The sequence below is a fragment of the Lactuca serriola genome, chromosome 4, assembly GCF_051521515.1.
Source record: "Lactuca serriola cultivar US96UC23 chromosome 4, Lser_US96UC23_V15, whole genome shotgun sequence".
Classification (NCBI taxonomy): Eukaryota; Viridiplantae; Streptophyta; class Magnoliopsida; order Asterales; family Asteraceae; genus Lactuca; species Lactuca serriola.
Window position 1 is genome coordinate 94,630,598 of NC_136411.1, and position 144,179 is coordinate 94,774,776.

Sequence of the window (144,179 nt, forward strand, 5' to 3'; positions counted from 1 at the left end):
ACGTCTGTCACAACTAGAAATTTTATGTCTTGTAATCACTACACTAAAGTAAAATGTAGAATCAAAAACTTAAGAGCATGTATGATGCTTACTCTATGACAACAAAACTTCAATCCAATACACCATACAAGTACTACAAATAGTCAACAAGCAATTGGAAACCCTAGAAGTTCTTGTTAGGTCCATTTGGGGCTAGGACTTCCTTATTGGACTCATTGGACCAATAAGCTTCCAATTTGACTATCATGGGATTAGAACCTTTAAATGGGCTCTAATTGGACCCACATTCATTTATTTCAACATTTTGGGCCATATTGGGCCTAGAATGAAATAAATTAAATATTATGAACCATAATTAACCTAAACTAGCCCAACAAAGTATGAAAATCATATTTATATTTTTTTAGGCCAAAAATCATCCAACCTAGCTATAATATGGGCTTAGGGGCATTAAAGCTCAATAATCTCCTTTTCCTTCCAAAATCTCATCCCAAAGCCCAAATCCAAGAAGTGAAGAGTTGACTTAAGCCTTGCCACCTCACTTATACCTCACATACCTCCATGCATGGACCAACATGCATCTAGGATTTTCAACTCAACTCTCTCTCTCTCTCTCTCTCTCTCTCTTCTCTTCTTCTTGATCTTGGCCGAAAGCACCCACACACACACACTTCCATCACTTTTTACTTATCAAACACTCTCAAGAACACCCTCACCCCTCTTCACTAAATTTTCGAGATTTAAGGGCATTTCAAGGAGATTTTTCACAAGAATCACCATCCAAGGTAAGTTTATACTTAAATCTATGATCTAGGTTCCTTGATTTATCAAACATCTCTTCTTAACTCATAAGAAATCATGATCTTGCATCCTAGAATCACCTCAAAGTCGACATCTTCATCAAAGTGTGCTAGGGCCGAAAATCACCTCATTTTCTTCCATCTTTTCTCCAAAACCGAAACCACACCCAAAGGTGAGCTTCATACCCCCTATTTTTCGGTTTTTATAAGTTTTGTGGGGGGGGGGGGGGGAATACAAGCAAATGTGTAGATCTATGAGTATATGTATGCTTTGTATGATTTCTATGTTTGTTTACATGTTCTTATGTGATTATGGTGTTGAAACTAGTCAAAAAGTCCTTAAAATCGAGATTTGCATTAGGATGTATGAAACAAGTGTTAAACATATTATTACACACAAATCAATTCTAGAAAAATAACCAAGTTGGTTAATATGAACTCATTGGGCTAAAAATCCCATTTTTGGACTCAAAATGTTGAAAATATAAAGTTAAAGGGCCCAAAATGACAAAATACAAATTCTGATGGATGAAATGAGTCAAAACAGTTTCAATAAGGTATTTTTCTGGAAATATTCTCTTTGAAGGATTAAATGTGAAATTTTTAAGCATAATGGGCCAAAAATGAATTTTTCGGCCCAATAAAGCCCAATATGCGAGATTTTCAAATTAGAGGGGCTGAAACTGTGATTTTCTGTAAAACAGGGGACTACTAGTGCTCCAAGTCCATTTCAAGGGTTAAAAATGCTTTTCATATTTAAAAGGGACCAAAAATGCAAAAAATTTCTATTTTGGGCCAAAATTGTAAAAACTGCGAACATAAGGGTTTCAGCCGAGAAAAATTTCATTTGGTGGACCAAAACTGTTTTTCAAATAACTTTGGGCTGAAAAATAACTTTTCTACAAGTTTTGATACTAAAGTGTCAAGAAAAATGGTTTGAGGACTAAAATAGAAATTTATTTTATACAAAGGGTTAAATGTGTAAATTATCCAAAAGAAAGGGGCTGCAATAATGAAACATCCTAATGTTTTAAATAATAAATCCGTCATGATGAAATACTAGCACCTCGACTATCGACAAATTATAATACACCTTCAACACCAAAATCGTTATCAAACGAATTGATTCGGTCTCGAATCAATAGTGAATCCGAAATTACTAACACGACGAAACTTCAATACACACGCGGAAATTTCGGGAAGTCAATACACACATGAGAATACACCAGACGTCGATACACCGTCTTTGGGCCCAAAAGTTTCAAATCGTGTTTGTTGGGCCTAGCTAGCCCAATGGCATGATCTTTAGGCCCGAAGGAAACTCGCTTATATGTAGTTGGGTCTGATATGACCTAATTTCGTGTAAAAGGACTTTTACAGGCTTTGAGCTATTGGACCCCAAGGGCCCTCTGGTGCTGCTAGTAAAGTCGAGAATTCACCAAATGCGAGTTGGGCTAAGGGCCCTTCGCATTCACGATAGCCTTGAACGACTTACGGAAAATATCGGGACTTCGCACCCTCTTTTCCTCCTCGGTTGTGGGGCTACATGAAGTCCGGGTGTTTGGATTAAGTAAATAGTGCGAGCAACGCCTAAGGGATCGTTTGCATGGTTGTAAACTAGTCATTTTCATTAATGTGTGTTTATAACAATTCACAATCCATAATTAATCCAACGTCACCGGGACTCAACGAATACACCCATCGTAACGAAATAACAAGATATAAATCATTTGATGCAAAGTATTAGGAAAACATCGGGTTTTCCTAGGGTTTTCAATTAATACACCTACGAGATTACATACCGAGTTTTACAAATTGTACTTTTACATTTATAGAAACAAACAAGCATACTTACGGATCTTCACACTTTTTATACTAAGTTCTTTTCAGAAAATATCGGATTTTCTGGTGATTTTCAAAACAATACAAACCACTATATTTCAAACACTACTTATGAATTCACCAACATTTCATATGTTGACGTTTTTCAAAATACTTGTATTCTCAGGTAACAGGTAAATCGAAAAGGAAAAATGTACTCAGTAACGTCTTGCTGTTGTTTTAATTAGTACCGAACAATTTACTTTTGGGCATGTAATATTATGGATCAATGTACTGAATGTAAACGCTACCAGTTGTAATATTCCAATGCTTGGTATTGTATGATGTTATGTTTCATGTATATTCATTGTGATGGTATTCAATTGAGTCATAATAGCCCTCGGACGTTTCCGCCGTCTGGTTCGGGGGTGTGACAACGTCGCACATCAGGAGCTGGAGTCAAGAGAAACACTGCAGGTTGAGCTACTATAAAGACCACGAATCCGAAATTTGTTGTCATCCCGGTTAAGCCCACATAGTAGCTAACACCCTCAGTTAGTAAAGGGATTGAAGTTCCGAGTAATGGAACCCTATACTCACTAGATTTGACCTAGACCGGGGAAAAACTCAGAACCTTCGGAAGAGTAGTCGCAGTAGATGCTCGCACTACTCAGGCACTTCGTCCACCCTGTTACAGACAAGTAGTGCCTATAACCCTCCACCCTCTCGCATGGAGGAAATCATCGTGGCCCCGTAGACGATAGACTTCACCTTCTGAAGTAAACACTAGAATACCGAGAACCACAGGATAACCTCCGCAGCCAAGAATCCTTGATCAAAGTGCGAAAGTAGTTGTGTTGAGTCTCATGACCCAGATCCCGAAGAGATTATAGGCTTGACACTAGCCTTGGTGTCAGTCGAGGGATTATGCAGGAGCATGCGCTTTCCGCACTAGATTAAACCAAAGACTTAGAGATTCATTGGACTATTAGGTGTTCAACGAATACTATCTCGCGCAGAAATAGTAGAACCACCTCCCGAGATAGTCCAACACTCGCCTGGTGAAACCCTATCTTCCCGACCCTGAGGGTTTCCGCATCTCAAGATTAGTTGTGCAGGTTCACTTTGCACAAGCTTGAGATAGACACTCTACAGCAAATAGAAAACCATAGTAACACACAACCCATTCAATGACCTAGAAATCCTCTAAAAGCCAATTGACGGGAAAACGCAAAACCAAAGACAACCCGAGCTTCCTAAGAACCAACCTGAAGGACTACACATCCAGTACGAGAGAGAACGTTAGGAACTTCGTAATGACGATCATGCCAGTGATGATCTTGCCATAGAAGTACACTATGTTCTAAGTACTGAAAAGCTCTACCGTTCCGACAGCTTAGGACCATCAGAGAATCCTCATGGAGAATTAGCCCAACCCTTTTCAGACCGCTACTACTTTCGGATATTCCACAAGTTTCAGACTCGATCGATCCACTTCTTAGACTCGATATGTGATTTCCCGATGTCACTCTTCGTATCCCACTCATCCTGATAGAAACCATTGAGAACCCTAACCTCGTAGATACACCAGTAGGAACCCCCTAGCTATACAAGGTGGAATCCGCATTCCGTGCGTGAAGGTCTGTTGGAATGACAAACACAGACCAGAGTTCACTTGGGAATGTGAGGACAAATAGAATAGGAAGTACCCTCTTACCTCTACTCAGTCATTCATACCTACTTCCCTGCCTAGACCTGAATTTCGGGATGATGTGACAACCCAAGTTAGTTTCGTTACATTTCCCCGTTACCGTTAATGGAATATGCCAGTTTATAAAAGTTCCATTAATTAGAGGTCGCCAAGTAAATAAATATTTTATTTACTTATACTACATGTCGTTAACGTCGTGGTAAGATAAATAAAAACACGTGTTAAACATTTCCATTTAATTGGAAAAATTTAGTTTTATTATCACGACCACTAAATCGGGTGCGACCAAAATTCCCGTTGAACGACAGTATCGGGTAGATTCTCACTGAGCTCCAACTCCCACCCATATATAGGGGGGGGAGAAAACCCCATTTGAACCTTTTCCACCCTCTCTCTCTATACTCTCTCTCTAGACTCGTTTTCGACTCGAATCCGCAACTAAACGCTTCCAAATCGTAAGTCCACTTACCCTAGCTTGTTGTAAACATTATGACTCGTGATTATAGCTTAGAATTTGACCATTTACGCTGTTGAAAAGGAGTTCATGGCCTAAGATCCTCCTTAGGCCGTAAACACCTTAAATGAGGCCAAAAAGACCCGAACTAGTCCCATTGAGCCTAGGAACCAATTGAGGATTTACCCTAGGAGTGTTTACTCTTTTAAAACAATCAATTTAGGGCATAAAAGAGAGTTTACGGCCCAAGCACATGCTTAGGCCGTAAACACCTCTAAACCTTGTCAAAATGTCCCAAACACACTCCCAAACCATCCTTAGGCTTAATACATGAATTAGGGGCTTGCTATTTCGGGTTTAGATCATTCAAACACAAGGATTTAAGGGATTAAAAGGAGTCTACGACCCAGACATATGTCAAGGCCGTAAACACCCCTAAACATGCTAAAATGATAGTTTTAATTCCCCCAAATGACCTTATACTTCATTATAAATTACTAGAAGGAATTAGGAACTTCAAAACCTCCATAAAGTCAAGGGATAGGAGTTCACGGCCGTGAACTCCCATAGGGGTGGTTCATGGGTCGTAAACTCCCATTTGGACCCTTTAAACCCCTTAAATCCACACATACAAATTAGATTTGGACCTAGAATAATTCCGCAAGCAAGTTAAAGCCTTAAAACACCCTAGAAACCCCTCACCATGAGTTTACGGTCGTAAACTCATGGGGAGTTGTCCCTGGGCCATAAACTCTAAGTATAGAGTTTACTCTTGGAGAGTAAACTCCATTCCTAAGCCATTTGAGCCCTTAGATGTTACCCGGGACACCCCAAACACTTAACCAAAGTGTTTTTCGCTCTTTAGGGTGTGTATACTTATTTAATTAGTATCAAATGTACTAATTGTATGTGAAAATATGTTATCATATGTTAAATAGGTCACTAAGTGTGTCTAAGTCTTTACTTGACACCGAGCACCCAACCAGCACCTGCGTCAGATCCACTTACACTAGGTGAGTTCATACCCATGAATGAACCTTTTAAATGTTTTTATACGTTTTATAGGGGGGGGGGAATACAAGTTAAACATGCCAGTTATCATATCAATCATATGTGATTGATAACCCGCATGCACAAGGATTTACCACACTATAAACTGCTTTACCGAGTAGGATGACTATAAATGGTTTTCTGAAATGTTTTCACTTGTTCAAAATTCTTACTTATACTGTTTATTCAAAGTTTCATTTCAAACTGATTTATGAAAGGTTTCTAAAGAATTTCTAAAGGTTTTAAATCAAACTTAATTCGCAAAGGAATACCAAGTCGTGATTTTCTTAATATATAAAGGTTTTCCAAAGTTTACGTCTATGATTTTATACTTCTACTTGGTTAAGATACCACTACGTTAATTCTGTTTAGATAACTCTTCCACTTCGTGATACACTTATACTTGATAACGTTTCCACTTTGTGATACACTTATACTTGATAACGTTTCCACTTCGTGATACACTTATACCTGCTGGACGCTTATACTTGTTCACACTCTTACTTAGCGATACATTTCTACTTCACTTATACTTGATATCGCTTCTACTTCACTTATACCTGGTATCGCTTCTACTTCACTTATACTCGATACGCTCCTACTTCACTTGATGTCGCGTCTACTTCGTGTTACACTTACATTTGGCACGCTTATACTTCACGAATCGGTTATTCCACACTGTAGACTTATACTTCACGATATGAATCCACTTGTTACACACTCAAGCGTAGTTAGATGTATGTATGTGCTTGTTTAGATGCATATAAGTAATGATTGAAGGACTCAGGAAGGCTTGTCCGCCCTATTTCCTTTTCTTCGTTGAGATGTGGTCTGGTGGGATCAGATGGCCGTCCGAAGGTCGTTTGATTCATTAGTTATATGTTATGTATATGAGCATAGACATATAGGTTTACTCTAGTCAGTCCAGTTATGAGTCTCTACCTCTAGTTCAGCACTTACATATGAAACCCACTACCCACTATATGGGATGCATCTTCGTGACACGACCTTCTCCGTCGTCTAGTTGGTAACCAGAGTCTCCTGTAGGGAGAGCGGACATTGTGTGTATAGATCTATACGGGATTGACACCCCCTCACCTTGACTACTAGCTACAGTCCACGGCCCACCAAGCCAAGGGGTGACAAATGTCATATTTATAGATGTTTGTAGGGCGTCTGGTACTCTAGTGTCGGTTAGTATGGTTACGAGTATCCCAGGTTGCCTTATAATTCATGGCCTTAAGGTAACGGTATTTCACCAGCAATTTACACTGTATGCTAGTAACTCATTCTCAAAGTCACAGTGTTTTTGACCTTGCAAGTTGTATCTTTCAGTTGATACTGTCTGTCGTCTGTATTCTCTGCTTTGGACCTTACCAGTTGTATCTTTCATTTGATACCGTCTGGGGTCTGTGTCACTTTCTGTTAGACTGAGCCAGGCGTGTCGTTCATTCGATACTCTCCTGGAGCCTATGATTCCTTTGCCTTAGTCAGCAGTCCTCACTGCTGAGGCATACGTTATTTCCCCGAATTCTCCTGCTTTCTTAATAATCAAATTCTATATTTTGATAACGATCGCGATTAAGGGAAAAACTACCTTTTTACCACATAACTCTGACCAGTTATGGTAGAAGACTGCTTTTTAAATAGAAAATATAGGATTTTCTGGAAGGGACTCTATTTCACTGTATACTTGAAAACTACCACTTTTATTAAAGTTATTTGGATAAAATGCCACTAAATACTTATGAACTCACCAGCATTTGTAAAAATGCTGATACTCGCTTTTCAAATAACTTGTATTCTCAGGTCAGCAATAGACAGGTACATCCTTGGAGCTGTTGATAAAGATAGCTTAGTACCATGTTGTACTTATTACATTTGCCTGTATTACTTTGATACTTTGTAATGTAAATCATGTAAAACTATTACTATTAATGCAATGTTTTGTTGTACTTTGATTACTATAATGCATGTGTTGTGATACTTGACATGACGTCATCCACCCCAGAACGTTTTCGCCGTTCCGGTTTTGGGGTGTGACACATCTAACTAGGGGCTCGGTTGCGTTCTGATGCAACGAGGTAAGGTCATTGCCTATGCCTCAAGACAGTTGAAGACATACGAAGTTAACTACACCACACATGACCTCGAATTAGGAGCAGTTGTGTTTGCTCTAAAGATTTGGAGACACTACCTGTACGGTACGAAGAGCACGATATACACCGACCACAAAAGCCTCCAACACATATTCAACCAGAAGGAGCTGAATATGAGACAACGACGGTGGGTCGAGCTACTTAATGACTACAAATGCGAAATTCATTATCATCCGGGTAAAGCCAATGTAGTAGCAGAAGCCCTAAGCCGGAAAGAATATTCTGGTTGAAGGTTCAAGTCATTAACAATGACTATCCATTCGCATCTATCCGCACAGATTAAGGAGGCTCAGCTCGAAGCCTGAAAATGTGGCGGGAGAATCCCTATGAGGAATGGATAAGAACTTGGAAGTCAAGGGTGACGGAGCCTTATATCTCATGGACCGAATCTGCACACCACGACACGGTGGCTTCAGAGACATAGTCATGAAGGAAGCCCACAACACTCGATACTCCGTCCACCCAGGTTCAGACAAGATGTATTTGGATCTTAAAAAGTCATACTGGTGGCCTAACATGAAAGCAGAGATTGCTACCTTCGGGTGTAAATGCCTTACTTGCGCCAAGGTCAAGGTCGAATACCAGAAACCATCATGTCTACTATAGTAACTGGAGATACCTGAATGGAAGTGGGAGCGGATCACTATGGATTTCATAACCAAGCTACTCAAGACAACAGGTGGGCTTGATTCCATATGGGTCATCGTCGACAGATTGACCAAGTCCGCGCACTTCCTGCCCATCAAGGAAACATAAAAGATGGAGAAACTCACAAGAACATACATTAGGGAGATCGTACGATTGCATGGTGTTCCTATATCTATTGTTTCCGATAGACATTGTAGGTTCACTTCGAGGTTCTGGCAGTTATTACAAAGCTCCTTAGGAACGAGGCTGGACATGAGTACAGCCTACCATCCGCAGACCGACGGACAAAGTGAGAGAACTATCCAAACCTTAGAAGATATGTTACGAGCCTGTGTGATTAGCTTTGGGATGGCGTGGGATACTCACTTACCCCTCGTTGAATTCTCTTACAACAACAATTATCACATGAGTATCAAGGCTGCTCCATTTGAAGCCCTCTATGGCCGAAAGTGCAGGTCCCCTATGTGCGGGCTGAGGTGGGTGACACTCAGTTAGCTAAAGGATGAGTTCCAGACAACACTCTCACAGGTCCGGAGATCATTCGGGAAACGACAGAGAAGATCGTTCAAATTAATGAACGATTGAAAGCCTCTAGAGACCGACAGAAAAGATACGCAGACAAACGAAGAAACCCCTTAGAGTTCTAGGTGGGAGATCGAGTCCTTTTGAAAGTCTCACTCTGGAGAGGCTTGATACACTTTGGAAAGCGTGGAAAGCTGAACCCAAGATACATAGGGCCTTTCGAGATTCTCGCTAGAATCGGCCCCGTAGCTTACAAACTCAATCTACCCCGCGAGCTCAGTAACATACATCCTACCTTTCACGTCTCGAATTTGAAAAACTGCCTATAAGACGAGACTCTTGTAATCCCACTCGACGAGATCGAGATAAACAAGAGCCTCAACTTCGTGGAAGAACCTGTGGAGATTATGGACCGAGAGGTCAAACGAACGAAACAAAGTCGCATCCCAATTGTGAAGGTTCGCTGGAACGCCAAGTGAGGACCAGAGTTCACTTGGGAGCGCGAGGATCAAATGAAACTTAAATATCCTCATCTTTTTGCTTAGTTATTGTGTAATAACTTAGTTGTTTAAACTCTAATTTTGGGACGAAATTCCCTCTAACGGGGGGATGATGTGACAACTCGAAATTTCCATTCGTATAATTTCCACAGCCAACCACTTCAAATACTAGTCAAAAACATTTGAGTACATTTTTGGCCAGATTTAAGTCTGTTTGGTGTTTTATTTTATTTTTCGTCAAACAATTAAATAAAAGGAAGTGTCGTTATTAGTGAGATGTAACAAACTAATCAAACACCACCATAAGATAGGTGTTTATGGCCAATCAAGAGGTGTTTGGGCCGTAAATACCATTTCCCCAAGACTCATACATATATCATGAGTTTACACTTCTTGACCTCATTCTTCTACTTCCCACTCAAGAACACGAAGTTTTTTCTCTAAAGTATCATAAGTTCATTCTTCCAAATCCGCCAAAAATGTAAGTTTTCCTTCCTAGATTCTTTCATACAACACTTAATCTAGTGTTTATACATCATTTCATCCATGGAATTTTCAATTTTTACATAGATCTTCAAGCATTCTTCAAAACACCAAGAACACACACTAGTGTTCTTGGGTCCTAAACCCTCTTACAAGCTTCATATAAGTAAGTATACTCCTCCTAGCTAGTTGTTTGCTTATTATACTTGATAATCCATGGACTAAACACCAAAATCCCCCAAGAACATGAGTTTATGGTTTGGGGATCTCCCAAAACCGTAAACACCCCCAAAGTGTGTTTGGATGCCCCTAACACCTTCCAATGCTTGGACAAGAAGCTAAAACCTTGCATGCATCAACTAGAAACACCAAAACAAGAAATGGTGGGAGTAACCATGACTTTACGGCCGTAAACTCATGGGTTTACAACCATAAAATCTCAAAGGTGGTCCAAGGATCATAATCTCCAAAAAGTGTGCCATTTCGAGCCCTAACCACTTCCTATGCCTTTGATTCAACCCTAGGACACTTCTTTGTGAAGCATCAGACCTTGAAACACACAAATACACCATTCCCATGAGTTTACGGCCGTAAAATCATGGGGTAAATGGTCCAGAAACCGTAAACATCCCTAAGGGCTACCCTTTGAGGAGTAAACTCCATAATGAGACCATACACTCCTTAGATGCAACCCGTATCACTCCTAGCACTTGAAGCAAAGTGTTTACATGCATTAGAGTGTCTTTAATTACTCAATTAGTGACTAAATAACTAATTAGATACATTTATGTATCACTACAGGTTACATAGGATCCACGTGTGCTTTCAAGTCCTCACTTGACACCTAGCATCCTACCCGACACTTCCATCAAATCCACTCACTGTAGGTGAGTGCATACCCATTAATCGACCTTTTAAATGTTTTTAAATGCTTTTATGGGGGGGGGGGGGAATACAAGTTGAATCCAACAAGTTATAGTATCAATCACATGTGATTTATAACTTGCAACCAAAAAGGATTTTCTATACTTTTAACTGCTTTGCCAACAAAACTACTTTAAATGTTTATCAAACTCATTTTTCATGATAAATTGTTATAGAACTAATTCCAAAGTCTTTTAAACTTCTTTTGTTCCCAAACCACATTTACACCAATACATTTATATAAGTAAGACTTGAAGGACTTAGGACTGATAGGTCACCTTACTTCCTGTTCTTGTTTGATTATGGACTTAGGGTATATTGTTATCTATCCGACTGTCGTTGAATTCTTAGTTATATATTATATGTATTTGTGTTGGATATAAAAGTCTTCACTTCAGTTCAATACCTTTGTGTATCAAAGGCATGCAACCAACATTTCTATTTAACTATAATAGGTATAGTTAAGCATTATCGCTCATTACTACTATTACCATGACACTTACTATAGTTAGTACAGTTAAGAGTCAATACATGTTAAATACTATGCAAAGAGAATACTATATACTATACAAGTGAACACTCTATACATTATACCAAGCAGTATTTTATACTCTAATACAAGAGAATATACTAAAATAGAATGTAACATACTATTCCTCGATACGACACTTCACTGTGCTATCACCGTGTAACCAGAGTCTCCTGGAGGGAGAGCGGGCATTATGTGACTATATCTATACAGGACAGACACTCCCATATCCCGACTGCTAGCTACAGTCCGAGCCAGCTAGGCCCTGGGGTGACAAAATGTCACCATACTACGTGTGACCTGGAGGGTCATCAGTTATTCGATCATCAAACAGCATTGTTACATACAAGTTCACATTTACACCATTAATTATCACATTAAAAATTAAAGGAAAAACAGACTCCCCGAGGTGTATTGTACATTTAATACTACCTGGAGTCTGCATTTTTATTACATTCAGCCGGCAGTGACACTGCAAGGGTAAAACATTATTTTCCTAATTACTTTACATGAATGAAGTCCAAAAATATATTTTCATACTGATAGTTTCACTGGGAGAACTTTTACATTTTCAAAGGACCAAACATACAAATAACCGAGTCTTGGTAGAAGACTACTTTTGCTTGAAAATATAGGATTTTCTAGGGATCATACTATTTTCAACCATTGATAACAGCTATTATATTACATGATTGTAAACACTTTCATACAAGCAATGACACTAAATACTTATGAACTCACCAGCTTTATGCTGATACTCGTTTCCAAAATAACTTGTATTCTCAGGACATCAGTAGACATGTACAGATGCAGCTTTTGAGAAGATGGAGCACATACGAGACTCATCTTTTATTTTGATTATACTTTTGGTGTCTAACAAACTGTATAGAACACGCTTGGATTACAAATTATTATATTAATGCAATGGATGTTGTTGCTTGTGTTTACAATTATGCATTGTTATGATACTGTACATGACGTCCTCCACCCCAGAACGTATTCCACCATTCTCGGTTTTGGGGTGTGACACCCGAGATGAGGGAGGTGTCATCACAAGCAGTTCATTCTACCGAGCAGTTCTCCATGGGGAGCACTGATTCTGTTTTTCAGGAAGAAAAATAGTTCACACCGGATGTCCATTTATTTGAAGGAGTTGAACAACTTGACGGTGAACAACCATTATCCACTCCCGAGGATAGATGATATCTTTGAGCAGTTATAGGGTGCCTCTTGGGCTTACCAACATGCCGACATTATTTATGGACCTGATGAATCAGGTTTGAAGACCGATGCTTGACCGCTTGGTCATCATGTTTATAGATGATATCTTGGTATATTACAAGACCCGAGAGCAGCACGAGGAGCATCTCAGGGAGTTATTGAGAGTTTTGAGATGGGAATGGTTGCATGCCGAGTTCTCGAAGTGTGAGTTTTGGTTATGAGAGGTCCAGTTCCTCGGACACATCGTTAACCAGGAGGGGTTTTGGTCTACCCGGCCAAAATCGATGCAGTCATGCAGTGGGAGTTGCCGAGATCTACTTCAGATATCTGGAGTTTTTTTGGGATTGGCAGGGTACTACCGGAGATTCATATGAAATTTCTCCAAGATTGCAGCACCCCTCTCTCGTCTGACGACGAAGGGGGTGGATTTCTGGTGGGGACCCGAGCAACATAGGGCATTTGAGACCCTCCGACAGCGATTATGCGAGGCTCCAGTTTTGACTCTCCCAAAAGGAGTTGAGGATTTTGTGGTGTTCTATGATGTATCCATCATAGGTTTGGGGGCGGTCCTCGTACAGAGAGGACATGTGCTAGCCGACGCATCACGACAGTTGAAGCTACATGAACCGAGATACCCTACTCATGATCTGGAATTGGGAGCAGTGGTATTCACTCTTAAGATTTGGAGACATTAACTATATGGGGTCCGTTGTACCATATAAACAGATCACAAGAGCCTGAGACACATCGTGTATCAGCCGAACCTGAACTTGAGAGAACGCAGGTGGCTGCATGTGGTCAAGTACTACGACTGTGAGATCCTTTACCACCCCGGTAAAACGAATGTGGTGGCGGACGCTCTAAGCGAAAACTGAGTTGGGTCTTTTACCCCAGTGATATGTATGATGATAGCAGTGGATTCTCCACTCGTGAGTTTGATTAGAGATACTCAGATTGAGGGCATGCGACCAGAGAACTGGAAACTGGAGAGGATCGGGGGCGAGAATGCCCGGTTTTTGTAGGATAGTCGGGGAATATTGACCCAATGCGTTCGAGTATGGGTTTCGATGTCTGGTGGGGTCAGATAGACAGTTATGGAGGAGGCTCACAAGTCTCACCTCTCTACTCACCCGGGGGCCACCAAGATGTTCCGAGACTTGAGTATAAGTTACTGGTGGTCGTGCATGAAGTAAGAAATCGCTTGGTACGTCGAGAGGTGTTTGACCTGTAGGATGGTCAAGACCGAACATCAGAGGCCGCATGTCACGCTAAATCCCTAGAGATTCCTATTTTGAAATGGGAACATATCACGATGGACATAACTACCAAGCTGCCAAGGATGGCGAAGGGGTTTGATGCTATATAGTGTTGGGTTTTGACCATTCTAACACTCCTATGATATACATACAATCCTAAATACCTTGGATCTATGTTTTCTCTATTATACATGCAAACTTGAACTTTACAAGGTATTACCCTAACTATCATACAAAACTTGATACTTAGGTAATAAAACAAGTTAGATAACATACCTTTTCATGTAGCTTGTTGGAAACCTTGAACCTTTAGCCTTTAAGAGCTTAACGCCAATCGTATGAATGCCTCAAGTGGAATCACAACATAGCTAGAGCAAAGGATAACTTAAGAAGAAATTCCTTGAACTCACAAATCGGCTAGCCCTCTAGTATTCCACTTTTGTGCTGATTTCATGAGCTAGAGGGGTTCTTATATAGTGCGGAAAACTAGGGTTACACCATGTAAACCCTAATGGCTTTCCATAACCCTCATGCTCCATGGGTTAAAACCTCCATGGAGTATCCATGGGTTACTACATGGGTTAGCCCAACATGAAGAACTACGGATTATAAGCCCACTTATAAGAATGAATAGTTTACCAAATCAACCCTTTATATTTAATTAGTCTCTTTTTTATCACAAAATTAATATCAAATTAATTCTTGATCAATACTAATTAAACAATATGATTTCATATCAAAAGTCCATCCTATCAAAGTGTCCTGATGGTATGCAACCCAAATGGACCATGCTATTCTCGGGTCAAGTACATGGCAATCATAGTTATGGACTTAGACAATAATCCAACAGTCTCCCACATGGATAAGTCTAGTAACTATTATTTAAAGTATGTCTCCACAACCCGACTAGTAATTGTAGCTCTTAAAAGCCGTTGTCGAACTCTGACATAGTCAATGACACATCCATTAGGTAAGGTATCATATATTCCTCTATTTTAGATATCATATGGACTGACACATGGATTCAAATCATTCTCTCTGTCCATTTGTTGTTTCCCGATTTCTGATTTATGACGACCGACTAATTGAACAAATCAAATCAGTACAGGCCTGATGTCATCACTAAATAATCGAGGGGCCCAAAGATATCGCTTTTATCCACATGGGGTAAAAGGAACGGATATACTTTGACCCAAATGCTTGCTTCTAGTTAGTCATCAAATTACTCACAATGATATGTTTTATAACATCCAAGTTACTAGTGTGTTTACATATGTCAATGTGCAACGAACTTGCAACTACCACTCACATGTCTCTGTTTCAAGAATATAAGATATTATTATATCACAATCACTCGTGATAAAATCCACAAAGTGATTCAGATGAGTGTGGGTTGAATCCAATACCCGAATATTATTCCACGAGTACTCATGAACGCTGCAGCCACCTTGTCATAGACAAACTACAGACCTATTCATAATAGTCTTGCCTCAATACCTACTTCCAAAGTATGATCGACTGTGGATGTTTTGAATAACCTAGTTATTCGGTAAGTCAAAACATGAAAATCGAAACACAATAACAATACTAATCCTATATGGCCCAAAAACGTTTCATTCATATTGATTACTCATTATTCATTGTATAATGTTTCAAATAATCAACTTAATACTTGAATTACAACAATCGCTACGCCATGCTCCAAGCATGCACACTATGTTTGTCTATGGTCATGAATTTGTGAAATAGATCAATTGAAAATATCTCAATGATGCTCATTTCATAATTCTAAATCCATAATGCCAGTGTAAGAATTCCAAATTCTTGTCACTGCTAGAAAGTATTAGATTCTAAACTATCATGCAATGATTATTTTGTAATGTTTGGGTACCAAAAGTAACATACACTTGACCAACAATATTACAAAAACTTTCCACTAGAAATTGATAAAAAAACAATTACAAGGAGGTGAAGTCTCAAATTCAAAGTGTGAACATCCTTCTTGCATCAAGTTTCCTAATCTTACATAGATCTGAAGAATAACTTCCACTTATGGAAACATTTCCGTATTCTCATTTTGACTATCGCTTCTAAACAAGAGTTGAATATTTTTAGAGTATGTCAACATGGTCCATCCATTTTATACTTCCAAATACAAGCAACTAATCCTTGGTGAACCTTAGATTGTCCTTAATAGTTGTTAACCACTTTAGTCATATCTGATTCTAGTCCTTTTTCCCTCTTAATGCCCTACGCATATGGAAAATTAGAACACGAGAATATTATAGCAATCGATCATATACCGGAAACATGTGGGATACGATTCATAATGTCTAACATAAAGAGATGATACTTAATTAGTCTTTTGCTATAATATTTCCATTTGTCATGTTCTCATAATTTTTATTGTGAAGAGGGATGTCGTAATCATAATCAAACTTTGAGAACGCAAATGACATTTCTATATATAGAATTTTCATAACATTCATATATATTTGACTGAAATTGATTAAAATCATAATCTAAGCTTTTAGATTTGAAATGAAGTATAAATTCCTCTCCCTTAATTATAGCAAAACAACTTTTCAAACCCTGCGACTTTGCGACTTGAATCTTTTGTTTTCTATAAATAAGAATTCCAACTTGCAACACTTACCATAATAATTATGCTCCCACTAGCATAATAATTATTAACTTGCTAGCATAACACTTATGCTCCCACTAGCTTTGACATGTATTCTGAAATTAGCTAGACTTCTAGAAATCAATACTTATTGTCTTTCTTACCGTAGTTCAAATTTATGATATGAGATGCTTCGATAAAACTTTATATAGGCTTCTCAAAATCATACACATTTCCTTAGATAACTCACATGTGTGTCTTAACAATTTTAGAACTCAGAGCAATAAGTCAAAAATGTTTAGACCCTTTTCCATTTCTCTCGACTCAAATTATGAAGAGGGATGTCGTAATTACAGTTGAATTAGAGAATGCAAATATCACAATTACTATCTTCTTAAAATCTACTCAGTGAAAGCGTTTCCTCACCATCATTTTCATGAATCAGAGAGAAACCTTATGATACTTAGATTTTATGGTGTATGTGTTCCTATCCATGTTAATTTGTCATAACCATAACCACAAGACAAGGTTAGGGACAAATCAAAACTCATATGGATTGAACTTGTTCAATCCTAATTTCATGTCACCTACCAGCACAAGGGCCTACCAGTGCTTCCAAGTTGTTATGCAAACAACTAAGAACTCATAGAACTCACATTCATAGTCAACTTTAACTGGAATGGGCACAGAAATAAGAATATGTCAACACGATATGTTATAAACCTCAACTCATGTGGTGGTGAAACAATAGGTTTTATTCAAGATTAGTTCTTGAAACTTGTCAAGATCTTTAAGAGTCCCACTTCCATATTGACATATAAGATTCTCTTGTCATGAATCATTCATTAACCAATCGAATACTCAAGAGTTAGTGCGGTTTCTTATCAAGAAAAACACTTCACACAATTGGCCTTAGTTGGACTTCGTTTTATCCAAAAGCATCACAACTTACCAATTTCAAATGTACATGAGTGGAAAACTTTTACTCTACATTTGAGAAGTGTTTTAAACATTTCTTAAGATTATGTCACTCAAGGTTAAAATCTTGGAGTGGGACTCTAAGAATTGTTTTGGGAATGAAGTACAACTTATCTTCTTGATTTAAACTATTTTCAACAATTCACGATTCCTCTTCTTAGCCATACAAATGCACTAAGATGTCTTTACAGGATCAATTGTGATATGGTTTTTCCATAAACATTAAGATGATCATCAAACACGATATTCAAGTACTCTCCCATCTTTTCAGATTGGAGAAACTTTTATCTTTCTGCCTAATTTGATTCTTCTTATTTGTCCTGCCATACATTGAACCTTTTCCAATATTTCAGAATTATACTTAATATTGTATGCATAACTATGTTTAGTAAACTTTAGTAAATCATGATGAATAGTCTTATCAATCCTTGTGGTGGATTTAGACCAGCGCACACCCAGTGTAGCCAATCCCCTAGTCCTTCACTTGACTCACATATACATGTGAACAAGGAATTAGTCTTAATTTACCAAAGATGAAAATTCTCAATCATCACACAATACAAGCTGCATGATTCCAAGTTTCTATCCAATTGAAACTTGGGTAATGAGAATCTTTCCTTATTTGTAAAATAATCAACACTACTACAAACAAAGGCATCAAATTCATATTGCTAACATAAAAACATACAATAATCAATTTTCACAAATGCCATTAGAACGAGATTTAATAAAAATAAAACAAAATTTTATTTATTTATAAAAATATGGAAAAAACTTTTCCTTACAATGCAATTACAAATGAAAACTATGTTATTACATATTTTCTAGCAATCTATCATAACTCCTAAGCAGCAGCTCTAAAAAACAATCTTTGAACAATATGATTCAAATCCATCTTCGTGATCAAATTTAGCATATTGTTACTTTAAGCTTCCTTGCTTTTGCATGATCCTACAAAACATCAAAATGCATCCTTGTCAAATCATGTATTAAGAATCAACAATTAGGATCTTAACAGAGTTACCTGAATCAGAGTCAAACTTTTTGTTTCTACCTTTTCTCAGATCTTTCAGGTAGTCAGTGCAGCTTCACAACCAATGCCCCTTTTCTTGGCAATATAAACATATAGACTCTTTGGGAATGGTACACAGGACTATCTCAGACATAGCCTTTCTCTTTCCTTTGGAAAGATAAAACTTCTATGGAGTTCCAATGTTTCTATTGTCAATGTCCATGGAAGTTTGGGGAGTAGATCTTCCCATCAAATTTACTTTTCCGTTGCACCACATCATTGGTGATTCAACTTCAACAAGCAAATAAGTAAGATCAATAAGGGTCATGGCGTGGTCTGTCACATAGTAGTCCTTAATGAACTTACTATATGACTCAGGAAGTGACTGAAGAACCCAGCCAACAACCAACTTCCTTGAGACTTCGACACCCAATACTCTCAGCTTGTTAGTATGTGACTGCATCTCCAAGACGTGAGTACACATAGGCCTTCCATCTTGATGCTTCATTGCAAGTAGGGCTTGAGTGACCTTGAATTTTTCAAGTCTTGAAACTTATGGGTTAAGGAGACTTATTGGAGGAGGTGGAGGAAGTGAAGTATGACTTCCACGATCCAACCACGGGACATCATCTTCAAGAGGAAAGCTTATTGCAAAAGATTTGGGAAGACCATAGTTATCTGAACTAGACATCTATAATGGGAGAAATTCAAGTTAGTTGATTTAAGTCCTTAATATAACACCTAAATGAAATATTAAGGCTAGGACCAAACACAATATTTTACAATTTAGAAGAGGGATGTCATAATCCAAACTGCAAAATATTTGAAGGTAGGTAAATGACGATTTACCAATTTCCACCACAAAAAACGAAAAAGAATTTTAGGTTTTAAGTGAATTGAAACTCATAGATCCTTTAAGATTCATTGAGACTTTCAATGGTATGTTTATATATTTATTTTGCCCTTCAAGTTTGTGACTGGGATGCCGAGGATCACAAACAAGGTATGAATAACCATGCAAATTAGCTTGGTACACCCAACGTTACAACCACCTAATCAATGTGCCAGTTACCCAGACACGCTCCATTGATCTATGATTAACATCAAGCTACCATTTTCCACACACTGTCAGTCCATATTAGTGTGTCAGTTAACCTCACACACTCCACTAACGACTTAACAAGGTGCAAAGTGCAATTTCATGGGCTATGTCACACCCCAAAACCAAGAACGGCGGAAACGTTCTGGGGCGGAGGAAGTCATGTAAAGTATCACAACATAGTATATCAGTAAATAAGCAAACAACATCATCCATTGCATTAAATATATAATTTTAATACAAGTGTGTTCTGTACAGTTATAGACACCAAAAAGTAAATCAAAATAATAAGATGAGTCTTGGATGCGCTCCATCTTCTCAAAAGTTGGCCTCGGTACCTGTCTACTATCTACCTGAGAATACAAGTTATTTTGAAAGAGAGTATCAACATTAAGCTCGTGAGTTCATAAGTATTTTAGTGTCGGTGTTTGTATCAAAACGTTTGAACGTGGTTTTAAAGTATGAGTTTGTAAACATTGGTGATAACAGTATGTGAACGTTTGTAAGTGTTTGTAAAAGTTTGAATCTCTCATAAAAACCTATATTTTCTATTAAAAGTAGCCTTCTACTAAGGCGTAACCGTTTTGTATGTTCGTTTATTGTAAAAGTGTGTAATTTCCCAAGTGTAACTATCATTAACAAAATATAGTTTGTACATTAATGTTTAAGTGAAATAATCACTAAATATATGTAAAGGGTAAATTATTGTAGTACTGTAGTGTTGTATTATAGGAACTACTGCTGTACTAACTACCTTAAACCGGATTTATATTAAGGTATCATGTGATTAATTGTACCATACTATCGACTGGGTAACAACGACAAATGTAGGTCGTAAAAAGATATGACGTTTGGCACCCGCAGACCTGCAGGTCTGGCTGTAGCTAGCAGCAAGGTGTAGGATAGTCAATCCAGTATAGATCTATACGCAAACTCACGCCCTCCCTCCAAGAGACTCTGGCTACAACTCGGGCCATGACATTGAAGGCATGCTCTGATCCAGTGGATCACAATTGTTAACGTATTCATGTATATGTAATGTATTGTTACTTGTTCTAGTATCGTTGTATATGTTCTCTTCCTAGTATAGTTGTATATGTTCTTCTTTTAGTATAGTTGTACATGTTCTTCTTCTAGTATAGTTGTATGTGTTCTCATAGTAATGTAATGTATATGTTCTCATAGTAATAAGTACTGACTCATGAATGAACTGGCTCATTGATCTAGCAATAGTATAAGTATGATCATGTGTTACCCCGATGGTAACTTACTAATGATGTAACTAGTACTCATGAATATGGAACAACTTTTATGACTATATATGTACACATGATATATAATTAATATTGAAATGACCTTCGGATGGCTACCCGATATCCCACCAGACCACATCCAAATCGAGGAAAAGGAAATAGGGTGGACGGCCTTCCTAAGGATTTTAAACATTGCTTATATAACTATACATACACGGGCATGAAATTTATAATAAGTATAACAATTTTTAAGTAAAAGTATTTGATAAGTAAAAGAGTTTGTAAAGCAGTTCGAAGTAAAACAGTTTGAACAGTAATAAAATCATTGGCTTTGTAGTTATTAATCAAATGTGACCGATGTAATAACTATAAATATGTAACTTGTATTCCCCCCATTAAAGAATTTAAAAAATTTAAAAGTATTTCAAAGGTTAGTTAAGGGGGTATGAACTCACTTGTGGTGAGTGGATTGGATTGAAGTGTCGGGTACGGTGCTAGGTGACAAATGAAGACTTGTACACACGCACGAGCCTAGTTATCATATAATGAACATATATATAACTAATTAGCCAATTTATAACTAATAAATTAAGTTGGGACACCCTAGAACATGAAAACACTTTGTTTCAAGTGTTCAAGATCACAAGAATTGCATCCGAGTGTTGGTAGGGCAAAGCTAGTGTGTTTGGAGTTCAAGGGTAAACTCCCTTGGAGTTTACGGTTTTGATGGTCATGACCCATGGAGTTTGCGGCAGTAAACTCTAGAGTTTACAGTCGTAAACTCTAGTCCTAATGACCATGTATTGTTTTGTGGTTTAACAAGCCTATTGAAGCATTTCTACTAAGTGATTTGGCCTTTGGAAGGGACTAGGGAATCAATAACACTCCTTGGAGGAGTTTACGGCCTCATGGACTTTTCCCTTTGGGTTTACTACCGTAAACCCTCATGGAGAAGGGTATTGTCATGTTTTCAAATCCATAACACAACTAGGTAAGTGTATAAGCTAGTTTCTAAGCCTAAGGAAGGAAAATGACCAACTTAAACACACTTTAGGGTGTTTATGGTTATGGGAGATCCCCAAACCGTAAACACCTATAATTGATGGTCTTTGATGTTTTTCAACGCTTAAACACAATAAGGAAAGGTTTAAACATGTCAAGGATGGTTTATACATCAACTAGGACTTAGATTAGGGACTTAGGCACACTTTGGTGCCATTTATGGTGTTTACGGCCCAAGAACATTCTTGGACCATGAACACCTCTAATCTTGTGTTCTTGACATAATTTCTTGATGTTTAAATTTAATACTAGCTTAATAACACTCAAGGATGGAAGTACTTACTATTAGAAGGCTTGATTTGAGCTAAAAGGCCAAGAACACTTAGTGTGTGTTCTTGGTGTTTTCGAAATCTAGACAAAATACATATATGAGTGGATGATTAGATGTATAAACACTAGATTAAGTGTTTTACTAAATTGCAATGGTTGGAACACTTACAAGATTGAAGATTTGGAATCAAAACTAGGATGATACTTGAAAGTGTTTTTGGAGTTTAATCTTTTCTGAAATTGGGGAGTAAACACCATGACTATACTTTTGGGGAGTAAACTCATACATAGGTATGAGTTCATAGTTTTTGGGTGATTTTTCACCCAAAACATAAAAGTTTGGTCGCGAATTTCTAAGACGCAAGGTGTTTGCGGTTTTTTAAAATTCAAAACCCGAGACGACACTTTCTTTCACCCGTTCGTTTAAAAATAATATTAAAATAATCAAACGAACTTTATATTTCATAAAAATAAGAAATAATGACATTGAATTATGATTCAAAGTGGTTGACTTTTAAGGTTTGACCGAATGGAAATTTCGGGTTGTTACAGGCTAGCACCATATTCACATTTTTCTAAGTAACTAAGATTTGAGAATTTATAAATGTTTAGTTACTTAATATTTATCATTGTAGTTTTAATGAAGGGAGAATTAGAGTCCTATCCTACCCGTTCGACAAACTACCCTCCACCAGTCAAAGAAGCGGTGGGTGAGACTGGACACCCATTAAACTGCCATTTTATAGGTAGTAACCTTATACCCCCACTTATAGATCAACTTCGTGAATGAGGCCTACTAAGGGTAAGACTGACTTTGTTCTTATACATATTTATAAATATTAAATCTATAATATTATAATAGTATAAGGGTAGAATTTTAAACTTTAAAATTCTAGGGTTTGGAATTAAATGTTTCAAAACTTAGACTTTTACATTTACAAAGTGCAAAACTTGAGGGCGAGTTTTGAACTATTCAAAAACTTTTGGAATCCATAACTTATGAGTTTAATATAGGTTTAAATGAAACGACTCTTGAAAAAACATAAGTTGAGGACAAGTTATGAAGTTCATAAAACAATTTATGGGAAAAAGACTCTTCAAGTTCATAACCTGTTAGTTTAATAGTCTCTTTAAAAGAAATCTTTTCATTTTCCATAACTTGAGGACACGTTATGGAATTCATCAAAACATTTAGATCAAGTATTGTAACTTACAAAAAACAAACAATTTTGTCAATGATCTAAATTAAACTCATAAGAACAAGACAATTCACATCAAACAAATTTCATGTAATTAGCATAACCATATAAACTAATACAAAACATGAAACTTTGACAATTATCTTATAAATTGGATAAGCATGATCATTGCTACACTAAAAATAGGTTTATAAGTTCAAACACAACTTCAGGTAATGATCCTAGTCCAATTCCAACTAAAAACATCGAAAAACTGCATTCTAGAGCACCAACTCGTCGAGTGTATGAACCAACTCGGCGAGTTGGTCAGAATTGTGCTTGGACTTGGCGAGTCCCCCAGTGGACTCGTCGATTCCACTGTTCAGAAAGAAAAAAAGATTTTCTTAAGCATTTAACATAAGTAGCATCAAATATAATTGAGAACAAGCCTATGCTCTGATACCACTATTGGAATTTGAGCATTCTAACACTCCTAGGGTGTACATGCAACCCTAAATACCTTGGATCTATGTTTTATCTATTATACATGCAAACTTGAAGTTTCAAAGGTATTACCCTAACTAGCATACAAAACTTGATACTTGGGTAATAAAACAAGTTAGATAACATACCTTTTCTTGTAGCTTGTTGGAAACCTTGAACCTTTAGCCTTTAAGATTTTAGAACCAATAGTATGAATGCCTCAAGTGGAATCACAACACACCTAGAACAAAGGATAACTTGAGAAGAGATTCCTTGTGCACACAAATCAGCTAGTCCTCTAGTATTCCAATTTTGTGCTGATTTCATGAGCTAGAGGGGTTCTTATATAGTGTGGCAAACTACGGCTAAACCATGTAAACCCTAATAACTTTCCATATCCCTCATGCTCCATGACTTAAAACCTCCATGTAATATCAATGGGTTAGCACATGGGTATATCCCAACACGAAGAACCATGGATCATATGCGCACTTTATATGAATGAATGATTTACCAAATCAACCCCTTATATTTAATTAGGCTCTTTTTGATCACATAATTAATTCCAAATTAATTATTTATCAATAATAATTAAACAATATGATTTCATATTAATATATTAGAACTTATAATATATTAATAAAACATGAATAACTTCTTCTCAAAAGTCCATCCTATCAAATTGTCTAGATGATATGCAACCCAAATGGACCATGTTACTCTCGGGTCAAGTACATACTAATCATAGTTATGGACTTAGACACTAATCCAACATATGGGTCATCATGGATCGACTGACCAAGAGTGCCCATTTCTTGGTCATACGGGAGAATTGATCGGTCGACAAGTTGGATGATGTGTATGTCCGCGAGATCGTCGCTTTCCATGGGGTTCCGGTCTCAACTATTTCCGACCGAGATGTTAGATTTACCTCCCGTTTCTGGCAGAAGTTCCACAAGGAACTGGGTATGCGGCTGCATTTCAGCACAACATATCATCCACAGACTGACGGTCAGAGCAAGTGGAGTAAATGATTTTTTATAAAGAATAAATACATGGATGGTAGTACATACTTATCAATACTTGTTATAAAAGAATTTTCTCATACCCGTGTCATTGACTATGGTCCTTATCATACTCATGACATTGACTATGATCAAAACCTTTCACAAGTAGTTGTGATTAGATCAACAAGGCTATTATATATTATAATTACATATTCTTAATATTATATATGACAAATAGATTTCAAGAAAAAATATTTTTCTTAACATACATCTTCTAGAAGATATCTATATGGCCTAGCCTGGAGGTTTTCTTAATCCATGTTATCCAAACTAAATATGTAAAGCTTATGATCCACTTGTGGAGATGAAAAAAACATATCAATGTTAGAATTCTTATTTTAATATATAAATACAAGGTGTAGTTTAGATCAAAACGAAGTTGACATTTCTGTTTACTAGGAACTAGTGGAAGCATAGTGATATTCCAAAATCTTGTATGAATGAGACATACTTAATCATGAAAAATTATGTTCTGACCATGCTAGTTCTTTTCACCCTGACTGGGAATGTGTTTATAAGATGAATTAATTAGGAATGATAATATACATTCTTGTAATGTAAAATCTATATAGATATATAAAGAAGAATGTTAAAAGTTTTAAATTCTTGAAAGAGATCAAAATACAAGGTTCCTTTGCAGGATTCTTGACATTGTTACATGGCACTGTTTTGAGCCAGTCTCAAAAGGACATAGCACATAGGTTTGAGCTAGATAAAATGATTTACATTTAGTTTTCTTGGCAAATGAGGTCATCTTTTATGTGATATTATGCTCAAGACTAGTTATTTTATTATGTCATGAACATATCATAAGATACTAATTGAAGACATGGGATAAGCAATTTAGAAGAATATCTTTATGTAAAGATCCACCTAAGATGCTAAGTTCAAAAAAATAACTATAACTAGTGATTTACAATCGGATTATGACTTGAGTATGGAATGAAGAGTTTTGTAGGATTGAGGTCCAAGCAAAACAATTACGAAGTCTACTAAATAAGAATACAATTTTTTTAGAGTTTGAAATCAATTATGATTGGATGAATGAGTTTATTGAAAAAACTATGTTGATTTTATCCGTTCAAGGATCATATAGAAATCTTAGTGATTTTGGGAGTATAATTATTCAAGATAAAAGGCTCTATGTCATGTCAGAACACCAGTAATATTCTTTAAGATATTGAACTATCCTTGCAGTAAAGTCAAACATGGAGATGTTAGTATTAAAATAATTCACACAAATTAAACTTAGTTGAGTTCATTAATAAGGTCTTTCTTTTAAGCTAATTATGAATGATCACACTTTAGCTATATGACTTTATTATTACTGAAATAGGATCTTGATTTGAATTTCATATTTGGATGTTGGAACATTAAAACAACTATTATATTGTTTTGATATATTGAGATATGATCATCACATCAATACTTGTCGTGTTCTATAGCAACATATTTAATCCATGAATAATCTTATTGTTCTGAAAGTTCATAGTCGATTAGAACCGTGGGAGGAATTATAAAGTACGACTATGAATTGGATTGGTCACTTGATGAAAGTAGGAAAGTGGTTGTAACCAAGTTTCATAGGTACTTGTAAGAAAAATAGTATTCAACGGACCCACGTCAAGATGAACTCATATATCGTAGTTATGAGTGATACTTTATTAAAAGGTACTATCTTTGTATCCTTAACACCTGAGATACATAGTGGGACATAGGTGTAAGGAGTGCCATGCTAAGATATGGTCAAAGGCTGATCCTTAACCGACTATTTATTAAAGCTATTTTTAGGTATGGTGTAAATTATGCAAAACGCTTATGTACTTAAGATGGGGTTTGTTCCTTGCTCTTATGTGTTGAGAGCTAGACATCTAACCTGCATTACCTAAAGTTGAACACAAAATGAGATTAATATTGATCCAAATCTCATGTTCAACATGATGTCTGTAATCAAGGGATTATTGATAAACCTACCGTATACATCAATTGAAGGTTTCAGATTTTAGGAATTTGATGTTGATGAATCTATAACGTGTAACACTAGCCAAAATAGGTCAATAACAATCACATGTGATTATGCTAATCATTTAATGTGATAAATGTACTATGTATTTCATGATAAATTCTAATACAAATATGAACTTTCTTTATGATACAACTCAAAGTATACGTCCATACGATTCCAAAAATATAGAGAATGTCTGAATCTGACTTCGCATGAAGAAGTTATGATAAAGCGAACACTATAAATGTCTATAATAAGAGGAAATTAAAATAGACTTAGAATTAGGTATTGGAGTCTAAAACAGAGTTGTAGTACTTGTAAATACCTGCGCGTGGATATAAAGAACGTCAAAAACGGAATTTGTATGTGAAAGTTATGACATTCCGAAGATTCAGCTTTCAGATACCCTAATCTAACTAAACTCACGACGTGAAAAAGGGTTTATTCACGTCGTGAGGAGTCATTTTTCCACATTTCGGAATCTACAAGGTGTGACAAGGCTGCGAGGGGATAGGATCCAAACTCACGACATGAACAAGGAGTTTTTCACGACGTGAGGAGTCACATGGCCACCTTCCGAAGCTAGGGACGCAAATGGCAAGTCTACGGGGTGATCATGCAAGACTCACGACGTGATCCTTATGAAACTCATCACGTGAGAGTCCAAAATCCTTACTATAAATAGCAGGTCCGACTTCAGCCATTCTTACACCATAACTTCTTCCCTTTCTCTCGTTTTCTGAGGCCATTTTGCATCACGAGCCCCGAAGATCTCGCACGCTGACCGTTTTGCTTAGTTAACATAAAATCACGCTACTAGGGTGAGTTTCACGGCCCCACTTTCTAATATTTCGGGGGAAAACACATGCTAGTTATTATATATATGTTATTATTATGTCTATATGATAGTATATAGTTATGATAACCAGGACATGATTGTTATAAATATAACATTTTGAATACATACAACTATTATTAACTTATTAGTATGTTAATTTACTAATAGATCTTGAGTTATACTTAGGATTCTATATATATATATATATATATATATATATATATATATATATGTTGTGTGCGATATAATACTGAAGTTATATTCGAAAGTTCTAAATGTTAAGTTATATAGTATGTTGCTATTAATAGTTTTATGTCGAGATAAAACTGGATATGTTATATGTTGTTATTATTAGTTTTATGTCAAGATAAAACTGGATATGTTATATGTTGTTATTGTTAGTTTTATGTCAAGATAAAACTTGGTATTGTTATTGATAGTTTTATGTCAAGATAAAACTAGAAACGTTATATGTTGTTATTATTGGTTTTAGGTCAAGTTAAAACCTGGTTTTACTTCAAGATATACCTGTTATACTGCCTAAATATTATGAAGTTAGGCGAAATGTTTAAAAGCATAGTCTAGTAACTTAGGGTTATAGACATGAAGATGCTTTTGTTGTTAGAGCTATAGGAAGCCGTCAAAGTCTACATGAGTAATTGTATTCATCAACTAAGATTGGGGATCTTAGCGGAAATCCTCTGAACTGTAACCGTTAATCCCGTGTGAGCGAGGAATTCATGTATAATTAGTATATAGGTTGACCACCCCACTTGTGACTGTTAGCTATAGGCAACCAAAAGCAAGTGATGAACTATCCTTTTATTTGTTATTATTCCGACGTCGATGAAGCGTACGGTGCTGTTTCTCATGTTAAATCATGAGTGTACATGTTTGTTTCTCATGGTAAATCATGAGTGTGTTCTATCAGAGGTATTATGTCATAGTAGCGGTTACAGGCTCATGGTAGCAAATTGTTAGAAACATTATACCTTGTCATATACAAGTATTAATGTTAAGTATAAGTTTTCCCCTACTTATACCTTAAGATTAAGAAATGTTTAGGTATAATACTTAATAGATATGTATACTATTATACCTAATATACATACTAAATGTTGGAGAGTCAAAATGATACTTTCAAAACTATACTTTTGAATGTTTGAAAATGTATTATTTTATGGAGTCAAAACCTGTGGACTCACCATCTTTATGTTGACGTATTTTTAAACTGCATGTGTTTTCAGGAACTTGAAAAGCTTATCTGTATTCAAACAGGAGAAGTTTTACTATTATCTTTCTGTTTATTAAGAAGTAAGCCATAGTCGGATATTATGTAATAAATACTAGGAAAACAATAATGTAACTTTCAATCATCAATAAAGGTAAGTATTTTCTTTATTATTGTTCAATGTATGTTATATAACTGTAATACGAAAAATGATGTTACACTACTCGGTGTTTCCGCCGACGGCCGGGGTGTGACATAACGAGTCTTGTGAAAGTGGGAATTGGATGTTTATTATAGATTTAATTGTCAATAATATATGATCATATAGTGTCACACCTTATAAAAATTTACTACTATTTGATTATTTATTATTTTATTTTTAAAAATATATATCAACACTTGTATTTAATTCGAAAACATTATTTTGGAAAACAATATATTACCAAAATATTGGGATTTATTATTTCTACGAAATAATAATAAAGAGAAAAAACATTTGTATGTATCATAGCGTATGATTATTAATGTTGTGTACAAACTTTTGGGAACTTATGTAACCAAATGTTTACATCTCAATTAACTATTAATGGTTATCTAATGGACGTTTCAAAATTTTCTTCTTGATTAATATGGCCTAACTTTAGACTGAAAGAGACAAGCTTACATTATGAATTGTTTATTACTCATAACATGTTTCTTACAACTCTCAAGTTTAATATGTTTAAAGGCATGGCTAGTTAGAGGGTTAAATTGTTTATAATTTGTCCATGCTTTGAAAGAAAATGTTACTTCTACTTTTTCTTTTGTGTCTTAACTTTTCTATACACTTTCTTATATAAAAGAGAGGTATTAGACAATACTTAAAGCTTAGTTTTTACTTGTACTAATCTCTTCTTCTTTTGCTATCTAAAATCCGAGAAAGAGAGGGTTGATTTCCCTATTATCTCTTGCATTTTGGTTTCATCTTCTTGGCTTTTTAAGAGGGTTCTCTTTAATGAGTCATTTGGTATAAGTTTGAAAGCTTAAGAAAAACTTAATACAAGTTTTATAATAGCATACTTTGGTGGATTATTTCTTTCTTGGTGGATAGTTCTACAAAAATCTATAGTTAGAGTTTCATGCCATCTTCAACAACCTCCAACCACCCCTGAGGATCAAAGATTTCAGAGGTTATAATACTTTCTTTCTATGGCTGTATTAATCTTTCTTTTGGTGGGAGTTAAGCTTGTTCTATTTTGTTGAAATATAAAATCTTATGTTGCTATCTTTGTGTTTTTGAAATAATATTTGAATAAAACCCAACAATTGTAATTATAGTCCTTAAATAAACAACAGTGTATTCTTTCCAAAGCCATTGATGAACTCTGAAGCACATCAAATATTGGCCCTAAGATAAGAAATAAACTATTTCCTCATTCAAAAAGATATCGTATGAACACGAAACATGGATACAAATTAATCTCATAGTCTGGGATTCTATTTTCCAATTTATGACTTATGATGACCTTACCAAACTACAAATTGAGCATGTAAATTTAGTCCTGGCTGGGCTTAATACTATAATGTAAAATCAAATCACTAAGTGAGCCAAAGATACTGCCTTTCCTTTAACATGCAAAAGGAATGAATAAACATTGATTACATAATTTTAACCTTTAATTATTATGCCATACATGGAACTATATTTTATAATATTCAATCATGGGTGCATTAATGTAATACCAATGCACAATAGACTTGTAATGGAACACCGAAAAATATGGTCCCAAAAATGTTGTTTTTAATAATAGATAAAACAGTGATTCCAATAACATCCAATCATCTCAAATAAAAAACAATGTATTAATTGCCATGAAATGAAAGTAAAAAATCGTGTCCGGAATCCAATGGAGTGTGCGATGTAGTCATCCCAAGCTCTTCCCTTTGAGACCAGAAGTACCTGAAGCATAAACTAAAAACCGTAAGCAAAAATCTTAGTGAGTTCCCCCAAAATACAACATACCAATCATACAATAAAGATTTAGTGGTCCCCGCCCGTCATCAGACCCCGTCCAACATCATGCCCCGCCTGACATCGAGCTAAGCTCTGTAAAACAAACCTCGTCCAACATACAATAACAGTTATCAAAATAAACACATACACATGCAATAATCACAGAGATACATAGCATACATATATCCATCAAGCACCTCCAGACATCGGGGCTTAGCCCGAAAAATATATAACGTAAGTAGATGCAAGAGTCACAAAGACAACTAGCAGACTATCAAAATAATATAAACATGGCCCCACCTTGGTGCCTTCGACCCAGTAAACTCGGTAAGGAAACTCACCTCGAATGCTGAATGATAACTGGATAAATCCCGACCCTGGAAATCAGCTATACTCAACCTCTAAACAGAAAATATTCCCTTAGATACCGATACATTTTTCAAGACCCCTTATAGGTTATACATGATCAAATTCAAAGTCCCGAGTTGAATCAAATCGTTGAGTTATTCTTCGACTCACCGACTTTCCCATTCATCTATAGAATTGTGAAAGGTCGATCCAACACGCCGAGTTTACCCGTGAACTCGCGTATTTCCCCTTTAGTCAGCAGAATCGAGAAAATCGATCCAACTCGTGAAGTTTATCGGTGAACTCACCGAGTTCTTTAGGAAACAGACCTCTTAATGTACTAAGTTATCATTCTCGAAACTACAAGGTTTACCACTCAAATCTTAACTGAAATAACATCTAGAAGGGCAAAGTTTCCAAATTTACGCTTAAAAACCATCGTAATGGGTATAGAACCCAAACCGTAAGCTGAAAAGGTTAAGGCTTAACCAATGACCAATTATTCATCAACACAACGCCCTATAACACACATATGGTCCTTAAAGACTGCAAAATCACTTAAATATTCCAACATTACTCTCATGCATGGCTAGGAGAATCTTAAATGTTCAAAAGGATCCATAATAGGGACTTAATGCATGCATGGAGCCCTTAATACCATAAAGTTGGCACCTTTATGCCAAAGCATCTCAAGAGGACCATGGATCTGGAAGAATAGTACTTGGGTCGACTTTTAACCCCACGAATCACCCAAACGTGGAAAAAACCCTAAAAAATAACCCAAAAAGAGATCGAATAAAATATTAAGCAAGGTTAGAACTTTATACTTGAAATATGCTGGAAATGCTGCAAAGAATCAAGATCATGAAGGCTCTTACTTGAATCGCCATCTTGCACCAAGCTTCTCCTTCTTCCAAGGGCTTCAACCACACCAAAAATACAGTCACAAAGATCTCACAACAATCAAATAGGCTTTAGGTGTTCGATATTAGGTTAACGGACTATAGAGGCTGGAAATGAGGTCAACATGTAACACCAGTCAAAATAGGTCAATAACAATCACATGTGATTATGCCAATCATGTAATGTGATTTTGTTAAACTAGTAAAGTAACAAACTAACTAAGTATTTCATGATAAATGCTAATAAAAGTATGAATTTTCATGATACAACACAAAGTATATGCCCATACGATTCCAAGAATATAGAGAACGTCTAAATTTGACTTCGCGTGAAAAAGTTATAATAAACCGAACACCATAAATCTCTATAATAAGAGTAATTTAATATAGAATTAGAATTAGATATTTGAGTCTAAAATAGAGTTGTAGTGCTCGTAAATACCTACACATGGATATAAAGAACGTCAAAAACAGAGTTCGTATGCAAAAGTTACAACCTTTCGAAGATACAACTGTCAAAAACCCTAATCTGACTGGACTCATGACATGAGCATAAAAACTCATGACGTGAGGAGTCAAAATGCCACATTTCGAAGCTATAAGTCTACGGAACGATAACCCAAAAGCTCACGACGTGAGCAAGGTTTTCTCACGACGAGAGGACGCTGTAGGACACAAATCGGAGCTAGAAAACACGTGTTAAGGCTACGGGATGACTCTTGCCATAACTCACGACGTGAACCTATCCTATTCACGATATGAATGGGACAAAATCAGCCTATAAATAGCCATTTCGACCCCAAAGCTTATTACACCAAAATCTCTTCTTTCTCTCTCGTTTTTGGAGGCCATTTTGCATCCCAACGATCGTGAAAAGCTGACTGTTTTCAGTTAGATTCCGTCAAAGTACGATATTAAGGTGAGTTTCACGGCCCCAGTTTTTAATATATTTATGGGAAAACACATGATAAATAATGTATACACGTTAATATTATGTCTATATGATAGTATATTAATATCAATGTAGATCTTGAGTTATACTTGTTAGCATGTTATTATACTAATGTAGATATTGAGTTATACTTAGAATTCTATATATATGTTCTGTGAGATATAGTCTCGAACTTATATTCGGAAGTTCTATATGTTAATTTATAAAGTATGTTGCTATCATTGGTTTTATGTCAAGATAAAACTTAGTATGCTATATGTTGTTATTGTTGGTTTTATGACAAGATAAAACTTGGTATGTTATATGTTGTTGTTGGTTTTATGATAAAACCGGGTTTTCCCTCAAATTATAGCTGTTATATTGTCTAAAGTAATATGAACTTAGGAGTAATGTTTAAAAGCAAAGTCTAATAACTTAGGGTTTTACACACGAAAATGCTTTTATGTTAGAGTTATAGGAAGTCATTGAATTCTAAGTGAGTAATTGTATTCATCAACTAAGATTGGGGATCATATCAAAAATCCTCTAAACTATAACCGTTTATCCCGTGTGAGCGAGGAAGTTGTGTATAATTAGTATACGAGTTTACAACCCCAGTCGTGGTTGCTAGCTACAATCAAATTTAAGCGAGTGACGATCTATGCTTTTATTTGTTTATTTTTCCGGTGTAGATGAAGCGTGCGGTGTTCCTCATTGAAATCATGACAGGGTTGTCCTCATGGAAATCATGAGTGGGATGTCCTCATGGAAATCATGAGTGGGCTTTATTAGAGGTATATGCTAAAATGATACTGCCCACCGATTGTTCTGACTGACCGGTGCCTTATCAACTATACCTGAAGTAACAAACAATAGTTAATAATACTCGTGAATAAAACACACACAAAGAGATAGAGTTATGTATGAACTTAGTCTAACAATGAGATCACATGTATAGACCAAAAATGTAGAAGACCCTAACCCTCGATAACAATAGAACACAATGTTTTAGGTTAAAGCTCCTTAGTCGAGTTTTATTGTACATGGGCCGAACCACAACTAAACGTAGACAAATCACGCATGTTTAATTTTGGTCAAATCGATGCACAAGTAAACTTGGATACTGTGGTTGACAGACTAAAACACCTGAAGATTCTAGAAGATTAAAGATAGATCTCAGATCAGGATACCATCAACTCGGAGTACAAGAAGACAATGTTCCAAAAACAACATTTAGGATTTGGTATGGTCATTAAGAGTTCTTAGTTATGCATTTGGATTTACCAACATTCCAAAAATGTTCAAAGGACCTCATGAATAGTGTTTGCAAATAATACATGGATAAATTTGTGATAGTAGTTATCGATGATATATTGATACATTCACAAACCAAGGAAGAACACAGTCAACACTTGCAAATAATCTTTGAACTACTAAGAAAAGAAAAGTTGTACGCCAAATTCTCCGAATGTGAATTTTGGATTAGAGAAGTACAAATTTTTAGAGCATGTAGTTAGTAACAAAGGGATTCATGTAGAACCCTCCAAGATTGAAGCAATTAAGAATTGGGAAGCACCAAAGATGCCAACAAAAGTGTGTCAATTCTTAGGACTTGCAGGCTATTACTGTAGATTCATAGATATCTGCTTTGAGGTAGCCAAGTTGCTTACAACACTGACCCATAAAGATATGAAGTTCAACTGGAAAGACAAACAAGAAGCTGCTTTTTAGAAAATAAAGCAAATGTTGTGTAGTGTACCAATCCTATCCCTCCCAGATTGGACAGAAGTTTTAATCATATACTGCGATGGATCAAATCATGGATTGGGATGTGGTTGATGCAAAGAGGAAAAGTTATCGCCTACGCATCACGACAACTTAAGGTGCATGAGAATAATTACACTACCGATGACCTTGAATTGGGAGTTGTAGTTTTTGCACTAAGAAGTTGGATACAAACAATTGGGCAGAGAACATATATGTAATACCTTATGTGCCGAGCCAGAAATAATCCATGAGACAAACTCAAAAGATCATGCAAATTAAGGATCGATTAAAGGCATCACGTGATTGTCAAAAGAGTTATACTGAAGTAAGACGTAAGCCTTTGGAATTCCAAGTTCGAGATAGAGTAATGTTAAAAGTCTCTCCTTGGAAAGTCATAATTCGATTCGGGAAACGAGGCAAACTAAACACACGGTATATAAGAGCTTTTGAAATTCTATCAAGAATTGTTTATGTCGCATATGATGACAACCCGAAATTTCTATTCTATACATCCATTCGATTCAATCAAAGTCAGACTCGTCTCTGCTATCTTTTAGCACTTTTTAGGGTATGTTTGAGTGTTATCAGCCTAGTACCTTCAAGAACGAATGTTAAGAAGTGTATTCTAGAGTGTTGTGTGCAGCATACAAGTCGGAAAATCCATTCATAAGGAGTTTATGGCCGTAAACTAGAGTTTACGGCCGTAAACACCTCCTTGGCCGTAAACTCATGTCTATATATGAGTTTAACCTTCATTTCTAGTCATTTCTTACACTTCCAAGCCCATATTTCAGATTCTCTCTCAACTATCATCAAGATTTTTACCTTGATCTTCAAAATAGTAAGCATTCCTTCCATGTTATTACATTTTATTCTTCTTAATCTAGTATCACCTTTTGATTTCATCCATGAAATTCATCTTTTTGGGTTAGATCTTCAAGAACACCAAGAACACACACTAGCTCTTGGACCTTAATCACTCCCTTCAAGCTTCAAAACGTAAGTAATCTTCCATATAATAGTTATCCTATAGATGCTCTTAACATACATCCTTGAAAACAACCATTGCCCAAGAACAATGAGAGTTTATGACCATGAACATCTCCCATGGCCGTAAACCCTTGTTAAGGTTCTTATTTGGCCAGAAACTCTTCTTAAGGCTAGGAATGGGTCAAGACACACTTCCTTGATGCTGAATAGGACCATAAAACACTCTTTGGCATATCTATTCATGAGTGTACGGCCGTAAACTCATAGTGTCGTAAACCCCATGGTCGTAAACTTATTGGGCCGTAAACATAATGGTCGTAAACACCATGTGTGGCCGTAACCCCCCTTTAGGTACAATCACATGTGATTGTAACACTTCCATTCATGTGTTTTCTAGTCCCTAAGGTGTTTCCTTACATGACTAGTTGTATAAAGACTAATTATATTCATATCTGGGTCATTATCTGATTATTAGGATCCGCTTGTGCCCGAGATTTCACTTAGCACTTAACATCCTACAATCAATCTTACATTCACATAACTCACTACAGGTGAGTTCATACCCCTTAATCTATCTTTTAAATGATTTTAAATGCTTTTATGGGGGGAGGAATACAACTTGATAACATAATAGTTTTTATATCAATCACATGTGATTAATAACTATCAAACAAGTTGATTTTTATACTTTAACAGTTTTATCAAACAAACTCTTCAAAACATTTTATAAACTGGCATTAAGTCATCTGTTACCATTCAAATGGTTAAAAACTCTTTATTAAACTCTTTTTAAACTTATTTATATTTTCAAAATCATGTCTATATAGATATAGTTATATAAGTGAGGTTGAAAGGACTTAGGACTGATAACTCACTTTATCTCTTGTTCCTTGTTTGGTTGTGGACTTAGGGTATCCGTTTATTTGTCCGAGTGTTGTTTGAATCTTAGTTATATATTACGTATATATGTATAGATATAAAAGTTCCTACATCAGTTCAGCACCTTTGGTTAGCAAAGGTGTACAAACTTACATTGTCATTCAAACAAAATTACTAGCACACTATAATAAGTATAGTTTAGAGATTCAATATTCACTATTTCTAGTACAATAAAACATAAACGATTCAGTTCATTCATGAGTCAATACAAACGTACTATTATGAGAATCAGAAAGAACATACTATGATAAGAAACTAAGAGAACATACACTACACTAGAACAGAGAGAACATAATATACACTAGAACAGAGAGAACATACAATACACTAAAACATACTATACAAACACTAGAATACTATAACATTAATGTGAGCCACTAATTCATGGTATGACAATCTACTGTTGTGTCACGTTTTGTAACCAGAGTCTCCTGGAGGGAGAGCGTGAATTTGTATATAGATTATATTGACTGACCGTCCTACACCTTGCTGCTAGCTACAGTGGGACCTATAGGTCTACGGGTGACAAATGTCATACCATTTCGACGTCTTTGAGCGTCGTGTTTTACTTTTCGATCAAGTATGGTTACAATCATATCATATTTTACCTTAATTAACAAACTGGTTTAAGGTAGTTAGTAAATTGGTAGTTACTTATATACAATACTACAGTACATTGTTATTTTCCCAATGCATTTACATTTTGATCTTCTCACATAAACAATAATGTAGGCTATATTTTGGTAACGATAGTCATACTTGGGAAAGTTACACACTTTTATAAACAAACAACATACAGAACATTCGGGCCTTGGTAGAAGGCTACTTTTTAGTAGAAAATATAGGATTTTCTTGGAGATACAAATATTTACTAAAATCACTTACAAACATTTACATCAAACATTTTCAAAGACTTTCATACAAACAATGACACTAAAATACTTATGAACTAACCAGCTTTAATGCTAATCTATGCTTTCAAAATAACCTGTATTCTCAGGTCACCAGGTGACAGGTACCGATGACCAGGTTTTGAGAAGATGGAGCTTTCAAGACTCTTCTTTATTTTGATTATCAATTTTTGGTGTCTTATAAACTATAAACATAACCCACTTGTATTAAAATTATATTATTAATGCAATGGATGATGTTGTTGCTTGTTTACTAATATGCATTTTTGTGATATTGTACATGACGTCCTCCGCTCTAGAGCGTTTTCGACGTTCAGGTTTTGGGGTGTGACAGATTGGTATCAGAGCTCTGTATATAGTGAATTGAGTATATCAACCCATAAAAGATATACAAAAACAATAAACACATTGGGATTAAAATACTCTGACCAATAGTTTATACTTTTAAATAATAAAATATTTAACCGAAGTATACATACCTGCATTCATACTAAAATCAGTGTCACTAGGACAGAACAAAAGTATTGTGGTTGCTGGACAACACAAGTAGGCTAGGGGACATATAATTAGATCTGGGAGTGATATATCCTGATCAACTATATCTTTCTGAGAAGTGATTAGCATGTGCCTAAGAATGGTTGTGGTGTAGCGACAAGTCTAAAAGCTTACCAACACAACTAAAATGAAAACGTTAGAACTGAACATAAACTTAAAATACTATAGGAGTATTTTGTGTTACTATAATTATTTATTTGAGAACTAAAGGTCTTTATTAGTAGGTCAATAGTTGTTAGGTGGATACGCTAAGGTTATATGTGACTAAGGTGTCATAGACTTAGAATATGTGATCTTTGCCTTATTTTTTGTTCCTTGTTTGGTTGTGGATTTGGAGTTAGGGTTACTTATTCGAAGGTCTATCTTGTTTTGGTTACATACGATTGTTATGCATTATGCAAATATCGAAGTAACTGGTAAGGATCATCCTATAATTATCTTAATTAGGGTGTCTATTAATTATTTCTTTTCCCCCTATTCTCGAACAGATAACATAGTTGGATTCAATCACCCTAGCGACCCGTACTGCCCCAACTAAGGCAATGATGGATGGCTCGATGACGAGCCAAAAGAGAATCATCCAATTCCTTTGGATAATGACTTCGCAGAGAACTTTCCGGAGGATTCTGACTCCGAGCCAGAAGTCAATGATTTGCCTCTGGTGGCTCTAATCCCGAATCCTAACTTTCGTCCAGCTTTTCAAGGCCTGACGCCTCTGTGGGCGTAATACGTGGGTGCATGGAGTCAGGAGCAGGGTCATCCTATTCCATACAATGGATACCAAATCTTCTACAACCTAAGCAAGAGAGGCTCAACAAATAGAGTCCTGCCGATTCTGGTCCGCATGGTTTCTTGTTGTTAGGGTCAGTATAGTGTTGCGTCTATTGGGCTCGTTAGCTAGTCCATGTTTATCTCCGGTATGGGCCTGTCCGTCCGTGAGTTTTGTAGGGTTTAATATAAATAGATGCTTGCATGCATTCTAGAACAAGAGGATTAGTATTGATTAGAAAAGTATTGTTCAGCAATATCATCGTTCTTATTTTGTAACCCTAGAATCCTCTACAGTGGAAATTCTTAGTCGAGCTCTGCTGAGGATCGAGTAATCTAATCATTCAACACATTTTGATTCATACTTGTGTTTTGTTTACTGTTTTACGTTTATCACCTACCTGTTACAAAGATCTAATCGATCAAAGAGTTAATTCATAACTCATCAATTGGTATCAGAGCAGGAGGCTGTGTAATTCATACACATCTTTTCTGTGAAAGAGTTTGCGATTAGGGTTATTCCGCATTAACTAATATTTATTGAGACGTCATTCCATTATTGACGTAACTCAGCATTTATTTGTTTTACCCTAATATTAAATATTACAAGTCTAATCTTTCAAACAGGTTAAAACGATCAAGCATGGACGAGTCACAATCTAATCCCATCAACATCTCTAACAGCATTGGATCGACGACGAAGATTCCTATTCTTTACACCCAGGATTACGAAGTCTGGGCACATCACTTTGAAGATTATGTCATCGGATCGGAAGACAATGGATACCTTATTTGGGAAGCAATCGTTTCTGGACCATTTGCTCATTCAGGAACATCAAAAATCATTAAAACCCAGAAAGAGTATAATGATCTGTTAAAGGACGTAAAGGATGTTGCTCAAGACGAAAAGGAAAAGTTTTAATGCAACATTAAAGCATTGAGACTTATTCTATTCGCTCTGCAATCAGATACATTCAGGCTAGTGAGTTCATGCAGCACCGCCAAAGAAATCTGGGATAGGCTGTGAGAGCTATACTCCACTGATGAGGATTTGGAGCATTCTATTCAGACCTTGGTTTTGTTTGAGTTTGGTGAATTTAAGCAGAATTCTGATGAAACTGTTACTCAGACGTTCGATCGCTTCAATCATCTTCTTAGCAAGATGATCAAACACGATATAGAAAGGATGTTGATCGAACAAAAAGTAACCTTTTTGAATGGCCATAGATCCGAGTGGAGAGCAGTTGTTTCCACTGTTAAAGCTCATGAGCAATTTAAATCTTATTCGTTGGCAAAGCTTGTGGGGATTTTAAAATCCCAAGAAAAGATTGTTTTGCAAGAGAAAAATGTGGTCTCTAGTTTAGGGTTCTTGGCCCTCCTGACCAAAAGCAAAAGTGTGGTAGAAGATGAAGATCTCAACTTAGAAGACTATGATCTTACTTCTGAAGACTATGCAATGATGGTGTCGAATCCAAAGAGGTTCATTAAGAAAAGGTTCCCCACCAATAAGAACCGAAATTGGCAGGGAAGCTATAGTTCTGAAAAGGTTATGGAGGAACTGAAAACAGAGAAACCAAAGAAAGAGGCGAAAGTTGAAGGTGATTCTGGTGTGAACTGCTACTACTGTGGAGGAAAGAACCACTATGCCAAAGACTGTGTCCTAAAGAAAATGGTAGAGAAGGATAAGGAAAAGGATGAAGAGGCCGTGTTGATGAAAAAGCTGGAAGAGATCAAGAAAAAGAAAGTTGCTACTAACCCTTCGATGAATGCTTTAATTGTGCAGGGTTCGGCAGCGGATGATGAGTTCGGTGGCGTGCAGGTCTGGTCAACCGACTCAGAGGATGATAAGGTCAGGAAGCCATCTCATGGAAAGGCATACGTTGCAAGAGGTGAAGAAAGCGGTGGGAAGTGTTTGATGGTGACAGATGTATCTCAAATGAGGGGATACAATACGAATGGTGGGAATAAAGACACCAAGGAGCGAGAGGATCTATGCTTCACAGCAAAACCTCTCAGTGTGCAGATCAATGAGCTTGATGAATTGATCAAGAAGGTACAATCCGTTTTTGTTTCTTTCAAAGTCCCACAAAATTCGTATGAAAAAGAATTAAAAAGCTTAAATTCGAGAATCTCAAATCTAGATAGTAGTTTAACTCAAACACGGGTCACCAATTCTAACCTAACTGACCAAATAAGCAGGGTGTCATCCAAGAGCGAGGAACGGAGGATGTGGATAGAGTTGAAGGAGTCGGAGCTGATTAAATCCAAAGACGAAAACATTTATTTACAAAGAGACAATTTAAAACTTCTGAAACAGAGAAATGTTTTTTGTTTAATTGCTAAACGTCTTTATGCTAACATCACTCAACTTCATCTTAACTGTGAAATTGGGCAGAAAATTCATCTCATGATTTTGCCCTTCCTTGAGTTTAAGGAGGATGAAATCGATGCTGAAGCATATAATTACGAAAGTGTAGTTTCGTCTGATGATGTGAATCCGACTTATATGTATGTTCTGGACAAAATTGAATCTTTTATAAAGTCCAAGGACCATAAGGACATGCTGAAAAACCTTTTGGATGAAAACGATAAACTGAAACTAAGGACCGAAACCATGCAAAAGTTTGACTCATTGAATGCCAACTTGAGCTCAGAAAATAAAATTGATGTTGAAAACGCGTCTAAGCTCAATGAGGATGATGATATGAGTGAAATTTCTGTAGAGGATGAAGTCGACTGTTCTGAGTTTGTCAAGAGCGAACCCGAAAACCACAAAAATCTTATTTCTGAAAATTATGTGGAGTTTGCTCGTTTGTCCCAAAATAAGTCCCCGATTCTTGAAGAAAAAGCTGTTGTGTATCAAAAGGTAAGAACAACACCAAATCAGGTGTATAAGGTCACAGGAGTAACCGAACATCAGACAGCCGAACTCACCGCCATAGTAAACGAAGATAATGCAGATGGCTATGATGAATTTTTCTGGTCTGCTTCTATAGATAATGCTGACGAAACCGTTGGTCTGTCAGAGCGGACGTCATGGAAAACCAAAGGCAGATATGTGCCAGAGCCTTTAAACCAGCCTGACAACTTCGATGTGCCAAGTACTAGTGGTGCAAAAGAAGTTCCTGTAGAAGAAGTTACTCCTACAATCGAAACATTATCTGTTAAAAGTGAACCGGTTGACAGGAAGCAAAAGCAAAAAGCCAACATTCACCGACAGCCGAAGCAAGTGAAGGATCAGAAGCAGCAAAGGAATCTGAGGTACAAGAAGAATCTCTCAGAGCAAAAACAGTTTTGGCGATCTCAAAACGCCCATTTCTCTTATCATGACAAAAACTCCAGATCAGAGAAAAGTACTGACAGGCCACAATAAAGTAATAACAACCGACAGGACAGTTTCGGTTCTGAAAGGAATAACAACCGAAGGGAAAGGTTCGGTTCCGAGAGCAAAAGCTACCAAGGTTCTAGGTTCGGTCCCACTAATGACCAAAAACAAAAAGGTCACTTAGAACCTCAAGTCAAGAAAAACTTCTCAGTCTAAATTCTCTCATTCTAATTCTTCTCAACCCCATTCTAAATCCAATTCTGTTCAAACTCAAAATCCAAAATCTTCAACAGATTTGAAAGGAAAATCGAAGGTTTCCTAAGTCAAGAATGATCAAAAGCATTCCAAGGCCCAAACGCCTGAACCTGAATCCAAACCGACTGTAACAAATCCCAACAAAATTAAAGTTTTCACTATTAAGAAGAAAGATGAAACAACTTTAATAAAAAGAACATATATTGTTGACATTTATCTTACTATTCTTGTTCCGGTGAAAGGCTAACGTGGACCCAAGAAACTTTGCGTTCCTAAATCTGCTTGATTTTTGCAGGTTATCAGTGACGAGCAGTTCAACGAAGAATGGTATATTGACAGTGGCTGCTCACGTCACATGACAGGAAGGAAGATAGAGCTGAGGGAATTTCGATCTCTTCCAAACGGCGGGAATGTCAAGTTCGGGAACAACTCATATGGCACGATTAAAGGTTATGGGATGATAAGAAATGGAGACTTCATGACTAGAAAGGTTGCATACGTTGAAGGGCTACAGCATAACCTCATCAGTGTATCTCAGCTTGTTGGAGGTACCGGTCTTAAAGTTTCGTTTGATGATGAGGGTTTGGAAATAATAGAGAAGAAAACAAAAAGAGTAATTCTCAAATCGGAGCGCAAAGGCGAAATGTTTCCTCTCAATCTCAAACCCATCAAAGGAAATCCAGCTACCTGCCTATTATCCAAAGCACATTCTGACGAAAGCTGGCTGCGACAACGAAGACTCTCTCATCTCAACTTCAAGGATATCAACAAACTTGTCACCGGATGTCATGTACGGGGTCTTCCATTGCTCATGTTTGATCGAGAACATTTGTGTGCTGCGTGCGAAATGGGGAAGCAGAGTCGTCAAAGTCACCCATCCATAATAAACACTAAAGTCGTTGAACCACTTGAGTTAATTCACATTGACTTGTGTGGTCCATCTTCTATCGAAAGCATTGGTGGTAGCAAGTATATTCTTGTTATTGTTGATGACTTTTCACGTTTTACATGGGTGTTCTTTCTGAAGCACAAATCTGAGGCAACTCTCAAGCTAAAGATGTTTATTAAGCAGGTTGAAGTGCAACTGAGGAAAGTCGTTCGCAACATCAGAAGCGACAATGGGCTGGAGTTCAAGAATAAAGAATTTGAAGACTTTTTAGCAGAAAAAGGAACCAGTCACAACTTCTCAGCTCCCTACACCCCTCAACAAAACGGGATTGTCGAAAGACGAAACCGATCTTTGTGTGAGGCGGCCCGAACCATGCTAAGTTTCGCTTCTCTACCTCTATATTTCAGGGCTGATGCTATTGATGCAACTTGTTTTACGCAGAACAGGTCCTATCTCAATAAGCGTTTCACTCTTACTCCTTATGAGATCATCAACAACAGGAAGCCAAACGTCAAATTCTTCCATGTATTCGGCTCACGATGCTTTATCTTCAATTCTAAAGAACATCGTAACAAGTTCGATGTAAAATCCGATGAAGGGATTTTTCTGGGATACTCTCTTACTTCAAAAGCATACCGGGTTTTAAACAAGCGTTCGAGGAAGATTGAAGAAACGTATTATGTGACTTTCGACGACTGCTACGTCAAGAAGCTGAAGGCCACAGAAGGAACAGTTGGAGAAATTTTCTCTCAAACAGGCCATGTCACAGCCTCGATTGCAAATTTGTTTGAGTAGTTTGTGGAGTTATTCGATGAACCAGAGAAGGCTACTCTCTCAGAAGCCAATGCAGCAGACAACAAAGTTGACCATCTAAAGCAAATCATCGATGACGCTGCCAAACGACTGGGTGAAGGAGAATCAGTTCCAAATGGACCTTCTCAGCACGGTGCTTCAGTTGAGGGGGAGAATCCATCTTCTTCAAAACTGTCGAGTTCACAAGTTGAGGGGGAGAACTCTTCTCCAGCCGCACCCGAAAGCTCTACTACACCCGAAGGTACTGTAGCTCCCGAAAGCTCAAATGCACCCGAATCTCCTGTCTCAAATGGGTCTTCAGAAATAAAATGGACAAGGAAGGCAATGTAATAAGAAACAAAGCTCGTCTAGTGGTGAAAGGATACTGCCAGGAGGAAGGAATCGATTATGAGGAAACTTTTGCTCCTGTAGCTAGGCTGGAATCTGTTTGAATATTCCTTGCCTATGCTGCACACAAGAATTTTGAGGTCTACCAAATGGACGTAAAGTGCGCATTTCTAAACTGAGAACTTGAAGAAATGGTGTATGTGGAGCAACCTCCGGGATTCGTTAGTGAAAAGTACCCCAATCACTGCTATATTCTGGACAAAGCGGTTTATGGGCTGAAACAAGCACCTCGGGCCTGGTATGAAACGCTAACCAAGTTTTTAAAGATGTCCAAATTCAAACAAGGTTCGGTTGACCCAACCTTCTTTCGTAAGAAGGAAGGTAACCGCCTTATGATTGTTCAAATCTATGTCGATGATATCATCTTTGGCTCAACGAATCCTAGCTTAATAGCTGAATTCAGAAAGCTGACGGAGGCTAAATTCGAAATGAGCTCAGTGGGTCCAATTAACTTTTTCCTTGGTTTAAATATTAGACAGGGACCCGAAGGCATCTTTATTAACCAGGAAGCCTACACCAAGACTCTCCTTGCCAAATTCGGCATGATGGGAGACTCAAAGGTTCAAGTTCCAATGGCGTTTGGCACCAAGCTCACTCCATCCTTGGATAAACCAGCAGTCGATATTACACTATATCGCCAGATGATCGGTTCTTTAATGTATCATACTGCTAGCAGGCCTGATATAATGTTTTCTGTTTGTTACAGTGCTAGATTTCATGCGAATCCTCGTGAACCTCATATGCTTGCAGTGAAGAACATACTCCGGTATCTAAAACGAACTACCTCTCTCGGCTTATGGTATCCATCAAACTCAGGTTTCTTCGTTCAAGCCTACTCAGATGCAGACCTTGGAGGTTGTGGACTAGATAGGAAAAGCACCACTGGAGGCTGCCAATTCCTTGACGGGAAGTTGGTTAGCTGGCAATCAAAGAAACAAACATGTGTATCTCTGTCTACAACTGAAGCAGAATACATCGCAGCTGCCTCACGTACATCTCAAGTGATTTGGATCCAAAGCCAACTCAGGGACTATGGACTCAATATGAAAAAGATCCCACTATATTGCGACTCTGAGAGTGCAATTAGGATATGTCATAACCCAGTGCAACACTCCAAGACCAAGCACATAGCACTGAGGTATCACTTCATTAAGGATCATGTGGAAGATGGAAATGTCGAAGTTCATTTTGTTCGAACCACTGATCAACTGGCTGATATCTTCACCAAAGCTCTTCCTGAAGCTTCTTTCAACAAAATTCTACAAGGGCTAGGAATGATGGAATTGGAGTCAGTACCAAAAATTACCTCTCAAGATGACAAGTAAGAAGCGAAATAGACCGAACGTTCAGGTTTGGGTCTCTTGTATGCCGAAATGGACCGAACGCTCAGGTTCGGGTCTTACTCTGGTGTACTGAAATAGACCGAACGCTCGGGTTCGGTTGTATCATCTGATCTTCGCTTATCACTTAAAGGTAGTTTCCTTGGTTGTAAATCTTTTGTATTATTTTTCCAAATTCATTTATCTTATTGTCAAAGTTCTTTTCTTTTTCAATCTTATTTTTTTTGGCAACCGAAATGGGCCGAACGTTCGGGTTCGGTTTCAAAATTTTCCTCACCCGAAATCGACCGAACGCTCGGGTTCGGTTCCAAATTTTTCTCAACCGAAATAGACCGAACGCTCGGGTTCGGTTCCAAGATTTTTTTGTATTCATTTTTTTATTTATTTCGATCAAAAATTCCAAAAATATTTTTTTCTTTCATAAATTCAAAAACTCGAAAAATATTTTTTATTTTTTTATTTTGGCTTTTATCTTTTTGTGTGTCTTTTTGCGGGTAAATTATTTCACTAACTAAGTGTCCCTAGAAGCATGCTGCTGTATGTATCCAAAGCCTCATCTAATTCTGAATAAAAGCCTTACTGACTTGGTACAAACAAACCTTGTCTTCCCAATTAGGCTCTCACATTTATTCTAATCATGAGCTACCTAACTCTCTTCTCACATGAGATAAGAGTTTTCTGATTAGTCCCTATTTTTCATAGCAGAGGTACTTTGGGTTTCTTTACACCATCTACATTACTATTCTCCATCTCATTCGCTTCACAAATGTAACCCTTGAGACTCTCAGACATTACCACTGAGGTTTATGGTTACACAATTTCTTTGTTCATGATCTTAGCTTCGTGTCACTACGTGCTAAGTGAAACCCACAATTCAATACCTACTATGCATTGACGGTGAACAATTAACTTGCTCTAGCTTTCACTAATGAATTGACGGACTTATCCATGGGGCTACCACATGAAATCTCTATTTTTCTTTTGAGTGATTCCTATGAAATTGTTAAATCCAATAACATTTCTTCCCTTGGGATCCAGTTTTAATTTTTTTTTTTGACATTTCACATATCTTAGTTTACCTTGCTATTTAAATTATCTCCAACCTACTTGTTCAACAGACTACACTGGTCTCACAAGTACTTCATTCGATTTCTATCTTATATCAAGATCATGAATTATGAATCGAAGCGAAAGCCACCCACACAAGCCTAATTAAAAAAAAAGCCTTTCAACACTTCTTAATAAGTGTCTGATCGTTATTCAACAGGAAACCACACAAACACTTTTAAAGTCTCTCTTGACTTTGAAGGAAGAGATTCGTGCCCAGGATCAATTATTTCGTGTCTTTATTGATATCACATAATCCCTCAAACGTGTTGCTTTATTTCTTTTTCTTTTATACACTTAGCACGGAAATCTTTAAGATTTTTCAAAATTCTGGTTTCATTAATTCCAAGGCATTATAATTGAATTGCTTGTTATAAAAAGGTTGTGGTTAATATTGATCCACGTGGGGATTTCACTTTAAAGATGCCGTTAAACTCTAAAGGAATAAGATGATGACATGGTGACTCAGGTGGGAGTCCAATCGATTTGATTTCAAACAACGTGTGATGGGGAGGCGTGTGATTAAGGACTGATACTCTCTCCTGTGTGATCATCGGCAAACCCAACTGTCACGCGTCAGTCGCCTCCGAAAAACCCTTCGTCTTTCAATCGAAGATTTGGGAAAGATTCTTCTCTCTCCTCTACCCACAGTATAAAAGGCAATGTAAACCATCGTTTACCTCTTTACTGCACCTATATTTCCAGAGAGCAAGAAATTCCTCCAAACTCTACTGTTCATCATCTCTCCCACCTTCATCTCAACAATGGCAGATTCTTCATCAGTTCATGCGACCTCTCACATCTTGCCTATTCGTCCTCAGCAGAGTTTGATCATTGATCATACTCCTCAGGCATATGACGCTTTCATGTATCCCATCATTGAATGCCTGAAGTTCTCGCCAATCGCTCCTGCTCTTACCAGGGCTGAAGCTGTTCCAATGGAGTTCTTGTCACAGATTTTTGCCACGGCTCACTACGACAAGGTCGTCGACAGGATTTTCTTCGTTGTCTTCGAGCACAAGGTGTCGATTTCCAAGCAAAGGTTTTGTACACTGTTAGGGTTTGAACCTGATTCTTCGAGGGTTAATCCTGAAACCATTCCGATGGGTCATCTGTTCAACATGTTCTACAACATTGGATACACTGAGGTGCTCACCACAGTCACGAAATTCAAGAAATCGTGCATGCCCCCTCAGTGGAATGGGATGTTCACTGTGCTTTTCAAGGGCTTATCAAAAAGAAGTGATGGATCCGATGGGGCAAATCGTCTGTTCTTATCAATCATGTACGAGATCTACAATGGCATCAACATGGACTACGGGTCGGTCCTATGGCAACAACTCATTCAGAGTCTCTCTTCCACCTCTCGACACTCAGAGATCTCTTATGCCAGGTTCTGGACTGTTGTCACGAAATGGGTGATGGACAAGTACCACGTCCCCATTGTCGCTGGTGCTCCAATGTCTTCGATTGGTACTTTCCATACCACGAAGATCATCAAAATTTCCCTTCAACGGGTCTATTCCTGAAACAATGTATGCTGATGTTCCTGCTGACAGCCGGATTATTAGAATGTACAAGGAGTTCAAACGTTCTGGTCCGAGAGAGCTTACTCCAGATATGCTAAAGTCGATTCATGACGCTGACAAGCCTGCTCCTAGAGGAAAGAAGGCTGATAAGGGAAAACAGGTGGCAAAGGGAGCAAAAGGTCCATCTCGCAAGAAAAGGAAAACCACTAAGGCTGCTCAATCTCCACCACAGAAGAGGAGAAAAACCCAACCGAGGCGCAAACTGATTATCGCTTCATCCTCAAGCGAATCTGAGGAAGAGAGTTCTGCTTATGAAGGCTCTCCTCGTGGTAATACTCCACCCAGATCTCCAACCCCTAAAGTTCACTTCTCTACTTCTCCTGTCTCCACTCCACCAGTTACCATTCTTATTTCTATTCCCCCCATTACCTCCACCACTCAAATACCTCCTACCTCCATCCCAGTACCACCACCTATATTTACCGAAGCAACCACCACCACCACTGCAAATGTTAGAACCAACGTATATGATACGGGGGTTCATACTGACGCACCAACATCCACCTCAGCACCCGAACCCACACCAACAACCGAACACACCACCCAACCCGAAACTACTACTACTACCGAGCCTCCAGCTTCACCACCACCATCTTCTCCTGCTCATGCATCAGAGAATGACGAACCACTCCTTGGCGGGGAGGACATGACCTTTGACTCGGTCTATTATAGTCCGTTTCAAGTTCAGAGTGACGATGATGACGATGCTCCTGTCACAAAGCGGCATCTCAAGGAGCTACATGACAAAATCGATTCGCTCATCGCCTCATCTTCCACATCTCAATCCTCCATTTCTGAAGCTGCCATTTAGAAAATTGTTGAGGCTTTCTCCAAAGCTCATCAAGTTTCTAACGATTCCGCCACTGCAGCCATAGACGCCTCAACCAAAGCATGTGAGGCAGCGACCGAAAAAGTCGATAAATTATTCACTGATGCTTCTTCCTTGTTAAAATCTTTACAGGAAACCGCTGAAGCCACCTCAACAAAGCTGGAACCCATTGTCAACCAGATGGCTAACTCAGTCGCATCAGAGCTGAAGTCGTTCGCTTCACTTCGACAATCCATTTCTGACGACAACTCAGCTTTCAGAACAACCATTGAGGAGCGTCTCTCTAAGCTTCAAGAAGACTTAGCTGCTGAGAACTCTCTCATGGATGCTCTCGCAAGGAAGACTACCCCTCTAAAGGTCAAGAGTAGTCAACTCTCCAACTCTCAACAGGAGATTGCCTCTCTTCGATCTGAAAGAGAGATGGTTAAATCGTGTGTTTCGGATGTCCACTCAGCTATCTCAAACATCCTTGAAGCACATGACCCGATCCTCAATTATTCTGTGAGGCGTGACCTTGCAAAGAAGCTTTCTCCCGCCCTCTCTCTACTGAGGAAACTTGAAGGGCTCCTTGATTTCGTGTCCATTCCGAAACAAGGGGAGAAAAAGTGAATAAGTCTCAACCGCCTCCTACTTCCACTGCAACCGAACCTCCTCCAGTAGGCCAAGCCTCCGGTTCCGGTGTAAAAGACAAGGGCAAGAATATTGCTGAGGAGAGCGATGAAGATGATAAGGAGACAATTGCTGACCTTTTGAAGCGACAAGGTCAAGATAAAGAGGCTGACATCAGTGCTCGTGTGGCTAGAGAGGCTGAAGAAGCCGAAGGAAGACAGAAAGAAGCCTACGACCTTCTCGAGAGCAGGAAAACTCTTTTTCCTCCTTGGACTCTTGAGAAGCTAATTAAAGAAGCCATCGAAACACCAAGTATCTTGTGGCTAGAACCTGTGATCTCTTTAGATTGCTCTAACACTGTCGACTCTCAGTTCGATATGCCACTGACCCGAAAGGCATTTGTTTTTCACGCCTTTGACAACATTGCTGAGTTCCCCCATCCTCATGCACAGGTTGATCGAGACTTAGTTGAACTTTATCTAAGGGCAGCTCAACCTCAATACCAAACTTGGAGCGCTCAAAAAATCATCAATGTTTGGGTTCTAAAGCCGTTCAGGGAAGGCAACTTCACCAACGTTCGGTTCAAGGTACTATGGGGATCTGCCAAGACTGAACATGCCATCTCACTTGCAGATCTTCCCAACCTTAATCCCCATGACTGGATTATCTTGCACAGCATCCTTCTTACAAACGAAGCTGAATATGGTCCGATCATCGACCATTTTAAGAGGATGCTTGTTTGCTATGTCATGGAAGTTGCTCTGATGGATCGGGAGATAGCGAGCGTATTCAAGAAGAAGCCCACCATATCTCCTGTTGGCTCTGCCAGTGATCTCAACATGATGCAGATGGGGAAGATTGACCCAAAGAGAAACTCCGTCATGTTTGCTAGGAACGAAGGATAGAAATGTCTTTTCTCCTTGGCAGACAAACATCTCTACACCACTGCCTGTTTGGAACACGTTTTAAGGATCATCCATCGATGCAAGCAGAACACAGCGGATGATATCAAGTACTTTGATGATATGATTCAATGGTACATTCGCTTCAGACAAACAATCCTTGCACTTATCACATGTCTGTTTGATACAGTAAAGAAGGCTCCCGTTGCTGGCCCAAGCAAGAAGAAACGGTAGTCTCGCTCCAAATTGACGCAAAGGGGGAGATTGTTAGGGTCAATATAGTGTTGTGTCTATTGGGCTCGTTAGCTAGTCCATGTTTATCTCCGGTATGGGCCTGTCCATCCGTGAGTTTTGTAGGGTTTAATATAAATAGATGCTTGCATGCATTCTAGAACAAGAGGATTAGTATTGATTAGAAAATTATTGTTTAGCAATATCATCGTTCTTATTTTGTAACCCTAGAATCCTCTACAGTGGAAGTTCTTAGTCGAGCTCTGCTAAGGATCGAGTAATCTAATCATTCGACACATTTTGATTCATACTTGTGTTTTGTTTACTGTTTTACGTTTATCACCTACCTGTTACAAAGATCTAATCGATCAAAGAGTTAATTCATAACTCATCACTTGTAATAAAGAGCAGGGTAGGACAGCCATCCACCGAATCATGGAGGTTGATGCCTATACAGAAGTTAGTAAAGTCCACATTCATCGTCTAGAAGATGCTCATGAGAGAGTTGAGAGAGACAATGAGGTTCTGCAACAAGAACTGGCTGCAACTCGTGCTAAAGTCATAGAACTTCGAGTACGCCAAAGGGTTTATGAGTGACACCGCCTTGATGTGGAGCGTCAACTGGCTGACATGAGGGTTCGCATGAGGGGTACTTGTCGCTAGTAGAAGACGCTTTACTTGACCTTTCTTTTGGGTTAAGGAATAGCCTTCGTATCTATGTTCAATGTGGCACTTTTCCCTGTAAATATTGCTATTTATCTAGTACTGTTGCTAGGTCTCTTTGCTGTCAAAATTTTCTTATTGTGGTTTGATGTAAGACCTGCTTCTATGTTATTTTCCTGAACTTGTTACATCATTAATGCCAATATTATTGACAATCATCTAATCTTGTGGGAAATCCATATCCAAGTACTTTCAAACTTCTACTCTTAGATCTCTATATCAATCGTACTCTCATTTGTTTTGTTGGACTGGAGAGTTATTCCATGAACCACTCTCGTTATACTTGCAATTGATTCTTACTATCATCTTCATCTATGTAAACTTTTAGTTGAACGATGCCTCCACGGAGAGTGACAAGGCGTAATCCTCTGATAACTCTTACGCAACCACCTCCACCTCCTCCACAATACAACCCGACATCAATCCAAGTTGTGGTAAATGCAGCTGTTACGGCATCCCGAGCTAAGTTCAGTGCTAGTGGAACCAGCGGGAGTGGAACAACTGCGCATTCCACTGAAGGTGATGCTCCAGTGCGCTCCAGGGAGTTCTCATATAAGGACTTCACGAACTGCAAGCACAGTTCCTTCAATAGGACTGGTGGAATCATTTCCCTCAAGCAATGTTTCGAGAAAATGGAATTGATCTTTGAGATATATTGCTGTCCGAAAGGAAGCAAAGTTAAATTTGTTGCTTGCACCTTCGCGGACTTAGCCCTGACATGGTGGAATAGCCATGTCAAGTCACTAACTCTAATAGTGGCTAATGCTATGGGCTGGAAAGCTCTTAAGGTGCTCATGATCAAGGAATATTACCCGAGGGGCGAAGTTCAGAAACTTGAAGAAGAACTCAGGAGTCTGACCATGAAGGGCTCCGACATAGTGGCCTATATTGCTAGATTCAACGATCTGGTGACACTATGTCCGGGAATGGTCCCTACTGAGGGAAAGAAGATGGAGACGTATATCTGGGGGCTAGTGCCTCCATTTCAAGGGAATGTCTTAGCTTCAAACCCCACCACCTTTGATAGTGCCAAGCGATTGGCGCAGCGGCTCATCGATCATGGAGTCTGCACCCCAACTAAAACAACAGCCCTAGCCATCCTAGAACCCTCCAAAGCCGCTGACAACAAGAGGAAGTTCTGGGATAATAATAAGAAGAACACGATGCAGAACTCTGCCAAAAAGCAGCAGGTCGTGGTTGTTCATGCTGCGATAACCCCTACTGCTATTGCGCCGATGAAGAAGTGTGCTGGGAGCTTGCCCAAATGCAACAAGTGTAGCTTCCGTCACAATGGACCCTGCCGGGAAATGAAGTGCGTTGTTGTGGGTCAAGCTTGGTACTGATGTGGCGAGGTGGGTCAATACAAAAGGAACTGCCCGAAGGCAGTGAACGCTGGCGGAGTGGGAAGAATTTTGGCTATAGGCCACAAGGAAGCCGTAACCGACCCAACAATGGTCACTGGTACGTTTCCCCTTGATAACTCATATGCATGCATACTATTTGATAGTGGAGCGGAGAGGAGTTTCGTGAGCCAAAATTTTACTCACTTGCTTAAATATCAATCACGAGCACTTAAAGAACTATTCACTGTAGAAATGGCTAACAGAAAGACAGAGAACACTAGCAGTATATACATAGGATGTACTGTAACTCTAGATAGTAATTCATTTTCAATCGACCTCATGCCGGTCTTAATTAAAAGTTTCGACATCATTATTGGCATAGATTGGTTGAGACTTCATCGTGCTGACATAATGTGTTAGGAAAAGGTTGTTCGCCTTAATCTACCGTCTAGCGAAACTCTAGTTTTCTATGGCAACAAACCCGACACGAACCTTTGTATCATCTCGAGTATTCAAGCCCAGAAGTACATGCGAAAGGAATGCCGCGAATTCCTTACTCGTGTTGTCGATGTGAGCCAAGATACGAAGGACACATAGAACATCCCAGTGGTTCATGATTTTCCTGACATCTTTCCAGAAGAACTCCCAGGATTACCACCATAGTGTCAAGTCAACTTCAGAATCGACTTACTTCCAGGGGCTACCCCAGTAGCCAAATTGCCCTATCATCTAGTACTAGCTGAGATGCAGGAACTAGTCGGTCAACTTAACGTGCTGCTCAGCAGGGGCTTTATTAGACCGATCTTCTCACCCTGGGGAGCACTACTCTTGTTTGTGAAGAAGAAAGACAGATTGTTTCATATGTGCATCGACTATCGAGAACTAAATAAGCTTACCGTTAATAATCGTTACCCTCTGCCTCGCATAGACGATTTGGTTGACCAACTGCAAGGGGCGAATTACTTTTCAAAGATAGATCTGAGATCCGGGTATCACCAGCTATGAGTGCTTTAGGAGGATATTCTGAAGACAGCCTTCCGAACTCGTTATGGATACTACGAGTTTGTAGTCATGCCATTCGGACTGACTAATGCGCCTGCAGCATTCATGGACTTAATGAATAGGGTATGTCGTCCTTAGTTGGATCAGTTCATCATTGTGTTCATTGATGACATACTTATCTACTCTCGTAGTAAGGAAGAACATAATAAGAATCAACGTCGGTTCTGTTGGATTAATGGCTAAGTCCATAACTATAATTGGTAAGACTTGACCCGACCCGGCATGGACCATTTGGGTTGCATGGCATCATGCATTTGGATAGACTATAATGAGAGAAATAAGACACTTATGGTTATTAATACATTATAAGTTCTAGTATATTAATAATAAGAATAAGAAGATTATTTAATTAGTATTGATCATGAATTAATCTAGGATTAATTAAGTGATCAAAAGAAGACTAATTAAATATATGGGTTGATTGTGCAAATCATCCATACTTATATAGTGGGCTAATGCTCCATGGATTATCTAGTTGGGCTAAAACCCATATGATGCTCCATGGATGCTCCATGGTGTTTTTGTACCCATGGATCATGGAAATGAAAGGCCATGTCAATTAGGGTTTACATGGTGTAACCCTAACTATACATGCATCTTATTCTTGACCAAAATCGGCCACTAGTATTATTCTAGAGAGGGCTAGCCGATTTCATGAGTTGTGGAATTCTCTCAAGTTATTCCAAGTGTATTTGGTGTTGTGTGAACCATTTGAGGTGTCACACTTGAGGCACTATGCACTCAAGCTTCATGAAGACATTCTGCATCAAGGAGGTATGTATTCTATCTTGTTATATTCATTGTTTTTGTATGCTAGATTAGGATAATACCTTGGATGTTCATATTTGCATGTATAATAGAGAAAACATAGATCTAAGGTATTTAGGGTTGCATGTACACTTAGGAGTGTTCGAATGCTCAAAACCCAACAGTGGTATCAGAGCCTAGGCTTGTTTTCTTGTTATACTTGCAAAAGTAGCTAAAAAATCGAGTTTTGATGCTTTCTGCCCAGCAGACTCGCCGATTCCATGAATGGACTCGCCGAGTGCAAGGCAAAATGCATCCAACTCGCCGAGTTGGTTCGTGCACTCGACGAGTTGGACCCCAGACAACATAAATTCGACTTTTTTGGCTGGAATTGGACTAGGAACATTACCCTAAGATGTTTTTAAACTTATAAACTTGTTTTTGATGTGGTAATGTTCATGCTAATCCAATTTCAAAGATAATTGTCAATAGATTCATGTTTTGTATTAGTTTAAGGTTTAGACTAATTACATGAAAAAGCTTGATTTGAATTATCTTGTTCTTATGAGTTGCTTAGATTAATAGAAAAGCTTAGTGAAATAGTTGTTTTCAATCCAAATTAATCTAAGATTTGATTCTAAAATGTGTTTTTGTAACTTGTCCTCAAGTTATATGAAAAGTCACATTTAAGTTTCATAAAACTCATAAGAGTTGGCAAAGGTTACAAAAATGAAGAGTCTAGTTCTAATTAAATGGTTTCATGACTCCATAACTTGTCCTCAAGTTATGGAGGACCAAGAGTCTCTTCATTAAATAATAAATAAATAAAAAAGGTGTAAGCTTAATTAATTCCATAAGTTATAAAATAAAGAAAAATTAATTCTTTTATTAGTTTAAAGTCTTCAATAACTTGTCCTAAAGTTATGGAAGTTGAAGAGTTTTTGGATTAAAACTACTTTAAACACATAAGTTATGGAATTAATTAGTTTTGAATAGTTTCAAAACTTGCCCTCAAGTTTTGGAATTTGAAAAGTTCTCACTTATGAATACTTTAATTCCAAGTTAGCCCTTAGAATTTTAAAAGTTAAAATTCAACCCTTATACTTTATAATATTATAAGTTAATAATATTTATATATATATGTATAAGAGTAAAGTCAGTCTTACCGTTAGTAGGCCTCATTCACGAAGCCGGTCTATAAAGGGGGTATAAGGTTACTGCCTATAAAATGGCAGTTTAATGGGTGTCCACTCTCACCTACCGCTTCCTTCACTGGTGGAGGGCCATTAGCCGAACGGGTTTGACAGGACCATAATTCTCCCTTCATTAAAAGTATTAATGATAAATACTAAGTAACTAAACTCTTAATAATACCCAATCTTAGTTACTTAGGAAAATGTGAGTAAGGTGCTAATCCATGAAATTACACTTTGCACTTTGTTTAAGTCGGTTAGTGGAGCGTGTGTGGTTAACCGGCACACTAACTCGTACTTAGCAAGGTAGGCAAAGGGTAACTTAATGTTTATCATAGTATCGATCGAGCGTGTGTGGTTAACTGGCACATCGATTGTGGGGTAAACACTTAAGGGTACCAAGTAATTTGCATGGTTACTTCACACCTTGTTTTGTGATCCTCGGCATCCCAGTCACAAAACCTGAAGGGCACACACGATATTGAAACATGCCATTGAACAGTTCAATGAATCTCAAAAGATCTAGGAGTTTCAACAATTAAAACCTAATAACACATTTTGTTTATCTTGGTGGAAATTGGTGAATCGTCATTCACCTACCTTCAAATATTTTATAGCTTGGATTACGGCATCCCTCTTCTATGTTATAAAATAGTTTGTTGGGTCCTTGCCTTAATATTTCATATTGGGTGTCATATTAAGGACTTTAGATCAACTATCTTGAATATCTCCCAAAAGATGTTTGGTTTAGACATCTATGATCTTCCCAAATCTCTTGAAACAAGCTTTCCTAAATGAAGATGATGTCCTTTGGAAATCATACTTCTCTCACCTCCTCCAATTATTCTCCCTAACCCACAAGTTCGTGACAAGTTCAAGGTCACTCAAGCCCTATTCGCAAGGCAAGGTCTAGGTGTGATCATATCTTGGAGATGTAGTCACATATTGACAAGCCGGGAGAGATGGGTGTCAAAGTCTTGAGAAAGTTGGTGGTTCAACTACTTTCTAAGTCACATAGTGAGTTGTTTTGGAACACCTATGAAACAGACTATGACAAGACCCTTAATGATCTTATCTATTTGCTAAGATCAACTTCCTAAAACTTTATGGACATTGACAATGATGAGATTGGATATCTAGTAAAGCTCTTTCTTCCCAGTGGAAAGGGATCGGCCATAGTCAACTCGGTTGACCAAATGGTAAAGAGAAAGGCTAAGTCTGAGATAGTCTCATGTACTATTACCTAAGGGTCCATATGGTCCTATTGCCAAAAGGAAAGGGCATTAGTTGCGAAGCTGCCTAATTTTACCTAAGAATGTTTGACTCTACTTTAGGTAAAATTCCACTATCTAACTCTGCTAAGTTTCTACTCTGAGATTCTTGATACATGATGTGGCTGGGTCACATGGTGATGTTTTAAGAATTAAATAAAAGGTGAAGAAACATAAAGAAAGAATATGTTGAATCTGATTGCGTAGATGGATTTCTATCGTATAGTTTGAAGATCAGATTCTTGAGCTACTTCTTAGGAGTCATGAGATATTGCTTAGGAATAGATAACAACAAGTTTTCATATGGATTTTAAGGATAGTTTTTTCCGCAAAGTTTTTAAAATAAAAGGAAAAATGATGATTTTATTTATTTTAAAATATCCTTACAATGGCATTTGAGGAAAAATTGTTGCTTATATGATTCCATTAATAGCAAGAGTGGAAATATGAAATTGATTCTTTCATTTGTGGTAATGTCTAAATTTACCAAATAAGGAAAGATTCTCATCACCCAAGTTTCATTTGGATCGGAACGTGGAATCATGCAAGTTGTATTGCATGATGAATGAGAACTTTCAAGTATTGGAAAAATTAAGACTAATTCCTTGTTCACATGGATGTGTGAGTCAAGTGAAGGACTAAGGGATCGAGTACACATTCTTGTGCACTGGTCAAGTCCATCACAAAAGATCAATAAGACTATTCATCATAATTTACTAAAGTTCAGTAAATATGGTTATACTTACAAGCTTAAGTGTAATTCTAAGACATAGGAAAAAGGTTTCAATGTATGACAGAGCGAATAAGAAGAATCAAATTAGGCAGAAGGATAAAAGTTTCTCAAATCTGAAAAGATGGGAGAGTACTTTAGTATCAGTTTTGTGATCATCTTAATGATTAAGAAACCATAGCACAATTATTTCTCTAAGGGAATCTTAGTGCATTCTTATGACTACGAAGAGGAATCTTGAATTGTTGAAATGGTTAAATCAAGAAGATGAGTCATACTTCATTCCAATATAAGTCTTAGAGTCATACTCCAAGATTGTAACTTGAGTGACATGTCTTAAAGAAGGTTTAAAACACTTGTAAAATGTAAGAGTAAAAGTTTTCAACTCTTGTACATTTGAAATTGGTAAGTTGTGATGTTTTAGATAAAACAAAGAACAACTAAGGCCAATTGTGTGAAGTGTTTGTATTGATTAGAATCCGCACTATCTCTTGGATGTTTGACATGGGAGTCTTATACGTCAAGAGGACAGTGGGAGTCTTAAAGGTCTTGAAAGTCTCAAGAACTAATCAAGAATAAAACCTGATGTTCTTCACTGGCACACGACTTGAGGTTCATAACCTATCGTGTTGACATATTCTGTGCCCATTCCAATTAAAGTTGGCTTTGCATATGAGTTCTTAGAGTTCTTAATTGGTTGCACAACAACTTGGAAGCAATGGCAGGCCCTTGAGCTGCCAGATGGCAAGAAATTAGATTGAGTTCAGTCTATATGACTTTGGATTTGTCAGTATCCTTGTCTTGTGACTATGGTTTTGACAATTCACATGGATAAGAACACATCCACCATTAAATCTATGTGTCATAAGGTTTCTCTCTGATTCATGAAAATGATGGTGAGGAAACACTTTCACTAAGTAGATTTTAGCTAGATAGCAATTGTGATATTTGCATTCTCAAAGTCGTTAGTGGAGCGTGTGTGGTTTACCGGCACACTAGCCTGGACTTGTGAGAAGTGGCAAAACGGTCTAACCATTATGATTACGACATCCCTCTTCATAATTCTTTAGATACACAAGTGTGCTATCTAAGGAAAGGTCTATGATTTTGATAAAGTTTCATCAAAGCAATCTAGTATAAGAAATCTGAACTTTGGTAAGAAAGTCAACAAAGTATTGTTTGTTCTAGAAGTTCAGCTGATTTCTGAGTACATGTCAAAGCAAGTGGGAGCATAAGTGTTATGCTAATAATCATCATGTTAGTGGTAGCATGATAATTATGATAAGTATTGCAAGTTAGCAATGTTAATTATAGAAAACAAAAGGTTTCAATTGGGAAAAAGTTGTTTTGCTATAATTAAGGGAGAGGAAATTATACTTCATCTCAAATCTAAAAGCTTAGATTGAGGTTTTAATCGTATTTAGTCAAGGATATATATATATATATATATATATATATATATGAATTTCATGTTTGAATGGATCAACATAAGGAAATTCTGTATATGGATCCATTATTTGCATTCTAAAATTCGATTATGATTACGGCATCCCTTTTCATAATCTGAATTATGAGAACTTGGCAAATTGAAATGGAAATATTATAGCAAAAGTATGGTTTAGTCTTTATGTGAGACATCATGAATCGTGTCCCATATGTTTCGGATAGAGGACCGATTACATGTGCTATATATTCATACTTTCTAAAATTTTCCAAATGCCTGGGGCATTAAGAAGGGAAACGGTTTAGAACTGGATATGACTAAAAGGATTAAACAATTGTTGATGACAATCTAAGGTTTACCAAAGATTGGTTGCTCAAGGACAGTTGGAAGTATAGTGATAATTATGGAAGGACCATATTGACATAATCTGTAAGGAGGCAACTCTTGTTCAGAAGTGATAGTCAAAATGGAATCTGGAAATGTTTCAAAGTAAGAAATTATTCAATCTGTGTAAGATTAGGAAACTTAATGCAAGAAGGATGTTCCCAAGGAGCTAATCTCCTGTGGAATACTTTGTAATGGTTGTTTTCAAGTCCTTGTGATTTTGTGCATAATCATTACAAGAGGATCAATGCATATAAGTTTAGAATCTAACAGATTTCAGTAAATGGCATGAATTTGGAATTCTTGCATTTGCAGTAAGGATTTGGGACTGTGAAAGAGGATCATTGGAGTTATGTTCAATTGATCTACTTCACAAAGTGAAGATCATAGACAGACATAGTATGCATACTTGGTGTATGGCATGACTAGTGTTTAGAAAACATAGTGTACATGCTTGGAGCATGGGACAACTATTGTTTTAAATTCAAGATTAAAGTTGATAGATGAAACAGTATACAATGAATAATGTGTAATCATATGGTGATAAATAAAAGGTGTTTTATTTATGTTCATAGGTTTTGATACCATATTGGATTCAATTATTCTTGTGTTTCATTTTGCATGTTTTGACTTCCAGAATAAACTAGGTTATTCTTCCGGAATGACTAAGTTATTCAAACCATCCATAGTCGGTCATATGTTGGAAGTAGATATGAATCAAGACTGTCATGGGTTGGCTTGTAGAGGTCTAAGATGTTAGACAAAGGGCTACAACACTCATGAGTGCTCATAAGTTATGAGTATTGGATTCAACCCACGCTCATTGGAATCACTTCATGGATTTTATCACGAGTGATCATGAGACGATAATATCTTATATTCTTCAAACCTAGAGATATGAGTTGTTACTATGAGTTGATAGTACATTGATTGCACGAAAACGCATTGGTAACTCGATGTTATAAAACGTGTCTTTGTGTATGATTCAGCAAGTAGTAGAACAAGCCATATGAGTCGAAATTTATCCATTCCTTTTACCTTTGGGATAAAAGCGATATCTGTGGGCCCCTCGATGATTTGATGATGACAAATGGAAGTGCTCGGCCAGGCCAGAACTGATTTGATTTATTCAATTAGTCAGTCGTCATAAATCGGAAATCAGGAAACAACAAATGGAAAGAGAGAATGATTATAATCCATGTCTCAGTCCATATGATATCTAGAATGGAGGAATATATGATCCCTTATCTAATGGACAATTCATTGACAAAGGTCAAAGTTCGACAGAAGCTTTTGAGAGCTACGATTGCCAGTCGGTTCTTGAAGTCATACGCAATAATAGTTTTAGACTTATCCAAGTGGGAGACTGTTGGATTAATGTCTAAGTCCATAACTATAATTGGTAAGACTTGACCCGACCCGGCATGGTCCATTTGGGTTGCATGGCATCATGCATTTGGATAGACTATAATGAGAAAAATAAGACACTTATGGTTATTAATATATTATAAGTTCTAGTATATTAATAATATGAATAATAAGATTATTTAATTAATATTGATCAAGAATTAATCTAGGATTAATTAAGTGATCAAAAGAACACTAATTAAATATATGGGTTGATTGTGAAAATCATCCATACTTATATAGTGGGCTAATGCTCCATGGATTGTCTACTTGGGCTAAAACCCATATGATGCTCCATGGATGCTCCATGGTGTTTTTGTACCCATGGATCATGGAAATGAAAGGCCATGTCAATTAGGGTTTACATGGTGTAACCCTAACTATATATGCATCTTATTCTTGACCAAAATCGGCCACTAGTATCATTCTAGAGAGGGCTAGCCGATTTCATGAGTTGTGGAATTCTCTCAAGTTATTCCAAGTGTATTTGGTGTTGTGTGAACCATTTGAGGTGTCACACTTGAGGCACTATGCACTCAAGCTTCATGAAGACATTCTGCATCAAGGAGCTATGTATTCTATCTTGTTATATTCATTGTTTTTGTATGCTAGATTAGGATAATACCTTGGATGTTCATATTTGCATGTATAATAGAGAAAACATAGATCCAAGGTATTTAGGGTTGCATGTACACTTAGGAGTGTTCGAATGCTCAAAACCCAACAGGTTCTTGGAAACATTACGATCAGAGAAGCTCTACGTGAAGTTCTCTAAATGCGAGTTTTGGAATCCAAGAGTCGAATTCTTGGGTAACATTGTTAGTGAAGAAGGAATTCATGTGGACCCTTCCAAAATAAACACCATTGAGAACTGGTCAACACCGAAGATGCCTACAGAAATTCGCTAATTTCTAGGCCTTGCTAGCTACTATCGTAGATTGATTCATAACTTCTCTAGGATAGCAAAACCACTTACTACATTGACCCAGAAGGGTGTGGCCTTTGACTGGAAAGAGAAACAAGAGAAGGTGTTTCAAACGCTAAAAAAAGCCTTATGCGCCGCACCGATACTATCCCTCCCAGAAAGGATAGAAGACTTTGTGGTTTATTGTGATGCATCCAACCAAGGACTCGGTTGTGTTCTCATGCAACGAGGTAAAGTCATCGCATATGCCTCAAGACAGCTAAAGACACACGAAGTCAACTACACCACACATGATCTTGAGTTAGGGGCAGTTGTGTTTGCTCTAAAGATCTGGAGACACTACCTGTATGGTACAAAAAGCACTATCTTTACTGACCCAAAGAGCCTTAAACATATATTCGACCAGAAGGAGCTCAATATGAGACAACGACGGTAGTTTGAGCTACTCAATTACGACAAATGCGAAATTCGTTATCATCCTGGTAAAGACAACGTAGTATCTGACGCCCTAAGTCGGAAATAATTCTCTAGTAGTAGAGTCAAATAATTGACTATGACTATCCATTCACATTTGTCTACAAAAATTAAGGAGGCACATCACGAAGCCTTGAAAACTGAAAATGTGGCAGTGAATCCTTGAGAGGGATGGATAAGAACTTGGAAGTCAAGGGTGGTGGAGCCTTATATCTCCTGGTTCGGATCTGGACAACAAAACACGGTGGTTTCAGAGACTTGGTCATGGCAGATGCGCACAACACATGATATTCCGTCCACCCAAGTTTAGATAAGATGTATCTGAATCTTAAAAAGCTAGAGTGGTCGCCTAACATGAAAGCAGAGATTGCTACTGTCACACCCCGGACGTCGGCGAAACACCAGGCAGTGTAACTTCATTTCTCATATCATAGTTATCAACTTCCTGAAAACACATGTATTTAAAAATACGTCAACATAAAGTTGGTGAATTCACAGGTTTTGACTCCATATAAAAATAACACTTTTTCTCAAGTTCAAAAGAATAGTTTTGAAAGTATCATTTTGACTCTCCAATATTTAGTATTTAAATTATGTATAATGGTTTACATACCAAATAAGTAGTTTACCTGTAAGTCTCGTATACTATGAATTTAAGTGTTTGTTGCTACATATAAATCTTATTCCAATTTTATACTAGTCAAAACTCTACGTATAAATCTATTTCAATTCTATACGGTTATGTGTGCTAGGTATAATTATCTACTTAATATAAGTAGTACCTAGGGTATAAGTAGGGGGAAACTTATACTTAACAATAATACTTGCATAACGACGAAGTATAATGTTTCTAACAAGTTGCTACCATGAGTCTGTAACCGCTGCTTGACAAGAAAACCTCTGACAAAACACACTCATGATTTACCATGAGAAAAAATACTCTCATGATTTACCATGAGAAACAATACACTCATGATTCACCATGAGAAACAATACACTCATGATTTATCATGACAAACAATATTGCACGATTCATCGACGCCGGAACAATAACAAATAAACGGAACGGATCATCACTCACTTGTCTTGGGTTGTAATTAACAACCACGAGTAGGGTCGTCAACCCGTATCTTATTCATACACGACTACCTCTCTCACACTAGATTAACGATTACAGGTCAGAGGAGTTCCACTAAGATCCCCAATCTTAATTGATGAATGAGGTAGCTCATGTAGACTTTGTCGGCTTTCTATAGTCCTAATAACAAAAGCATTTTCATGTCTAAAACCCTAAGTTACTAGAGTATGCTTTTAAAAATTACTCCTAACTTCATAACACTTAGGCAGTACAACAGTTATAACTTGAAGTAATACCAGGTTTTATCTTGACATAAAACCAATAACAACAGCAACATATAACATACCAAGTTTTATCTTGTCATAAAACTAACAATAACAGCATACTTTATAAATTAACATATAGAACTTCCGAATATAACTTCGGAACTATATCACACACAACATATATATAGAATCTTAAGTATAACTCAAGATCTACGTTTGTATAATAACATTCTAATAAGTTGATAATAGTTGTGTATATTCCAAATATTATATTTATAACAACTATATCGTGGTTAATATAACTGCCTATGTTGATATTAATACACTATCATATAGACATAATATTATCGTGTATACAATATTTAGCATGCGTTTTCCCCCGAAAATATTAGAAAGTGGGGCTGTGAAACTCACCCTAGTAGCGTCATTTTATGTAATCTAAGTAGAAACAGTCAGCGTATGAGGTCGTCGGGGCTCGGGATGCAAAATGGCCTCCAAAAACGAGATAGAGAGAAGTGTTTAGGTGTGAGAAGTGTTCAGATCGAATTTGCTATTTATAGGCTGATTTTTTGCCATTAACGAGGTGAACCAAGCATGCTCACGTCGTGAGCTCGATCCGGATCACTTTGTAGACCTGCCATTTGTTCCCTAGCTTCGGATGGTATCCCTTGACTCCTCACGTCGTGAACTTTTGGTTTATCACTTCATACACTTGCCATGCGTCTACTAGCTCCGAAATCTAGCCTTATGACTCCTCAACTCGTGAACATCTATTCTCAACTCGTGAGTTCAGTCAGATTAGGGTTTCTGATAGCTGAATATTCGGAAGGTCGTCACTTTCACATGCGAACTCCGTTTTTGACGTTCTTTATATGCACGCGTAGGTATTTACAAGTAAAACAACTCTCTTTTAGACTCAAATAGCTAATTCTAAGTCTATTTTAAATTCCTCTTACTATAGAGATTTATAGTGTTCGGTTTATCATAACCTCTTCATGCGAAGTTAGATTTAGATGTTATCTATATTTTTGGAATCGTTTGGACATATACTTTGATTTATACTCTAATGTATGTTTGAAAGTTCATATTTGTATTAGAATTATCATGAAATACATAGTAAGTTTACTACATTACTAGTTTAACAAAATCACATTACATGATTGGTATAATCACATGTGATTGTTATTGACCTATTTTGACTATTGTTGCATTCTCCCCCTATTGATAAAATTTCATCCCAAAATTCATTTTGTACTAGATACCACCGAAGGGATCTGGATAGCTTCCCTGCTTCCTATTACGATTTCCCTACCACAGCCTAACTTCCTTGACTCCTTAACTTTGGACATTCCTTCTTGATATATCCAATTTCACCACACACAAAACATGCTCGTTCTCCATCATAGCTTGTTTCAGTGTTTGTTCCTTGATTTTGTGTTGTAGATGTTGTGCTCCTGTAGTAATTGGCAGTGTGTCCTTTCTTTTTGCACTTCATGCAAATATAACACTCACCTGCATGCTGATTGTTGCATTGACTGCACCATGAATAGTTACCTAGGTGATGATGATTACACTGAGTGCACCTTAGGAGTTTTCCTTCACGCCGTCATGGTTGTGTGGTTATTACTGTTCTGGTTGCATAATTAGTAACCACGTCTTGTCTTTCCTTAGATGATTGTATCAGATTCTTCCCATTAAATTTGCGCTTGTTCGTTCCAGATTCGGGAGACTCAGCTATAAATCCTACTTGGATTTGTGTGTTGGTTAGCTGATGAGCTATACGCCTTGCACTGTCATATGTTGTAGGCTTCAATGCGATCACCATTCCTTTTATTTGTGATGCTAGACCCTAGATATATCGATCGATCTTCTTGTACTCTATGGTTAAAAGTGTTGGACACATCACCGCAAGATCATTGAATCTAGCGGTATAAGAATTTATCTCGGAACCCTTCATTGTTGGGGTCCACAAGTCTTGTTCTAGCTTTTGTATTTACTATATTGGACAATACTCCTCTATTAGCATCCGTTTCAGCTCTTCCCATTGCATGGAGTTTGCAGCATCAATTCTCATTGTATTAAAATGGTTGTTCCACCAAGTTAACACTGCATCAACGAAGGTACACGCAGCAAATCGTACCTTATAGTCGTCTGGATAGAAGCTTATTTGAAATATTGATTCTGCCTTCTCAATCCATTGGGTCAAGTTAACACCCCCTTCCGTTCCATGGAAGCTCTTAGGTTTGCAATTCATAAAATCCTTGTAGGTACACATTCTGGCTGTCCCTACATTGCCTTCTTTTCTAACTCCTCCTCTTGTGACATTAGCAACAGCTGCAGCGATTCTCTGAGCTATGGTTTCTTCAAATTATGTTGAACATGTTGGAGGGTTTGTTTGTGGTGGTGGTGGTTGTTGTTGTTGTTGTGGTTGTCCTCGTCGTTAGTTAAGGTTTAGCCGAGCGCTACTTCTTCTAGGAATTTTATTTAGTTCCTAAACATTTTGGATCACCAAGTGTTTAGTCTATCAAATATTACTCCTAATTTAAATAGTTCATATGATCTGATCATAATAAAATATAGTTGTACACCTACATGTAGTTGTGATAAGATCTATGCACATATGAATTTTAGTTGGAATATCTAATCTAAATCCTTGAGATCAAAAACATTCTGGGTATTTAGGTGTATTATTATCGCGGGTATGAGTCTACATATGTCATGTCACACCCCAAAACCAAGAACGGCGGAAACGTTCTGGGGCGGAGGACATCGTGTAAAGTATCACAATACAGTAAATGTAAATAAGCAAACAACATCATCCATTGCATTAAATATATAATTTTAATACAAGTGTGTTCTGTACAGTTCTAGACACCAAAAATATAATGAAAATCAAAATAATGAGATGAGTCTTGAATGCGCTCCATCTTCTCAAAAGCTGGCATCGGTACCTGTCTACTGATGACCTGAGAATACAAGTTATTTTGAAAGAGTCTATCAACATTAAGCTGGTGAGTTCATAAGTATTTTAGTGTCGATGTTTGTTGTCAAAACGTTTGAACGTGTCTCAAGTATAAGTTTGTAAAATGTATGTAAGTGTATGTAAAAGTTTGAATTTCTCAGAAAAACCTATATTTTCTATTAAAGTAGCCTTCTACCAAGGCTTAACTGTTTTGTATGCTCGTTTGTTGTAAAAGTGTGTAATTTCCCAAGTGTAACTATCATTTAACAAATATAGTTTGTACATTAATGTTTAAGTGAGGTTATCACTAAAAATATATAATGGGTAAATCATTGTAGTACTGTAGTTTTGTATTATAGGAACTACTGTTGTACTAACTACCTTAAACCGGATTTTATATTAAGGCATTCTGTGATAAATTGCACCATACTATCGACTAGTAACAACGACATAATGAATGGTCGTAATAACGAAATGACGTTTGGCACCCTCAGACCTGCCGGTCCCACTGTAGCTAGCAGCAAGGTGTAGGATTGTCAATCTAGTATAGATCCATACGCAAACTCATGCCCTCCCTCCAAGAGACTCTGGCCACAACTCCAGTCATGACGTTTGAGTCATGCTCCGATTTAAATCACAGTAATTAACGTATTCTAGCATATGTAATGTAATGAACCGTTCTAGTGTAGTTGTATGTGTTCTTCCTCTAGTATAGTTGTATATGTTCTCCTCCTAGTATAGTTGTATATGTTCTGATAGTAATGTAATGTATAGACTCATGAATGAACTGACTCATTGATCTAACAGTGGTAGTAGTATGATCCTGTGTTACCCCGATGGTAACTTACTAGTAATGTGTATAGCACGTATGAATATGGAAGTACTTTTATGTCTATATATGTATAATCGATATATAACTAATATTGAAACGAGCTTCGGATGGTCACCCGAAATCCCACTAGACCACATCCAAATCGAGAAAAAGGAAATAGGGCGGATGGCCTTCCTAAGCCCTTTAAACATTGCTTATATATCTATACATATATGGGCATGCAATTTATAAGAAGTATAACAAAGTTTAAATAAAAGTATTTGGTAAGTAAAAGAGTTTGTAAAACATTTCAAAGTAAAGCAGTTTGATAAACGGTTTGAACTGTGAAAAATCATTGGTTTTCTAGTTATTAATCACATGTAATTAATGCAATCACATGTGATTGATTTCAATAACTATAAGCATTGAACTTGTATTCCCCCCTTAAAGTATTTAAAACATTTAAAGTATTTCAAAGATTAATTTAAAGGGGTATGAACTCACTTGTGGTGAGTGGTTTGGATTGTAGTGTCGGATACCGTGCTAGGTGGCAAACGGAGACTTGTTCACACGCACGAGCCTAGTTATCATATAATAAGCATATATATAACTAATTAGCCAAATAATAACTTAATGAAATAAGTTGGGACACTTAGGAACATGTAAACACTTTGTATAAGTGTTATAGGTCCTAATGGTTGCATCTAAGTTGCTACGGGACAAGGCTAAAGGGGTTTAATGTACCAAATGACCTTGTATATGAGTTTACCACCCAACAAACCCCACCTTTGGAGTTTACGGTCATAAAACCTTGAGTTTACGGCCGTTAACTCTTGAGTTGGTGGCTTTGGGTGTTTTGAAGTGTTAAATGAATTCTAGAATAAGCCTAGCATTGTTGCTTTAATCCTTTAGGTAGTTTAGGGCCTTAGAATGCTCCTTTGAGGAGTTTACGGCCTAAAGACCATATCCCCTAGAGTTTACGACCGTAAACTCCTATGGGGTGGGTGTTTTAATTCTTTTAAGCCTCTTGCACACAAAGGATAAATCCTAGACTTTTGTTTAAGGCTAAAGGGGACTTCAGGCACACTTTGGTGCCTTTACTTGGAGTTTACGGCCCAAGAGCATTTCTTGGCCATAAACTCCCCTTTAGGGATGATTTTGATGTAATTTACTCCCCATTCAAGTTAAAAGTATTAGAGGGTAATTGTCTAAAGCCTTAAGGGGTGTTTAGGGCACTTTAAGCCCTTGAAAAAGGTGTTTACGGTCCAAGAATCTCTTGGGCCGTAAACTCCTAAAACTAGTTGTTCTTGATTGTGTTGTAGCTTTAAAAGATCATACATATTGTCCTTAACTAGCTACCTAACAAGGAAATGGGACTAGGTGGCTTTTAGGCTTCGTTTTGGAGTTTACTCCCCAAGAACGTTCTTGGGCGGTAAACTCCCGGATCTCTCATTTTAGACATGTAAACAATGTTATTAAGCATATAACAAATATTTAAACACATCTAGGAAAGTAGACTCACGATTTGGGATGAAAACCCGAAGATCCGTGAGAGAGAAATTGGCTTTTCTCTAGTTGGAAATGTGAATAATGAATAATTTGGTTCAGAATTCTATTTATAATCCTGAAATATTTTTGGAAAAAATATTTTTATTCGGGAAATGGACTATAACATTATGACGTTTTGAAATGCTCAAGTTTCACAAACCCAGGAGCATCCACTCTCCTGATATCTCCTTAAACGTAAGCCCTAATGTACACAAACTTATTCGGAAAAGTCTGAAAATCACTGAAACTGGATTGGCTTCTATTGAATAGATATTGTTCGTACAAAATGAAATTTCGGGTTGTCACATCATCCCCCCCGTTAGAAGGAATTTCGTCCCGAAATTAGAATTTAAGCAAATAAGAAGTTACACATAATTAAGCGAAAAGACGAGGAGATTTCAGTTTCATCTGATCCTCACGTTCCAAAGTGAATTCCGTTCCTCGCTTGGCGTTCCAGCGAACCTTCACGATAAGGATACGGCTTTGCTTTGTCTTCTTGACCTCATGGTCCATGATCTCTACAGGTACTTCCACGAAGTTGAGGCTCTCGTTGATCTCGATCTCGTCGAGTGGGATTATAAGAGTCTCGTCGGACAGACACTTTTTCAAGTTAGATACGTGGAATGTAGAATGTACGTTACGAAGTGCGTCGGGTAGGTTGAGTTTGTAAGCTACGGGGCCGACTCTTGCAAGAATCACGAAAGGCCCTATGTACCTTGGATTAAGCTTCCTACGCTTTCCGAAGCCTATCAAGCCCTTCCAGGGTGAGACTTTAAGAAGGACTCTGTCTCCCACCTGAAATTCCAAAGGTTTTCTTCGTTTATCAGCGTAGCTCTTCTGTCGGTCTCTAGAGGCTTTTAATCGTTCACGGATCTGAACGATTTTCTCTGTCGTTTCCTGAATGATCTCCGGACCGGTGAGAGTACTGTCGGAAGCTTGCCCCCTGGCTAATTGGGTATCACCCACCTCAGCCCAGCACAGAGGAAATCTGCACTCTCGGCCGTAGAGAGCTTCAAATGGAGCAGCCTTGATGCTCGTGTGATAACTGTTATTATAGGAAAACTCGACAAGGGGTAAATGAGTATCCCATGCCTTCCCAAAGTCAACCACGCAGGCTCGCAACATATCTTCCAGTGTTTGGATGGTCCTCTCACTCTGTCTGTCGGTCTGTGGATGGTAGGCTGTGCTCATGTCTAGCCTTGTTCCTAAGGAATGTTGTAGTGATTGCCAGAATCTTGAGGTGAACCTACTATCTCTATCGGAGATAATGGACATAGGTACACCATGTAGTCGTACGATTTCCCTAATGTATGTTCTCGTAAGTTTCTCCATCTTGTCAGTTTCTTTGATAGATAGGAAGTGTGCAGACTTGGTCAACCTATCGACGATGACCCATATGGTATCAAGTCCACCCGTTGTCTTGGGCAACTTGGTTATGAAATCCATAGTGATCCGCTCCCACTTCCATTCTGGAATCTCTGGTTGTTGCAATAAACCAGAGGGCTTCTGGTACTCGACCTTCACCTTTGCGCAAGTAAGGAATTTACTTACGAAGGTAGCAATCTCTGCTTTCATATTAGGCCACCAGTATAGCTTTTTAAGATCCAGATACATCTTATCTGAACCTAGGTGGACGGAATACCGAGTGTTGTGCGCCTCGGTCATGACCAAGTCTCGGAAACCACCGTGTTTCGGTGTCCAGATCCGGTTCATGAAATATAAGGCTCCGTCACCCTTGGCTTCTAAATTGTTGTCCATTCCTCTAAGGGATTCACTCGTCACATTTTCAGGTTTCATGGCTTCAAGTTGAGCCGTCTGAATTTACTTAGACAAGTGTGAATGGATGGTTATTGATAATGACTTGACTTTGTGACCAAATTATTCCTTCCGACTTAGGGCGTCTCCTACTACGTTGGCTTTACCCGGATGATAACGAATATCGCATTCGTAGTCACTGAGTAGCTCGACCCACCGTCGTTGTCTCATGTTGAGCTCCTTCTGATCGAAAATGTGTTGCAAACTCTTGTGGTCGGTAAAGATAGTGCTTTTCGTTCCGTACAAGTAATGTCTCCAGATCTTCAGAGCAAACACCACTGCTCCTAGTTCAAGATCGTGTGTCGTGTAGTTAACCTCATGTGTCTTCAACTGTCTCGAGGCGTAGGCGATGACCTTACCTCGCTGCATCAGAACACACCCGAGCCCTTGATTCGATGCATCGCAATAGACTACGAAGTCTTCTAACGCTTCAGGGAGGGATAGTATCGGCGCGGTGCACAAGGCTCGTTTGAGCGTTTGGAACGCTCTCTCTTGTTTCTCTTCCCAGTCAAAGGCCACGCCTTTATGGGTCAGGGTTGTAAGGGGTTTCGCTATTCGGGAGAAGTTCTGAATGAATCTGCGGTAGTAGCCAGCGAGACGTAGAAATTGACGAATTTCTGTAGGCGTCTTGGGTGCTGACCAATTCTCAATGGCTTTAATTTTGGATGGGTCCACATGGAGTCCCTCTTCGCTTACCACGTGTCCTAAGAATTCGACTCTTCGGATCCAAAATTCACATTTCGAAAACTTTGCATAAAGTTTCTCCTTTCGTAATGTCCCTAGAACTTGTCGCAGGTGATCGCCATGCTCTTCCTTACTTCGGGAGTAGATCAGGATGTCGTCAATGAAAACGATGACGAACTGATCCAAGTAAGGTTGGCATACTCTATTCATCAGATCCATGAAGACTGCGGGCGCATTGGTCAATCCGAATGGCATCACCATGAACTCGTAGTGTCCGTAACGAGTTCGGAAGGCTGCTTTCGGCACATCCTCCTCTAGTACTTGTAACTGGTGATATCCGGATCTCAGATCAATTTTGGAAAAATAGTTCGCCCCTTGCAGTTGGTCAAATAGGTCGTCTATGCGAGGCAGAGGGTAACGATTCTTGACCGTCAGTTTGTTGAGTTCTCTGTAGTCAATACACATACGGAATGATCCGTCTTTCTTCTTAACGAACAAGACCGGTGCTCCCCAAGGTGAGAAACTCGGCCTTATAAAGCCCTTGCTTAGCAGTTCGTTAAGTTGACCAGAGAGTTCCTGCATCTCAGCTGGTGCTAAGCGGTAGGGCGACTTGGCTACTGGGGTAGCTCCTGGGACTAAGTCAATTCTGAACTCGACTTGTCGTTGCGGAGGTAATCCAGGTAGCTCTTCTGGGAAAATGTCGGGGAAGTCGCTCACCACTGGGATGTTCTTTAGTTCTATCGTTTCGAGGCTCGTGTCGACGACGTGAGCAAGGAATGCATGGTATTCTTTACGCAGATATTTCTGTGCTTGAATACTTGATATAATACGAAGATTTGCACGAGGTTTGTTGTCGTAGACTATAAGTGTTTCGTTAGATGGGAGGTTTAGACGGACTGCTTTCTCGAAGCACATGATGTCGGCGTGATGAAGACTTAACCAATCCATGCCGATGATAACATAGAAACTTTTAATTGAGACCGGCATAAGGTCGATTGGAATGAATGGTTATCTAGAGTTAGGGTACAACCTAAGTATATGCTATTCGTACTTTCAGTTTTTCCATTAGCCATTTCTACTGTGAATTGTTCTTTGAGTGCGTGTGGTGGTTGTTTAAGCATGCGAGCAAATTTATGGTTTACGAAGCTTCGCTCCGCTCCACTATCAAACAGAATGCATGCATAGGAGTTATCGAGGAGGAACGTACCAGTCACCACTGTCGGGTCAGCAACTGCTTCCCCGTGGCCTATAGCTAGTACTCTCCCTGCTCCTCCAGCATTCTTCACTTTGGGGCAATCCCTCTTAAAGTGGCCTGTTTCGCCACATCCATAGCAGGTCGGGCTCGCGCCAGAGCCAGGGACTTGGTTGATCGGTTGTGCTGGGAACTTACAGAAACGGACGGTGTGTCCTTTCCTGTTGCAGTTGGAGCACTGCATTTCACGGCAGGGGCCGTTGTGGTGGAAGTTGCATTTGTTGCACTTAGGCAAACTTCCAGCATACTGCTTCACCGGAGCAGTAGCAGCAGAAGGGGTTACTGCGGCATGTACTGCCACAATATGCTGCCTTTTGGCAGCTCGCTGTTTCTTCTTCTCGTCCCAGAGTTTCCGCTTTGTGTCAGCGGGTTTGGAGGGTTCTTAGAAGGCTAGGTTTGTTGTGGTTGCAGGGGTTTTGACACCATGGTCAATGAGTCGTTGTGCCAATCGTTTGGCACTGTCGAAGTGTCACACCCCAAAACCGATAACGGCGGAATACGTTTCGGGGTGGATGACGTAGTGAACAGTATCATCACAATTGCATAATAGTAGAAACAAGAATCATACAACCATAGTATTACATAGTGAATTTAATTACATGCGTGTTTTGTAATGTTTAACAATCACTCAAAAGTAATTCAAAAGTAAGAGATGGGTCTTGTGTACTCCACCTTCTCCAAAATGCTGCGTCTGTACCTGTCTATCTTTGACCTGAAGATACAAGTTATTTTGAAAACAATTATCAGCATAAGGCTGGTGAGTTCATAAGAGTTTAGTGTGAGTTCTTGTATACAAAGCATTAGTGTTAAAAATGTATCCTTTATGTTCATAAGTAGTAGAAATTTAGAAAATCCCATATTTTCCAGGAAATACATTGTAAGTGACAATCTGTGAAAAGTATGCATTCTTTATCTCTTTGAAAACAATTTATTGTAAAAATTCTTTGGCAAATCTCCAAATAACAAATGTGACAGGATAAGTTAAGCCCGTGATCCATGATAGAGGTGCGAGCTTCCTTTAGTGATAGATACTTACTTACTTCGGGATGTGGTTTAACATTTAGTGTAGTATTTTAGTGTAGTTGTAGGGTATTCCTTGTAATTTACCAATAGTGAGAATAATAGAGAATCCCATAACCTTCCCGGTCATGCACAGTGTAGTGAAGTAGGGGCATCCCTGGGCCTGTACGGCGCGGACTGAGTTAACAGTCGGGATGTAATAGAGTCTGCCCCCGTATAGATCTATACATGAAGAGTCGTCTCCTGCTGGAACACTCCGGGCGTAGTGAATAGCGAATAGAGTATCTCGTAGCGGGTTAGTGTATTATTGTTTGTTTAGTGTTTTCTCTATGGTTATAGTGTAGTAATCTTTTAGTATTGATCATAGTGTATTCTCTTACTAGTGTATCGTCTAGTAGTAGTGAGTATTATAGTATAGATAATAATAACTTTAGCGAGTAGTAGTGGTAGCGACCCTAACCATACCTATTATGGTTATCTTAGAGGGGATGTTTCTTAGCATGTTAGTGACTTTAGCGTTAAGTGAGAGCAGAAATATTCGTATACCATACTGATATACAGATTATATAAGTAAGAAATCAACGACAGTCGGACGGATAACTACTACCCTAAGCCCACAATCAAACAAGAACTGGAAATAAGGCGAGATATCGGTCCTAAGTCCTCCAAGTCTTATTTATATAAATATATCAGAGTGGTTACATTTTCTAAGCAAATTGATTAAATAAAAGTATTTTTCCAAAAGAACATTTAAATTCTGATTCACTGTCTAAAAATAGTTTGAAAAGGGTAAAACCCGTTTTTAAGGCATAGGGACAAATCACATGTGATTTGAACTAAGGGTAGTGAATCACATGTGATTAATCCTTGTAACTCGGAATTCGTTCTGTAAAACTTTGCATAAACATTTATAAGCAACTTGTATCTCCCCCCTAAAACATTTAAAACATTTGAAAGGTTCATTAAGGGGTATGAACTCACCTGAAATCGCGGAAATCGGGTAATAGTGTTGATTGAGCGTTTGGTACCAGATAACCACTTGAGCACCTTTTAGAACCCTAATGTCATATGAAATATGTATTTTACAAGAAGTTAATCATCTTATGCTTTTCATTATAGAATTTGGACATCCTAGTGTCGTTTTCGGGGTTTTAAGGTCTAGAAAGGGTCCCCGGGAGTGGTACAAGGCCATGGATGATTTATAGGAGGGTCCATGAGCTCACTTTCTTAGATTTTATAGCCTAAAAGCCACCCATTGGGAGTTTACGGCCGTAAGCCCCCTAGGCTTGGCCGTAAACTCTTGTGACACTCCAAAATGTGTGTTTTAAGGCCTTATCTCACTTCCTTGATTTAGTGGTGTGTGTTTTGGACCAAGAGGGAAGGATTAAAAATCATATTTTGTGATATTTTTGGGGAGTTTACGGCCAAGACTTGACCTTGGGCCGTAAACTCCTATAAGTCCTTTAAGATGATGGTTTTACTTGTAGAACATGGTCCCAAATGGCTTAGAAAAATCCTAGAAGGCCCTATAGTGAGTTTAGAACAATTTGGCACATATTTATGGGGAGTTTACGGCCCAAGAACATCCTTGGCCGTAAACTCTTCATTTGGTGTCAAAATGAAGTGTTTAATGGTACAACACACTTCCATAGGCCTTAGATAAATTCCTTTCATGCATTAGGGTAGATTAGGGGCTTGTTTGACACAAAAGTTTGGGTGTTTACGACCCAAGCTTAGCCTTGGCCGTAAACTCCACTTTTTATGTTCAAATGATGATGTTTAATGCCTTTAAGCCTTCCTTGTTGTCAAGTCTAAATTACTAAACACCCTAGAAGAGTTTTTGGAGCCTTAAACATGGATTTGTGGGGTGTTTGAGGTGTTTACGGCCTAAGCACATGCTTGGGCCGTAAACTCCTTTTTAAGCATCATTTTATTGTGTTTTAATGTCCAAACCCTTCTAGTCATAAGCCTTAATTAGTATACTAACATACAAGAAGGGAAAACTTGGTCTTTGGCTTGGATTTGGGGGTTTACGGCCTAAGGAGCTTCTTAGGCCGTAAACTCCTTTATGGTCCTTGATTTCTTTGATTTTTAGCCCTCAAATTCAATGAAGCATGTCTAGAATAAGATAGAGGATGAGTGCTTACGTTTGGAAGTCGGAAATTAGCGGAATCGGGGTCGTTTTCGAGTCTAGAGAGAGAAAGTAGAGAGAGAGTGGGTGTGTAGTAAATGAGTGTTCAAATGTTGTGCACACCCATTGCATATGTCTCGGGAATCGCACCCGATACACGGCTACCCGATGTTTAAAGTTACCTGGGTTAAAACTTTTTACCCGGGTGAAGTGGTTGGAAAGGTAATACAACTCTATTAGGTTAAACGGGGTTAACACATACGAGTTATATTTCTTATGATAATATTAAGCCATGCATAAATTTAGATATTCGGATATTGACGATTCCAAATATTGCATAAAATAACGTATAGTGACACGTTCCGTTAGTGAAAATGGGGTTTGTAACGGAATTAGATTTGGGTTTGTCACATCATCCCCCCGTTAGGGGAATTTCGTCCCGAAATTTAGAATACAAACAGATACGATATTACAATACTACTAAGCGAAGAGATGAGGGTATTTGAGTTTCATTTGATCCTCGCGCTCCCAGGTGAATTCCGGTCCTCGTTTGGCATTCCACCGAACCTTCACAATTGGGATGCGGCTTTGTTTCATCCGCTTTACTTCACGATCCAAAACCTCCGCAGGCTCTTCCACGAAGTTGAGGCTCTCGTTGAGTTCGATCTCGTCGAGGGGAATCGCGAGAGTCTCGTCAGACAGACATTTCTTCAAGTTTGAGACGTGGATGGTCGGATGTATGTTGCTTAGCTCGCGGGGTAAGTTTAGTTTGTAAGCTACAGGGCCGATTCTGGCAAGAATCTCAAAAGGCCCTATGTACCTTGGGTTTAACTTTCCACGCTTCCCGAAGCGTATCGTGCCTTTCCAGGGCGAGACCTTCAGAAGGACTCGGTCTCCGACCTGGAATTCCAAGGGTTTCCTTCGTTTGTCGGCGTAGCTCTTCTGTCGATCCCTAGCGGCTTTTAGTCATTCACGTATCTGTATAATCTTCTCGGTCGTCTCTCGAATGATCTCTGGACCAGTGAGGGTGCTATCAGGAACTCGTCCTTTAGCCAACTGAGTGTCTCCCACCTCGGCCCAGCACAACGGGGATCTGCACTTTCGGCCGTAGAGAGCTTCGAATGGAGCTGCCTCGATGCTCGTGTGATAACTATTGTTGTAGGAAAACTCCACAAGAGGTAAGTGTGTATCCCACGATTTCCCGAAGTTGATCACACAAGCTCGCAACATGTCTTCCAATGTTTGGATCGTCCTCTCACTTTGCCCGTCAGTCTGCGGATGGTAGGCCGTACTCACATCCAGCCTCGTCCCTAGTGCCTTTTGTAATGATTGCCAAAATCTAGAGGTGAATCTACTATCTCTGTCTGATATAATAGATATAGGGACGCCATGCAATCGCACTATTTCTTTTATATAAGTCCTAGTGAGCTTTTCCATCTTATCCGTCTCTTTGATGGGTAGGAAGTGGGCGGACTTGGTCAACCTGTCAACGATGACCCAAATGGTATCTAATCCACCTGCTGTTGGAGGAGTCCTGATGGCTTTTGACATTCTGCTTTGACCTTCGCGCAAGTAAGGCACTTACCTACAAAGGTAGCGATCTCCGCTTTCATGTTTGGCCACCAATAAAGCTTTTTGAGATCCAGATACATCTTATCTGAACCCGGGTGGACGGAGTAACGAGTGTTGTGTGCTTCTCTCCTAACCAAATCTCTGAGGCCTCCATGGCGTGGAGTCCAGATTCGGTCCATAAAGTAATAGGCTCCGTCACCCTTAACCTCCAGATTTTTATCCATTCCACGCAGGGATTCTCCCGTCACGTTTCCAGGCTTTAAAGCTTCCAGCTGAGCCTCTTTGATCTGCATAGATAGATGTGAGTGTATGGTCATGGTTAGCGACTTGGTCCTTCGTCCGGAATATTCTTTTCTGCTCAGGGCGTCTGCTACTACGTTGGCTTTCCCCGGATGATATCGAATTTCGCAGTCGTAATCGTTAAGTAGTTCGACCCATCGACGCTGTCTCATGTTGAGTTCCTTCTGGTTCAGTATATGTTGGAGGCTTTTATGATCAGTGTACACCACGTTCTTCGTCCCATACAAGTAGTGTCTCCAGATTTTTAGTGCGAAGACGACCGCTCCTAACTCGAGGTCGTGAGTAGTGTAGTTCACTTCATGGTTCTTTAGCTGTCTCGAGGCATAGGCGATAACCGTGCCTCGTTGCATTAAGACACAACCGAGTCCCTGATTGGATGCATCACAGTAAACGACGAAATCTTCCGTTCCCTCGGGAAGGGATAATACTGGTGCGTTGCATAGGGCTCTCTTCAGGGTCTGGAATGCCTTCTCCTGTTTTTCTTCCCAGTCGAATGGCACACCCTTCTGTGTTAGCATGGTGAGGGGTTTCGCAATCCGAGAGAAATTTTGGATGAATCGACGGTAGTAGCCAGCGAGGCCTAGAAATTGACGAATTTCTGTAGGCGTCTTTGGTGCTGACCAGTTCTCAATAGCTTTGATCTTGGAGGGGTCCACGTGGATTCCGTCTTCACTGACCACGTGCCCTAAGAATTCTACTCTCCGGATCCAAAACTCGCACTTAGAGAACTTCGCATACAACTTCTCGGATCGCAGGCTTTCCAGTACTAATCGTAAATGGCTTCTGTGCTCTTCCTCGCTCCGAGAGTAGACAAGTATGTCGTCAATAAAGACGATGACGAACTGATCTAGATATGGACGACATTCCCTATTCATCAAGTCCATGAATACTGCAGGGGCATTAGTCAGTCCAAAGGGCATCACTACGAACTCGAAATACCCGTAGCGGGTTCGAAAAGCTGTCTTTGGAACATCTTCCTCGAGCACCCGCAACTGATGGTACCCCGATCTAAGATCAATCTTGGAGAAGTAACTGGCTCCTTGGAGTTGATCGAATAGGTCGTCGATACGAGGGAGAGGATAGCGATTTTTGATCGTGAGTTTATTGAGTTCCCTATAATCGATGCACATCCGAAACGACCCATCCTTTTTCTTCACGAACAAGACCGGAGTTCCCCAAGGTGAGAAGCTCGGTCTTATGAAGCCCTTGCTAAGCAGTTCGTTGAGTTGACCGGATAGTTCTTGCATTTCGGCGGGCGCTAGTCGGTAGGGCGACTTAGCTACAGGGGTAGCTCCTGGGATTAGGTCGATTCTGAATTCAACCTGTCGTTTGGGAGGTAGGCCTGGAAGATCCTCCGGAAAAACATCAGGAAAATCGCTTACTACTGGAATGTCTTTTGGATCTTTCGATTTCTGGTTAGTGTCGACGACGTGAGCAAGAAAGGCGCGATATTCCTTGCGCAAGTATTTCTGAGGCTGAATACTAGAGATGATACGAAGGTTTGTACTTGGCTTATCTCCGTATATCACTAGGGTCTCTCGAGTCGGAAAGTTCAGGCGAATGGCTTTCTCGGAACATAGGATGTCGGCGTAGTGAAGGCTTAGCCAATCCATACCAACATTGACATCGAAATTTTTGATTGAGACTGGTATAAGATCGATTAAAAAGGGGTGATCATCTAACGTGAGAGTACAACCTATATAAATTTCATTAGAGCTTTCTGTCTTCTCATTAGCCATTTCTACAACGAATGTTTCTTTTAGTGGTTGAGGGGTTTGTTTGAGTAGGTGTTTAATGTTTTGATTTATGAAGCTTCTTTCTGCACCACTATCGAATAAGACACAGGCATAAGAGTTGTTGAGAAGAAACGTACCCGTGACCACTGTGGGATCGGCTACTGCTTCATTGTGACCGATAGCAAGTAACCTTCCAGTTCCCCCAGCATTTGCAGTCTTCGGACAGTTCTTCTTAAAATGGCCCGCTTCACCGCAGCCATAACAAGTTGGGGTCACTCCCGTACCAGGAACCTGTGTGATAGGTTTGGGAGGGGCCTTGCAAAATCGGACAGTATGGCCCTTCCGACCGCAGTTGGAACACTGCAATTCACGGCATGGACCGTTGTGGTGAAAAGGGCACTTGGGACACTTAGGCAAGTTCCCATTGTAAGCTTTCGGTGGGGCTGGAGCAGCTGGTGTGGCCGGGGTGGTGGCAGCATGAACCGCCACAATTTGCTGATCCCTGGAGGCGGTTTGAGTTTTCTTGCCTTTCTTCTTATCCCATCGTTTCCTCTTTCTGTCGGACGATCCGGATGGTGCAGTGGTTGTTGTGGTTGTTGTTGCTGGAGTGGAGGAGATTTCGTGATTGATCAGACTCTGGGCCAATTCCTTGGCGCTGTCGAAAGTGGTAGGGCGTGAAGCCAGAACATTTCCTCGATACGGGGGCACTAAACCCCAGATGTAACGTTCAATATTCTTGCTTTCAGAGGGGATCATGTTGGGACACATAGCCGCTAAGTCGCAAAACCTGGCCGTATAAGCCGTTATGTCGGTCCCCTTCATCTTGAGGTTCCAGAGTTCTTCCTCAAGCTTCTGGACTTCGCCCCTAGGGCAGTACTCTCCTCGCATGAGATCTTTTAGAGTGTCCCAGCCCATGGCATTAGCTGTGACCAAGGAGAGTGCGTTGACATGGCCGTTCCACCATGACAAAGCCCTGTTAGTGAGGGTAGCAGTAGCGAACTTGATTTTGCTCTCCTCGGGGCAAGAGCACATCTCGAATACAGCTTCGGTCCTTTCGAACCATTGGGACAACGCTAGAATTCCTCCGGTACCATCGAAGAAAGCAGGTTTACAATTCATGAAGTCCTTATAAGTGCATCCCTGCACTCGCTGGTGGACTTCACCAAATCTAGAATTCCCACCGCTCGCATCACCCGAGTTCATTTGGGCCATGGCTGCTGTTACAGCCGCAGTCACAGCCGCTTGGAACAACACCGGATCGAGCTGCGGAGGAGGAGGTGGTGGAGGAGGGGTTTGAGTTTCAGGTCTTCCTCTGCTGGGACGCTTTCGTGGAGGCATCCTTCACTGGAAGATCATAGAAATGATAGCAATAGTAAGAGCCTATTGCGAATATGAATAGAGTGTTTCGTGGATTAAATCAACATAATCCAAGATCAGGGTATGAGCTATAGCAATAGAGAAATCAACTGCCAATATACTAGTATTAATGATGCAACAGAAGTTCATGAAAATTGACCTAACAGTAGGTCTTACATCACATCATAGAGAAAATATTGGCAGTTTAGAGGTTCAACTAGAGTACTTTTAAACTAGGAATGCTTACAGAAAAAAAAGACCTACGGAACATAGAGATAAAAGGCTAGTCCTTTAAACAAAAGAGTGAGGTAACTAGATGTCTTCTACTGTCGACGGCTGCTTGTCGGGCGAATTCTCAGATCCTCCAGTTGACGCATAACTTCTTGAAGGTGTCGATCCTGCGTCCTTTGGCGTGCTCGGAGTTCCCTAACTTCAGCTCGGGATGCTGCCAGCTGATGCTGCAGAGCCTCGTTGGTCCTCCTTGTCCTGTCCATGGCTTCTTCGAGTTGGCGGATGCGAACAGTGTTGAGGTTTGAGTTGGCATCCACTTCTACCACTCGACCAATGGCAGCTTGACTTTGCTCAACATTCCTGGCAATTCTTCGGATCATGATGGGCAGAACCCGATCTGCTGATCCCCCTTCGCTTATGTTGTAGAAGCTTTGGTCTCCATTGTAAGGCAAGGTCTGACCCTGCTCCTCGCTCCATCGATGCAAGGACATTGCCCACATAGGAGTGGGGCCCTGAAATGCGGGTCGGGGGTTAGGATTCGGGGCATCAGGAGGTTGATTGTTGACTTCTGGCTCGGAGCTCGAGCTATCCGAGAAGCCTTCAGCATGATGATCATCCAAAGGAATAGGGTGATCGTCGTCGGACTCTTCTTCGAGCCACCCTCCATTGCCCTGGTTCGGAAAGTACGAATCACCGGGTAGGTGGAAGCCAGCCATGCTATCTACGCGAGAAAAGGGGGAAAAGAAGATTAATAGGCGTACTATTCTAAGGCACTTATAGGAGGAATCATTACTAGTTGACCCAATACTTGCATAGTGCATACCGATTACATGTAACCGAAGCAAGATAGTCCTTCGAATAAACCACCCTAACTTCAGACCCCCAATCAAACAAGAACAGGGAATGAAGCAAAGGCTGCAGATTCTGAGTCTATAGCGCCCTAATCACATGTAATCGTGGTGTATCCACTTAGCAACTATTGTCCTACTAGTAATGACCCTTTTTATTAACACATACGTATAATCTAGAGATACAGAATACTCCTATAGTATTCTTATGTTAGCGTTATTGTGGTATTGTTGGTAAGTTTTAGACTCGTTGTAACATCAGAACCAAACTTAGGCACATGCTAGTCACTCCCAGGAAAACGTAGTTGATCAGGCTACATCATCCTGAATGTGACTATATGTCTCTAAACCCAATTGTGCTGCCCAACAGTCTTAATACTTTTGTTTTGTTCTAGGACGATACTGATTCCTGTGTTTTATAGTGATGTGAGTATATATACTTAGTTAGATCTTTTAGATACTTAACAGTATATATATTCTTGGTCAGAGTGTTTTAGTCCCGAAGTGTTTATAGTTCGTATATCTTTTATAGGTTGATATACTTGATTAACTATATACAATGCTCTGATACCAATCTGTCACACCCCAAAACCGATAACGGCGGAATACGTTTCGGGGTGGAGGACGTAGTGAACAGTATCATCACAATTGCATAATAGTAGAAACAAGAATCATACAACCATAGTATTACATAGTGAATTTAATTACATGCGTGTTTTGTAATGTTTAACAATCACTCAAAAGTAATTCAAAAGTAAGAGATGGGTCTTGTGTACTCCACCTTCTCCAAAATGTTGCGTCTATACCTGTCTATCTTTGACCTGAAGATACAAGTTATTTTGAAAACAATTATCAGCATAAGGCTGGTGAGTTCATAAGAGTTTAGTGTGAGTTCTTGTATACAAAGAATTAGTGTTAAAAATGTATCCTTTATGTTCATAAGTAGTAGAAATTTAGAAAATCCCATATTTTCCAGGAAATACATTGTAAGTGACAATCTGTGAAAAGTATGCATTCTTTATCTCTTTGAAAACAATTTATTGTAAAAATTCTTTGGCAAATCTCCAAATAACAAATGTGACAGGATAAGTTAAGCCCGTGATCCATGATAGAGGTGCGAGCTTCCTTTAGTGATAGATACTTACTTACTTCGGGATGTGGTTTAACATTTAGTGTAGTATTTTAGTGTAGTTGTAAGGTATTCCTTGTAATTTACCAATAGTGAGAATAATAGAGAATCCCATAACCTTCCTGGTCATGCACAGTGTAGTGAAGTAGTGGCATCCCTGGGCCTGTACGGCGCGGACTGAGTTAACAGTCGGGATGTAATAGCGTCTGCCCCCGTATAGATCTATACATGAAGAGTCGTCTCCTGCTGGAACACTCCGGGCGTAGTGAATAGCGAATAGAGTATCTCGTAGCGGGTTAGTGTATTATTGTTTGTTTAGTGTTTTCTCTATGGTTATAGTGTAGTAATCTTTTAGTATTGATCATAGTGTATTCTCTTACTAGTGTATCGTCTAGTAGTAGTGAGTATTATAGTATAGATAATAATAACTTTAGCGAGTAGTAGTGGTAGCGACCCTAACCATACCTATTATGGTTATCTTAGAGGGGATGTTTCTTAGCATGTTAGTGACTTTAGCGTTAAGTGAGAGCAGAAATATTCGTATACCATACTGATATACAGATTATATAAGTAAGAAATCAACGACAGTCGGACGGATAACTACTACCCTAAGCCCACAATCAAACAAGAACAGGAAATAAGGCGAGATATCGGTCCTAAGTCCTCCAAGTCTTATTTATATAAATATATCAGAGTGGTTACATTTTCTAAGCAAATTGATTAAATAAAAGTATTTTTCCAAAAGAACATTTAAATTCTGATTCACTGTCTAAAAATAGTTTGAAAAGGGTAAAACCCGTTTTTAAGGCATAGGGACAAATCACATGTGATTTGAACTAAGGGTAGTGAATCACATGTGATTAATCCTTGTAACTCGGAATTCGTTCTGTAAAACTTTGCATAAACATTTATAAGCAACTTGTATCTCCCCCCTAAAACATTTAAAACATTTGAAAGGTTCATTAAGGGGTATGAACTCACCTGAAATCGCGGAAATCGGGTAAATCGGGTAATAGTGTTGATTGAGCGTTTGGTACCAGATAACCACTTGAGCACCTTTTAGAACCCTAATGTCATATGAAATATGTATTTTACAAGAAGTTAATCATCTTATGCTTTTCATTATAGAATTTGGACATCCTAGTGTCGTTTTCGGGGTTTTAAGGTCTAGAAAGGGTCCCCGGGAGTGGTACAAGGCCATGGATGATTTATAGGAGGATCCATGAGCTCACTTTCTTAGATTTTATAGCCTAAAAGCCACCCATTGGGAGTTTACGGCCGTAAGCCCCCTAGGCTTGGCCGTAAACTCTTGTGACACTCCAAAATGTATGTTTTAAGGCCTTATCTCACTTCCTTGATTTAGTGGTGTGTGTTTTGGACCAAGAGGGAAGGATTAAACATCATATTTTGTGATATTTTTGGGGAGTTTACGGCCAAGACTTGACCTTGGGCCATAAACTCCTATAAGTCCTTTAAGATGATGGTTTTACTTGTACAACATGGTCCCAAATGGCTTAGAAAAATCCTAAAAGGCCCTATAGTGAGTTTAGAACAATTTGGCACATATTTATGGGGAGTTTACGGCCCAAGAACATCCTTGGCCGTAAACTCTTCATTTGGTGTCAAAATGAAGTGTTTAATGGTACAACACACTTCCATAGGCCTTAGATAAATTCCTTTCATGCATTAGGGTAGATTAGGGGCTTGTTTGACACAAAAGTTTGGGTGTTTACGGCCCAAGCTTAGCCTTTGCCGTAAACTCCACTTTTTATGTTCAAATGATGATGTTTAATGCCGTTAAGCCTTCCTTGTTGTCAAGTCTAAATTACTAAACACCCTAGAAGAGTTTTTGGAGCCTTAAACATGGATTTGTGGGGTGTTTGAGGTGTTTACGGCCTAAGCACATGCTTGGGCCGTAAACTCCTTTTTAAGCATCATTTTCTTGTGTTTTAATGTCCAAACCCTTCTAGTCATAAGCCTTAATTAGTATACTAACATACAAGAAGGGAAAACTTGGTCTTTGGCTTGGATTTGGGGGTTTACGGCCTAAGGAGCTTCTTAGGCCGTAAACTCCTTTATGGTCCTTGATTTCTTTGATTTTTGGCCCTCAAATTCAATGAAGCATGTCTCGAATAAGATAGAGGATGAGTGCTTACGTTTGGAAGTCGGAAATTAGCGGAATCGGGGTCGTTTTCGAGTCTAGAGAGAGAAAGTAGAGAGAGAGAGAGTGGGTGTGTAGTAAATGAGTGTTCAAATGTTGTGCACACCCATTGCATATGTCTCGGGAATCGCACTCGATACACGGCTACCCGATGTTTAAAGTTACCTGGGTTAAAACTTTTTACCCGGGTGAAGTGGTTGGAAAGGTAATACAACTCTATTAGGTTAAACGGGGTTAACACATACGAGTTATATTTCTTATGATAATATTAAGCCATGCATAAATTTAGATATTCGGATATTGACGATTCCAAATATTGCATAAAATAACGTATAGTGACACGTTCCGTTAGTGAAAATGGGGTTTGTAACGGAATTAGATTTGGGTTTGTCACACGAAGGTAGCAGGGTTTGATGATAGAACATTCCCTTGATACGGAGGTACTAGCCCCCATATGTACCTTTCGATCTTTTTCCCTTCAGTGGGAACCATACTGGGACAGAGGGCCACTAGTTCGCTGAATCGAGCGGTATAAGCAACCACGTCGGTGCCCTTCATGGTCAGGCTCCAAAGTTCCTGTTCCAATTTCTGGATTTCACCCCTCGGGTAGTATTCCTCAATCATGAGGTCTTTCATCGTTTCCCAGCCCATGTCGTTGGCTATGACGAGGGTTAGTGCCTTAACATGGCCGTTCCACCATGTCAGGGCCTTTCCTTCAAAGGTGCATGCGGCATACTTTACTTTACTTGCCGCAGGGCATGAACAGATTTCGAAGACTGATTCAGTCTTCTCGAACCATTGCGAGAGGGCAATGACTCCACCGGTGCCATAGAAAGGCTTCGACTTGCAATTGGTGAAATCCTTGTAGGAGCACTCTCTCGAGCGCACAGGGGTTTCAACCGGGGTTGATTCCACAGGGGTTCCACCTCTGTTGGCATCAGTTGAGTGATACTGAGCCATGGCAGTCTCCACTGCTGCAGCTACGGTAGCATTCAGGGCTGCAGTATCGATGACCGGAGGCGGAGGAGGCGGTGGAGGTGCAGGGTTATTCCTGGGAGATTTGCGAGGAGGCATCTTTCAGCTATAAGTTTATAAATATAAGAAAGATGGTGAGAATCAATTTGTAAGCATCGTGAGAGTGACACATGGACTAACTAACCATAGCCCAACAGTTGAATGAGTGTTTGAAATCACAACAAAGAATATTAGTAGGAAAACACAAGTGTACAGATTTTTCCCACACATTAGATAGATTTCAATAATACTTGTATTACTGATGTAATAAGTTCAAGGAAAATCGACCTAACAGTAGGTCTTACATCATACCATACAGATAAGTTTGACAGTTCTTAGATTCCTAATTAGGGTACTGAAAGTTAGGAATATTTTACAGACAAGTGCTACTTAGAGCACAGATGTTAAAGCCTATCCCTTAACCAAAAGACAGAGATGTACTAGACATCATCTAACGGCGATGGGAATTCCTCGGGCGAGCCCTGAGGTCGGACACTTGACGAAACACCTCTTGAAGGTGTCGCTCCTGAACCCTCTAACGGGCTCGAAGTTCCAAGACTTCAGCTCGCGAGGTAGCCAGCTGTTGCTGCAGGGTTTCATTGGTTCTCCGGGTCCGTTCCATGTCTTCTTCAAGACGGCGGATGCGGACTGTGTTGACACCTAAGTTGGCATCAATCTCCATGACTCGGGCGATGGCTGCTCGACCTTGTTCAACATTACGAGCTATCCTACGGATAATGACGGGCAGAGCTCGGTCAGCAGAGCCACCATCACTGACGTTGTAAAAGCTTCGGTCCCCAAAGTATGGTAAGGGCTGACCCTGTTCATCACTCCAACGATTCAAGTTGGTTGTCCACATAGGAGTAGGACCTGGAAAAGCTAGTCGGGGGTTGTTGTTCGGGGCTTGACCTACTAGCGGTAGGTTGTTGACTTCAGGCTCGGAGTCAGATCCGTCAGAAAAGCCTTCTGCGAAGTGATCATCCAAAGGGATTGGATGCTCATCTTCGGGCTCTTCTTCGATCCACCCGTCATTGCCTTCATTTGGAAAGTACGGGTCGCCGTGATGGAATCCAGCCATTTAAATCTACGCGAGAAGAGAGGTATAAGAATATAGTATACATGTAACTAGTAGTACAAAATACACCTATAGTATTTTAACACATCACAACTATTCTAGGGCATATGCTAATCACTCCTAGGACCAGCATAGTTGATCAGGCTATGCCATTCCCAGAACTGACCATACATCCCCGAGCTCACTTGTGATATTTAACAATCGTAATACTTTTGTTCTTGTCGTTGTGACACTGATTTTAGTATGAATGTAGACTAGTATACTTAATTAAATATTTTAATATTTAAAGTATAGACTGCTGGTCAGAGTGCTTTAGTCCCTAATGGGTTTATAGTTTAGTATATCTTTTATGGGTTGATATACTTGATTCACTATAAACAATGCTCTGATACCAATCTATCACACCCCAAAACCAAAAACGGCGGAAACGTTCTGGGGCGGAGGACGTCATGTAAAGTATCACAACACAGTAAATGTAAATAAGCAAACAACATCATCCATTGCATTAAATATATAATTTAAATACAAGTGTGTTCTGTACAGTTCTAGACACCAAAAATATAATGAAAATCAAAATAATGAGATGAGTCTTGAATGCGCTCCATCTTCTCAAAAGCTGGCATCGGTACCTGTCTACTGATGACCTGAGAATACAAGTTATTTTGAAAGAGTCTATCAACATTAAGCTGGTGAGTTCATAAGTATTTTAGTGTCGATGTTTGTTGTCAAAACGTTTGAACGTGTCTCAAGTATAATTTTGTAAAATGTATGTAAGTGTTTGTAAAAGTTTGAATTTCTCAAAAAAACCTATATGTTCTATTAAAGTAGCCTTCTACCAAGGCTTAACTGTTTTGTATGCTCGTTTGTTGTAAAAGTGTGTAATTTCCCAAGTGTAACTATCATTTAACAAATATAGTTTGTACATTAATGTTTAAGTGAGGTTATCACTAAAAATATATAATGGGTAAATCATTGTAGTACTGTAGTTTTGTATTATAGGAACTACTGTTGTACTAACTACCTTAAACCGGATTTTATATTAAGGAATTTTGTGATAAATTGCACCATACTAGCGACTAGTAACAACGACATAATGAATGGTCGTAATAACGAAATGACGTTTGGCACCCTCAGACCTGCCGGTCCCACTGTAGCTAGCAGCGAGGTGTAGGATTGTCAATCCAGTATAGATCTATACGCAAACTCACGCTCTCCCTCCAAGAGACTCTGGCCACAACTCGAATCATGACATTTGAGTCATGCTCCGATTTAAATCACAGTAATTAACGTATTCTAGCATATGTAATGTAATGAACCGTTCTAGTGTAGTTGTATGTGTTCTTCCTCTAGTATAGTTGTATATGTTCTCCTCCTAGTATAGTTGTATATCTTCTCGTAGTAATGTAATGTATAGACTCATGAATGAACTGACTCATTGATCTAACAGTGGTAGTAGTATGATCCTGTGTTACCCCGATGGTAACTTACTAGTAATGTGTATAGCGCGTGTGAATATGGAAGTACTTTTATGTCTATATATGTATAATTGATATATAACTAATATTGAAACGACCTTCACATGGTCACCCGAAATCCCACCAGACCACATCCAAATCGAGAAAAAGGAAATAGGGTGGATGGCCTTCCTAAGCCCTTTAAACATTGCTTATATATCTATACATATATGGGCATGCAATTTATAAGAAGTATAACAAAGTTTAAATAAAAGTATTTGGTAAGTAAAAGAGTTTGTAAAACATTTCAAAGTAAAGCAGTTTGATAAAAGGTTTGAACAGTGAAAAATCATTGGTTTTCTAGTTATTAATCACATGTGATTAATGCAATCACATGTGATTGATTTCAATAACTATAAGCATTGAACTTGTATTCCCCCCGTAAAGTATTTAAAACATTTAAAGTATTTCAAAGATTAATTTAAAGGGGTATGAACTCACTTGTGGTGAGTGGTTTGGATTGTAGTGTCGGATACCATGTTAGGTGGCAAACGGAGACTTGTTCACACGCACGAGCCTAGTTATCATATAATAAGCATATATATAACTAATTAGCCAAATAATAACTTAATGAAATAAGTTGGGACACTTAGGAACATGTAAACACTTTGTATAAGTGTTATAGGTCTTAATGGTTGCATCTAAGTTGCTACGGGACAAGGCTAAAGGGGTTTAATGTACCAAATGACCTTGTATATGAGTTTACCACCCAACAAACCCCACCTTTGGAGTTTACGGTCGTAAAACCTTGATTTTACGGTCATGAACTCTTGACTTGGTGGTTTTGGGTGTTTTGAAGTGTTAAATGAATTCTAGAATAAGCCTAGCATTGGTGCTTTAATCCTTTAGGTAGTTTAGGGCCTTAGAATGCTCCTTTGAGGAGTTTACGGCCTAAAGACCATATCCCCTAGAGTTTACGGCCATAAACTCCTATGGGGTGGGTGTTTCAATTCTTTTAAGCCTCTTGCACACAAAGGATAAATCCTAGACTTTTGTTTAAGGCTAAAGGGGACTTTAGGCACACTTTGGTGCCTTTACTTGGAGTTTACGGCCCAAGAGCATTTCTTGGCCGTAAACTCCCCTTTAGGGATGATTTTGATGTAATTTACTCCCCATTCAAGTTACAAGTATTAGAGGGTTATTGTCTAAAGCCTTAAGGGGTGTTTAGGGCACTTTAAGCCCTTGAAAAAGGTGTTTATGGTCCAAGAATCTCTTGGGCCGTAAACTCCTAAAACTAGTTATTCTTGATTGTGTTCTAGCTTTAAAATATCATACATATTGTCCTTAACTAGCTACCTAACAAGGAAATGGGACTAGGTGGCTTTTAGGCATCGTTTTGGAGTTTACTCCCCAAGAACGTTCTTGGGCGGTAAACTCCCGGATCTCTCATTTTAGACATGTAAACAATGTTATTAAGCATATAACAAGTATTAAAACACATCTAGGAAAGTAGACTCACGATTTGGGATGAAAACCCGAAGATCCGTGAGAGAGAAATTGGCTTTTCTCTAGTTGGAAATGTGAATAATGAGTAATTTGGTTCAGAATTCTATTTATAGTCCTGAAATATTTTTGGCAAAAATATTTTTATTCCGGAAATGGACTATAACATTATGAAGTTTTGAAATGCTCAAGTTTCACAAACCCAGGAGCACCCACTCTCCTGATATCTCCTTAAACGTAAGCCCTAATGTACACAAACTTATTCGGAAAAGTCTGAAAATCACTGAAACTGGACTGGCTTCTATTGAATAGATATTGTTCGTACAAAATGAAATTTCGGGTTGTCACATGTCACACCCCAAAACCAAGAACGGCGGAAACGTTCTGGGGCGGAGGACGTCATGTATAATATCACAACAATGAAAAGTAGTAAACAAGCAACAACATCATCCATTGCATTAATAATATAATTATTATACATGTGTTCTGTCAAATTTTGATAAACACTAAAGCATAAATCAAAATGAAAGATGAGTCTTGAACAAGCTCCATTTTCCTTTCTCCTTGCATCGGTACCTGTCTATGATAACCTGAGGATACAAGTAATTTTGAAAGCGAGTATCAGATTTGAAGCTGGTGAGATCATAAGTATTTTAGTGTCTTAATTTGTATGTAAGTATTTGTATGTAAGAATTTGTATATGAACTGTAAGTATGAAGATGTTTGTAAAACAACTGTAAACGTTTGAAAAACCTAGAAATCCCTATGATTCCTACTTTATATAAAGATGTCTTCTACCAAGACTTAACTGCTCTCAATGTAGTCTTCTACCAAGACTTAACTGTTCTATATGTTCGTTTCTTGTAAGAGTGTGTAATTTTCCCAAGTGTAACTATTATTAACAAAATATAGTTTTTACATTTATAGTTTAAGTGAAAAGATCACTAAATATATGTACAGGGAAAATTAATGTAGTACTAAAACGTAGCTCTATAAGAACTACTGTTGTACTAACTATCTTAAAATGGATTTATATTTAAGGCATCATGTGATTAATTGCACCATACTATCTACTGGTAACAACGACATAATGAATGTTCGTAATAACGGAATGACGTTTGGCACCCGCAGACCTGCAGGTCCGGCTGTAGCTACCAACAAGGTGTAGGATAGTCAATCCAGTGTAGATCTATACGCAAACTCACGCTCTCCCTCCAAGAGAATTCTGGCTACAACTCGGGCCATGACATTTAAGGCATGCTCCGATAAAGTGGATCACAATTTGATTAACGTATTCATGTATATGTGCTTATGTAAGCGTAATCATGTAAAAGAATATGAACGTATGCCTTTATTACCCAAAGGCACTGAACTGACTGAAAGGAACTATTATGTCCATATATGTATACATGATATATAACTAATGTTTAAACGACCTTAGGACGGTACCCGATATCCCACCAGACCACATCTCAAGCACGAAAAGGAAATAGGGTGGATAGCCTTCCTAAGTCTTTTAAAACATTACTTATATAACTATACAAATATAGGCATGCTTATAACAAAATCTCTATGTAAACGTAATTATGTAATTGTATAGTAATGTACTATGTATACTAGTTGTAATGTAAGTTCTCTCTATATAGCAAGTATTGACTCATGAATGAACTGACTCCTTGTGTGATATCGTGTTCTAGTAATAGTTTTAGTATCTTCCTAAACTACCCATATGGTAGCTTACTAGTAATATAACTGGTACGTATGAGCATGGATGTATACCCTTGCTATCCAAGGGCATTGGATGAACTGGAAGGACCTTTTATGACTATATATGTACACATGATATATAAGCAATATTTAAACGACTTTCGGACGAGTACCCGATATCCCACCAGACCACATCTCAAGCGCGAAAAGGAAATAGGGTGGATAGCCTTCCTAAGTCTTTTAAACATTTCTTATATAACTATACATATAGATGCATGCAATTTATAATTTAAAAGCATAAATAAGTTTTGTAAAACATTTGAACATAAATATTATTTTAAGAAAAGATCGACTTGATGTCAATCTATAAAACAGTTTAAAGGCATAAGTTTGATAAAACAGTTTAAGTATAAAGAAACATTTGTTTGAAACACAATTGTAAATAAGTTTGAAATGTAATATACAGAGTAAAATGTACAGTGTAATAAGGATTTTAACACATATAAAATGTTTATAAAAATCATTTGAAGGAAACTGTTTGGTAAAACGGCTAATGAGTAGCCAAATCATTTGAATGTTGTATATTAATCACATGCGATTGATGTAATAACTAGCATAATTCTACTTATTAATCACATGTGATTGATATAATAACAAGCATGTTTCTATTTGTATCCCCCCATAAAACATTTAAAAATAGTTTAAAACATTAGCTAAGGGGTATGAACTCACCTGCAGTAAGTGACTGGAGTTGAACGGACTGTTATCGTAAGGAAGGATCGGACAAGTGCTTGGTGTCAAGTGAAGACTTAGACACACACAATGATCCTAATTACATATGAATACATATGTATATAAATAATTAGTGATTAAAACACTAATTATACAAGTATAAGCATTTAAACGCGAGGAAAACACTTTTGGTCAAGTGCTAGGAGGCTAATGGGTTGCAACAAAGGAGTGCAATGCCCCTAATGGGAGTTTATGGTCTAATGTCCATATGTTTTGGAGTTTACGGCCTAGGGGAGTAAACTCCTGGCCGTAAACTCTCAACCAAGTCTCTAAATGAAGCTTAGAATTATTACAACTCTAGTGGTGAATTGTTTCAAGGCTTAAACAAGTGTTTGGGCTTCCTATTAACTCCCTTGAGGAGCTTACGGCCCTGGGACCATATCCTATGGAGTTTACGGCCGTAAACTCCCTTGGGAGGGTGATTATGGTGTTTTCAAGTCTCAAACATTTCAAGGTAATGATCTATGTTGGTTTCTAGGCATAAGGAAGGAGTTAGGGTGTCATTTGACCCCTTTATAGGGGTTTACGGCCCAAGAACTTGTCTTGGCCGTAAACTCCTCAACACATGTGATTCCTTATGTTTACTAGGCTATAAACACTTTAGAGTACTTGTCCTAATTTAAGCCTAAGCCTTAGGAAGTGTTTGTGGCATCAAAACACCCCTATTTAGAGTTTTCGGCCCATGAACCAATTGGCCATGTGTTTACGGCCGTGAACACCCCTAGGTGTTGGTATTTTGATTGCTTTGGGTCTTAGACACATCAAGGTAATGTGCTATGCTAGTCTATTGGTTCAATGAAGGCATTTATGGCATTTTGGACACTTAACATGGAGTTCACGGCCCAAGAACCTCCTTGGCCGTGAACTCTCTTTTACCCTTGAATCTTAATTGTTTTGGTGTCCTAAACATGCAATGGTGGGTTCTAGTTCGAGTTCTAAAGCTTTGAGGGTCATTGGACACTTTAGGACCTTAAAATGGAGTTTACTCCCCAAGTGTTCTTGGGCGGTAAACTCCCAAATCTTGGGGTATTAATCTGATATTGATGTTTTCTAGTCATATACACACTAGCATACAAGTCTAAGGTAGTTACAATTCATGAGGAAAGGACTAGGTAGCATTTAAGCCACTTATCGGAGTTTACTCTCCAAGAACGTTCTTGGGCGGTAAACTCCTGAATCTCACAGATTTGATATGTAATTGGTGTTTCTAAACACAATCTAAGCTATATAACATAACTAGATCGAAGTAATCACAATTTGGGATAAAAACCCGAAGATCTGTGAGAGAGAATTTTGGCTTTTCTCTAATTGGAATTCAACTAATGAACCAATTTGGTTCAGAATTCTATTTATAGTCCTGGGATTTTTGGTAGAAAATATTTCTATTCTCGGAATGAACTCTAATATCCCAGAGTATTGGAATAACAGTGTTGCACAAAACCCTAGTGCATCCACTCTCCTAATATCTCCTTAAGTGTAAAATCCTGAAAACTGCCAAACTTATACTCGAAATCTGAGTTTTCACTGTAACTGTTCTACTTCTATTGGCTTCAAATGGTTTGTTCAGAATGGAAATTTCAGGTTGTCACATCATATATGACTCTATATTTATTATTTTGTTGTATTCATGCTCTTTTAATTATTGTTTGTTACTTCAGGTCTAGCTGATAAGGCGGCCAGTCACGACAGTCGGAGGGCAAGATCATTTTAGCATATAGCCGTTCAGAAATCCAGCAACCCAAGCGACATGTCTATCCAGTCACCACTCCCGTAAGTAGTCCTTTAGTAGTATAATTAATATTACTTTTTATTATAGGCTAAGTGATATACCTAAACCTAACAGAGTAAGCCCTAAAATATAGTCGTGCTTTCCTTAGAAAGTACTAATTCACTATAGTTAATAGCTCAGATACAAATATGTCACACCCCGACCGTCGGCAGAAACACCGGGCCGTGTAACGTCATTTCTCTTATCATAGTTATCAGCTTCCTGAAAACACATGCATTTAAAAATACGTCAACATAAAGTTGGTGAGTTCAGAGGTTTTGAATCCATATAAAAATTACACTTTTTCTCAAGTTCAAAAGTATAGTTTTGAAAGTATCATTTTGACTCTCCAACATTCAGTATATATATTATGTATAATGGTTTACTTACCAAATAAGTATTTTACCTATAAGTCTCATATACTATGGATATAAGTGTTTGTAATTCCATACAAATGAAACTTGCTACATATAAATCTTATTCCAATTTTATATAAGAAAAAACGCTACGTATAAATCAATTTCAATTCTATACGAGTATGTGTGCTAGGTATAATTATCTACTTAATATAAGAAGTCCGTAAGGTATAAGTATGGGGAAACTTATACTTAACATTAATACTTGTATAACGATGACGTATAATGTTTCTAACATGTTGCTACCATGAGTCTGTAACCGCTGCTTGACAACAAAACCTCTGAGAAAACACACTCATGATTTACCATGAGAAACAATACACTCATGATTTACCATGAGAAATAATACACTCATGATTTACCATGAGAAACAATATCGCGCGCTTCATCAACGTCGGAACAATAAGATAATAAAAGGAACAGATTGTCACTCACTTGTCTTGGGTTTTAATTAACAACCACGAGTGGGGTCCTCAACACGTATCTTATTCATACACGACTTCCTCGCTCACACGTGATTAACGGTTACAGGTCAGAGGACTTCCACTAAGATCCCCAATCTTAGTTGATGAATGAGGTAGCTCATGTAGACTTTGACGACGTTCTATTGTCCTAACAAGAAAAGCATTTTCATGTCTGAAACCCAATGTTACTAGACTATGCTTTTAAACAGTACTCCTAACTTCATAAGATTTAGGCAGTATAACAGCTATAACTTGAAGTAAAACTGGGTTTTATTTTGACATAAAACCAATAACAACAACAACATATAACATACCAAGTTTTATCTTGTCATAAAACTAACAATAGCATCATACTTTATAAATTACCATTAAGAACTTCTGAATATGACTTCGGAACTATATCACACACAACATATATATATATATATATATATATATATATATATATATATATATATATATATAATCTTAAGTATAACTCAAGATCTAAATTTGTATAATAACATGCTAATAAGTTGATATAGTTGTGTATATTCAAAATATTATATTTATAACAACTATATCCCGGTTTATATAACTGCCTATGTTGATATTAATCCACTATCATATAGACATAATATTATCGTGTATACAATATTTAGCATGCGTTTTCCCCCAAAAATATTAGCAAGTGGGGCTGTGAAACTCAACCTAGTAGCTTGATTTTATGTACTCTAAGCAGAAACGATCATCATATGAGGTCGTCGGGGCTCGGGATGCAAAATGGCCTCCAAAAACGAGATAATGAGAAGAGTTTAGGTGTGAGAAGTGTTAGGATCGAATTTGCTATTTGTAGGCTGGTTATTGGCCATTCACGACGTGAACCAAGCATGCTTACATCGTGAGCTCGATCCTGATCACTTCGTAGACCCGCCATTTGGTCCCTAGCTTCGGACGGTGTCCCTTTGACTCCTCACGACGTGAATCAATCCTTGCTCATGTCGTGAACTTTTTTCTTATCAGTTCGTAGACTTGCCATGCATCTACTAGCTCCAAAATCTGGCCTTATGGCTCCTCACCTCGTGAACATCTATTCTCACCTCGTGAGTTCAGTCAGATTAGGATTTCTGACAACAAAATCTTCGGAAGGTCGTAACTTTCTCATACGAACTCCATTTTTAGCGTTATTTATATTCACGCGTAGCTACTTACGAGTACTACAACTATCTTTTAGACCCGAATAGCTAATTCTATGTCTGTTTTAAATTCATATTATTATAGAGGTATATAGTGTTCGGTTTATCATAATTTCTTCACGCGAAGTTAGATTTAGATATTATCTATATTTTTGGAATCGTATGGACGTATACTTTGATTTATACTCTAAAGTATGTATGAAATTTCATATTTGTATTATAATTACCATGAAATACATAGTAAGTTTACTACATTACTAGTTTAACAAAATTATATTACATGATTGGTATATCACATGTCATTGTTATTGACCTATTTTGACTATTGTTACAGCTACCTTCATGAGTAAATTCCTTACTTGCGCCAAGGTTAAGGTCGAATACCAAAAACCATCAAGTTTGCTTCAACAACCTTAGATACCTGAATGGAAGTGGGAGCGGATCACAATGGAATTCATAACCAAATTTCCCAAGACAACGGGTGGTCTCAATACCATATGGGGATTGTAGATAGGTTCACCAAGTCCGCACACTTCCTGCCTATCAAAGAGACTGACACGATGGAGAAACTCACTAGAACCTACATTAGGGAGATCGTACGACTGCATGGTGTTCCCATATCAGTTATCTCGGATAGAGATAGTAGATTGACTTCAAGTTTCTGGCAGTCGCTAAAAAGTTCCCTAGGAACTAGGCTGGACATGAGTACAGCCTACCATCCACTAAACAACGGACAAAGTGAGAGGACTATTCAAACTTTGGAATATATGTTGTGATCCTGTGTGATTGAATTCGGAAAGACATGGGATATTCATCTACCCCTTGTCGAATTCTCCTACAATAATAGTTATCACACGAGCATAAAGGCTGCTCCATTTGAAGCCCTCTATGGCCGGAAGTGCAGATACCCTCTGTGCTGGGCTGAGGTGGGTGACCCTTAGTTAGCTAAACGTTCCTGACAGCACTCTCACAGGTCCGAAAATCATTTGGGAAATGACATAGAATATCGTTCAGATCCATGAACGATTAAAAGCCTCTAGAGACCGATAGAAAAGTTCTGCAGACAAGGGAAGGAAACCGTTCGATTTCCAGGTTGGTGACCGTGTTCTATTGAAGGTCTCAAGGACTTGATGCACTTCGGAAAGCGTGGAAAGCTAAACCAAAGATACGTAGGGCCTTTCGAGATTATCTCTAGAATCGGCCCTATAGCATACAAACTCAAACTACCTCGCGAACTTAGTAACACACATTCTACCTTCCACGTCTCAAACTTGAAAAAGTGTCTGTCTGACGAGACTCTTGTAATCCCACTCGAAGAGATCGAGATCAATGAGAGCCTCAACTTCGTGGAAGAACCAAGAGATCATGCACAGAGAGGTCAAGCAAACGAAGCAAAGTCGTATCCCAATAGTGAAGGTTCGCTGGAATGCCAAGCGAGGACCAGAATTCACTTGGGAGCGCGAGGATCAAATGAAACTGAAATATCCTCAACTTTTTGCTTAATTATTTGTAATCTATTAAAGTCTAATTTCAGGATGAAATTCACTCTAACAGGGGGATGATGTGACAACCCGAAATTTCTATCATGTACATCCATTCAATTCAATCAAAGCCAGACTTGTCTCAACTATCTTTTACCACTGTTTAGGGTCGTTTGAGTGTTATAAGCCTAGTAACTTTAAGAAGGAATGTTACGAAGTGTATTCTAGAGTGATGTGTGCAGCATACAAGCCGGAAAATCAATTCATAAGGAGTTTATGGCCGTAAATACCTCCTTGGTCGTAAACTCATGTCCATATATGAGTTTTACGTTCAATTCTAGTCATTTCTTACACTTCCAAGCCTAGATTTCGGATTCTCTGTCAACTATCATCAAGATTTTCATCTTGATCTTCAAAAGAGTAAGCATTCCTTTCATGTTATTAGATGTTATTCTTCTTAATCTAGTATCTACCTTTGAGTTCATCCTTGAAATTCATGTTTTTGGGTTAGATCTTCAAGAGCACCAAGAACACACACTAGTTCTTGGACCTTAAACACCCCCTTGAAGCTCCAAAATGTAAGTAATCTTCCATATACTAGTTATCCTATAGAAGCTCTTAACATACACCCTTTAAAACAACCATTTCCCAAGAACAATGAGAGTTTACGGCCATGAACATCTCTATAGGCCGTAAACCCTTGTTAAGGTTCCTAGTTTGGCCAGAAACTCTTCTTAAGGCTAGGAATGGGTCAAGACACACTTCCTTGATGTTGAATAGGACCATAAAACACTCTTTGGCATATGTATTTATGAGTGTACGACCGTAAACTCATAGGACCGTAAACCCCATGGTCGTAAACACATTGGGTCGTAAACATAATGGCCGTAAACACCATGTGTGGTCGTAAACCCCCTTTATGTACAATCACATGTGAATGTAACACTTCCAATCAAGTGTTTCCTAGTCCCTAAGGTGTTTCCTTGCAAGACTAGTTGTATAAAAAACTAATAATATTCATATGTGGTTCATTATATGCTTATTAGGATCGCTTGTGCCAGAGATTTCACTTAGCACTTAACATCCTACAATCGATCTTACATTCGCATCACTCACTACAGGTGAGTTCACACCCCTTAATCTATCTTTTAAAAGATTTCAAATGCTTTTATGGGGGGGGGGGGAATACAAGTTGATAACATAATAGTTGTTATATCAATCACACGTGATTAATAACTATCAAAGAAGTGGATTTTCTTATACTTCAACTTTTTTATCAAACAAACTCTTCAAAACATTTTATAAATGGACATTTAGTCATATGTTACCATTCAAATGGCTAAAAACTCTTTATTAAACTCTTTTAAACTTATTTATATTCTCAAAATCGTGTTTATATAGATATAGTTATATAAGTGAGGTTGAAAGGACTTAGGACTGATAACTCACTTTATCTCCTGTTCCTTGTTTGGTTGTGGACTTAGGGTATTCGTTTATTTGTCCGAGTGTTGTTTGAATCTTAGTTATATATTATGTATATAGGTATAGATATAAAAGTTCTTACATCAGTTCATCACCTTTTGTTAGCAAAGGTGTACAAACATACGTAGTCATTCAAACAACATTACTACTAAACTATAATAGGTATAATTTAGAGGTTCACTATTCACTATTTCTAGTACAATGAAACATACAAGAGTAAGTTCAGTCATGAGACAATACAAACTTACTATTATGAGAATCAGAAAGAAAATATTATGATGAGAAACTAAGAGAACATAAAATACACTAGAATAGAGAGAACATACTATACACTAGAACAGAGAGAACATACAATACAATAGAACATACTATACAAACACCAGAATACTATAACATTAATGTGAGCCACTACTTCATGGCATGGCAATCTACTGTTGTGTCACGTTTTGTAACTAGAGTCTCTTGGAGGGAGAGCGTGAATTTGTGTGTAGATCTATACGGGACTGACCGTCCTACACCTTGTTGCTAGCTACAGTGGGACCTGCAGGTCTACGAGTGACGAATGTCATACCATTTCGACGTCTTCAAGCGTCGTGTTTTACTAGTCGATCCATTATGGTTACAATCATATGACATTTTACCTTTATTAACAAATTGTTTTAAGGTAGTTAGTACATTGGTAGTTACTTATATACAATACTACAGTACATCGTTATTTTCCCATTGCATTCACATTGTGATCTTCTCACATAAACGGTAATGTAAGCTATATTTTGGTAATGATAGTCATACTTGAGAAAGATACACACTTTTATAAACAAACAACATACATAACATTCAGGCCTTGGTAGAAGGCTACTTTTTAGTAGAAAATATAGGATTTTTTAGGAGATACAAAACATTTACTACAAACACTTACAAACATTTACATCAAACATTTTCAAACACTTTCATACAAACAATGACACTAAAATACTTATGAACTCACGAAGACTCGTCTTTATTTTGATTATTAGTTTCGGTGTCTTATAAACTATACACAGAACACTCTTGTATTAAAATGATATTATTAATGCAATGGATGATGTTGTTTCTTGTTTAATGTTATGTATTGTTGTGATACTGTACATGACGTCCTCCGCTCCAGAATGTTTCCGTTGTTTAGGTTTTGGGGTGTGACACATACCAACTCAAGTTACCTCAAGAGCTACGAAATGTACACGATGTTTTTTCACGTGTCAAATCTCAAAAGATGTCTATCCAATGACATTCTTTTTGTACCTCTCGACGAGATACAAGTCAATACTAAACTCAACTTGTTAGAAGAACCTGTCAAAATCTTGGATCAAGAAGCCAAACGATTAAAGCAAAGTCGTATTCCCATAGTCAAAGTTTGATGGAAATCTTTACGTGGACCTGAATTTTCTTGGGAATGTGAAGATCAGAAGAAACAAAAATACCCCCAACTAATTAATGGTTCCCCATATACAAGATAAATTTCAGGACGAAATTATTCTAACGGGGGGAGAATGTAACACTAGTCAAAATAGGTCAACAACAATCACATGTGATTATGCCAATCATGTAATGTGATTTTGTTAAACTAGTAAAGTGACAAATTTTCTATGTAATTCGTGATAAATTCTAATAAAATTATGAACTTTTATGATACAACTCAAAGAATACGTCCATACGATTCCAAAAATATAGATAACGTCTAAATCTGACTTCACATGAAAAAGTTATGATAAATCGAACACTATAAATCTCTATAATAAGAGTAATTTAAAATAGAATTAGAATTAGCTATTGGAGTGCGAAAGATAGTTATAGTGCTCGTCAATACCTACACGTGGGTATAAAGAACGTCAAAAACGAAGTTCGTATGCAAAAGTTACGACCTTCCGAAGATACAGCTGTCAGAAACCCTAATCTGACTGGCCTCACCACGTGAGCATAAAAACTCACGGCGTGAGGAGTCAAAACGCCACATTTCGAAGCTAGAACTCTACGGAACAATAACCCAAAAGCTCACAACGTGAGAGAGGTTTTCTCACGACGTGAGCACGCTGCATGATACGAATCAAAGCTAGAAAACACACGTTAAGGCTACGGGATGACTCTTGCCATAACTCACGATGTGAACGTATCATGTTTACGACGTGAATGGGCCTAAATCAGCCTATAAATAGCCATTTCGACCCCAAAGCTTATTACACAAAAATCAATTTTTTCTCTCTTGTTTTTGGAGGCAATTTCGCATCCCGATCCCGACGATCGCGAACAAATGACTGTTTTCAATTAGATTCCTTCAAAGTACGATATTAAGGTGAGTTTAACGGCCCTACTTTTTAGTATTTTCAGGGGAAACACATGCTAAATATTGTATATACGTTAATATTATGTCTATGTGATAGTATATTAATATCAACGTAGATAGTTATATTAAACGTGATACAGTTGTTTAAATATAATATTATGAATATATACAAATATTATCAACATGTTAGCATGTTATTATACATATATATATATATATATATATATATATATATATATATATATGTATATATATATTGTGTGCGATATAGTTCCAAAGTTATATTCAGAAGTTCTATATGTTAATTTATAAAGTATGTTGCTATTATTGGTTTTATGTCAAGATAAAGCTTGGTATGCTATATGTTGTTATTGTTGGTTTTATGACAAGATAAAACTTGGTATGTTATATGTTGTTGTTGGTTTGATGATAAAACCTGGTTTTTCCTCAAATTATAGTTGTTATACTGCCTAAAGTAATATAAACGTAGGAGGAATGTTTAAAAGCAAAGTCTAATAACTTAGGGTTTTAGACACGAAAATGCTTTTGTTGTTAGAACTATAGGAAGTCGTTGAAGTCTAGATGAGTAATTGTATTCATCAACTAAGATTGGGGATCTTAGCATAAATCTTCTGAACTGTAACCATTAATCCCGTGTGAGCAAGGAAGTCGTGTATAATTAGTATACGGGTTGAAAATCCCACTCGTGGTTGCTAGATACAATCAAATTTAAGCGAGTGATGATCTATCCTTTTATTTGTTTATTGTTCCGGCGTCGATGAAGCGTGTCGTGTTCCTCATGGAAATCATGAGTGGGTTTTCCTCATGGATATCATGAGTGGGTTGTCCTCATGGAAATCATGAGTGGGTTATCCTCATGAAAATCATGAGTGGGTTTTATCAGAGGTATTATGTCATAGCAGCGGTTACATACTCATGGTAGCAAACTGTTAGAAGTATTATACTTTGTCTATATACAAGTATGAATGTTAAGTTTAAGTTTCCCAAGGACTTATACTATAAGTATAAAAATCTGGTAGTTATATTACTTGTATATGAAGTAGACCACTATACCTATTCTACTTACTTGTATAGAATTGATATAGATTTATACGTAGCAGTTTTACTCGTATATAATTGAAATAATATTTATACGTAGCAACTTAATTTGTATGGAATTATAAAAAAATTATATTTATAATATATAAGACTTATAGGTATATACTTATTTGGTAAGTAAACCATTCTACCTAGGATATATATACTAAATGTTTGAGAGTCAAAATGATACTTTTAAAACTATACTTTTTGAGAACTTGAGAAAAAGTGATATTTTATATGGAGTCAAAACATGTGAACTCACTAACTTGATGTTGATGTATTTTAAATTGCATGTGTTTTCAGGAAGTTGATAACTCTGATTCAAGAAATGACAAAGCACTGCCCAGTGTCTCCGCCGACGGCCGGGGTGTGACACAACACCTGGGACTTAAGGTGCTTAAATAGGGTGCAAAACCTTAAAATTAGGGTTTGCTCCTGAGCGGCCAACTCGCCAAATTGAGACTCCTCAACTCGTCGAGTTGCCTCATGAAACCCCACGACCAAAAAAACTTCAACACGTCGTGTTGGGAATTCTAACTCGACGAGTTCTTCAGTAAAAATAAAATACTGGAATAAAAATCATACCAGAAATAAGGCGTCACAAATCTCCCGCACTTGAATCAGACTTCATCCTTGAAGTATGTGGACTCGAACGATCTCGAATAATGCAGCTCCCAAGTCCACTTCGATCCCTTGCGATGCAGCCACTAAACCTTCATTAGCTCAACGATTCCTTATGTTGGGTTTAACCCATGTGGTGACCCATGGATACACCATGGAGGTTAAAACCCATGGAGCACAAGGGATGGGTAAAATCATGGGTTACATGGTGTAACCCTAATGTGGACACTATATAAGGACCCCTTTAGCTCAAGAAATGGGCACTAGTGTATACAAAAGAGGGCAAGCCGATTTCTAGAGTTCATGTATCTCTTCTCATGGTTATTCCAAGTGTTGATGATGTTGTGTGAACCATTTGAGGTGTCACACTTGGGGCACTAGGCTCTCAAGCTTCATGGAGTCAAGCTACATCAAGAGGTATGTATTCTAACTTGTTATATTACCCAAGTATCAAATGATTTTATGCTAGATAGGGTAATACCTTGGAATATTCATATCTGCATGTATAACAGAGAAAACATAGATCCAAGGTATTTAGGGTTGCATGTACACTGAAGAGTGTTAGAATGCTCAAAACCTAACAGTGGTATCAAAGCGAAGGCTTGTTTTCTTATTATACTTGCAAAATTGGATGAAAAATCAAATTTTGTTGTTGTCTACTCAGCAGACTCGCCGAGTCCATGAAGGGACTCGACGAGTCCAAGGCTAAATTCATCCAACTCACTGAGTTGGTTCATGCACTCGACGAGTTAGACCCCCAGACAGCATATCATCGACTGTTTTGGCTAGAAGTTGACTACGAATATTACCCTAAGCTGTTTTTTAAATTATAAACCTATTTTTCATGTGGTAATGTTGATGTTAATCAAACTTCAAAGATAATTATCAATAGATTCATGTTTTGTATTAGTTTAATAGTTAGGCTAATTACATGAAAAAAAGTTTGATTGAATTATCTTGTTCTTATACGTTGCATAGATTAATAGAAAAGTTATGTCAAATTATCATTTTCAATCCAAATTAATCTAAGCATTGATTCTAAAATGTGTTTTTGTAACTTGTCCTCAAGTTATATAAAAAGTCACATTCAAGATTCATAAAACTCATAAATATTTCCATAGGTTCTGAATAAAGAAAAGTCATATTTTTTAATAGTTTAAAGTCTTCCATAACTTGTCCTCAAGTTATGGAACTTGAAGAGTTTTTTGAATTAAAACTACTTTAAAAACATAAGTTACGAAATTGAATAGTTTTGAATAGTTTCAAAACTTTCCCTCAACTTTTGGAATTTGTAAAGTTTTCCCTTATGAATACTTTATTTCCATGTTAAGCCCTTAGAATTTTAAAAGTTAAAATTCGACCCTTATACTTTATAGTATTATATGTTAATAATATATATATATATATATATATATATATATATATATATACATACATACATATATGTATATATATATATATATATATATATATATATATATATATATATCATGTGTGTGTATGTATAAGTGCAAGTCAGTCTTACCGTTAATAGGCCTCATTCACGAAGCCGGCCTATAAGGGGGTATAAGGTTACTGCCTATAAAATGTCAGTTTAATGGGTGTCCACTTGACCCACCGCTTCCTTCATTGGTGGAGGTTCGTTAGCCGAACGGGCAGGACAAGGACTAGAATTCTCCCTTCATTAAAAGCATTAATGATAAGTATCAAGTAGCTAAACCTTTTATAAATTCTCAATCTTAGTTACTTCAGAAAAATGTGAATTTGGTGCTAACCCATGGAATTACACTTTTCACTTTGCTTAACTCGGTTAGTGGAGCGCGTGTGGGTAACCAGCACACTAGCTGGATTTAACAAGTTAGGCAAAGGGTGTAACGCCCGTAGATCCGGGCTAATCAAATTAGAGGCAATAAGGGTCGAAAACGACTTTTCGACAAAAGATTATTTAGAATAAATAATCTTAACCAAGTTTTAGAGTATGTCACAAGGTTTCCGTACATATAAAGAACGTCGAAATCCGAGTTATAACGAAGAAGTTATGACCCGTCAAAGTTTCGCGACAGAACCGGCACGATACCGGAAAGCGTAAATAATGAATTTACGATAGAGCGAGATTTAGCCTTAGCGATCTAAACGGAAGTCGTAGAATATGGTAAACTAAGAACATCGATAAAAAGAACGCCCAAATCTGACTCCGTATGAAGAAGTTATGATTTTTCGAAGTTTCGGACTAGTAGTGTACAGCCCGAAATTCGAATATTTCATCGAGCAGTTTTTAGCTGACACGACCTAAACGAGAATCGAAGATCTCGTTGAGAGTAGCGTAACGAGAAAAAGATGGGCGAAAACGGATGTCGGATGAAGAAGTTATGAGGATTTAACGGACCAAATCGTGTCCCGGCCCGTTAATAATATAAAATTTAAAATCGAGCCAAAATTAGCCGACGAAGTCTAAACGAAAGTTGTAGAGTACCTTCCCACCTTCGCGTGGATATAAAGAACGTCGAAAACGGAGCTCGTATGCGAAAGTTATGATTTTTAGAAGTCGAGAATGCAATTTGCGAAGGCTGATAATGAGCTGATGACGTGGCGCATTGTGGGCCGTCCATCGCTGATCAGATCTCGCTTCGGATGAAGAACATGTCGCCCTCGCTTACGCCCCGCGTCCGAAGCCAATACGCGCCGCGTACCCTCGCCCTGATCTATTCCGAGTGAGAGACAGCTGGAACCTCGCTGGAGCTCTTATCCGATGACTACGCCCCGCGTAGGTCCGAGGTACGCCCAGCGTACCGAGGCCTCGCAGGGCTATAAAAGGGGGCCGATTTTCCTTCATTTTTCACACCTTTCTTCACTCTCTCTCTAACTTCTTTCTCTCTCTAAGTGTTCTAAACATCCCCAAACCCTAGGGAACCTCCCTAGCACCCTAGGGAAGCCCTGAGGCTCCCGGAGTCCCGAGAAAAAAGGAGTTTTTCGGTTTCGAAACGCTGCTCCAATTAGGTCCCGGTTTTCGATAAAATTCGCTGTAAGTGTGCTACGCTTACGTAATTTTTAATATAGCTTTCATATAATTATAGGAATGTTATTAGGTCCATAAAATAATTATTTGGGCTATTAAAATGAGTTATATCTAGTATTATTAACACTTAATAATACTCGGACTAATTAATTTGTCGCGGTTATCGTTAAACTAAAACCTAGTGGTATTGGTACTAGGTTTTATCGAAGGAATATCGTTTTGAGAGTATCGAAGCGCTGTCCGAGTACTGAGTCACCACCTACTCAGGTGAGTGCATAGTCCCTTTCATCTTACACATAGATATGAAGTATTTTATATAAACTACGTGCTATGTGTACATATTATCTGAATACATGCTGTCTATGTTGGATGAACGTTTTATACATGTTTTAAAGGATTTAAACTGTATACATATTTTATAAATACGAATATGTTGGGTATGAGATGGGTAGATGAATGATGAGAGATAGAAGATGACGTGAGTATACATTGGCAGCTATAGACTTAGTGCCTATGGGACAAACACCGGTAGCTATGGACTTAGTACCAGTTAGACGTTGGTAGCTATGGATTTAGTACCTGTTAGAAATTGGTAGCTATGGACTTAGTACCTATTAGTCAGACGCTGGTAGCTATGGACTTAGTACCTGTTGAACACTGGTAGCTATGGATTTAGTACCTGATGAGTAGGATATAGCAGCTATGGAATTAGTGCTTTACGAACGAACATCGGCAGCTATGGATTTAGTGCCAGTCCTATAACCCTGGAAGTAAGGGACTTCGGAATAAACGAATGCAGGATAGATGACTCTTAGGTTAAATCCTTAAGAGTAAAGAAGATAACGGGGATGGGTAATGGGGTTAATTGTTTGATGATTAAACATAACAATTATATTATTGTGGGTTGAAAACCCTATGTACTCACCAGGTTTCCCAACCTGACCCACTCAGTTTATGTATATCACAGGTGACGAAGTGAAGTGACATTACACTGAGAGATTTAAAGAGATATAGATCACTAGTGTAAATCATTGTAAGTTCTGTTTATGCTTATGTTTCGGTATTAACGATGACATCCCAAACGTTTTAAAATGAAGGAAATACGTTTCCTCGAAAATGTTTTAATAACGTATTTACCATGTTTTTCTGGGAACAAATTCCGCAACCTTTTTATAAAATGAAGTACTCTGATTTTTATAAAGCATAAACAAAATCGGTCTTTTCTGGCCGTGATTTTGGGGATGTCACAGTTGGTATCAGAGCATTAGTTTAAGCGAACTAGGAATATGGATTTATTTCTAGACTTAAACTTAGAATGCTAAGCGATGATTGTGAGGTGTGAGCACTAGCTTATTTTAGGAATGATGCCTAAATTGCTTTTATGTGCTAAATGCTTTGTGCATGATATGTTGTTAATTGTTCGGATCTATGGTCTGTTGCCGACCGGATCTGGAAACCTTATGTGTTTAGGATTCTAAACGTACGACTACGGTATTAGAACTAGCATGTAAACGTTTCGGAGTGATAAGGATGATTTAGACATCAAGTAAAGGTCTAAATTCACCTTATTCGGTGTATAGATCGAGATGGTAAGGACCCGTAGCGGAAACGTAAACGCAAATGGGAACAGGAACCAACCCCCAGTGGTTCAGCAAATACCTGTTGTAGAAGAAGTTGCGCCTGAGCCAGTCACCATGGCTGGAGTTCAAGCCATGATTCGGGCTATGTTGGCTGAACAAAGGGAAGAAATGAGACGGATGTTGAATAGGGACGAACCTACTATGCCCATTGAGCAACCCGAACTGATTCCCGAGCAATCTGAGGAAGGGAACTACAGCCGCCAAGTGAGTCAAGTAGGGACTCAAGGTGAGCAAAGGGATGGCCCAGAAGGGAGAAACAACAAGGATGGGTGGATGTACAAGAATTTCTTGGGTGCGAAACCACCAAGTCTCTCAGGAAGCCCAAAGCCGGTTGAGATTATGGATTGGATCTCTGAGATGGAGATGGTGTTTGAAAGTTGCAGCTGTAACGAGAATCAGAAGACTGTCTTCGCTGTAAGACAACTGAAAACTGGAGTCTTGAGCTGGTGGAAGCTATTGGCAGATACGATGCCACGAGGAGAAGCCTTAAGGATGTCGTGGGAAGAGTTTTTGGAACAGTTGAAAATGCAGTACTGCTCAGAGGTAGATCTGATAGACCTAAACAACGAGTTTCAGAACCTGAAGAAAGGGAAGATGAGTGTTGATGAGTATGTCACCGCATTCACCGAGAGGATGAAGCTATTCCCCTACTTGGCGCCTACTGAACTCTCCAAGATTGATAGGTTTGCTAACGGACTGCCTACTGACTTTGGCCCAATGGTCAAAATGGCAACTACCTTGAAAGCAGCTGTTAGGGCAGCTAAGAACGTAGAGGCCCAGATAAGAGAAAAGGGTCTAGAAAAAGATAAGGCAGGAGAGAAGCGAAAGTTTGAGGGATCTTCGAGGTCGAACAAGGAAAGAAAATTCTCAAAACTTGGAGGAGCAGATGGAGGTGAAACAAGATGGTGTGATAAATGCAAGAAGAAGCATGGTGGGAAGTGCAACAAAGAAGTGACTTGTTACAAGTGTGGGAGGACGGGTCACTATTCCAGGGACTGCACACATGATGATAAAGTATGCTACGGATGTGGAGGCAAGGGGCACATGTCCAGAGACTGCCCAAAGAAAAATAAAGCAGCAAGACCAGAAACGCCACCAAGGCCAAGGGCATTTCACATGATCCTTGACGAAGCAGAGAACCATGCGAGGAATCAAGAATGAGGACTTCTTACCCGAAGATCGGATTATGCAGTAGCCATAGTTTCGTATGATGTAGCCTAGTAGAGGCATAGTCTAGGGTGAACTTGAACACCTATGTAATCGTTTCAAGAATTAATATAAAACCTTCATTTTGTTATCTGATGTGTCGAATGATTGTGTGATTTGCTGCATGGTGACTTGGGAAACTGCGAGACAACACTTGGGACGAGTATGAGTAGGTGTGAATGGTAGTAGAGGCCTATACTACCGGAAGCACAGGACTCACACTTGGATCAGGGAAAGTCACAATGTTACCAAGAAGCTAGTAATTGATTTCGTTTTATTCAAGTGTGTTGTTACCATCGTTTCGGTAATGACTAAGAAGATTGTTGATATTCCGACCCTAGTGGTCATATCGAATCGAGTCTGACTACGATGAGTATGTTGAGTGGTTCAGAGAACCAAGTTTGATGTAGCGTCCGACTTAAACCAAACAATTGAAATCAAAGCGATCAATAGAAGTATCGCACTCGTTGTTAAAGAAGTTGGTAGCTGGAAATGCCAAATGTTAAAATGTGATTATATCACATTAGAACATGAAGGAAGGCATAGCTTGTTTTAGAATTTAACTCTAAGAGACCTAAGTCTAAGTGTTGCAACATACGATGATAGGTCATTAGAATATGACACATCAATCCATAGTAGTAATAGAAGAAATCATCTCAGGTTCGTATCCAGAAAGGATCGAGATTGTGACTTGAAGGTCATAATTGGGAGTCTAGCCTGAGGTAGAGAGCAGGTGCACGATCGAGTACTCTTACAACCAATGAGTTTAAGAGATAGACTTGAAGGAATGTAGAAGTTATAATTATTACCTAGGATGAAGAGATGACGTATAGAGTCATTATACAACCCTGTTTCGTTGATGATTCCGGGACGTAATCATCCTAAGGGGGAGATAATTGTAACGCCCGTAGATCCGGGCTAGTCAAATTAGAGGCAATAAGGGTCGAAAACGACTTTTCGACAAAAGATTATTTAGAATAAATAATCTTAACCAAGGTTTAGAGTATGTCACAAGGTTTCCGTACATATAAAGAACGTCGAAATCCGAGTTATAACGAAGAAGTTATGACCCGTCAAAGTTTCGCGACAGAACCGGCACGATACCGGAAAGCGTAAATAATGAATTTACGATAGAGCGAGATTTAGCCTTAGCGATCTAAACGGAAGTCGTAGAATATGTTAAACTAAGAACATCGATAAAAAGAACGCCCAAATCTGACTCCGTATGAAGAAGTTATGATTTTTCGAAGTTTCGGACTAGCAGTGTACAACCCGAAATTCGAATATTTGATCGAGCAGTTTTTAGCTGACACGACCTAAACGAGAATCGAAGATCTCGTTGAGAGTAGCGTAACAAGAAAAAGATGGGCGAAAACGGATGTCGGATGAAGAAGTTATGAGGATTTAACGGACCAAATCGTGTCCCGACCCGTTAATAATATAAAATTTAAAATCGAGCCAAAATTAACCGACGAAGTCTAAACAAAAGTTGTAGAGTACGTTCCCACCTTCGCGTGGATATAAAGAAAATCGAAAACGGAGCTCGTATGCGAAAGTTATGATTTTTAGAAGTCGAGAATGCAATTTGCGAAGGCTGATAAGGAGCTGATGACGTGGCGCATTGTGGGCCGTCCATCGCTGATCAGATCTCGCTTCGGATGAAGAACACGTCGCCCTCGCTTACGCCCCGCGTCCGAAGCCAGTACGCGCTGCGTACCCTCGCCCTGATCTATTCCGAGTGAGAGACAGCTGGAACCTCGCTGGAGCTCTTATCCGATGACTACACCCCGCGTAGGTCCGAGGTACGCCCAGCATACCGAGGCCTCGCAGGGCTATAAAAGGGGGCCGATTTTCCTTCATTTTTCACACCTTTCTTCACTCTCTCTCTAACTTCTTTCTCTCTCTAAGTGTTCTAAACATCCCCAAACCCTAGGGAACCTCCCTAGCACCCTAGGGAAGCCCCGAGGCTCCCGGAGTCCCGAGAAAAAAGGAGTTTTTCGGTTTCGAAACGCTGCTCTAATTAGGTCCTGGTTTTCGATAAAATTCGCTGTAAGTGTGCTACGCTTACGCAATTTTTAATATAGCTTTCATATAATTATAGGAATGTTATTAGGTCCTTAAAATAATTATTTGGGCTATTAAAATGAGTTATATCGAGTATTATTAACACTTAATAGTACTCGGACTAATTAATTTGTCGCGGTTATCGTTAAACTAAAACCTAGTGGTATTGGTACTAGGTTTTATCGAAGGAATATCGTTTTGAGAGTATCGAAGCGCTGTCCGAGTACTGAGTCACCACCTACTCAGGTGAGTGCATAGTCCCTTTCATCTTACACATAGATATGAAGTATTTTATATAAACTACGTGCTATGTGTACATATTATCTGAATACATGTTGTCTATGTTGGATGAACGTTTTATACATGTTTTAAAGGATTTAAACTGTATACGTATTTTATAAATACGAATATGTTGGGTATGAGATGGGTAGATGAATGATGAGAGATAGAAGATGACGTGAGTATACATTGGCAGCTATAGACTTAGTGCCTATGGGACAAACACCGGTAGCTATGGACTTAGTACCAGTTAGACGTTGGTAGCTATGGATTTAGTACCTGTTAGAAATTGGTAGCTATGGACTTAGTACCTATTAGTCAGACGCTGGTAGCTATGGACTTAGTACCTGTTGAACACTGGTAGCTATGGATTTAGTACCTGATGAGTAGGATATAGCAGCTATGGAATTAGTGCTTTACGAACGAACATCGGCAGCTATGGATTTAGTGCCAGTCCTATAACCCTGGAAGTAAGGGACTTCGGAATAAACGAATGCAGGATAGATGACTCTTAGGTTAAATCCTTAAGAGTAAAGAAGATAACGGGGATGGGTAATGGGGTTAATTGTTTGATGATTAAACATAACAATTATATTATTGTGGGTTGAAAACCCTATGTACTCACCAGGTTTCCCAACCTGACCCACTCAGTTTATGTATATCACAGGTGACGAAGTGAAGTGACATTACACTGAGAGATTTAAAGAGATATAGATCACTAGTGTAAATCATTGTAAGTTCCGTTTATGCTTATGTTTCGGTATTAACGATGACATCCCAAACGTTTTAAAATGAAATAAATACGTTTCCTCGAAAATGTTTTAATAACGTATTTACCATGTTTTTCTGGGAACAAATTCCGCAACCTTTTTATAAAATGAAGTACTCTGATTTTTATAAAGCATAAACAAAATCGGTCTTTTCTGGCCGTGATTTTGGGGATGTCACAAAGGGTAACTTAATTTTTATCATAGTATCGGTGGAGCACGTGTGGTTAACCGACACATTGATTAAGGGGTAAATTATTAAGGGTACCAAGTATATTCGCATGGTTGTTCACACCTTGTTTTGTAATCCTCGGCATCCCAGTCACAAAATTTGTGAGGGCACAACTGAGAATTAAACATGTCATTGAACAATTCAATGAATCTCAAAAGATCTAGGAGTTTCAAATCCAATTAAAACCTATTAAATTATTTCGTTTTTCATGGTGGAAGTTGGTTAATCGTCATTTGCCTACCTTCAAGTATTCTATAGCTTGGATTCTGGCATCCCTCTTCCAAGTCATAAAATATTATGTTGGGTCCTAACCTTAATATTTCATATTGGGTGTTATATTAACAACTTTAAATCAACTATCTTGAATATCTCCCAAAAGATGTCTAGTTCAGACATCTATGATCTTCCCAAATCTCTTGGAACTTCATTTCCTCCACCTCATCCAATTATTCTCCCTAACCCACAAGTTCAAGGTCACTCAAGCCCTATTTGCAAGCAAGGTCTATGTGTAATCGCATCTTGGAGATAAAGTCACATATTGACAAGCTGGGAGAGTTGGGTGCTAAAGTCTTAAGAAAGTTTAATGTTTAATCACTTTCAAAGTCACATAGTGAGTTCCTTTGGGACTACTATGAAACAGACTATGACATGACCCTTAATGATCTTATCTATTTGCTTGGTGCTGCTGAATCAACAATGATTTGAGGACTTGTAAAGAAAATTTGATTAGGAGATCAACTTCCCAATGGACATTGACAATGGTAACATTGGATTTCTAGAAAAGTCCTTCTCTTCCCAAGGAAAGGGATTGACCATAGTCAACTCGGTTGACCAAATGGTAAAGAGAAAGGCAAGTTTCTGATAGTCCCATGTATCATTCTGAAAGAGTCCATATGTTTGTCTTACAAAGGAAGGGGCATTGATTGCGAAGCTGCCTATTTACCTGAAAGATCATATGGTTGATCAAGTCAAGAAGTTTGAGTGTACTTCAGGTAAAGTCCACTATCTAACTCTGTTAAGTGTCTATTCTTAGATTCTTATTACATGATATGACTGGGTCACATTTTGATGTTTTAAGAATCAAAGAAAAACGAAGAAACTTAAAGGAAGTATATGTTGATTCTGATCGTGAAGATGGATTTCGATCGCCTGGTTCGGTGATCAGAAATTTGAGTTGTTGCTTAGGAGTTATGATATATTTCTTAGGAATAGATAACAAGTTTTTTCATATGCTTTTTCACTGTAAGGATAAGTTTTTCCGCGAAGTTTTAAAATAAAAGGAATTGTTTTTATTTTATTCTAAGTATCCTTACAATGGCATTTGTGAAAAATTGTTGCTTATATGATTCCATTGATAGCAATATTGGAAAATGGATTTGTTTTTTTTTCATTTGTGGTAAATGTCTAATTTACCAAATAACGAAAGATTCTCATCACCCAAGTTTTGATTGGACCGAAACTTCGAATCATGCAAGTTGTATAGTATGATGAATGAGAATTTTCATCTTTGGAAAAATTAAGACTAATTCCTTGTTCACATGTATATGTGAGTCAAGTGAAGGACTAAGGGATCGAGTACACATTCATATGCACTGGTCAAGTCCACCACAAAAGATTGATAAGACTATTCGTCATGATTTACTAAAGTTTAGTAAATATGGTTATACTTACCAGTTTAAGTATAATTCTGAAACATTGGAAAAGTTTCGAGGTATGGCAGAACGAATGAGAAGAATCAAATTAGGCAGAAGGATAAATGTTTCTGAAATCTGAAAAAATGGGCGAGTACTTTAGTATCGTGTTTTTTGATCATCTCAATGATTATGAAACCATATCTCAATTGGCTATCTAAGGACATCTTAGTGCATTCTTATGGCTAAGAAGAGGAGTCATGAATTGATGAAATGGTTAAATCAAGAAGATGATTCATACTTCGTTCGAAAACAATTCTTAGAGTCATACTCCAAGATTGTAACTTGAGTGAAATCTCTTAAAGAAAGGTTTATAACACTTGTCAAATGTAAGAGTAAAAGTGACCTACTCTTGTGCATTTGAAATTGGTAAGTTGTGATGTTTTGGATAAAACAAAGACCAACTAAGGCTACTTGTGTGAAGTGTTTGTCATGATAAAGAATTCGCACTATCTCTTGAATATTTGGCAAGATAGTGTTATATGTCAAGAGGATAGTGGGAGTCTTAAAGATCCTAAAAGAATTTCAATATCTAATAAAGAATAAAACTTGTAGTTTATCACTAGCACACAACGTGAGGTTTATAACCTATCGTGTTGACATATTCATATTTCTGTGTCCATTCCATTTAAAGTTAGCTTGGCATATGAGTTCTGAGAGTTCTCAATTGGTTGCATAATAACTTGGAAGCAATGGAAGGCCCAAGCGCTATCAGGTGGCAAGAAATTAAGATTGAGTTCAATCCATATGAGTTTGGATTTGTCATTATCCTTGTCTTGTAATTATGGTTTTGACAAATTCACATGGATAAGAACATATACACCATAAAATCTAAGTGTCATAAGGTTTCTATCCGATTCATGAAAATGATGGTGAGGAAACACTTTCACTAAGTAGATTTTAAGTAGATAACAGTTTTGATATTTGCATTCTCAAAATCGTTAGTCGGGCATGTGTGGTTAACCGGCACACTAACATGGACTTGTGAGGAATGGAAAAGGTCTAAACAATTTAGACTCTGATTATGGCCTCCGTTTTCATAGTTCTGAAATTGCTTAGACACACATGTGAGCTATTTAAGGAAAGGTGTGTGATTTTGATAAAGTCTTATCAAAACATCTCATATCAGAAATCTGAACTTTGGTAAGAATGTCAATAAACTATTGATTTCTAGAAGTTCAGTTGGTTTCTGAGTACATGTCAAAGCTAGTGGGAGCATAAGTGTTATGTTCATAATCATCATGCTAGTGGGATCATGATAATTATTATTAGTATTTCAAGATATCAATGTTAATTATAGAAAGCAAAAGTTTAAATTCGTGAAGTTGCAAGGGTTGAAAAGTTATTTTTCTATAATTAAGGTAGATGAAATTATACTTCACCTCAAATCTATAAGCTTAGATCGTGAGTTTTTAATCAAATTTAGTGAAGTATATATATGAATTTTATGTTGGAATGGCTCAACATAAGGAAATTCTATGTATGGGCACATCATTTGCGCTCTAAAATTCGATTATGATTACGACATCCCTTTTCATAATCTGAATTATGAGAACTTGGCAAATAGAAATATTGTAGCAAAAGGAATGGTCTAGTATCATGTTTTTTTGTGAGACATCAAGAATCCTATCCCAAATGCTTCGGATATAGGACCGATTGCATGTGCTATATTATTTATCCTTTCTAAAATTTTCCAAATGCCTGGGGCATTAAGAAGGGAAAAGGTCTAGAATTGGATATGACTAAAATGATTAAGCAATTGTCGAGGACAGTCTAAGGTTTACCAAATATTGGTTGCTCGGGGACAATTGGAAGTATAATGTTAATTTTGGAAGGACCATATTCACATATTCTGAAAAGAGGACACTCTTGTTCAGGAGTGATAGTCAAAATAGGAATATAGAGTTATTCCAATAGGTGGAAGTTATTCATTAAAACTGTGTAAGATTATGAAACTTAATGCAAGAAGAATGTTCAAAGGCAATGAACATTGAATATGAGACTTTGGTTCCATGGAGTTGGTCTCCATTGGAATACTCTGTAATGTCTATTGACAAGTCTTTCTGACTTTGTGCATAATCATTACAAGAGGATCAATGCATATAAGTATAGAATCTAACAAATTTAGGTAAATGGCAACAATTTAGAATTCTTGCATTTGCAGTAAGGAATTGGGACTGTGAAATGAGTATCATTGGAATTATTTTCAATCAATATATTTCACAAAGTAAAGATTATAGAAAAACATTGTGTGCATACTTGGTGTATGACATGACTAGTGTTTAGAAAACATTGTGTACATGTTTGGAGCATGGGACAATTATTGTTTTAATTCAAGTATAAAGTTGATAGTCTGAAACAGTATGCAATGAATGATGGGTAATCAATATCGTGATAAATAAAAGGTGTTTTATTTATATTCATAAGTTGTGAGACTATATTAGATTCGATTATTCTTGTGTTTCACTTTGCATGTTTTAACTTCTAGAATAACTAGGTAGTTCTTCCTAAATGACTAAGTTATTCAAACTATCCATAGTCGGTCATATGTTGGAAGTAGATATGAATCAAGATTGGCAGGAAGCTAGATTGTAGATGTCCAAGGTATGGGACATAGCAAGTGGTGCTACAATTCATGAGTACTCATAAGTTCTGAGTATTGGATTCAACCCATGGTCATTGGAATCACTTCATGGATTTTATCACGAGTGATCATGAGACGATAATATCTTATATTCTTAAAACCTAGAGATATGAGTTATTACTACGAGTTGGTTATACATTGATTGCACGAAAACGCATTGGTAACTCGATGTTATAAAACGTGCTTTTATGTATGATTCAACAAGTAGTAGAACAAGCCATATGAGTCGAAGTTTATCCATTCCTTTTACCTTCAGGATAAAAGCGATATTAGTGGGCCCCTCGATGATTTAATGTTGATACATGTGAGTGCTTGGCCAAGCCAGTACTAATTTGATGTGTTCAATCAGTCGGTCGTCATAATTCAGAAATCGGGAAACAACAAATGGACAGAGAGAATGATTATAATCCATGTCTCAGTCCATATGATATCTAGAATGGAGGAATGTATGATCCCTTATCTAATGGACAAGTCATTGACAAAGGTCAGAGTTCATCGAAAAGCTCAGAGTTCGACAGCGGCTTTTGAGAGCTACGATTGCCAATTGGTTTTTGAAGTCATACGCAATAATAGTTTTAGACTTATCCAAGTGGGAGACTGTTGGATTGGTGTCTAAGTCCATAACTATAATTGGTATGCACTTGACCCGACTCGTCATGGTCCATTTGGGTTGCATGGCATCAGAACATTTGGATAGACCCTTTGTGAGGAGAGGAAATTTGTGACATATTAATATATTATAAGTTCGAATATATTAATATGAAATAATGTTATTTAATTAGTATTGATCAAGAATTAATTTGGACTTAATTTAGTGGTCAAAAGAGACTAATTAAATATATGGGGATTGATTGTGTAAATCATTCATTCTTATATATTTGGGCTTATGATCTATGATTCCTTATGTTGGGTTTAACTCATGTAGTGACCCATGGATACTCCATGGAGGTTAAAACCCATGGAGCATAAGGAATAGGTAAAGTCATGGATTACATGGTGTAACCCTAATGTGCACAATATATAAGGACCCCTTTAGCTCAAGAAATTGGCACTAGTGTATACACAAGAGGGCAGGCTGATTTCTAGAGTTCATGTATCTCTTCTCATGGTTATTCCAAGTGTTGATGATGTTGTGTGAACCATTTGAGGTGTCACACTTAGGGCACTAGGCTCTCAAGCTTCATAGAGTCAAGTTACATCAAGAGGTATGTATTCTAACTTGTTATATTACCCAAGTATAATAGAGAAAACATAGATCCAAGGTAAATACGGTAATACCTTGGAATATTCATATTTACAAGTATAATAGAGAAAACATAGATCCAAGGTAAATACGGTAATACCTTGGAATATTCATATTTACAAGTATAATAGAGAAAACATAGATCCAAGGTAAATAGGGTTGCATGTACACTTAAGAGTGTTAGAATGCTCAAAACCCAACAGTGCAACCACCTCACGAACATAAATCTACGCTAGCTTCTCCGCATAAATACTCTCCTGGATTAGAATGAAGTGTATGCTCTTGGTCAATCGATCCATGATGACCTAAATAGAATTTACTCCGCGCACAGTCCTGGGAAGCTTTGTCATCAAAGCCATCGTGATGTCTTTCCATTTCCACATGGGAATCTCTAATGGCTGCATCTTCCCATTAGGTCGTTGATGGTTGGCCTTCACCTTCTTGAAGGGTAAGGACCGCTCTACATATCAGGCTATGTCCCTCTTCATTCATGACCAACAATAATCAATATGAAGGTCTCTAAACATCTTCATCACCCTGGGATGGATGGAGAACCTACAAAACCTATACCCTCCCATGCAAGGTCAATATCCCGCGGTTATCATAATCAAAAGAAGCCACCTGAACCATTATCCGCTCACACATTCAGTGCTCTTCCTTAATAGCCTCAACCTGTGACACCCGAATCCGTTCCAGCAACGCAGTAATCCCTGTCATCCTCAAACATATATCCCTGATCGGAGCCGCTACCACCTTACGGCTGAGAGCATTGGCGACCACATTAGCCTTCCCCGGGTGGTACAGGATCTAAGAATCATAATCTTTAACCACGTCCAAAAAATGACGTTTCCTCATCTTTAGATTCGGTTGGTCAATCAAATACCTCAAGCTCTTGTGGTCCGTGTAGATAGTACAACAAACCCCATAGAGGTAATGCCGCCAAATCTTGAGGGAGAAAAAAACGACCCCCTAACTCTAAATCGTGTGTCGGGTAGTTCGCCTCATGAGGCTTCAGTTGCCTTAAAGAGTAAGCGATCATGCGACCCCGATGCATTCAAAACGACACCCAAACCCATGATCGATGCATCACAATAGACCACAAAATCATTCACACCCTTCGGCAAAGTCAGTATCGGCGCCACACACAATTGTTATCTAAGAGTCTCAAAAGTTGCTTGCTACTCAGGCCCCTAGCAAAATGTAACCGAATTCTTGGTCAGCCGGGTCAACGGAACAACAATCTTAGAGAAATCCTAGATGAATCTCCGACAATAACCAACAAAACTAAGATAACTCTGAATCTCATATCGAGACCTCAGAACCTCCCACTGCATCACTGCCTCAACCCTGGCCGGATCGACTAGAATACCCAACTGATTTACAAGGTTCCCCAAGAACTGCACCTCACGCAACTAGAACTCCCACTTGGAGAACTTTTCAAAAAGTCTTTCCCTCCTCAATGCCTCAAGTACCTTCCTTAAGTGCTCTGCATGTTGCTCCTGCATCTTAGAATAGACCAAGATATCATCAATGAAGACTATAACAGACAGATCCAGCATCGGTCTGCACACACAGTTCCTGAGATCCATGAACACGGCAGGAGCATTGTGAGCCCAAATGGCATCACCACGAACTCATGATGGCCATAGCGAGCCTGGAAAGTGGTCTTCTGCACATCCTGATCCCTAACGCGCATATTGTGACAACCCGATATTTCATGTCCATATAATGTAACACCAGTCAAATTAGGTAAAAATTTAACTTTCCTAAAATATTATTTGGGTTAAATAAGGTGGTCGGAATCGTATCAAGGTTTTCAAGCAAATAAGGAACACTAAAATCCGAGTTATAATGAGGGAGTTATGACCAATCGAAGATCCGCAAAAAAACCGGTAAAGCATTGTTAGACGTACAAATGCGAATTTTCAATACAACACTTTTTAGCCTTAGGTATATAAACGAAAGTCGTAGATTATCTTAAGACATGAACGCACATAAAAAGAACGCCCAAATCTGACTTCGTATGAGAAAGTTATGATTTTTCTAAGTTTCGGAGTGGCAGTAGACAGCTAAAAACTCGAAACGGTAATCGAGTGATTTGCGGCCGGTACAACCAAAAGGAGAATCGAAGAACTCATCAATAGTAGAATAACGGCAAAAAGTCTAACAAAACGGACTTTGGATGAAGAAGTTATAGATTTTTAACGGACATTCGTGTCTCGGCCTATTAAAATTCTATAATTAAAAATAAATTTAAAACTAGCCGACGAAGTCAAAATGAAAGTTGTAGAGTAAATTCTCACATACGCGTGGATATAAAGAATGCGAAAAACGGAGCTTGTACGCGAAAGTTATGTAATTTAGAATTTTATACTTCGGATTACCCCCCGCGTAAGTTCGTACGCCCCGCGCACCAGAGGATAAAGCCTCGTCCCATCGGCCATCAGATTCGAAGTATGTAAGCAGTAACGTCTGGTACGCCACGCGTAACCTCGTATGCCTAGCGTACCGAGGCGGTTCAGCACCCCTATAAAAGAGATGCGAGGGTTCCGGGCTAAAATGCTCATTTCATCTCTTTCTCTTGTTTTTGCTCTGCATTTAACCCCTTGAAGCCATCCCAACATCCCGGTTTTCATGTCCAAGTTCAGAAGGAAGTTTTATGCTCCCGAGATTCTCGAGATTCCCGAGATTTTCGAGATTCCCAAGAATCCCAAGAAATCAACTTTCTCCAGTCAAAGTTTTGCTCGATCTCTGTCTCACTTTCTTCAAACTACCAGGTGAGTTCATACCCCCTACAAACACACTTTATATACGTTTTAAATGCTTTTTAAATACTTTTAGGGGGAATACAAGTTAACACCCGGTTATTATCGTGTGAAAACATCTATCTTTTGCTATGTATTTCAGACTGTCATTTTAACTATCATTTAAAGTCGTTATTATGAAAAATACTTCACAAACACTTCTTTACCCTCTTGGGTTACAATGCATTTTATAAATAAGAAAATGTGTCTTACTTATAAGTATACATTCATCATATCAAGGATTAAAACGTTCATTCTAGCGATTTCCATCATATTACTCGTGAACATCGTTGTTAGCAATCATGCGATGTCATATGACTTTGTTTGTACCAAACGAAAGTCCCTACCTATAACCAAAGTCTCTTGCAGGGAGAGCATGACAAGTGTGTATAGATCTATACGCTAACGACTCTGCACCCTGACTATTAGCTACAGTCCCCGGGGTGACAAATGTCAACATTAGGTACTGCGTCTAGTACGGTTATAAGGAACTCACAACACGCGGAAACAATGACTCATGCATGTAGTAATACATAACTCAATCATGCTCGGGGGGGGGGGGTAATAACTATACCATAGGGTATTATCGGCATGTTCAGAATTCAGGATAAACACTTTCACAACTAGTTTTATTTAATTATAAAACTATGCATTATCAATGTTTAGCATGGCATATTTGTTTACAAGTTACGTTCTTGGTTAGTTAAGGTTGCATCTCACTTATAGGAAAATATAGGATTTTCCTCGTTCAAATACATTCATTTTATAACTACGGTTTTACAACACCATTCTTAAGAAATGATCGAATTTTCTGAAATCAAACGCGGACTTTTCAAATGACATACCATTACTCAAATGAACTTATTGTGAACTCACCAACTTAAATATTGACACTTTTTCTTTGAAATAACTTGTATTCTCAGGGAATCAATAAACAGGATTAGCAACAGCTTTTGAAGACTTACGCTCAGGCGATAGTTTGATATTTTGAACTTCATAATGTAATTGATTTATGCAAACATGTAATACTACAATCATGTAAAATTTTCAATTATGTATATGATGGTTGTGCATACTTTCTGTCACACCCCCAAACCTGAACGGCAGAAATGTTCGGGGGCGGATGACTTCATGTGGTAACGTAACAAATGAATACATAGTAAAGAAAGCAATACAACCATCATATATATAATTGAAAGTTTACATTTGTCAAAAGTTACATGTTCAAAACCAATAACAATATGATGTCAAAATACGAGATTTAACTGGCGCCGCAGCATCCCTTCATCAAAAGCAAAATGAATACCTGAAATTTACTGATTTCCTGGGACATACAAGTAATTTTGAAAGAGTAGATCAGCATTTAAGCTGGTGAGTTTCATAAGTATTTAAATGACAATGTTTGAATGAAATGAAATGTTTTGTCCTTGTTTGTTTGTGTTTAGAAAATCCTATATTTTCTACTAGTATAAAAGTAGCCTTCACTCAAGACCAATGTTTGTTTCTAAAATGTATGTAAGTGTAAAATAACCAATGAGTTTGAAAACCTTGTAAATCAATGCATTTTTTAATACCCCTTGTGAGTTTTATAACCCTACTATCGACTCGAAATGCCTATACACAACGTTCTTCAGGCGTTGGAATGTTATGACGTTTGTCACCCCAAACGGTGGACTGCAGCTAACAGTCAAGGCGCTGGTTGTCAAGCCCGTATAGATCTATACACAAACACCACGCTCCCCCTCCAAGGGATTCGGGTATATAATATAGGACTTGAAATGTGTACTCGAACGTACATGAAGCTAGTGTCTCACAAAACCGTGGCATAAAACAGATCTACTTGTTAAAATTTTACGTTTGTTCTTGTATACGAAAGTAAACTTCTTGAAATTCAGGTTTCTAGTACATAAGAGTTAGAAATTTGTTCGTAAAACTATACCTATTATAGTTTTCTAAAAGTGTGTCTTGTTTGTTTAGAAATACCTAGAAAAGGAATCACTTGTTTATGAAAGCATAGATTTTTGGTGTAGAGTCTAAGATAGACAAGAATAATCTAAGAAAAGTTTAGTTTATACATGCATTACAGCAAATTTATATTTCAAAAGATAGAATACTATTTTAACATATGTTATATATATGAAAGTTCCTTAAAGGTTTATAAATCGCATGTGATTTGGATATATAACAGCATATAAAAGAGTTTCTTTATGTAACACACGATAATACTCGTGTGTTTTACTTGTAATCCCCCCCTTGAAAGCATATAAAAGAATTTATAAAATATTTAAAAGGTAAATTAAGGGGTATGAACTCACTTGAAAGTTTGAAGATAGCGAGATGGAAAACCGGGCAGAGTTTCGTCTCGGGAAACAGATTTTCCTCGGGATTCTCGGGAATCTCGGGAGTAAAATCGACCCTCGGGACTTGAGCAAAAAGACCAGAGCTTCGGGTTTGAACGGGCACGGAAAACGAGGCAAGATTGTGAGAGAGAGGAGAGAAATGAGCCCTTTTCTCGGAAGCCCTCGCATCCTATTTATAGGAAGGCTGAACTACCTCGGTACACGGGGCGTACGCTCGTACGCAGCGCGTACGCGTACGTCATGCATGACCGAAGCCTCGAATGCCTCGGCTTCGGATGGGACGGGTTGCTGGGCAGGCGGGTCGGATGGGACGGCGGGTCGGACGGGTCGGACGCTTCGGACGGGTCGGACGCCTCGGATAGGGCGACGTGGACGATCAGAGGCCAAGTCTCTCGGGTACGCAGGGCGTACAGGGGTATGCAGCGCGTACCTCGGATGAGGACGCTGACCCCTCTTCGGATAAGGTCCGATTTTTGAATTAAATAAATATATAATTTATTTAATAAACTTCAAAAATTCATATCTTCTTCATACGAACTCCGTTTTTGATGGTCTTTATATCCACGCGTAGGTGAGACTACGCTCTACAATTTTCGTTTAGACTCCGTCGGCAAATTCCGAATTTATTTTTTTATTATATATTTTAAACTCATCGTGTTTAAGGAATTTCTTTGAAAATTCATAACTTCTTTATCTGATGTCGGTTTTTGCCAGACTTTTTACCACTGGAATACCATTGTCGAGACCTTCGATTCTCGTTTAGCTCATTCCGGCCAAAAGTCGCTCGATCTCCGATTCGAGTTTTTAGATGTCTGTTGCTAAGCCGAACTTGGAAAAATCATAACTTCGCTATATGAAGTCGGATTTGGGCGTTCTTTTCACGTACGATCATGGTTCAAAGACATTTAAATATAGAAGGAAATTAAATAGAACTATTTGTACATTTTATTATGAAAGTAAATTTTATTACACAAAAGTGGTTACAATACTTGACCCTTTTTGGTCATTACAAAGAGTTGAAATATCGGGTTATCACATCATCCCCCCGTTAGAGAGAATTTCGTCCCGAAATTTAAAGTAGTAAAGATACTAGTGAACATGAAAGAGATGAGGGTACTTTTGTTTCATCTGATCTTCGCGTTCCCATCTGAATTCAGGTCCCCGCTTGGCGTTCCAGCGAACCTTCACGATGGGTATGCGACTTTGTTTTGTTTGTTTGACCTCTCAGTCCATGATTTCTACTGGTTCTTCCACAAAGTTGAGGCTCTCGTTGATTTCGATCTCGTCGAGTGGAATAACAAGAGGCTTGTCGGACAGACACTTTTTCAAGTTTGAGACGTGGAAGGTTGGATGGATGTTACTAAGTTCGCGCGGTAGGTTAAGCTTGTAAGCTACAGGGCCGATTCTGGCAAGGATCTCGAAAGGCCCTATGTATGTTGGATTTAGTTTCCCACGCTTTCCAAATCGTATTAAACCCTTCCACGGTGAGACCTTTAATAAGACGTGGTCTCCTACCTGGAATTCCAAAGGTTTCCTCCTTTGGTCAGCGTAGCTTTTCTGTCGGTCTCTAGAGGCTTTCAATCGTTCACGAATCTGAACGATCTTCTCTGTCGTTTCTCGTATGATTTCCGGACCGGTGAGAGTGCTTTCAGGAACTCTTCCTCTAGCTAACTGGGTATCGCCAACTTCAGTCCAGCACAGAGGGGATCTGCACTTCCGACCATAGAGGGCTTCAAACGGAGCAGCCTTTATGCTTGTATGATAACTATTGTTGTATGAAAATTCGACAAGGGGTAAATGAATATCCCATGCCTTCCCAAAGTCAATCACACAGGCTCTCAGCATATCTTCTAAAGTTTGTATTGTTCTCTCACTTTGTCTGTCTGTTTGTGGGTGGTAGGCTGTACTCATGTCTAGCCTAGTTCCCAGGGAACTTTGTAGTGACTGCCAGAATCTTGAAGTGAATCTACTATCTCGATCGGAGATAATGGATATCGGAACACCATGCAGTCGCACTACTTCCCTTAAGTAAGTTCTTGTAAGCTTTTCCATTTTTTCAGTCTCCTTGATGGGTAGGAAATGCGCGGATTTGGTCAATCTGTCGACAATGACCCATATGGTATCGAGTCCACTTGTCGTCTTGGGTAACTTGGTTATGAAGTCCATAGTAATCCGCTCCCATTTCCATTCTGGTATCTCTGGTTGTTGTAGTAATCCTGACGGTTTCTGATACTCGACCTTAACCTTAGCGCAAGTAAGACATTTACTCACGAAGGTAGCAATTTCTGCTTTCATGTTAGGCCACCAGTACAGCTTCTTAAGATCCAGATACATTTTATCTGAACCCGGGTGAACGGAATATCCTGAGTTGTGAGCCTCGGTCATGACTACGTTTCTGAAACCACCATGTTTCGGGGTCCAGATTCGGTCCATGAGATAGTAGGCTCCGCCACCCTTGACTTCTAGATTCTTCTCCATTCCTCGCAGGGATTCACCTGCCACATTTTCAGGTTGCAAAGCTTCCATTTGTGCCTCCTTAATTTGTGTGGATAAGTGGGAATGGATAGTCATGGTCAGAGATTTGACCCTCCGACCAGTGTATTCCTTTCGACTGAGGGCGTCAGCTACTACGTTGGCCTTGCCAGGATGATAACGAATTTTGCATTCGTAGTCATTCAGTAACTCAACCCATCGTCGTTGTCGCATGTTGAGTTCCTTTTGATCGAAAATGTGTTGAAGGCTCTTGTGATCGGTGAAGATAGTACTCTTTGTCCCGTATAAGTAGTGCCTCCAGATCTTCAGAGCAAATACCACTGCTCCTAACTCGAGATCGTGTGTCGTATAGTTCACTTCGTGTGTCTTAAGCTGGCGGGAGGCATAAGCGATAACCTTCCCTCTCTGCATAAGAACACAACCAAGTCCTTGATTTGACGCATCGCAATACACTACGAAGTCTTCTATCCCATTGGGGAGGGATAGTGTCGGTGCGGTGCACAAGGCCTGCTTTAGTGTCTGGAATGCCTTCTCTTGTTTCGCTTCCCAGTCAAAGGCCACACCTTTCTGGGTTAATGTAGTAAGAGGTTTCGCAATGCTCGAAAAGTTCTTTATGAATCTGCGATAGTAGCCAGCTAGACCTAGAAATTGACGAATTTCTGTAGGTGTCTTTGGTGCCGACCAGTTCTCAATCGCCTTAATTTTGGAGGGGTCCACGTGTATACCTTTCTCGCTAACAACGTGGCCTAAAAATTCGACTCTTCGAATCCAAAATTCGCATTTAGAGAACTTCGCATAGAGTTTCTCCGTTCGCAGTGTTTCTAGGACTTTTCGTAGGTGCTGACTATGCTCTTCCTCACTTCGAGAGTAGATAAGTATATCATCGATAAAGATGATGACAAACTGATCCAAGTAAGGGCGGCATACCCTATTCATTAGGTCCATAAATACTGCTGGTGCATTGGTTAATCCGAACGGCATCACTACAAATTTGTAGTGTCCATAACGAGTTCGGAAAGCTGTCTTTGGAATGTCCCCCTCTAGAACTCGTAATTGGTGATATCCGGATCGTAGGTCTATCTTTGAGCAGTAGATCGCTCCTTGAAGTTGATCGAATAGGTCGTCAATGCGGGGTAGAGGATAGCGGTTCTTGACAGTAAGTTTGTTCAGCTCTCTGTAGTCGATGCACATACGGAACGATCCGTCTTTCTTCTTTACAAACAAGACCGGTGCTCCCCAAGGTGAGAAACTTGGTCTTATGAATCCTTTTTGAAGGAGTTCATTAAGTTGACTGGAAAGTTCCTGCATCTCTGCTGGTGCGCGACGGTAAGGCGACTTCGCTACTAGGGTAGCTCCTGGAACTAAGTCGATTCTGAACTCGACTTGGCGTTGCGGTGGTAATCCTGGTAGTTCTTCTGGAAAGATATCGGGAAAGTCGCGTACTACCGAGATGCTCTTGATGTCCTTCAGTTCTTGACTTGTATCAACGATGTGCGCTAGGAATGCTCGACAATCCTTCCGCAAGCACTTTCGAGCTTGGATGCACGAAATGATGCGAAGGTTTGTACTAGATTTGTCGTCGTAGATAACTAAGGTTTCGTTGTTAGGGAGATTAAGACGGACTGCTTTCTCAAAGCACATAATGTCGGCGCGAAGAAGGCTCAACCAATCCATGCCGACTATGACGTCGAAACTTTTAACTTTGACCGGCATGAGATTGATTGGGAAAGAATGGCCGTCTAAAGTTAACGTACAGCCCATGTATATGCAATTAGTGTTTTCGGTTTTTCCATTGGCCATCTCTACAGTGAATGATTTTTCTAACTTGCTAGGTTTAGGTTTAAGTAAATGAATAAAGTTTGACTCACGAAGCTTCTCTCCGCTCCACTATCGAATAATATGCATGCGTATGAATTATCGAGAAGGAACGTACCAGCAACTATAGTTGGGTCAGCTACAGCTTCCTCGTGGGCTATTGCCAAAACTCGTCCCACACCTCCGGTGCCTGCTGCCTTAGGACAGTTCCTCTTATAGTGGCCCACCTCGCCACAACCGTAGCAAGTCTGCCCTACACCCGCACCGGGAACTTGAGTGATAGGTTCTGCAGGGTCCTTAAAGAAACGGGTTGTGTGTCCCTTCCTGTTGCAGTTGGCGCACTGCAATTCCCGACAAGGTCCATGGTGGTGGTAATTGCATTTGGTACACTCTGGGAGGTTACCTACATAAGGCTTTGTTGGGTAGGTATTTGTAGGAGCTGTAGTAGGTACAGTGGCAGCATTCACTAAAACCAGTTGTTTCTTTGTGGATTCTTGGGAAGACCCACCCTTCCCTTTATTCCACACTCTCTTTCTGCCATTGTTGTTGTTGTTGTTGTTGTAGTTGTTTCCTTTCTGTGGTGCTGGTGCAGAAGTGGTTGAGTTCTGATGACCTCCGTAGTCAATCAGAGATTGTGCCAGTTCCTTATCACTTTCAAAGGTGTCAGGTTTAGAAGCTAACACGCTTGATCGCATTTGGGGCGTCAGTCCCCAGATGTACCTTTCTATTTTCTTGCTCTCGGGAGCAATCATATCTGGACAAAGGATTGCCAGCTCGCAGAATCTGTTGGTATAAGTAACGATGTCGGTACCAACCATTCCGAGAGTCCATAGCTCGTGTTCAAGCTTTTGAATCTCTCCCCATGGGCAGTATTCTCTCATCATCATGGCTTTCAGGCTCTCCCAGCTTATGGAGTTTGCCACGATTAGGGTAAGTACTTTAACGTGGCCATTCCACCAAGTTAAAGCTTTATCAAGAAGGGTGAAAGTTGCAAATTTGACTTTGTTGTGCTCGGGACAGGAGCAGATTTCAAAGACTGCCTCCGTCCTTTCAATCCACTGCCTCAGGGCCATTACACCACCAGTTCCATAAAACATCCGGGGCTTGGCATTAGTGAAGTCCTTATAGGTGCATTCTCAAGGTGGTCCATGACTCTCGCCATGGTTGGATAAGTGTGTGCCAGATCCCGAGCCATTAGTACTCGAGTTATTGATCTGTGACATGGCAGCTGCCACTGCTGCGGTGACTGCTACTTGAAACATAACAGCATCAAATTGAGGTGGTGGAGGTGGTGGTACAGGTGCTTCCTCACCGTTGTTTCGCCTTGGATTCCTACGTGGAGGCATCCTTCAACTATAGGTTGAAAAGACAAGGATAAGAATTTTATAGAATAGAAAATGTATGTGTCTCATGAACTAAATCGCTATAGTTCAACAACAGATGATAGTATGAGTCTTAAAATAGAAGAATGAAAGTTATTTGTAAGACTGAAGGTATGAAACAAGTATCTGGCTCCCCAAAGACCATTCAAGGTTTGAACGAAATACTTAACATAGTAGTAATAGTGTCACTTATATTAATATAAAAGTTGTTACAACGATCATGAAAATTTGACCCTTATAAGGGTCTCTGGTTACAAAGTTCGAGAAATTTAAAGACTTTTAGCCGACGTCGTAAACTATAACAAAATTTGAGTCCTTGACAAGCACTACTTGCGTCGTAGGTTGCGCTTGGAGCTTGACTCCGCATCTGATTGCTTCGACTCCATTAGACGCCTATCGACAGCGGCTTGTTGTTCCCTCAGTTCAGCGAGGGCTGCAATCATTTGCGCTTGAAATGCTTCGGTTTGGAGTTGAGCATTGTCTTGTATCTTGTCCAGCCTACGGATGTCAGAAGTGTGAATCTGCACTTCCACGATGACATCCCGGAGTCGACTAGCTTGAACTCCAGACTGATAGGACTGATTGGCTAACTTACCCACCATTACCGGGAGTGCTCGATCAGCTGAACCTCCGCCTCGGACATCGTAGAAGTCCCGGCACATGCCGTAGGGAGGGCGTAGGTTTTGCTGCTGGCTCCAATGGTGGAGGTGACTTCCCCAGACGGGAGTCGGTCCTTGAAAGTTCCTTACGAAGACGGGAGGTTGAATGGGTGGTGGATCGATAACTTCCGGCTCTGAGTCGGTACCGGAGTCATCACCCACTTCTATGGGTTCCTCGTCCTCTTCGGGATCATCTTCGATCCATCCTCCGTTGCCTTGGTTGGGAAAGTAGGGGTCGCCAGGGTGGTGAAATCCAGCCATTTCGACTGTACGGGAAAATAGGGTTATAAGAATGGAATAAAGTTGAAACGTGCAAAACATGTAAGTTAAACTAGTTTTAGATAGCAAATACTCCTATAGTATTTAAATTCTTGTGTTTGATTCTAGTAATGGTTTGGTAAGGCTTGACTTGTTGCTTACTACGATCATTCCTCGATATACGTTGGTCCAATCTCGGGCAAATATAGTTGATCACGCTATATTTGTCCAAAATCTGATTACATATATCGAGCCTCAATCGTAGTGTCAACTTGTCTATATACTTGTATAGTTGTATAACATGAAAATAATTTGTGCTATGCATGTAATTGTACTTAAATGAACTATGAATTTAAGCTGAACGCAAAGCTGCTTGAGCGTAAAAAGAAAATTCGTTTTGTCAGAGAGTATTAGTCCCTTAAGCATTTATAGTTTGTATATCTTATGTGGTTCGATATACTTAGTTCACTATAAACATTGCTCTGATACCAATCTGTCACACCCCCAAACCTGAACGGCGGAAACGTTCGGGGGCGGATGACTTCATGTGGTAACGTAACAAATGAATACATAGTAAAGAAAGCAATACAACCATCATATATATAATTGAAAGTTTACATTTGTCAAAAGTTACATGTTCAAAACCAATTACAATATGATGTCAAAATACGAGATTTAACTGGCGCCGCAGCATCCCTTCATCAAAAGCAAAATGAATACCTGAAATTTACTGATTTCCTGGGACATACAAGTAATTTTGAAAGAGTAGATCAGCATTTAAGCTGGTGAGTTTCATAAGTATTTAAATGACAATGTTTGAATGAAATGAAATGTTTTGTCCTTGTTTGTTTGTGTTTAGAAAATCCTATATTTTCTACTAGTATAAAAGTAGCCTTCACTCAAGACCAATGTTTGTTTCTAAAATGTATGTAAGTGTAAAATAACCAATGAGTTTGAAAACCTTGTAAATCAATGCATTTTTTAATACCCCTTGTGAGTTTTATAACCCTACTATCGACTCGAAATGCCTATACACAACGTTCTTCAGGCGTTGGAATGTTATGACGTTTGTCACCCCAAACGGTGGACTGCAGCTAACAGTCAGGGCGCTGGTTGTCAAGCCCGTATAGATCTATACACAAACACCACGCTCCCCCTCCAAGGGATTCGGGTATATAATACAGGACTTGAAATGTGTACTCGAACGTACATGAAGTTAGTGTCTCACAAAACCGTGGCATAAAACAGATCTACTTGTTAAAATTTTACGTTTGTTCTTGTATACGAAAGTAAACTTCTTGAAATTCAGGTTTCTAGTACATAAGAGTTAGAAATTTGTTCGTAAAACTATACCTATTATAGTTTTCTAAAAGTGTGTCTTGTTTGTTTAGAAATACCTAGAAAAGGAATCACTTGTTTATGAAAGCATAGATTTTTGGTGTAGAGTCTAAGATAGACAAGAATAATCTAAGAAAAGTTTAGTTTATACATGCATTACAGCAAATTTATATTTCAAAAGATAGAATACTATTTTAACATATGTTATATATATGAAAGTTCCTTAAAGGTTTATAAATCGCATGTGATTTGGATATATAACAGCATATAAAAGAGTTTCTTTATGTAACACACGATAATACTCGTGTGTTTTACTTGTAATCCCCCCCTTGAAAGCATATAAAAGAATTTATAAAATATTTAAAAGGTAAATTAAGGGGTATGAACTCACTTGAAAGTTTGAAGATAGCGAGATGGAAAACCGGGCAGAGTTTCGTCTCGGGAAACGGATTTTCCTCGGGATTCTCGGGAATCTCGGGAGTAAAATCGACCCTCGGGACTTGAGCAAAAAGACCAGAGCTTCGGGTTTGAACGGGCACGGAAAACGAGGCAAGATTGTGAGAGAGAGGAGAGAAATGAGCCCTTTTCTCGGAAGCCCTCGCATCCTATTTATAGGAAGGCTGAACTGCCTCGGTACGCGGGGCGTACGCTCGTACGCAGCGCGTACGCGTACGTCATGCATGACCGAAGCCTCGAATGCCTCGGCTTCGGATGGGACGGGTTGCTGGGGAAGCGGGTCGGATGGGACGGCGGGTCGGACGGGTCGGACGCCTCGGATAGGGCGACGTGGACGATCAGAGGCCAAGTCTCTCGGGTACGCAGGGCGTACAGGGGTACGCAGCGCGTACCTCGGATGAGGACGCTGACCCCTCTTCGGATAAGGTCCGATTTTTGAATTAAATAAATATATAATTTATTTAATAAACTTCAAAAATTCATATCTTCTTCATACGAACTCCGTTTTCGATGGTCTTTATATCCACGCGTAGGTGAGACTACGCTCTACAATTTTCGTTTAGACTCCGTCGGCAAATTCCGAATTTATTTTTTTATTATATATTTTGAACTCATCGTGTTTAAGGAATTTCTTTGAAAATTCATAACTTCTTTATCTGATATCGGTTTTTGCCAGACTTTTTACCACTGGAATACCATTGTCGAGACCTTCGATTCTCGTTTAGCTCATTCCGGCCAAAAGTCGCTCGATCTACGATTCGAGTTTTTAGATGTCTGTTGCTAAGCCGAACTTGGAAAAATCATAACTTCGCTATATGAAGTCGGATTTGGGCGTTCTTTTCACGTACGATCATGGTTCAAAGACATTTAAACATAGAAGGAAATTAAATAGAACTATTTGTACATTTTATTATGAAAGTAAATTTTATTACACAAAAGTGGTTACAATACTTGACCCTTTTTGGTCATTACAAAGAGTTGAAATATCGGGTTGTCACACTTTCTTTACTATTCATTTGTTATGATAGTTGACATGACGTCCTCCGCCCCCGAATGTTTCTGCCGTTCAGGTTTTGTGGTGTGACACATATGATGATAAGTTGATCGCAAATTAATCTTGGAGAACCAGGATGCACCCTGAAGCTAGTCGAAAAGATCATTAATCCTCGGGAGGGAATAACAGTTCTTCATCATTACCTTATTCAACTCTAGGTAGTCGATACACATCCTATAGGATCCGTCCTTCTTTTTCACAAAAAAAAATTGGGGCTCCCCAAGGCAATTTGCTCGGTTTAATGAATCCCTTGTCTAACAGCTCATGCAGCTTGGTAGACAAATGCTACATCTTGGGAGGAACCAATCGATACGGTGCTTTGGCTATCAGAGTTGCACCTGGAATCCAATCGATCCTAAACTCCACCTGCCTCTTCGGGGGTACCCCAAGAAAATCCTCCGGGAATACATCCGAAAACCGACGCAAAATAGGTACATCATCCACGGTCGCCTTACCCTTATCCCATGTATCCATGACATATGAGACGAAACCCGCACAACCCTCATGAAGGTAACGTCGGGCCCTTCCTGCAGAACACACAACCTGCCCACGTTGCGGTCTCTCACCCTAAATCACCAACTCTCCGCCACTTAGGGTCCTAACCCGAACCAACTGCAAATCATAGTCTATCACTGCCCCATTAGGGATTAACCAATACGTGCCAACGATAACCAAGTTCGTACCCAAAGGAATGGGAACCAAATCCACTGGATACTGCTCGTTGAACAACTAAAGAGTACAATCCCGATGAACCCTCGCAACCATGACCGTCCTATCATCAGCAAACTACACATCAACAGGAGAATCCAGCTCCCCTGGAACTCTACCAAATCTCTTGATAAGCGCAAGAGATATAAAAGATTGGGTAGTCCCCGAATCGAATAATACCAAGGTAGAGATACCGTTCACGAGGAACGATCCTAAAATAAATCACATAAACATAAGCAACAATTCAATATAATTAAAGAGATAAGGACAAGATACATACCCGTCACCACGTCAGGAGCTACTCGTGCCTCCTTTGCCGTCAGGTGGAACACCCTATTCTTTACCACTGGCGCGTCTGCCCGACCCTGAAGACCGTCGGTAATCCTTAATTTCGCAAGAGCATGTGCTGACACCGGTCCTACCGCAGCAAAACTCAGACAATGGGCCCTCTGATTGAACTGAAAGCAAACTGTATTAGATACCAGAGTGATAGGGTGGTAGCAGTACAATCTCTGCTGATGTGACCAGTACGGCCGCACTTGAAGTATCCGAAACCCACCCTTTTGCACCTCCCCTCATGCGTCCTGCCTCACTTGCCACAGCGGCTACGACCATGTTGGCCTCTCGGTCTAGAATCAGATACCTTGGGCATCTTGCCTGACCCCTCAACACTCGCAGCAGAATCTGGCTTCATCTTTCTCTCAATCTCCAACTCAATCTCCCTCTCCCTAGCCCTCGTTATCATTTCTTCCAACGTCTTGCAGTTGGATCGGCTAACAAACTGCCGAATGTCGCTTTGTTGGAGCATGAAAATGCTCTACAATGTTGAGTGTTTATTAGGTTAGAGTATTCTCTTGTATGAAAAGCATATTCCCTCCACTAGTATATAAAGTGGAGGTGATTGTCATTTTTAATATTAGTGTTCACTATGTAGACTTGTAGATTGGAGCGAATGTGGTGGGATCTCTCCCCCAAGGGAGAGTTATCTCTCCTAACCATGAGTGTTATTGTAATATTTGATATCTCTCTATTTATCTACTACAATTTTGCTCACATATCTTGTTCATCATGTTTATATACGATTATCTTCTTGGTAATATCTTTCGCACCGATCCAGTCGATAAAATCGATCCATAAGTCTAACTCTATGAAGTCTATTTCGCTGCCACCCAACGCGTAACTCCTGCCACATGCCTTAATGATCCACATCTTTTGTCGGTACACTTTTTATCTCATTTAAAGTTTAATTCCAAGATTCACGTGTGCCCATCGGTTCCGGACCAACTTATTTTCATTCCGGACCAAGCCACTTTTTTGCTCTTTAATTCCCGGATGGACTTCCCTTTTTAGTTCCAGACTCAAAAAAAGCCACTCCGGACTAATAAAAAAAACTCTGGAACCTTTTCTTTTAAACCCACTTCGGAACCCACCCACTTTACCCGATACCAATTCCGGAATTTTTCTTTTAAAACCCATTTCGCACCATTTTATTTTCAAACGATTGCGTAATTTTTTTTTTCAAACTGTTTTCTTTTTCTTTTACTTAGGAACCGAACCATTCCGAAAAATAAAAAATAAAATAAAATAAAATTCCGGACACATTTTACCCGGCACCCATTTTGGTGTCCACCATTACACTTTGTACCTTTTAAAACCCATTTGTTTCTTTTTTACTACCCATTTCCTTTATTTTATTTTAAACCCAATGTCTTCGATTCACATTTTAGAATCCGAACAACATTTATTCCGGAGGGAATGCTGGATTACAAACCAAAAGAAACTTTCCAAGACTTACTTTTTTATTATTTTTGTTTAACCAATTTGTCTCTTATTTTTCTTTTAAACCAGTTTCAATTTTATTTTTATCCAATTATTTTTTTTTCATTTTTGTTTTAATACCAATTCTTTTTTATACCAATTATTTTATTAAAACCAATTTTTTTAACACCAATTGTAGCTCCATGGTTCAAGTCTTCATTCTTCTTGTTGATTATGAGTGACGACACAGTTGGTTTAGAGATTATTATTTTGGTGTCTCACTTCTACCGAGCTGCTCGCATTTTTACTCCCGTCGGACTATTTATATATGGTCTCAGACCATCATTTGGGAGTTCTAGTTTGCATTTCGATTTTCGGCATTACTTCGATTCAGCATTATGATTTTTTGAGCAGCAGGTTTATCATACATATTCTACAGTGTTTGTTCAGTTCAGCGATACATCACCATGTCTACCCATGACCGAAAAATAATATTCTCGTTTTTACGGGTAGATGCTCACATCAAGGGGGAGCGTGCGATGCTCCATCATATCCGACGTATTTTTTTTCCCGGTTTCATGATTATTTTTTATCTTTATTGCATGGTCGATCAAAAATAAGGAAAATCATGAGCATCCATTCTGGTTTATTGTTGGAGTTTTGACTTTAAAGACATTTGAAGACGAAGATTCCTTTAGTAGTGCGATGTGGCACTGATTTTTGATCTTCACAGATCGAATTTTTGGCACTACTAGACGTTCTCCGGATTATGATTATTTATCTTCAAATTCTACACTTTGGTATGTCTCATTTGTGTTTGCATCCGGTTCAGATATTATGATTTCTCGAGTTTGGACTTGCGATATTTTGAAGATGATGATTGGTTTAGTGATGTGGCGTGACACTTCTTTTTGATCTTCCGATCAAAATTTTGGCATTACTAGACCATCTCTTCAGATTCACATTATTTATCATTCGGACTTTATTTTCTGATGCTTCACATTTTCAGCAGGTTATTCTTAAGAGATTATTTGGTGCATTATCATTCGATTTCAGAATATTGAATATGTTGTGTGATTCGATATTGTGCTCTTTGGTTCTACAGTCGAGGGGGAGACTGTGAGCATGATTGGTTTTTTGGGACTACTCACATTCGAAGATTGATAATAAAATGTCCAAAAAGTTCTATTTAAATTCCCTCTATGTTTAAATGTCATTAAACCATGATCGTACGTAAAAAGAACGCCCAAATCCGGCTTCGTATATTGAAGTTCAAATTTTTCCAAGTTCGGCTTAGCAGCAGACAGCTAAAAACTCGAATCAGAGATCGAGCGACTTTTGGCCGGAATGACCTAAACAAGAATCGAAGGTCTCGTCAATGGTATTTCAGCGGTAAAAAGTCTGGCAACAACCGACGTCAGATAAAGAAGTTATGAATTTTTAAAGAAATTCCTTAATCACGTCATTTTAATAAATAAATAATAAAATATAATTACATAATTTGCCAACGAAATCTAAACGAAAGTTGTAGATATTAGTCTCACCTGCGCGTGGATATAAAGAACGTCGAAAACGGAGTTCGTATGAAGAAGATATGATTTTTTGAAGTTTATTAAATAAATTATATATAAATTTATATCAAAATCCGGTAATATCCGAAGGAGGAGTCAGCGTCCTCATCCGGGTACGCAGCGCGTACCTGAAGGCCTTGTTCTCGGTCCGTCCACGTCGCCCCTATGCGAAGCTATCCGACCCGCCGTCCCATCCGACCCGCCGCCCCATCCGACCCGCCGTCCCATCCGATGCCGAGGCAGTCGAGGACTCGGTCATGCATGACGTACGAGTACGCGCTGCGTACGAGCGTACGCCCCACGTACCGAGGCCTCTCAGTCCCTATAAAAGGGATGCGAGGGTCTCCGGAAAAATTGCTCATTTCTTCTCACTTCTCTTGCGTTTTGCCTAGTTTTCTGTGCCCGTTCAAACCAGAAGCCCTGGTCATTTTTGCTCAAGTCCCGAAGGTCGATTTTACTCCCGAGATTCCCGACAATCCCGAGAAAAATCCGCTTCCCGAGACGAAACTCTGCCCGGTTTTCCATCTCGCTATCTTCAAACTTCCAAGTGAGTTCATACCCCTACAAACACTCTTTAAATACATTTTTAAATGCTTTCTATACTCTTTAAGGGGGGGGGGGGGGGAATACAAGTAAACATACGGTTATTATTGTGTATTTCATAGAATTTCACTTTACTCGTTTTTATCAAATGAATCACTTGTGATTTAGTACTACTATGTGAAAACTCTTGTCATACTTCGCATACACTAGATTCATACAAAGTATTTAGAAATTCCAAAGTATTCTTCGTTGCTAAATCGTTTTATACATTCTAAAAACTTATGATTTATGCTTTGTAAAACATTGTGAAAAAAGGATAAACTTTGCATACAAAACTACTACTTTAATACAGACTTAGTTGAGAATCCATGAGACGTGTACATCTTCAAACACTTCCTTTTTGATAAAAGGTATCGCTACAAGTCCTGTCTATAACCAGAGTCTCCCGTACGGAGAACATGTCAAATGTGTATAGATCTATACAGGAAGTCATGATCCCGCGCCCTGACTGTTAGCTACAGTCCGTCTTTTGGGGTGACAGTTGTCATAACGCTACGACGCCTGAAGAACGTCGCTACAGGCATATTATGTTTAGTATGGTTATAAAACTCATCGGATATACAATTATTATGGTATTATGCTTTTATGAACGAGTAGCTATTAAAACTATTCTTCATCTAACAAGTGCGATCTTCGTATAGCTTTATTATATAAAACTATGCCTCAACTTTTAAGCACGTCGGTTGCTTGTGATTTTCGGTCTTAGAGACTGCCAGTTATGTTAGGAAAATAAGGGTTTTTCCTACATCTAAAACAAACAACGAATTGGAAAATAAGGGATTTTCTTGGTGCAACTATTTACAACTTATAACACGAACATTCATATGCATTTCATACTTTTATAAGAAAATAAGCGTTTTTCTTGGAAAGCACAACAAATCATATCTCAACTATTAGGGAAAATATGGGATTTTCTGGATCTAATACATTCATTTTCAACTCAAAGAATCATAACCCTTTTCATTTGAAAATACCGCGTTTTTCTGGAAAACATAAATGAACTTTCGAATGGCGTACATTTTCTCAAAACACTACTTATGAACTCACCAACTTAATTGTTGACACTTTTTCTTTGAAATAACTTGTATTCTCAGGGAACCGCTAAGCAGGTTTGGAAATCAACTTTTGAGGATTAACGTGCTGACGTTAATTACTTCTTTTGAAAGATGTTTATGTAATTATCTTTTGAACATGTTACGAATGTAAACATTTTGGAAACCTTAATTTGTATGGTGGTGTGTACTTTTCTTTCTATGAACTGTTATGATACTGAATATGACGTCCTCCGCCCCGGAACGTTTCCGCCGTTCCGGTTTGGGGGTGTGACATGTTCTGCCTATTATCACTGCTTTACCCTCACCATTTCCGAGCATTTAGGGGGAGATTGTTGGAGCATGAAAATGCTCTATAATGTTGAGTGTTTATTAGGTTAGAATATTCTCTTGTATGAAAAGCATATTCCCTCCACTAGTATATAAAGTGGAGGTGATGGTCATTTTTAGTATTAGTGTTTACTATGTAGACTTGTAGATTGGAGAGAATGTAGTGGGATCTCTCCCACCAAGGGAGAGTTATCTCTCCCAACCATGGGTGTTCTTGTAATATTTGATATCTCTCTATTTATCTACTACAATTTTACTCACATGTCTTGCTCATCATGTTTATATACGATTTTCTTCTTGGTAATATCTTCCGCACCGATCCAACCAATAAAATAGGAACCTACACGCTCCTCAGCATCTCGTGGTACCGGGCCTTTTTCATCTCCTCGTCCACCACATACTGCGGAAGTAGAAGGGACCTCTCCTTGAACATACTGGTGATCTCATTCCCCGTCTCAGTAGTCTGATGGAGATCCTAAAACTCTCGCGCTAGCTGATGTACCTCTATCACCGGTGCAAACATGGCTCAGAACGTCATTGAGAAATCACTCCAAGTCATCGAATCAATAGGATCGCCTCCTACAGCATTCCCTACCTCCTTCCACCAATCACAAGACATGTCCCTTAGGAGACATGAAGCTAGTCTGACGTTGTCCCCCATAGGACAATGTTTGGTACAGAAAGCGTTGACAACATCTGCCAACCACCTGTTTCTCGGAATGGAGTCCCTAGCCCCATGATAGTTTGGCACTCCACAAGCCTAAAACTCCCTAAAAGTCAGAGAGCGCGTCCCGATTAAAGCCATAATTTCAGCGCAAAAAGCACTCAATCTCTCATCAAGAATCTCCAGAATACCCTCCGCGACCGAGCCAAAGATCACAGGATTCTGATCAAGGATGTTGTGTGTAATATCAAACGAGATGAACTCCCTCGTCTAGTCATCAAGTTGCCCTGCTATAGAACCTAAGCTTGAACCCTCCCCGACACCTGAACTGCCTACTAGCCTTCCTCGCAATACCACCATACTGAAAATAGATTATAAAACTATCAAAATAAGCATCGATGTGCATATTGCGGAAATCATAACTACACTAACTCCTTGTCTTCATTACAGCCCTCCTGGAATCGAGTATGGATTCTCTACTTCCAGTAGTATGGGCCCATAATACCTTGCACATCTTTTCGTACTTTCCTCATGAAGTGACTTTACTCACCCAAGTTATTATATAACAAGAAGATCTCTTACAGCTAGGCTCCCATCACTAAATCTCATCCTATGTTTTCCTAGGGTAGAGTACACACCACTATCCATTATCAGCTGTAGAAGGAACTTATGCTAACCTTCTCTAACTAGCTCACAAATACAATTACGTATTACAAAGACCAGATAGTTCTTCGAGTAAGAGGTCTCTCCCTATAATGGTTGGACTCAAAAAAGAGTTGTGCAATAGGACTAAACCTAACCTTTTGAAATTATTTACTTTCCATAATGTATAACTTAGCATATTCGCTTACTAACTATCTAAGATTAGCCAGAATTCCTAAAAGCACAAAGCAAGCAACATTCGAGCATCAAGTAAACATAATTGAGCTTAACGTAGTTAGCCGATCCTATCACTGACTGATCAGTACTAGAATAAAAATCTACAAATTCATATAACAGGAATACAAATGCATTTCTCCTATATCCTTAGCCCTAATCTATCATGCGATTCACGATTCATAATTCATATATAAACATGTATGGGTATTTTGGGATCACTTACTTGAGCTCGGTTGATTGCATGCACCACACCCCTTTTCTATTTTAGAAATTCTTTTTATAAAAATGTTTTTCTTATGAAAATCTCTACCAAATCCTTAGTTTGAGTTTTGACACACCCGAGAGTGTTCCCCAATCCCTCAAACCAAGGCTTTGATACCAACTTGTAACACCCAAAAATATGGTCCAAAAAATTTTGTTTTTAATATTAGATAAAATAGTGATTCCAATAACATCCAATCATTTCAAATAAAAACCAATGTATTAATTTTCATAAAATCAAAGTAAAATATCACGTGTGGAGTCCAATGGTGTGTGTGATGTAGTCATCCCGAGCTCTTACCTTTGGAACTAGAAGTACATGAAACATAAACTAAAAGTTGTAAGCGTAAAGCTTAGTGAGTTCCCCCAAAATACCACATACCAATCATATAATAAACATTTAGTAGGCCCCACTCGTCATCAGGCCCCGCTCGGCTTCGGACCCCGCCCGACATCGAGCTGAGCTCAGTAAAACGGCCCCCCACCTAACATAGAATAACATATATCAAAATAAACACATACACATGCAATAATCACAAAGATACAAAACATACAGATATCCATCAGGCCCCGCCCGTCATCGGGCCTTAGCCCGTAAAACGTATACAACTAGCATACTATCAACATAATATTAACATTAGATGGCCTTGGTGTCTTCGACCCACTAAACCTGGTAAGGAAACTCACCTCAAATGCTGAATGATAACTGGATAAATCCTAGCCCCAGAAATCAGCTCTACTTAACCCTTAAATAGAAACAACCCCTCAGATACCGATAAATATTTCAAAACTCCCTAAAGGTCAAACTTGGTCAAAGTCAAAGTCCTAAGTTGACTCAACTTGCCTAGTTTCCATTCATCGACATAATCAGAAAAAGTCGATCCAACTCGCAGAGTTTCCCCTTTTGTCAGTAGAATCGGGAAAAATCGATCCAACTTGTCGAGTTCACTCGTGAACTCGCTGAGTTCTTAAGGAAACACACCTATTAATCCATTAAGTTATCATTCTCGAAACTACAAGGTCAACCACTCAAAGCTTAACTGAAATAACGTCTAGAAGAGTAAATTTTCCAACTTTACCCTTAAGAACAATCCTATGGGTATATAGCGCAAACCCTAAACTTAAAATGTTAAGGCTTAAGCAATGATCAATTATTCATCAAGACAAATCCCCATAATACAGATCTGGTCCTTAAAGACTACAAAATAACGTAAAGTTTCCAACATTACTCTCATGCATGGCTAGGAGAAGCTTAAATGTTCAAAAGGAGCCATAATAGGGACTTAACGCATACATGGAGCCCTTAATACCATAAAGTTGGAATCTTTATGCCCAAAGAGCTCAAGAGGACCATAGATCTAGAAGAATAACACTTGGGACGACCTTCAACCCCACTAATCAACCAAACATGGCAAAAAGCCTCAACTCTAACCCAAAAAGAGATCTAATCAAATATTAAGCAAGGTTAGAACTTTGTACCTGAAATATGTTGGAAATGGTGCAAATAATCAAGAACTTGAAGGCTCCTACTTGAATGACCAACTTGCACCAACCTTATCTTTCTTCCAAGGGCTTCAAACACAATAAAAATACACTCATAAAGAGCTCACAACATTCAAAAAGGCTTTAGGATTTCAAGATTAGACTAAGGGAATATGGAGGCTAGAAATGAGGCCAACACTAGGGACTTAAGGTGTTTAAATAGGGTGCAAAACTCTAAAATTAGGGTTTCCTCCTGAGCGGAAAACTCATCAATTTGCCTCATGAAACCCCACGGACAAAACAACTTCAACACGTCGAGTTGGGGCTTCCAACTCGACAAGTTCTTTAGGAAAAATGCAATACTTGAATTAAAATCATACCAGAAATAAGGCGTTACATGTTATTTATAAATTATGCATTTCCTCTTGAAGAATAGAAGATATTATCATCTTAGAACTAATCACGATTAAATCCACGAAGTAATCTCTAAGCCTGAGTCTATCCATTTCTTAAAATCCCTATTTTAAGTGCTCATGAGTATAGGAACAATCTCCATGCCATGTGCAATCACTATGAACAATGTACTGAAACTCCATGATAATATTAAATCACTACTTACTCCAAAAAAAGTATGACAAACTGTGTTATTTTGAAGAAATTAATACTTAGGAAGTAAACATCAAAACGAAATTTAATAATAAATAATTAAGATGGTAGCACACATAGTCATAAACAAATGTCTACTATTTGATCACCAAAACAATTAAAATTTATTCTGTTATATTGTTTCAAACTATCAACCAACTACTACAACTAACATCATATCTTAACCCAATGCTCCTAGCATGACTGAAGTGCTTGATCTTGCTTAACACTTTTTTAAAAGGATCGGGTGGATTTTCGTCTTATGATACTGAATTCACCACGAGGTTGCAAT